The sequence below is a fragment of the Nothobranchius furzeri genome, chromosome 6 (assembly GCF_043380555.1).
Source record: "Nothobranchius furzeri strain GRZ-AD chromosome 6, NfurGRZ-RIMD1, whole genome shotgun sequence".
Lineage (NCBI taxonomy): Eukaryota > Metazoa > Chordata > Actinopteri > Cyprinodontiformes > Nothobranchiidae > Nothobranchius > Nothobranchius furzeri.
In genome coordinates, this window is record NC_091746.1 from 69,569,537 (window position 1) to 69,675,147 (window position 105,611).

General features: G+C 43.5%; 2 protein-coding genes and 2 long non-coding RNA genes across 9 annotated transcripts; 2 read left to right on the forward strand and 2 right to left on the reverse strand.

Moving 5' to 3' along the window:
• Positions 1-1,559: 1,559 nt before the first annotated feature.
• On the reverse strand, positions 1,560-65,972 carry fer (fer (fps/fes related) tyrosine kinase). Of its 6 annotated transcripts, none has more exons than XM_015943271.3 (20): positions 65,914-65,972; positions 65,062-65,188; positions 59,524-59,655; positions 52,825-52,998; positions 52,636-52,735; positions 52,375-52,558; positions 50,815-50,952; positions 50,619-50,738; positions 33,845-33,967; positions 25,558-25,756; positions 24,882-24,980; positions 21,612-21,821; positions 20,135-20,257; positions 17,961-18,017; positions 17,741-17,859; positions 8,005-8,099; positions 7,808-7,931; positions 2,668-2,822; positions 2,372-2,494; positions 1,560-2,234 (listed from the first exon to the last, which is right to left on the reverse strand). In XM_015943271.3, exons 2-20 carry the CDS (start codon positions 65,128-65,130, stop codon positions 2,098-2,100), a joined length of 2,481 nt encoding a protein of 826 aa, XP_015798757.3. In that variant the 5' UTR covers positions 65,131-65,188; positions 65,914-65,972; the 3' UTR covers positions 1,560-2,097. The 6 variants fall into 6 exon arrangements, with proteins under 6 accessions (XP_015798757.3, XP_015798759.3, XP_015798754.3 ...); XM_015943273.3 differs by having other exon boundaries at positions 21,612-21,818; positions 65,799-65,958; XM_015943268.3 differs by having other exon boundaries at positions 65,799-65,958.
• Positions 65,973-73,417: 7,445 nt separating this feature from the next.
• Positions 73,418-80,833, forward strand: LOC107374966 (uncharacterized). Its single transcript, XR_001571626.3, has 2 exons — positions 73,418-73,805; positions 79,735-80,833. It is a non-coding gene; the product is annotated as an uncharacterized lncRNA (long non-coding RNA).
• On the reverse strand, positions 76,677-78,054 carry LOC139070491 (uncharacterized). The gene is made up of 3 exons (XR_011520987.1): positions 77,717-78,054; positions 77,491-77,611; positions 76,677-77,334 (listed from the first exon to the last, which is right to left on the reverse strand). It is a non-coding gene; the product is annotated as an uncharacterized lncRNA (long non-coding RNA).
• Positions 80,834-96,664: 15,831 nt separating the features above from the next.
• On the forward strand, positions 96,665-102,828 carry rnf224 (ring finger protein 224). The gene is made up of 2 exons (XM_054744619.2): positions 96,665-97,057; positions 102,378-102,828. The coding sequence occupies exons 1-2, from the start codon at positions 96,665-96,667 to the stop codon at positions 102,693-102,695; spliced, it is 711 nt and encodes a 236-aa protein (XP_054600594.2). The 3' UTR covers positions 102,696-102,828.
• The last annotated feature ends 2,783 nt before the right edge of the window (positions 102,829-105,611 follow it).

Consider the following 105,611-nt stretch of genomic DNA (forward strand, 5'->3'; position numbering starts at 1 on the left):
AGGCCCTCTGATATGGGCTGTTAGGTCGCTGTATGACCGGTGTCAGAGCTTGGTCTGCATTGCCGGCAGTAAATCGGGCTCGTTCCCAGAGAGAGTTGGACTCCACCAAGGCTGACCTTTGTCACTGATTCTGTTCATAACCTTTATGGACAGGATTTCTAGGCGCAGCCAAGGTGTGGAGGGCATCCGTTTTGGTGGCCTGAGGATCAGGTCTCTGCTTTTTGTAGATGATGTGGTCCTGTTGGCTTAATCAGAACGTGATCTTCAGCTTTCACTGGAGCGGTTCGCAGCAGAGTGTGAAGCAGCTGGGATGAGAATCAGTTCCTCTAAATCTGAGACCATGGTCTTGATTCGGAAAAGGGTAGAATGCCTTCTCTGGGTCAGGGATGAGGTCCTACCCCAAGTGGAGGAGGTTTAAGTATCTCGGAGTATTGCTCACGAGTGAGGGAAAACTGGAGCGTGAGATCGATAGGCGGATTGGTGCTGCATCTGCAGTGATGCGGGCGTTGTACCGGTCTGTCGTGGTGAAGAGAGAGCTGAGTCAGAAGGGGAAGCTCTCGATTTACCGGTCGATCTACGTTCCTACCCTCACCTATGGTCATGATCTTTGGGTAGTGACCGAAAGAACGAGATAGCGGATACAAGCGGCCGAAATGAGTTTTCTCTGAAGAGTGGCTGGGCTCTATCTTAGAGATAGGGCGGGAAGCTCGGTCATTCAGGAGGGGATCGGAGTAGACCCGCTGCTCCTCCACATCAAGAGGAGCCAGTTGAGGTGGCTCGGGCGTCTGGTCAGGATGCCTCCTGGACACCTCCCTAGTGAGGTTTTCCAGGCACGTCCAACCGGGAGGAGACCTAAAGGTAGACCCAGGACACAATGGAGGGACTATGTCTCTCACCTGGCCAGGGAACGCCTTGGGATTCCCCCGGAGGAGCTGGCCCAAGTGGCTGGGGAGAGAGAGTCTGGGCCTCTCGCCTTAGGCTACTGCCCCTGAGACCCGACTCCGGATAAGCGGATGAAAATGGATGGATGTCGCTGCATGCTTGCTTAGTATGAGGATCGCTGTAAAGACTCTGACACTAGTCAGTGACTCGATGCAACCTGCTGGGTTCCTTATATAAGAAACTTTTTACTGATTGTCTTAATGAACTGACCTGTGTTGGAATGTTAACTGTGTGAAGGTCTTTGAAACGACTCTGGTCCCGATTTGGTGCTTTATAAATAAACTTGAATTGAATTAGAAAGTAAGACTTTTAGGCAGAAAAAATGTATTTGAGGCTACTGAATTCATATGATTTATTTCATAATAAATGATATTTTATAACAAGTTAAAACAGACATAAAAAACAATGAGTGCTGAAACCCAAAAAACTTTTATATACATAAACCGTCAGTAGGTGGAGCTATCGCAGATATGTACTGTTAGGCCCCGCCCCCTCCCAGTCCAGGAAATTCTTTTGACCAGTTAAGAATCACACTGAGACTTGCATAGTAATTATAGAAATTATTTACCATGAAAACCATGGAATAAATTTAAAAGGTTAAGATCACTAAGAAGGACTTGGTTCAAACTGAACTTTATTAGTCACGAATAACTACCACAAAATGGGTGTGGTCTGATTTGACTGACAGCTGCTGGACAACATTTTCAAGTCAAACAATTTTCAAAAATAAATTAACGTAGAAGACCACGAAACATAAAATAAACATCAAAAAGCTTTGTGGCCCTCGGTGAAAACAGAGCCCAAGCGGCAAGGCTTCATGTAATCTGCGCATTTGACCACATCCAAACATTTGTGTGAACCAACAGAAAAAAAGTTAAAAAATAATAAAAAGCAGCTTTTGTTGACCAGTTCCATTTTTTCTGTGTATCACTAGTGTTTAATTTTTTACAAATGTAGTGTTTGCAGCCTTTGGTGCCTTCCAGTTTAGCATCCACTAGCATCCACTTTCACACTTGTGCGTCACCTGACCCGAAGCTGCAGCAGGTGTGATGGAAAAAATGACTCCACGTGTGACACCACTTGCTGTATTTCTGATTTAATCTCTACCCAATCCAAACAGACTGGAAGTGAGGCAGTAGAAGGAGTGATGAGCTTTCATTTCTTCTTGATGGCAGAGAGATCTCGCTGAAGCTCTAAAAATTTGGGCCGTTCCTCTGGGTTGTACTGCCAGCAGCGTTGCATCACTTTGTACACCTCATCAGGACAACGCTGAGGACATGTCATTCTGTAACCTGAAAACATTCCCATGACAAGACAAGACGGCTTCATTTATATAGCACCTTTCCTACACAAAGGGAATTCAATGTGCTTTACACCGTGGTCACCATCACCTCTACAATTTACACAAACTCTTAAGACTCATGTTTACCTTTCTCCACCTGTTCTCTGGCCTGTTGATTGGTCATCCCTGGATAAGGACACACCCCCAAACTGAAGGTCTCCCATAGCAGGACACCATAACTCCAAACATCGCTCTCTGAGCTGTAACGACCTTTGGCAGACCATCAGAGAGCAGAAGACACAATAGACGGCCACGTCAAATTCAAAACCTGTTCATCATTACAGTAAAAAAATCAAAGGTTGTGTGACTGATGAAAGACAGGTGTGGGATAGTTTAAGATTCATGACAGGTGAATGATTAAGTAAGGGAGGGGCAAGGGTTACCATAGTTCAGAGCCTCAGGTGCAGTCCATTTAATGGGGATCTGTTTGAGCCCAGATGAAGAATAAACGCCGTCATCTTCTTGCCGACTCATACCAAAGTCACTGATCTTTAAAACGTTGTTGTCTCCCACCAGACAGTTCCTCGCTGCCAGGTCCCTGAGGAACACACAGGTTAAGATGACTAAAATGAGCTGTTGTAGCTGCTCCTAGCCTGTGGAATCAGCTGGCTGTCCATGTTAGGCAGGCCACCCCGCTCAGGGCTTTTTAAACTCTTCTCAACTCGCTTGCATGAAACACGACTTGACTCCAGGACATCCACTCGTTAACCACTTACATACTCATTTTTGTTTTAGGTTGTAACGTGTTTTTTTTGTATGTTTTTCAATGTTTTATACAAGTTTATTTTAAGTTGTGGTGTGTCTTATTGTTGGTGCATTTTTGGTGTTTTTCTATGCTTTTTATTTTAACTTTGTTCGACAGAGTTGTGCAGAAAGTGCTATAGAGATGAGTCAAGTCAAGCTTACTTATAAGATAGCACGTCAGCGGACATAAGTGCTGCACAAAGAGCACATAAAGTACAGAACAAAGATATAATTAAAACTGTAAAAAGCAGTCAAACACTTTAAACAAACCAAACAGTACCGGTAGAATAGAAGTGAGAGATTTAAAAACACACAGAATAATCCCAGACGTCAAACAAAGTGATCTAACGAAGGCAGAACTAAGATGCCTGAGTTAGCCACTAACAACCTCCAAAAGCTAGACTATAAAAATGTGTCTTAAGATGGGACTTAAAAGTTGAAGTGAGGTGGGCTGTCTCACCACTAGGGGGAGGTCATTCCTAAGCATTGGGCCGGCATAACCAAAAGCTTATTCACCGCATGCCTTGTAACAGGGCATCCAGAAGTAGGTGGTCAGCTTATCTGAGTGCACAAGATGGTTTTTAGGGTGATAAGCTCTATGAGATGTGAGGGTGCCAGGTTATGGATGTAATGTGAGAATGTCTGTTTGAATTAGTGAGAAATCTAGCTGTCGCCTTCTGAACGGTCAACTGCAGACTTGTTTACAGCAAGCAGAGTGAAATTACTGTAACCTAGTCTTGACATAATAAAAGCATGTATGACCGACTCCAGGTGAGGTCTCATAAGGATCTGCTAAAAGTGTGTCTTCCACGTTAAAACACAAGTTGAAGCCCTTGTGGAAAGTCCTGCTTACATCTTGGCTCTTTCAGATGAAGAGGCAACCACAAGCAAGAAGGAAATCAACAAGGACTCACTTTTGACCCACATTTATAATGTGTGAGACCTCTTGCTTGACCTTTCATTTGTACTGTTGATCACCTTTTTAATGAGTGAAGCAAGACAGAAAAACAGGATGGGTGTAGGTGATATTAGGTATGTTATGCTGATGCTCAGCTTTGCCTTTCTGCAGACCATACCCTACCATACCAACTTTATTTCTATAGCACAGCGTGAGAGCTGACCAAACTGCATAACAGGCAGGATCAATTAAAACAAAAAAGTAATAAGAAGATAAAACACAACAACAAAAACTATAAAATCATAATACCATAACATGAATCACTGTCTAAAAGCCAAGTCATAAAAGTAGGTTTTTAAATGACATTTAAAAACAGGCAGAGAGGATGCCAGCCTAACTGTAATGGGCAGTGAGGTCCAGAGCATGGGGGCAGCGTGGACAAACACACGTTCACCTCGTGATTTGTAGGCCATCCCGGGAGTGCAAAGCAGTAGACGGTCAGCTGACCTCAACATACGAGTAGGTACACTGGGAGTCAGCAGGTCGGACAGATAAGGAGGAGCTAGGTCGTGTAGGGCTTTAAAAACAAACATCAAGATCTTAAAACGCACACGAAATGTGATGGGTGGCCAGTGAAGACGTTCCAGGACTGGTGCAATTTGGCTATGTCGACTTGTGTTTGTTAAAAACCTAGCGGCGGCATTTTGGAAAACCTGCAACCAGTTCAGGGCAGAGACAGGAGTTCCAACTATTAGTGCATTAGCGTAGTCCAAACGAGAGGTGACGAATGCATGGATGACTGATTCCAAGTGTTTCCTCTTTAAGATCGGTCTTAAATGAGATAGGCGGCGTAACTGATAAAAACAAGACCTCACCAGTGAGTTAATCTGAGGAGTCATTGAGAGGCTGGCATCCATTTTTACCCCCTGCTTTGAGTTTAAACCATCAAAAGTGGAATGAGAGCCGGAAGGATTGCGGGTATCAAAGACAGTCTTTAAATAATTCAGCCTGTGGAAATTGGCCGCTAGCCAGCCCTTTATGTCTGCAAGACGAGAGTCCACATTTCCATTTTTTAGTGCTATGTAAATTTGACAATCGTCAGCATAGATGTGATAATTAAGACTGTACCGATTTAAAATTTTGCCCAGTGGAAGGAGATATATAGGAAAAAGAACAAGCCCCAGAACAGAGCCCTGCGGTACACCCCATTGCAGCGGGAGAGAGGAGGAGGAGCAATCGCCAATCTGAACAGTAATAGATCTGTTGGATAAGTAGGGGTGCAACCCCCTTTACTCCAACCCAAGACTCAAGATGGTCCAGCAGAATATGGTGGTCCACAGTATCAAAAGCTGCTAAAAGGTCTAGCAAGAGCAGCAATACCTTAGACCCAGAGTCTGATGCCACCAGGATATCATTTAGCACCCTGATCAGGGCTGATTCAGTACTATGATGAGGTCTGAAAGCAGACTGAAACACATCAATCAATGAGTTTCTGACCATGTGAGCATAGATTTACATGTGAACAATTTTCTCCAAAACCTTTGAAAGAAATGGGACTTTCGAGATGGGACGGAAATTATCGTAAATGGAGTGATCCAACCTGGTTTCTTCAATATCGGCTGTATAACCGCATTTTTTAAAACCGTAGGAAAAACTCCAGTACTGAGACTAGTATTAAAAATGTTCAACAGAGCTGGGCTCAGTGTAAACACTGAATCATGTATCAATCTGCGCGGGAGGCAGTCCACCGGAGAGCCAGCTGGCTTCATGGAGCTGATTAACTTCACCAAGGCAGGAAGTTCAACCGGAGTAGAGTCCGAGAAATTAGGTGGACTTGGTGGATCTACATGGACAATTTGCCCTAGATGCTGGAGGCTGAGTCTGATATCACAGATCTTATTTAAAAAAGTTCTGTAAGTCAGTGCATAACTCAGCAGTGGGAGTATGGCCAACAGACTCAGTTAAAGATAGTACAGAATTAATTGTGCTATACAGTTTCGACTGGTCTCCATGGTGTTGTGAGATGATGTTAGAAAAATAGGTGTTTCGAGCAGATCTCACAGCTCTCTGGTAGCAGAAAAGAGCATCAACTAGGAGTTGTCAAGAGTACAACAGTGTGTCCTTTTTCCACCTCCGCTCCAACAACCCTGCACTGCCGCCTGAGACTACGAGTGTAGTTATTTAACCAGGGGTCAGAGATGGTCTTTTTTCGCCTAAGTCTAAGGGGGGCAACAGCATCCAGGGCAGCAGAGCGGGTCTCGTTGAACAAATGCAAAACGCCATCTACATCCATGCAGGAAACTGAATGGGGTAGAGTGAGAGGACCAATATCCAGGAGAGACAGAACATTTGAGGTCATATTTAGAGATAGGCACCTAGAGTAACGAGTAGCCTGTCTCTGGGCTGGAGGGAGAAGGTGTGAGATGTTGAATAAAATCACAGCATGGTCAGAAAATGCCACAGAGTCCACAGACCGGTCAATCACATCTAGTCTAAAAGATAAAACCAAATCTATGGTGTGAGAGCCGGTGTGTGTGGGGACATTTACCAGTTGTTGTAATCCAAATGAGTCCAAGATGTCAACAAAATCCTTCACCAATGGCTTCCGAGGACAGCAAATGTGGATATTTAAATCACCCAGGATAATTCCCTGGTCATATTTAGGGAGTAAATCAGCTAAAAGATCTGAGAGTTCATTTATAAAAAACAATGTTGTATTTTGGTGGCCTGTGGCAAAGTACAATGAGTATGGGAGGAGAAAACCCCAGCTCAAAAAATGAAACCTCAAAGCTGGTTGAGTCAGTGGCCTAGCAAGTGGTTTTAGTGGGAGACTGGAACAATACAGGGATAATAAGCCCCCCGCACGGCCAGAGGGTCTTGGCTCATTGATAATGTTACAGTCAGGAGGACAGAGTTCAACCAGAGAAGCCGACTCACCACGCAGGACCCACGTTTCAGTCATGCAGAACAAGCTCACTTCCTTGTTAACGTAGAAGTCCTTTAGAATAGCTGTTTTATTTCTAATAGAGTGGACATTCAGTAGAGCAATCCGAACAGGCGGCAGGGACCGCAACGGAAACTGCGTGGAGGATCGCCGGAGCAGAGTCTGTGTACATGAAGTATTATCGATGAAAAATTCCTTTAAAAACAGTTTTATTCACCAGTGAGCGAATGTTAGTAGAGCAATCCTGAGAGATGACGAGGAAGTTGAAGGCAAATAAGGACGAGATCGCTCCTCACCGGACCTCACAGGGTAGGTGACATTCCTCCAATTCACCCCGCCAATCCGACGCCACCTTTTAGTACCCCAGCTGACAGTATCAGCATTCTGCCCGTGAACAACCTGGATGCTATGGTCCAAGGAATCATCAGGGAACCAGACCCGAAACTGAGAAGTCACCACTGGACCGGCACATCTGGAAAGCTCGAAGCTGGACATGAGCGCCACCACGCCTGCCGCGTCGCCGACGCTTCCACCAACGCCCCGCTAGGCTGCAAGCGGAGGAGTGGAGGAAGGCTGGAACTCCATCAAACAGTTGCCCAAACAATCGTTTGAATGAGACATAATGAAACTGGAGAGACTCAAGCCTCTGCCGGAGATCCAAAAGAGTAGATTGATCATAGGTGAGGGTGGGACAGGAATCAGCCACTGAGTGGCTCAAAAACAATGACAAAATTACAAAAAGCACAAACAACAAGCCACAGCAGTAGGCACCATCTTGTCTTCCTATGAGAAGCCCTGCTCTACTAGTTTATTTTTTACCTCAAGGGTAACTGGCTTGTTACTCTATCCTTTGTAAATAGTTTCGGACAAAAATGTGTACTAATTACATAAATGTGTCCATCTTGGACTACATGTGACATCTATGAACCTGAGTTACCTGTGAATGCAGTTTTTACTCTCAAGGTATGCCATCCCTGCAGCAGCATCCACTGCAAAGCGAAGAAGCTGCTTCATCTTCAGGTCCTCCTTCTTCTTTCTCAGGAATGACAAGAAGTCTCCACCTGGCCGGTTCCAGTCATAAAAACATATTAAAAATGACCAAAGAGTTCTAAGGTGAAAATAAGCTTTACCCACCTGGAATTAGTTCCATGACTATGTAGATGGGCTGCCGCTGTGTACAAACACCAATCAGCTTTACAATGTTGGGATGGTCGTACTGCTTCAAGATCCTACAGCCAAGCACAAAAAAATAGCTAAATATAGTAGCCAATCGCATCAACCTGCCATCTGACAGGCTACCTCTGTACACACTTTAAATGAGCAGATGGCTAATAAAGGTTTTGATAGACCTGGCTATCCTAAAGAGTTCAAATGAAGGCAACTGGACTTTTTTGGCTTCTTGAAGATGTTTCGCTTCCAGTCAGAATTGACTAAGCTCCTCAGATGAGAAGCGAAATGTCTTCAAGAAACCAAAGAAGTGCAGTTGCCTTCATTTCACTCAAAAGACCAAGATTCCTTGCGAATACAACATGCGCAAAGCACACCTTTTGAAAGGGTTATCCCGATGCACATTTACACGACCTCATACTCGAGTTAGAAAAGTGATACCCCAGGGGTAATAACCCGGTTTTTACAAACCAGATTATGAGCATAACTGGGTTTCTGCTGGTGTTTACATTGCGTTGCGTAACCGGTTATTGCAAATAACTGAGTCTTCAATGGGTTATTAGCTGCATGTAAATGCGGTCAATGTCACTATCAATGCAGGCAAATCCAAAGAGGTAATAGTAGACATAAGGAAGGAGGGTAGACCTCATAAGGGATCTGGATTTTTTAGCTGTGGCGCAGCACCACCTGCACATACACCCACTAATTCTTGCTGGTATAGGGTTGGACCTAGCCTGTCAAGCCAGACTACATAAATGTATTATTTAGTCTGGCCACACTCCATTGACGGCTCTCGGTTGTGGGGCGGGTTCTACCGTTGTCTTTCAAATGATCTCTGCATTCGACTGGACAATGAATGTGACATACTCTTGTTTCACTCTGTTGCATCATCCCATCCACCAGGCATATAGAGTGCCCTGATTGGCCCACAAAGCGGATAAAGCTCTGTGATTTGTTCCCTAAGCAGATAGAGCACTATGATTGGCCCACCATTATGGACCAATTACAGCTCTTTATGTGTTTGAAACCCCTCTAGAGAGCTGTGATTGGCTAGCCAGTGTTCTGGTAGGAGCTGCTGAGGTTCCAATGGAGCATGCCTAGACCATTCTTTGCAAAGCAAAGAATTTGGTCTAGTTCACTAGGCTAGGTTGGACCCCCTTTAGCCTTCAGAACTGCCTTAATCAGGAATAAATTCAACAAGTTACTGGAAACATTCCTCAGAGATTTTGGTCCATATTGACATGATAGCATCAGGCAGTTGCCACAGATTTGTCAAATGCTTATTTTTCAAACTTCTATTGTCCAATTTTGGTGAGACTGTGCAAATTGTAGCCTCCATTTCCAGTTCTTAGCTGATAGGAGTGGCACCTGGTGTGGTCTTCTGCTGCTGTAACCCATCTGCCTCAAGGTTTGACATTTTGTGCGTTCAGAGATGCTCTTCTGCAAACCCTGGTTGTAATGAGTGGTTATTTGAGTTACTGTTGCCTTTCTATCAGCTCGAACCAGTCTGGCCAGTCTATTTTGACCTATGGCATCAACAAGACATTTTCACCCACAGAACTGCAGCTCACGCTGCCACTTTACCCTATTTCGGATCATTCTATGTAAACCCTAGAGATGGTTGTGCATGAAAATCCCAGAAGATCAGTAGTTTCAGAAATACTCAGGCCAGCACATCTGGCTGAGGGACATTGACATTCTTTCACCTGAAACGCCTTGCAAATATCAAGCCCATGCTGTCGAGAGCCCACCTGGAGCGGGTACTGCATGCCTTTGTTATTTCTAGGCTGGATTACTGCAACTCTCTCTATGCAGGGTTGTGTCAGTCATCACTGCGTCGCCTACAGGTTGTGCAGAACAGCGCAGCAAGGTTCCTGACTGGGACCAGGAAACGGGACCACATCAGTCCAGTTCTCGCCTCCCTGCACTGGCTTCCGGTTTGCTATCGTGCACAATTCAAAATCCTCATCTTTGTTTACAATTTCTTCCAGGGTGGTGCTCCCCCCTATCTAGCCACACTCCTGAACAAACATTCCCCATCACGCGCTCTGCGCTCCTCTGACCAAGGCCTGCTCGCTGTCCCTCGGTCTAGGTGTCGTACTCGTGGGGACCGGGCTTTCTCAGTCCTAGCACCGTTTCTCTGGAACCAGTTGCCACCCTCAGTTAGGCTGTCCCCATCTCTGCCAGCCTTTAAGAGTCGCCTAAAAGCACACCTTCTCCGCTTGGCGTTTCCTGAACATGTTTGATTCGGCCCTCTTTTACGTTGAATTTCTTTCACAGTTTTTATTGGTTCACTTTATCCCTTGTTTTACCCATCTGTCCTGTACTAGAATGTTTCACCTTTTTTTGTAATTTGTATTTTGCAATTTGAATTGCTTTTATTTCTGAATTGCTTTTATTTTTGATTTATTCACTATATTTGTACTTCTACTGCACCATGTTCAGCGCCTTGGGCTTCCTGACAGGGTTGCGGAAGGCGCTTTATAAATAAAGCTTTGATTGATTGATTGATTGAGTTTAAGCGGGCCATGTTCTATGCTTCCATTGTCGAGGCGGCTGACCGGAGCTGAGGTCGCAGGGTCATCGTTGCCTGTCGTAGTGACAATCCCCGAACCCGCTGATGGACACAGATAGTTAGGGATGCCGTCCAACTGAACAAAGTGCCCCATCGGGTCTTTTTGGCCTTTGGGACTTACCGGCAGGCCAAGCAGAATGTGGCTTGGGTGGTCACAGAGGCAAAATCCCAGGCGTGGGACTAGTTTGGTGAGATCATAGAGCAAGACTTCCATTCGGCTTTAAGGAGATTCTGGTCCATCTGGCCCCTCAAGAGGGGAAAGCAGTGTGCTACCAACACTGTTTATATTGGGGATGGTGTGCTGCTGACCTCTATTTGGGACATCGTGGATCGGTGGGAAGAGTACTCCGAAGACCTCATCAATCCCACTGACATGTCTTTCAGTGAGGAAGCAGAGTCCGTGGACTTTGGGTTGGCCTCTCCAAAATCTGGTGCTGAGGTGGTCAAACAGCTCCTCAGTGGAAAGGCTGGGGGGGGGGGGGTGAAATCCACCTAGAATTCCTTAAGGATCTGGATGTTGTAGGGTTGTTTTGGCTGACGTGGCTCTGCAATATAGCGTGGGCATTAGGGGCAGTTCCACTGGATTGGCAGACCAGGGTGGTGGTCAACCTATTTAAAAAGGGGGATGGCAGGGTGTGTTCCAACTACAGGTGATCAGACTCCTGAGCCTCCCTGGTAAGGTCTATTCAGGGGTTCTGAAGAGGAGGGTCTTTTGGATTATTGAACCTCGGATTCAAGAGGTTTCGTCCTGGCCGTGAAACATTGGCTCTAGCTCTATACTCTTGGGGGATCCTGAAGGGTGCGTGAGAGTTTGCCCAACTTTTGTATATTTTGGAGAAGACATTCGCCCGTGTCCATCGGGAGGCTCTGTGGGGAGTACTTCGAGAGTATGGGGTACCAGGCTCTCTGATATGAGCTGCTAGATCCCTATATGACCAGTGTCGGAGCTTGGTCCCCATTGCCGGCAGTAAGTCAGGCTAGTTTTCGGTGAGAGTTGGACTCCGCCAAGGCTGCCCTTTCTCACCGATTCTATTCATAACTTTAATTGACAGGATTTCTAGGCGCAACCAAGGTGTTAAGGGGATTTGTTTTGGTGACCTGAGGATCGGGTCTTTGCTTTTTGCAAATTATGTGGTCCTGTTGGCTTCATCAGATTGTGGTCTTCGGCTCTCACTGGAGCGGTTTGCAGCCGAGTGTGAAGAAACCAGGACAAGAATCGGCTCCTCTAAATTGATGGCAATGGTCATGAGTCAGAAAAGGGTAGAATGCCTTTTCCGGGTCAGGGATGAGGTCCTGCCCTAAGTGGAGGAGTTCAGGTACCTTAGGGTCTAGTTCAGGAGAAAGGAAAAGATGGAGCGCAAGATCAACAGGTGTATTGGTGCTGCATCTGCAGTGATGCGGGCATTATAACAATCTGACATGGTGAGGAGAGAGTTGAGCCAAGAGGCAAAGCTCACGATTTACTGGTCAATTTATGTTCCAAACCCTCACCTATGGTCATGAGCTTTGGGTAGCGACTGAAAGAATGAGATCACGGATACAAGCGGCCGAAATGAGTTTTCTCTGCAGGGTGGCTGGGCTCTCACTTAAAGATAGGGTGAGTAGCTTGGTTATCTGCGAGGGGCTTAGAGTAGACCTGCTGCTCCTCCACATCGAGAGGAGCAAGTTTTGGTGGCTTGGGCATCTAACTAGGATGCCTCCTGGACACCTAGCTAGATAAGAGGTTTTCCAGGCACGTCCAACCAAGAGAAGGCCTAAAAGAAGACCCAGGACACGCTGGAAGGAGTATGTCTCTTGGCTGGCCATGGAACACCTTGGGATTATCCTGGAGGAGCTGGCCTAAAAGGCTGGGGAGACGGAAGTCTGGGCCTCCTTGCTTAGGCTACTATCCCTGCAACCCGACCCCGGATACACAGATGATGTCTTGGTCTATTAGAGTAATCCTCCTTCCCCAAATGAATGACCATCCTAGAAAAATTTGGTAACTACTCAGGATATAAATTAAATACACAAAAAACACAAACTTTGACTATTATTATCAACCCACAAAGCAACTTAGAGATTATTTTCATATTAAATGGAATCAAAAATTCATTAAAATATCTAGGAATAAATTTTCCAAAAATGATTCAGAAATTGGCAGGGAATAACTATGGCCCTCTCTCAACAAAAATAAATGAAGACATACATAGATGGAATTCTATTTCTTTCCTTAGTCTCAGTCATATAATTGAGTCTGTGAGAATGAATCTTCTCCCACAATAACTATTTATTTCAGGCACTCCCTATGGAAATTACTCCAAAACAATTTTCCGAACTCAACAGGATTATTACCAGATTTATTTGGCAAGGTGAAAAAAACAAAGTAAGGCTTAAAACCTTCCCAAAGATCAAGGGGGATGTCATTACCATATTTTAAGGATTATTTTTACGCATCTCAGAGTAGACCCCTAATTAACATATGTAAACCCATCTTTCCAAGCTAGATGGAATGATACTGAACTATTAATTCTGGTTGAATTAATACAGATAATCCAATGGTGTGCTCATGACCCAGAATTTAAGTCTAACACAATAGATAAGGGATTTAAGTCATGATTTTGAAAGGAATAACAAGATACTACTCAATGGTAAATGGCCTGTATTTGATATAGCGCCTTCTAGAGTCCTGGAACCCCCCAAGACACTTTGCAACACAATCAGTAATTCACCCATTCACACACACATTCACACCCTGGTGGGGATGAGCTATGACGTAGTCACAGCTGGTCTGGGGCGCACTGACAGAGGCAAGGCTGCCAAGCACTAGCGCCACCGGTCCTTCTGACCACCACCAGCAGGCAAGGAGGGTTAAGTGTGTTGCCCAAGGACACAACGACAGCGACAAACTGAGCAGGGCTCGAACCTGCAACCTTCCAATTATAAGGCGAGCACTTAACTCCTGTGCCACCATTGCCCCACCACAGCGAAGGGACAATTTAAAAGCTTTGAGAAGTTGAAAGATGACTATGACCTGGATAGAACAGAACTGTATTGATTACTCCAGGTGCGGAATCGTTTTGAACAAATAAGAATGGAAGCAGATCTTAACTCATTCACTGCCATTGACAACAAAAATCGTCATTTTAAATCCAACCGTTCACTGCCAATGACGACTAAAGTCGTTTGCATGTTTTTACTGTGTGGGCGTCGGAACGTGCCCCCGCACCATGAGAACAAACATCTCAGCTCTAAAGCCGATCATCATCCGCATACGTCTGTTACGAGCCCTGGGTCTGGCTGTCCCATCCTGAGGAAGTCCTGCTGCCCCATGGTCTCTTCAGGTTTCTATTTCTTCCTAAATAAGGACCAGCACCCTGGAGAGCTGTGATCCAGCCATGCTCAGCGTTCTTCAGCGCCATGGAGAGTGACACGCCGTGGATCCTAACCGGCCCGGCTGAAGCAAATCAGCGCTGGATGAGGGGCCCTTAAAGACTGGTGGTTGTCACCCATTCGGGGAGGGTGTCAGATGCTGTCTGGTGCTCTCCATTTGTAGCAGGGAGCCTTTTTTGTCCTTATGAAACTGGACACGGGTTAAATTCCCTTTGAATTAGCGTTAATAAGCTAAAGTGAGCGTTAAAGCTCTTTAAGTGTCTCTCTGTGTTGTTAGTTAAGTCAAGTCAAGTCAACTTTATTTATAAAGCACTTTACAACAGCATAAAAGCTGACCAAAGTGCTTAACAAGCCAAAAAGAACAGAAGTTCCCTAAAAATTCTAAAAATAAGATAAAAAATTCATCACAAAGTCAAAACATGATAAAAACAAACATCAAACTGACATAAAAGCTACTAAAAACAGATGCATTCTCAAACTGAATTAAAAGCAACTGAGAACAGATGAGTCTTTAAAAGTGATTTAAAACCCGGCAGTGACGAAACCATCCTAATCTGGATTGGGAGTGCATTCCACAACCTTGGAGCTGCTACTGAGAAAGCTCTGTCACCCCTGAGCTTTCTCTTTGTTCTCAGCACCTCCAGGAGAAACTGGTCGGCTGACCTCAGTGACCGAGACGGGGAGTGAGCAACTAAAAGTTCACACAGATACTGCGGAGCAAGGCCATGTACAGCTTTAAAAGCCAATAAAAGAACCTTGTACTGGACCCTAAAATCCACAGGCAGCCAGTGCAGTGAAGCTAAAATTGAGGTAATGTGCTCCCTCTTTCTCAAACCCGTCAATAGGCGTGCTGCTGCATTTTGCACCATTTGAAGATGGGAGAGGTGAGACTGAGGAAGACCAAGGTACAGTGCGTTGCAATAGTCAAGGCGTGATGTAATAAACGCGTGAATCACCGTCTCAAAGTCATGACTTGAGAGCAAAGCTTAACCTTGGCGATCCTCCTTAAGTGATAAAAACTGGCTTTGGTGACGGCACTGATTTGTTTTTCCAGAAGCAGATCACTGTCAAGTCGGACTCCCAGACTGGTCGCTAGGACCTCCTCACGTGCTACTCACTAATTCATAGATTAAACTACGTTGTGTTTTAGAGCAACCTCCTTTAGTTAAGATCCTAGTTGAGAACCTGTTTGTGTTTGTGATTGCCTTCTACCTTTTGTAGAGGGGCACTTTTGGTTAATAAATCCTTTCTCCAAATTGAAGCTACGCCTTACTTTTGTTGTTTCTTAGAGGGTAGATCTGTTTTCTTTGTGCTACCTTTTCTGGATCGCCTAGCCTAGAAGAGGGCGTAACAATGTCACACGTCACATGATCAGGAAGCAGAAAATCCATGTGTTAGGAGATCGTTTTGGGCCGCTGCTGTAAAAAAAGTGAGGCGTGAACCGGAAAAGCTTCTGCCGAACACAATTCAACAACGGATTATGGAAGAACGAATAATGCTCGAAACGTGCGGATTCTTCCTGATGTAAGAGGTGAGTCTCCGCTTTGTTTTGGCATCGACATCATCCTAGCACACAACATTCTGTGACTCTTAAAAAAAACAGTAAAAACGGTGAGAAATGCTGGCAGCGAAGGGCTTTACCGATCAGGAGACGAATGGCAGCGAATGAGTTAATGACCCAATACTAAAATTCTTTGTCTTATCAAAGCAAACCAAATACGGGGGTGAATTCTATAATTTATATAGGCTTATTGTCAAAAAAAAAAAAACTCCACAGTACAGATTATCTTAGGAGGAAATGGGAGCGTGAGGGCTGTTGATATCTAAAGATGATTGGCTTGACATTTGCAAATCCCAGTGGAAATGCACCAGCTCTCATATTTGGAGCTTCAGACCCATCTCTAAACTTTCGTTCATCTCCAAGATCTTGGAAAAGGTTGTGGCTAAACAACTCACAGCTGCTCTTGATGAACATAACATCTATGATAGCTTCCAGTCAGGTTTTCGTAGAGCTCATTCTACTGAAACAGCTCTTCTTAAGAATAAGAATAATAAGAATAAGAACAACTTTATTTATCCCGAGGGAAATTCTTGTGTCATGTACATGCTCAAAGCAGTAGGAGAGACAAAGGAACAGGTGAAATAGAAATATGATATACAATATATACAGTAAAAAAATGATCTACAGTAGTACCCTGTAGGATAGTGCAAAACAAACAATCGCATATGTCAACAAATAAATACATGACTGCATCCTTGTGAATAAGTAATTAAACCATCAGTGCAGGCGATTCACAAAAGTGATTAAAGTATTGTGTAAAAGAATAAGGGTTTGTAGCAGCGTATGATATGAAGGGGGATAAAAACATATTTACAATCAAAACTCTTGGGTAATATTGCACAGTCGGTGAGGGCACAGAGTAACCTAGGTAACAGTATTAGGAGAATCACCTACAGGGTGAGGAAGAGTTAAACAATCCTATTGCCACCGGTACGAAGGATTTCCTGTGGCGGTCAGTTCTGCATCTCGGGGCAATGAGTCTTTTGCTGCGTTTGCTTCGATGGTCCATCATGTGGGCGTGCATGGGGTGGGAGGGGTTGTCCTTGATAGAGAGAAGCTTTTGTAGCATTCTCCTCTCAGACACCTCCTCCAGGTTCTCAAGTCTGACACCCAGGACAGACCCAGCCTTTCTAATCAGCTTGTTCAGCCGTTTGGCATCCGGCATCCGGTTGGCATTCTTAGGGTCTCTAATGACCTTCTGACTCACAGTGATGCAGGGTTCTGTTCTGGTCCTGCTGGACCTGACTGCAGCCTTTGACACTGTTGACCATCACCTGCTACTGGAGAGGCTGAGAGACTGGGTAGGTCGTGTGGCTGAACGCCACTTGTCCCTCTAAGAAGTTGGACGCCGACCTCACGGGGCCGCGTAACTAGTTAGCATGCCGGAGTCTTGTTCGTTATCGGAATTAACCAGACTAATCGCTCCACCAACTAAGAACGGCCATGCACCACCACCCACAGAATCGAGAAAGAGCTATCCCGTGTCCAGGTCGGGTGAGGTTTCCCGTGTTGAGTCAAATTAAGCCGCAGGCTCCACTCCTGGTGGTGCCCTTCCGTCAATCCCTTTAAGTTTCAGCTTTGCAACCATACTCCCCCTGGAACCCAAGACTTTGGTTTCCCGGACGCATCAAAACCTGGATGGTGGGAGCTTTCTTCAGCTGAATGAAGATAAGACTGAGATCCTCATCTGTGTCCCAGACAAGCTGGTTCCCAAAGTCAGAGACTCTCTTGGTCAGCTTGCTTCTCACACCGAACCTTCTATCAGAAATCTTGGTGTGACCTTTGACCCAGCTCTCACCCTGGATTCTCATGTCAGTTCTCTTGTTGGCTCTTCCTTCTTCCATCTCAGGAACATTGCTAGGTTGAGTCCCGTTCTGTCCCGCTCTGAACTTGAGATAGTTCTCCACACCTTCATCTCCTCACGCTTAGACTACTGTAACTCTCTTTTCACGTGTCTGAGCAGAACCTCCCTGAACCGCCTACAGGTGGTTCAGAACGCCTGTGCTCGGCTTCTGACCAAGTCCTCCAAACACACCCACATCACCCCGCTTCTCCTCCAGCTTCATTGGCTGCCAGTCAACTTCAGTAATGCATGGTATAACTGTATGCCGGTTATACCATGCATTACTAATTCACAGGGCCCTAGTGTTGCTGCAGTAGAATTAATAAATAGATATCAAGAAATTGTTGTTTACCTGGCTTCAGATAGGAAACGGATCTTCAGCTCTGGAGGTAAATCTTCCTTACAAGTTTTGACCGCAACCAGCATTTTATCACGCAGCAGTGTTCCTTTGAAAACTTCACCGAAGTTACCCTAGTGACAGATGGGTGAGGGGTATGATGGGACAAAACCTTTTTTGTTTTTTTAAATAAAACCTTAACAAATGCCAGGAAAATGAAAGGAAGTTAGGTCACCTTTCCCAGCAACTCGCCTAGCACCACATCCTCATGGTTCAGGATCCATTTCTTGTCCTGCAGAGAAACAGCCTCAGTTACTACCAGTCTACCACTACCAAGTATTTATTTTCTGCTCCTTGGAGTGATCAGATGCCTTTACTCCTCCTTCCTTACCTTCCCAAGGCTCTATGCCCTGTCCATGTCTCAGAGAAAGTCTTTGCATTCTTTCAGAAAATGTTTAAATTTTACAAAACCATGGATCTCGTTAGCTGGTCACTAATCAATTGACAAAATTAATTCTACTTTAAGAACAGTGAAGAGAACTCCCCCGTGTCTAGAAGGAATGCACCCAGTTGGACATATTTTGGATTCCTGGAAGGAGTGGAGTATTATGTGTCTTTCCCTGCTTTCCATGGAGGATGCTGAACAGCTGTTTGTTTTTGGATTCATGATTTCCATTTTTCTGCTAATTGGAGCAGATGGTTATCTGGTATTTAAGAAAATTGTGGAGCTGTTGAGGCCAATTGGAAGATTTCCGGAGCTCAGGGAAGGTTACCTCCATGCTTTATGCACTCAGACGTTGCTCATTGTGAATTGCAAGCTGGAAAATCTGGCGGAAATTCCACTACTTGCACGCAGGATGGATTTCATGGAGCCACCAAGGACTCACGTCTCTCTTAACCCATGACAGCAGAGGAGAAAGAGCGCACAAGATGATCCCAGCTCCTCCCACCCTCCTCTTGTGGACTGATGTTGTAACCCATCTGTGTGTGATTATATGATGAAATGTTTATTGGTATATCAGAGCTATCCCCTATTGGAGGTAACTCTAAAATGCCGTTTCCTCCCCTCTACCCTTCCTATTCTCCGGTAAACCCTTTATTTCTCATGCTTCTTGTCTATTTTTCTTTCCGTAGTCCTAATTTTAGTAACTCCTTAACGATCCTAAGACGTCAGATCACACGGCCCTACTTGAGCTTAACACCTTTAAGACTGGAGATGGTTGTGGATTTCAGAAAGCTCCCCATAGTGTTGCCTCCCCTCACAATATCCAACAGCCCAGTGACAATGGTGGACTCTTTTAAGTTGTTGGGAATCAGTGGGAGACAACTACATCCTCAAAAGACTCAGCAGAGCAGGGCTTCCCCCAGCTCTTTATAAACCTGGCAGGCCGCCAGGCTAAGCATCATGCCCCGCCCCCCTCCCCTCCCTGATCGTGTCCGCTGACACGAACGGCGCAACGGAACTAGAGCTCTCTATCAGCTGATAACTGGTGAGAAACAGCAGCGGAACGTGTGCAACCCCCTCACCCCCGCTCTCACGGAGGAGCCCCCACCCCCGCAGAGACTGCTTCTCTAGCGTGCCTACATCAGAGTACATTGTTTGCCTAATTCATTATAAATGTGTAGAGCAGTCTAAACCTGTGAATTGCACCAGTAAAGGACTGACTCAGCTGTTGTTTTTGTTCAGGAGTGTGCATGTACAGCACGTGCGCCTCATGCACGAGCTTACTATTTAAGCTGCAGTTACATGTTTGGCCTGAGGGGGCAATCTCAAGCATACAAATGTCAGACTCCTTATATAGTCCCTTTAAGCACTTTAAAATGGCTAACACTGATTAAATTGCTGAATGGAGGCATGTCAAAGTGAAAAACTAACAGTAAAACAGTAAAAATAACTGACAAAATATCTAATTGAAAAGCGAGAAAAAAATGCAAGAGGAAAACAATTCCAAATCTCACTATTTATAAATCACAGTTCATCCAATAAATGCAAATCAAAGCGCTTTACAAATTAAAATGACCCCGCATGCTCACATTCCCTCCCTTCCCATAATATAGAGGCAATATGACAATTATATCCCCATTACACTCATCGTCTGACACACACACACACACACACACACACACACACACACACACACACACACACACACACACAAACACACACACACACAAGGAAATAAGATAAAAATGGACCACACTGGGCTGAGCTCAGATGAGCCAGACAAGCTAAGTTAAGGAAACGCCATCAGGGGAGTCATCCACCCCGACAGCAGCAGATCCCTCAATTTAATGTTTTGTGGAAAAGCCGTATTTGCATTCAAAGCCTAGCTTTTTTGCAGATTTTTTATAACAGCTGTAACTGTTATTAAGGAATATGGGCATATGTGTAGGTGCACAGCTGGTTACCTTAATAACAGGCTTGAGAAGTACAACTCCAGACTTCTTGGTGATAACCTGTTGAGTAGAGAAGTGGTGCTCTATGAGCTGAGGGATGGTCGAGAAGCCGGTCCCCTCAAAGCGGTATTGACTCTGTTGAACAGGAGGGAGGGAAGGGGGGTTATAGACTGTCAATGACTCGAGCTCCTTATTTTTTCCCCGTGTCCTGTCTGGCTGTGAAGCAAACAGAAATGATGTCTGAATGCTGGTGACAAGCCTTACAGATTTACTCTCAGGTGGAGCATCAAAGCTTCTGCTTTAATGTCACGCCTGATACTTAAAACTTTATTGTTATTTGGATGCTTTGTAAGTCCGACCGGACACGGAGACAGAGGTGAACGAAAAAGGAAGAAACAAAAGGAAGGGGGGGGGGGGTCCACAAAAATAAACAGTCAATGATGAACAAGAGTTTGATTCTAGACCAGCAGAAAGAGAAAAACAACACACAACAATACAGCAGGAGTAAATTATCACTGCGTCAACCTGATGAGGAAATATGAAATCAACCTTGTTTTACCGAAAAATCACGATAGTAAATCACAGTGACTCAACCTCCTTAAGTGGAACCACCCGACTGTGTTTTGTAAGCATCTGTGCGTGTGCGCGTGTGTGTGTGTGTGTGTGTGTGCGCTAGCGCTCATAAGGCAGCGCTGTAATTTTCTTGTTCCTTTCACAGTTTGGGAACCAGTGCAGATTTATATAGAATCCAATATTTCAGTATAGATTAGCATCTGAGAATCTATTTTTTATAACATTTGTTGGGTATTTTTTATAATTGTTCCTTTTTGAGGCCTAAAAGATGCCTATTTTGTGTTATTAACACATCATGAATCTCTGTGTTTGCCAACTACTGTGGCTGTTCATGAAAGGTTGAGCAAGGATGTTGATTGTAAGCAACCTCTGTACCTCTGTAACCTGAGAAGGCTCGCCTTCTCCTCCATCCATTGTGAATAAAGCCCCTGACGAACTGGGAGCACAGGGGAGTGACGTGGGGAAGCCTCGGAGGAGGTTTCTCTGCGTTAACTCTCCATATTTTGGGGACTCAGGGTAAAATGTCTTCCTTTGTTGTCGAGTGTTTATTTCAGGTTCCAGGGTTATGGAGATTAAATATTACTTAACATTTAATTACCAAACATCTTGGTGGAGGGTAGGCAGAGCTGGTAAGAGCAGAAGGCTGAGGCTAGAGCAGACTAGGGACTGGATGTCTGGGCCCAGCTTCTCGCATGTTGATTCGCCCACATGGACATTACAAATAATCAATTTACTCTCTCTCTCCGGGTGTGTCGTCCTTTAAGGTAATATGGGATAAATCTAATTACCTATCAACATTGATGCACATATACATATTTTGTGCATATACTGTTTTCATATATACACTCAAGCATAGAAAAATACCTATAAATGCCCTCTTTTGCAGTGTGTGTGTGTGGCGTGTATGTATACATACATCAGCGTACTGGATGATAAAGTGCCGTCTCTGCTCATCAGAAAACACCGATAGGACATACTCTCCTGGTTTTCCGTGACTCTCCCTGACCAGGAAGTCTCCCTGTTGCCGTAGTAACTCCTGAGCCTCAGTGCGGGGGATTGCTCCATGGTACCACTCCTGCTCTGCCAGGGGGCGCTCTGATGTAGGAATCACCTCAAAGAACTGCTGCTGGGAGGAAGATACAGCCATCACATATAGCCCATATCTACTACACATTCATTGGAGGGCTAGACTCAGCTCTACTTTACGGTTCTGGTGGTCTCACAAGGTGCTTCATAAAACAACAAAAGATACAAAAACAAGTCTAAAAAAGGAAAAGGTAATCATTGGCTCCTTAAAGACACAGAAATGGCAGACACCAGGAGGAAATGTTCCGCTCCTGCAGTGAACCCTACTTCTTGGTTTAACGACAGCATTTGCAGCCTTAAGCGCCAGTGCAGAAAAACTGAGCGATTGTGAACATGACCATAAATAACAAAAGGGTAATCACATGATACTGAGAAAGGCAGAATTGGTAGAAACAGCGGCATAAAGAGAAACTAGTGAGGAAGATTCAGCAGGAGGTCCCACCAAGGCCAGCCTGAACAGGTGAGTTTTCAGCTGCGTTTTAAAGGGCATCTTTAATGTTCTTTAAAATGGCTGAAAAACATTGTGTAGCATCATGAAGGTCCTCTAATTTGTGACAAAGGTCACATTTTCCCAGCTGGGTCAGACTGTAACTTTTAGTTCCACAGATTAAAGAGGAGCCCTGATGTCTAAAGAATACGATCCTTTATCTGCTGCTGTTCCGTCCCAGAAGAAGGACACTTCAAGTTCACGATAATAATTTAAGCAATAACTTTAATAAACTCTTTGACTTTATTGAGGTTTATTATAAATGGCTATTGACTTCCGAAGGAGTAAGGATGCCCCCCGCCCTCTCTGCATTAAAGGAGCTGAGGTGGAGAGAGTTCCCTCCTTTAAGTTTCTCGGGATTTACATCTCTGAGGATCTGTCATGGACAATCAATACCACTGCCTTGGTCAAAAAAGCACAACAGCGGCTGCACTTCTTGAGAGTCCTGAAGTGGAATAGGCTGCAGACCAACCTCTTGGTGTCTTTTTATCGAGCAGTCATTGAGAGCGTGATGACTTACGCTATCCCTGTGTGGTACGCGGGGTGCACAGTAGCTGATAAAAACAGATACCAGAGGGTCATTAGAGCGGCGGAAAAGGTGATTGGATGCACCCTTCCCTCCTTGGACACTATCGCCCTGCAGAGGTGTCTCACTAGAGCAAGGACCATCTCCAGGGACATTTACCACCCAAACCACTACCTTTTTGCCATGCTGCCATCTGGGAAAAGGTTCAGATCCCTCAGCTGCAGGACCGACAGACTGAGGAAGAGTTTCTTTCCCTGGGCTATTAGAACCCTGAATGGACAGAAAAATCAACCCTATTGATATTATTTATTGTATTTTGTAATGTTTTAGTTTTTTATTGCATGGTGCATATTGTACTTGTTTTAGCTATTTTTCTTAGTATTTTTAGTGGATGCCTAATGTGGAGCTCTAGGAAATTTCGTTGAATGTGCAATCATTTAATGACAATAAAGGATATCTAATCTAATCTAATCTAATCTCAACCTGCCAGAAGTCTTATTCTCACCTGGATTCCTGCTCATTTACCCCTTTCCCTCCTACGTTTTCCCGGGATCGGATAAACATCGCTTGAGGTGTTTGGGTAGGAATCAGCGTTTGGCTTTGGGCCAGTGTGCCGCTCACGTAAACAAACAGGGAGGTAAATCCTCGGTGCATCTTGGGTAATCGTGGACAAACAGAAGGACAAAAGAGTCTGGCGTTCATAGGAGATGGTAGCCGGGACACTACCGAGGAGGATCGCAGACAGGAGCAAGGCGGTAAAAGAGGAGGTTAGTGGAGAAAAGTTTGATAAAGTGGCCGGTGACCACAGCTAAGCCAAGCACAGGCACCATCTTATTACCGACCCGGAAGCGGATATGTATCACAAAATATCGTGATATACTGCATGTGTGTGAATGACTGTGTTGTAAAGCACCTTGTAGAGTTCCAGGACTCACAAAGGCACTGTATAAAATATACGCCATTTACCATACACCGTATTGTCTCCCCTGTATCATGATACGCATCGTATTGCCAGAATTTCACCAATACACATCCGTAAAAGCAACCCTCGGGCGACTGACAAGTGTGGTCCAGCACCAGGATAGTGTGGAGAAGATTTCTCTTTGCGCAGCACTTTCCCACTGGGCTCAGTCCTGAGCAGTAAGTCTAGAGGGCAGTGCCCACATTTTTAATGAAGTCTGGGAATGCTTTACGCGCAGTTGCAAAGGGCTTGCGAGCTGAAACTTTGCTTGATTAATTTTTAATCAAGGGGTTGCCACCTGTTTGATCACAAATGCATTTAACACAATGCGATGATTGTTGCTCTGACTTTTAAACTGAATTCAAAAAGAGGATCTGATGGTAATAAGAAAACAAATAATAGGGACATTTTTCATTCTAGAGCGTGGTTAATAACATCCCTAAACGTGAAATCTACGTTTTTCACCTCAGGTGTGTGTGTACCTGTGTCAGGCCTATGCTGCTGCTCTCTCCTTATCTTACTAGACCCCTTCACTATTTGACTCAGACTGCTCTTATTATTTTACTGACAGGTGGCCGTGGCGCTGGAATTTCAGCCGTGGCGCAGTGCCATGCCTGTGCCTATGTAGGGGATACAGAAATGAAAGCCTAGTGTGTGATCCCTGTCCACAAAAGCAGATTCACTAAAGTAGTTGTGGCATCCTGAACTCCCCAGAGACGCCTGTAGGCAAACTGTGGAGAATCCAAGTCTAGTGTTATCCATGATTTGTTGACTTTATCTGTTATACCAAATACACCATTTGAGTGCCTTCCAATTTCATTGCATTCTCATGCAGTCACATTAAAGTCTTTCTAATTCTAATACTTGCCAGATGTTTTAAGCTGACGCATACTGGGAGTATATTGCAAAAATATATGCTCCAAACTTAAATATAGCGGAGTGATGCCACACTATGCTTCTGAGTCCGAAACAAACCTGTCCACTACAACTGCGGCTCATTGTTGCGTACTACGCTTCGCAAAAGTTACAAAACGCTTATGTGTCTGGTGGAAAGGCCCAGTGTGTTAAGACAGTACATCTGTCTCTAGGGGCAGAGAAAGCACTAAGGATTTCTTTAAGCACTCACCGAGGTGGATGAGCCTAGCATGGCTTTTGGAGACCGCATCATACCAGCCAGAGAGTGACGTAAAGTGTCAAAGCGAGAGCTTTTTTCCTTCATCTTGTCCTGCAGGAACAACAAAAAACAGTGACTGTTTATCCGAACAAGCAATGGTTCTTCCTACAGGGTATCAGCAGGTTTAAGGGAGCCCAATTTAAGACTTTTTAAGACCTTTTTTAAGGCCACTTTGACCAAATTTCAGCTATTTTTAAAATTTAATTTAAGCTATAATGTCCAGCTATTGCCTGGAACCGGTGCTAACCACGTCACGAACGTGGGATTAGCCATCCAGTTACCATTACACTTGCACTTCCCCATGGCGCAAGCTCCCGCTAGCTTAACCAGCTAATGTGCTCATCTAAAAATAGCCCCCTTTCACAACCAACTGAATGTGTACGGTTCCGCTTACGCCAACATCGTACACAAAAAATGCTGAACACCAACTAGAAATTCACGACAATTTTATAGAAATAAAAGAATCTTAATTATTGGGTCTTTGGTAATTTAAGACCTTTGGAAACTGTATTTAAGGATAATTTGTCATTTTTAAGGATTTTTAGGGCCTTAAATTTGGAAAAGCTCATTTAAAACTTTTTAAGACTTTTTAAGGACCCGCGGATACCCTGTCCTAAACATCACTTACAGTTGATCCTATAGAGCGAGTGTCGTCCTCATACTGAAGGACTGGGAGAACAGGCAGTGGTGCAGCAGCCACGGTGGAGGCCAGCTTCGCATCCAGCAATGATTTCTGGGAAAGGAGACGGGCCTCAGAGCTGCGAAGTGACTGGACAGTGTGACGAAGCTCCAAAAGGGCGAGTTTCTGACTGAGCAGCAGAACGCAGCTGGATGGGGAAAGACATCAAACTATTAAGCTTCCTTGCAAGGAGAGAGGGAGAGGCACAGAGAGAGAAACAGGAAGAAAAATACAAGGAGCAAAAGAGAGACAGTGTTTTAGGTGGGCATCTTAGTTTTAGTTATAGTTATAGTCAGGACGAAAATACATTTTAGTAGTGTCATACAATGATTTCTTCACTTTATGGGTTACATACAATCATACCCTGTTTTATCCTATAAGATTATTTTATTAAAGTTAAGAGTCTGTCTGGAGTCTCCTTGTGACTGCATCATATCACGATTTTGTTTTAGCAAAATCATGATTGTGATTTTACCACAATTTTTTTTCTATTTTGACAATTCACACGTTTTGGAAGTTATTTACCAGGGGAAAAAAACATTATTTTAAAAGTATACCAATTCAAAGAAAGTAGGATCAAAGATATCCGAAGTCTACAAAATTCTTAAAATTCGTCCGTCCGTCTGTCATCTATCTAAATGGCCTATATTTGATATAGCGCTGTCTAGATACCTGGAACCCCCAAGGCGTTTTACAACACAATCAATCATTCACCCATTCAAGGTGGGCTAGGTGTCTTGCCCAAGGACACAACGACAAACTGAGCGGGGCTCGAACCTGCAACTTTCCGATTACGGGGCGCACACTTAACTTCTGTGCCACCATCGCCCCCGTTGAAAGTGAACGCACTATTAGCTGCTAGCAACAGAAGCTAAAGTATAAAGCTAACATTATCTTAATAACTCACTTAGAACCTTGTCAATGTTATCATTAACCAGTCACCCATCGCATTTAGAGAAGTAGACCCAAACTTTAGAGTACATTCTTTCTGCCATGCTGCCTACTCTGTTTACAACTCACCTGCAGCGGCAGCGAATGACGACGTGACGCTCTTGCGCATGCGCTGCTGTCTATATCTTGTGAAATCAGATACCGAACGCTAGTGTGTATGTGGCAAAAGGTACAGAAACAAGGCAACGTTCCATTTCACGTGATTCGGTCCTTGGTCGGTACCACGGAATTCGGTCGGTGCCTTAAAAAGTACCAAATACGGTACCCATCCCTAATACTAGCAGCCGGTATAATCGAGTATGATGTGCTTCTTCAAAGATTCATAATTGTTTATGTCCGCATCTTAATACATCGATTATTAGACCATTTTTTCCGCTCCACCAAGCACTACCGAGTGGTGTACATAACATGTCTGTGTTACAAAAAAATTTGTAACCGTAACTTTTGCTGCCTCTTGGCCAGGACTCCCTTGAAAATGAGGTTTTTAATCTCAGTGGGACCTTCCTGGTTAAATGAAGAATAAATAAAATTTCATAAAACGACCTAAACAAACCAACATGCTGCCTTAAACTTGCTCTGAATTGTTCATCGGTGTCTGTCGTGCCAACAGAAGTAGAGTAGCAAACAGCGTGTTAGAGTTGATTTGCAACTGCTGCTGTTGCTCCTCCGCATGCCTCTTTCCATGGTGCTGAATTAGAGAGGCTCTGGCAAATGCTATCCATGGTGCTGAACAGCCAAAAGTAGGTATGCTGGCCTTAAAGATTTATTCTCAGGTGGAGCATCAAAGTTTCTGCTTTAATGTCACGCCTAATACTTAAAACTTTATTAGGGTTCCAAGCCCAAAGGGCAGGAAACCCTATTGTTTTTGTACGGATTTTTCATTATTTTTCCAGCATTATTCTTCTCCGGTAATTCCATATGGGTGCAGAAGCCAGAAAATGCCAGAAAAAATCTGACATGGCAGTCTGGTAGAAAATCCTGACCGCTACTCAGATTTGAAAATTTATAACCAGCAATCACTAGGTGTCGCTGTTGCGAAGGTAAATGCATTTCAGCTACTAGCTCCCAAACCAGAGGCCCTACAGTCAAAAACGTTATATGTGCTTGATCCTTGGATGATTCTGCATGTCGTTCGTATTGACCATGCCCATTTCCGCCTAACTAGATTCTTTGCTAAATCGCAAAAAATGCTAAACTTGGTTTTAATCACCAATCCGTCATTTTTCATCGAATCAGCTTCAAACTTGGGATATATGATCTATAGATGAAGTTAAGTAATTGTGATGAAGAATTTTACAGAAATATTTAAAGTTGCTTGAATGACACATGGTCCGTTGGGTAATTTTATCAATCCAAGATTACCTTAGGGAAAGTTTAAAGCACAGGGGGTTATAGTAATCAATCAATCAATCAATCAACACCAATACCAATCACAAACAATCAATTTAGACTTAGCAAAGTTGAGAGGAAAAACACACCAAACACGGGTCTCAGTTCACTCTCATCGGACCGGGAGTCCTCCGAAAGTTTTTGTTCAGCACACAAGCACACACAAAGATTAACGCAGACACCTTTGACATTTCCTTAGACTCTCAGGTGGGAAAGCTGTAAAGGGAGTCTAAACTTCTAACGCTCCAGGTGCACCCTAAATCAACAAAGCCATTGCTAGACTTTCTCAAGGGAGTTTTACTGATAAAGGTCGGTTCCGAGGCAAGGTCATCCTCCCTGTAGGAACTAGTGGAGCCTGGTATCTATCAACAGGATGAAGCTGCGTTTTAATAAGGAGCAGTCAAGACATTAATATTAGTTCAATAATAATAATATCAGTTTTTATCTAACAGTCAAATTCAGTGTGCTAGCTAGCGCATGTCCTAATTGATGATATCTCCACAACTTTTTAGATTTAGATGATGAGACTTTGGACTCTTACAAAGCATGAGCTGTAAGTAACATCTACTTAATTTTGTTTTGATTCACCAATAGGGGGCGCTAAAGAGTCAAAATGTTTGTTTCAGCGAAACGGCTTGATGGATTTCCACAGAACTTGGCACAGATGTTAATTATCGGACCCTTAAGCTATATTTTGAAAATGATTTAAAAGTAGGCGTGGCTTATAGGTTTTACAATTTTTCGCCCTTTTACTCATGAAAAATATATATTCTATACAGAAAGTTACAGTTCTTACCCGTAATAGTGTCACCTACAATCACAGAATTTTTTTAGAAATTGGTCCAATAGGTGGCGCTGTTGTACACCACAAAAGTTTTGGGCAATTTTCTCCCCATTTCTTCAGTAAAAAAAACAAATGATCTCATCCTGTATGTTCATTGTTATTGTTTTAATTAAAATTTAATTTAGAAACAATAAAATGACTAAACCTGATTTCCCATGACCCCATGATCATCCAAGAGAATAAATTTTTAATGAATTTAATAAACATTGTCAGTAATATTGAAATGGTAAATGGCCTGTATTTGTACTGCACCTTTGTAGGAAGGTTCAACAACCCTCCAAGGCGCGTAACACAATCAGTCTTTCAGCCATTCACATACACAGTCACACACTAATGGGAATGAGCTACAATGTAGCCACAGCTGCCCTGGGACGCCTCTGGTCAGAGATTGGATCAATCCTTCAACCTTCCGATTACTGGAAAACCCGCTCCAACTCCTGAGCTACTGTTGTCCCATGCAACACAGGGCTTAATTAACTACATCTCCAAGATCTTTAAAAAGCAAACGATGGAACTGGATTGTAATAGGAATTGAGATGTTATCGATGCCTATGAAAGATATTCCTATAGGCTGTGCAAAGGGTTCAAGGAGATTTCCTGAGTGTTCCTTTTATTGCGCCAGTTGAAGTGAGCTGACGGGACGCCTGCGGAAGAACATGTTTTTGGGGCGGGGCCACGTGAGGAATGGCGAAGTTGAGGGCAGGGCCGGGTGGGGGACTGGTGCAGAGTCGGGATCGAACACACAACCTTCCGATTACTGGAAAACCCGCTCCACTTCCTGAGCTAATGCTGTCCCATGCAGCACATGACTTCACTTATTAAATCTTCACTTTCTTTAATAAGGAAACAATGGAATTCGATTTTAATCACGATTGAGAAGTCAACAATGCCTATGAAAGACATGTGTATAGGCTATGCAAAAGGTTTGACATATCCTGAGTGTTCCTTTCATTGCGACGGTTGAAGTGAGTTGACGGGACGCCAGAAGGAGAATGTGTTCCACGAGAGGAATGGCGAAGGTGAGGGCGGGGCCGGGTGGGGGACTGAGGCTGGTTGGCTTGGAACCCGTTGCTAATTGCTTGCAGTTTTAGTTTTTTTATATCCGCCACAGATCTTTTTGAAGAATTCACAACATTGACAGCTTCAGCAACGCTGTGCCACTCCAGATTTTCTCTTATTTGTTTTGCAAAAGCACTTCCTTTCATTTCTCCACCTAACCCACAAGTACCTGAATTTCTGCTTGTGAAATAGTGCTTCATGATCAAAATGCTGCAACAAGCCAGTGTCGGTACAGGATCTGCTTGGGTGCAAAATTGGCTCGGGGTCCGTCGACTGCCGAAGACGTCTAAGTAGTTGATTGGCTGAACATGAACCTTACGGAATTACGTAATCACGTTACATTGTTATCACGTTACGTTGGTCCAGGTAAATCTTTCTATTGGAAAGATGGACAACTTTTACAAAGAAATCCATCATTACCTCTTTGAAAATACACTTTTAGCATAGAGCTGCATAAATATTAGGGCTGAATGATTAACTGCATGTGAAATTAAATTGCGATGTGAAAAAAGGAGATTTTCTAATCTCAAAGGCTGCAATTTGGCAGGGAGTGGTTAGCGCAATGCTAATATACATGGAAAAACCCATAGGAATGCTAATGCTAATATCGCCGATTACATTATTACAAATTATGAATTAGAAACGTGCCAAATGATTACATTTGGAGTCTAACAGAAAGTAAAAATACCATCAATCAAATAAGTACAGACAGGTATTTTAGTAAAGCCAGAAAACTTTTAACTCCAGAGTTTTGGCTAGCAGCTATGAGCGTAACTATACGCATGGACAAGACGTCAAACTCTAAACACAAAATACTTCAATAAACGGGACACACTTCTTTCCTGCAAATACAATTTCACAGGTGTTGCTAATACCTATGATTCTTCAAGGGATGTGCTCAAAGAGGAGTTCAACATTATGAATAAAATATAGTGTTTTATTTTACAAATACCATTATAAACACAAACTTACGTCTTAAGAAACATTATTTTAATAACGAAACTGCTAAATTCTTTCCAACAGTATAAATATGTAGTGTATTTTGTCCGAGTGGGTTTGCCGTACTTTGACGTCATCTGCAGTCGAAGGACCCCGAGCCGATCTTGCACCCGAGACCGGCTTCTGTATATGGATGAGATCCACTTGGTACTTTGCATTGACTATTTATGGCAGTAAGTGGGCGTGGTGAGGGCGGGATGTGACTAAAAAGCAGCTGAGAAACATTCTTGTTAGTCTCTGATTTATGAAGCGGAGATTGCGTGCAGCTGTGCGTACTCCTTGTTTGATAGATCACAAACCTACTTGACGTAAGTACATTTTTTTTGCTGAGCTTAAGTATGGTTTTAGTAAGGATTCTATGCAATGTTTGATAAATGAGACCCCTGGGTTTTTTAACCAGCTTCCCCTACGTTTACATCACTTTCACACACGGAGTAAAAGTTCAGAAGACGTGTATGCGTTTACACTTTTGCTGCTGCGTTCACGTGCAGTGTGAAGGGAGGAGTGAGAAACGTGAGAAGGGAGGGGTGAGACACGTGTAAAGGGGGGGTGGGGGGGGTGAGAGACGTGATGCAGCACACAGGGTCTGAACATTTGTTTAAATATTTAGATTTGATCTGAATTATTTGTTACATCAGCATTAAACCTTGCCTTCCCAACCTGGATCAGAACAAGAGGATGCTGACTCAGACCTGAACTATCAGTGCCGTTCTCTCGGTCCGCCAGGCCACGGGACACTACCGAAGAGGTGGAAAAGAGGAGGTTAGTGGAGAAAAGTTTGAAAAAGTGGCCGGTGACTGCGGCTAAGCCAAGCACAGGCGCCATCTTGTGACCGACCGGAAGCGCCGGTATAGAGATCACGCTGGGACCAATGGACTGAAAAAGCACTTTTAAACAAAGAGGCTAAAGTCTCATTTTTAGGGTCAGGGTCTGCGTTGGGACAGAGACACACAACGCCATTATGTGCAAGAGCCCTGCGACATGCTCGCAGAGGAAGATGGAGACATGCCCCAATTTTTAACTATCCGTCGAAAGAGATGGATAACACAATCTCCAGCTAATGGAGAAGCCAGAGAGCAAAACTCTGTCAATGTGGGTGCGTCTCTCCCTCACGGAGCTGACAGAGAAGTATAAATTGGGCTTAAGATGTGGAGGGGGCATGCAAAGGTGTTCAAAGAGTCAACTAGTTTGTTAGCTCAGGCAAAGAAACAGGAGCAAAGCTATCTAGGATAACGGGCCGGTTGGAGTCGGGAGAGGCAGCGATAAGGCTGAAGGAGAGATGCTAGATCTAACCTTATTGACTTTGTCCACAAAGAAAGACAAAAAGTTCTCACAGTCTGCAACAGAGTGGATGGAGGCTGTAGGAGAGGCAGGAGAGACAATGCTTCTGATGGTGTTAACTCATTCACTGCCAGCCGTTTCCTGATCGCTAAAAGCCTTCGCTGCCAGCGTTTCTCGCTGTTTTACTGTTTTTTTAAGAGTCACAGAACGTTGCGCGCTAGGAAGATGTCGATGCCAAAACAACCAAAACAAGGAGACCCACCTCTTACATCAAGAAGAATCCGCGTGTTTCGAGTGTTATCCGTTCTTTCATAATCCGTTGTCGAACTGTGAACGGCAGACGCTTTTCCGGTACGCACCTCACTTTTTTTTTACAGGAACGGCCCAAAACGCATGGATTTTCTGCTTCCTGATCATGTGACATTTGACGTATGTGGATTAAGATCGGCTTCAGAGCTCAGATATTTGTTCTCTCAGCGCGGGGGCTCGTTCCGATGCCCAAACAGTAACAAAATGCAAATGACGACTTTAATCGTCAATGGCAGTGAATGAGTTAAACAGCACCTTGGGGTCCCCTTTGCTCTGGGACACAAGGCTGGAGAAATGGGCAACCCTCGTGTCTCTGACTGCAGAGTTAAAAGGATGTCAGAAGATAGATGCCGCGGATGGACGTGGAGACTGGTTTTCTTCTACAAGCACTCAACTTTCTTGAACTCGTGCTAGGCTTGAATCTATTGCTTAGGTCCGGTCCAGCACCCCACAAACATAAACAAAGCTACAGGCAAATCCATGGCACCTCTTACTGGAAAAATAACTGTCTGGCAATCATATGAAAAGGTTGACAGGACATTACCAAAGACTGCAGACAAAAAATGGAAAAGAGAAAGTTAGCAGAGAAAAGTTTGAATGAGTGCCTTGAGACAACCTATGTCTTGGCGCAATCTCGATACCGGCCAGAAGCGAACCCTATGGAGACGCAACAGCTGAGAGAGCTAAGCCATTGTGTCTGCTGGCCAATTACCCCCTCCCAGAATTTTTCCCGAACTCCTCAAGTTAAAACACGGCTATGGAAGAAGATAGAGAGTTGGACAGAAGAAAATTAAGAGATGCTGATGAAAAACAGAGAGGGAGAGAGAGGGAGAGAGAGAGAGAGAGAGAGAGAGAGAGAGAGAGAGAGAGAGAGAAACTGACAGAAATAAACAAACTAAAACATTGAATGTGTTTGCATCCATGATGGTTGGTGACATGCGCCCTTTGGGTAGGCACTCTTCTGGTTGGCTGATTGCGTCACACAAATAGTAAACAAACGCCGGTGGGAGTGAAACAGACAGAGGAGAAATAGCTGATTCGGTACACATTGTCATTTTTGATGGTGTTACACGTGCTACATTGTGGTTATGATAATATCAAAAGACCACTCCCACAGTGTCATCACTTCTGGGTAGGGCAGTGTTGTTTACCGTACTGAGTACATTAGCTTGATTAGGAGTAGTCCAGTTGGGTTTGACTTCGGCTGGACTAAAGGGTTTACGATTATTTCAAGGCAATAATTTGGATTTCTCTCGCTGCATATAAACCCACTGACTGAGACATGCACATGAGAGAGAGAGAAAGAGAGAGCGAGAGAGAGAGAGAGAGAGAGAGAGAGAGAGAGAGAGAGAGGTAAATAGTGACAAAGAGAGATGGATGGTGCTGGAGTTTCCTCCAACTCACTCGCTCTTCCTCTCTGCACGCTGCTGACTTTTCTGGATTTTGGACTCCATGTCATCGGCTAACCCCTCCTTTATCTTGAGGTTCTCCTGAGTTAGCACCAGCTCTGCTTTTGTTGATGACAACCTGAAAAACAAACCAAAGAACTATAATGGAACTTTAACATCTCCTGTAAGGATAATTGAAAATAAGACTGAGATCCTCATCAGGTGTCCCAGACATGATGGTTCCCAAAGTCAGAGTCTCTCTTGGTCAGCTTGCTTCTCACACCAAACCTTCTGTCAGGAATCTTTGTGTGACCTTTGACCCAGCTCTCACCCTGGATTCTCATGTCAGGTCTCTTGTTCGCTCTTCCTTCTTCCATCTCAGGAACATTGCTAAGATGAGTCCCATTCTGTCCCGCTCTGAACTTGAGACTGTTCTCCACACCTTCATCTCCTCATGTTTAGACTACTGTAACTCTCTTTTCACGTGTCTGAGCAGAACCTCCCTGAACCGTCTACAGGTGGTTCAGAACGCCTGTGCTCGGCTTCTGACCAAGTCCTCCAAACACACCCACATCACCCCGCTTCTCCTCCAGCTTCACTGGCTGCCAGTCAACTTCAGGGTTCATTTCAAGATCCTGGTTCTGGTCTACAGGGCCCTACATGGATAAGCACCATCTTACATTGGTGATCTTCTTAGTCCCTACACCCCCAGCAGGTCCCTGAGGTCCAGTGGTCAAAGCCTACTGGTTGTGCAGCACCAGGCTAAAGACCAAAGGTGACAGATCATCTGCTGCTGTGGCCCCCAGACTCTGGAACTCTCTCCCCCTGAGCCTGAGATCAGTGGACTCCTTTAAAAAGCAGCTGAAGACTCACTTGTTCAAGCTGGCCTTTATATGACCTTCTTCACCTCTCTCTTTATTCTGCTCTCCCCACCTATTCCACCTTCCTCTGGATCTACCGATTTCCCTCTAATCTATCCACTCTCTCGCTTTCTTAACATTTTTTTAATCACAATTGTCTATTTTTGCTCATTAAATATATTTTTAACCATTTTTTAAATTATTTTTTATATTTTTACATTTTTTGATTTTGTGAAGCGCCTCGTTATTTTTATCTTGAGAGGCGCTATAGAAAAGATATTTTCCTTTTCTTCTTCTTAAGTTTTCTCTCGGAAATTCCCAGAAAAGTAGTTGGTTTTCTTTTGTTGTTCAGTCTCACCAAATATAAGTCTATGTAACAGTGTGATATTTTCACAATCACTTAAATTGTTCGTGAATATTGTTTCTGTCTAGCAGCATTGGCACTAACTCTGATTTGCTCAAGCAACTGATTACAATATTGCTGTAAATCCACATTAATTTATTATTACGGCTTTGCTGACATTGTAACATTACAGTAAACCTCCTGGGAGTTTGGTGTAAACAGCACGGAAAGTTAAAGGTCTTCCCCGCTGAATGGATTTGTAGGGCTGAGAAAGTAACATTTTGTGCTATTTAAATAAAAACAGACGCAAAGGATAATCCAAAGAATGTTAAAGACAGTAAAGAAAATTAACAGTAACATTGGTTTGGTTAACGGCACAAATGTATAATTAATTAATTAATTAGTTAATTAAATGGTGGACAATTAGCATTATCACTGAATTTGGTTAACAAACAGGATAGATGAACTGTTCAAACAATTACTATTTTAGAAAATAATTAATTTAGTGTAATAGTTAACCGAAATACAAATTAAATAATTAAATAAAATAAAAACATAAAAATAAATATCAAATGTTTGAAATGTTTACAATGTGAAGCAAAATTACAAGCTAAACGGTCAACCATTTCTGGAAACAAGTACTAAACTGTCCTGAACAATCAGAAATTATCAGTTAGCCTCCAACTGTGTGAGTTCTCCATCTCAAAATGATGAGAAGCTGCAACTTTCATCTTAGGCATATCCCAACTATGAGAGACAAACTGAGGAAAGAACAATCCAGACTTTCACATTGTCTGATCTCTAAAGAATTTACTTGCATAATTATGATGAAAAATGAGTAATTGGTCTCATCTTCAGAAACAAGAGAAGCATGCAAAGCAGATTCACCATCTCTGCTCACACATCTTGGACAAACGGGTAACAAAGTCAGCAAAAACAAAGTACAGTCTCATACCTAGGACATACACTCTCAGTAGCAGGAAAACCGATACAAAATAGCAGAAAGACTGCAATTACACAAGCTCCTAAACCTGTTACCATAAAACAGATGTCTTTCCTAGGACTGTGTAACTACGGCAGAGCATGGATTCCACACTAAGCAGAAAAAAACAACTACATCTGATTATTAAAAGATGTACTGTTTTAAATCCTGCAACCTTACTGCCCACAGCAGCAGATGGAACACCACATAGCAGCTTAGAAGACACAGAGTCCCTACAGCTACCCAGACCAGATTCAACTGGTACTCCTTTAACTGAAGGAGAACACTGATTTGTTGATGGCTCATGTTCTAAACTACAACAGGAAAAAACCAGAGGAGGTTTGCAGTTGTAACTCTACCAGATTAAGTTATTGAAGCATAATCATTACCTGCACATTTCTCAGCACAAGCAGCAGAAATCATTGCACTAACTAGAGCATGCACACCAGCTGAAGGAAAAGGCTTAACAGTGTACACAGATGGTCAGTATGCATTTTCCACACTGTTCCATTTTGCTAAACAATGGGAAAGAAGTGGAATGGTCACGTCTACTGGACAATAAATCACAGTTCTACACGACATGCAGCACGCAGCACCACTCACAGAAAAACAGATGTGGCTCAATAAAGCACAGCTGGATGACAACAGCATCTATACTGTTTGTGGCAAACCCATCCTACCTAAATCTCCTTTTAAAGCAGCAGCAATATTGACCCATGGGCTAGTGTCAACAGGAGGGATGGAAGACGTAGTACACAGACAATTCACCACCTATGGAATAAAATCCTACTTTAAAGTTTTTTGTAAAGCATGTGAAATCTGTGTGAGACAACCCACAGGGAAACATGAGACCCAAAAGGCGATAATTTCCTCAACCCAAGTGTCTGTTTCGGACGATGCACATGAACTTTGTTGAACTCAACCAAAGTGGACCATACAAATACTGTCTAGTGATGGTAGAAACAAAACGGCCCTGGCCTGAGTGTCTAGACCTAGTAAAACTATACATGAGAATAACACCCACACACGAAGGATTAACCCCTTTTGAGATCGTACATGGCAGACCATACAGAATTTATTTATTTCCAGCAGACGCAGAAACATCTTCTGAAAAAACCACATTAGCAGACTGTTATGGAAAAATCTATGTTTATTAATTCCTGATCATGGACTCAATCAACAGGATGTAATGTATTGCTCAATGACTCTCTGCATGCTCACTTACACACACACACACAGACACACATTCTTGTCCCGCTCATATCCATACACACACTGACTCTCCCTCTCTCACACAATGACCTCACTCCTCCTTTCTTATCTTGCTCTCTATAAATAAACCCTGTGAACAGATGTTTGGAGCATTTGCTTCGGCATCTGCCACAGTTATAACTGTTTGACTTGTCTGCTCATTGTCTCCTTCTGTCTTCACTCCAGGTAATGGTTTATTGATAAACATATTGATAAAATCCATGAAATTATTTGGTCCTTCGAAAGCCAGGGCCCCGTCACCTCGTGACGCCAAGAGCCGACGCCGGAGGACTGTTGACAACCTAAATCTCCTCCAGCACTGAGTTTGCTGGGCGATCGGTGAGGCCTTGACATCGTTAGAAGGAATGCGGATCCATGAACTACTCGAGCCCTGAGTGGGGAGAGTTTCGGTGAGACAAGTTTGTTGTTGTTTGTTGTCACTTTGTCTTTGTGGTACCGAGAGAAAATCCTTGGTGACCAGAGAATAAAGTGGTGTCGTTCGCCATGAATAGGATGGTTTTGACGGGTTCTTTTGAATGCTGTCTGCAATGGCTTGGTTTTCTGCATTTTAGCCGAAATTAGAAATGCAACTCTGGTGTAAGAAATTGATGGTGTCGTCTGCCGTGAATAGGATGGTTTTGTAAACCGGTATGATAACTATTGAGATTCAAATTATGGTGTTGTCCGCCTTGAATAGGATGGTTTTGACAGGTTCCTTGAATGCTGTAAAGTGGTGTTAACAGATTCTCTGAACGCTGTCTGTACTTGGCTTGGGTTTTTGACTGTTAAGTAGGTCCATGGTTGTGAAATTTGCCTTGAATAGAAACGTTGTTCTGGTTATCTTGTTGTTGTTGTTTGTTGTGTTGGATGTTGTCTGCTTAAATTGTTGCTTGGATAAATGAGAGTATGGAAAGATTTGTACGTGTGGTATGAATGTGGGAAAAAAACTCACAAAATACCTTTTGAGTAAATATGGAAGAAAGTGTATACCCAGGAAATGTGGAAAGGATCTGAAATTACCAGAGAAGTGATGGAAAACATGATTTTGGTGACCGCTGACGTGTCACAAATGTATTATGCCTGCGAGGAAGTACAAAGTGGTGGAGAGAAATAAAGGGTTGAAACTGAGCAGAGAGGAGGCAAGGTCTGCCTGAAAATCAAAACATCATAATTTGTGCATCAAAAGGTTGGATACGACCCAAATATTTAATTTCTGGTATCTGGTATCTGGTGATTAAAATAATTTGAACTATAAACTGTGTCCCTTTTAGTGGCTGAAAGGGAAAGCACTTTAGTGGAATCCCTCAAGTTTAGACAATAACTGTCTATCAGTACTTGGTAGTAAAATGACTGCCTAAATAAAAGCTGAGAGTGTATATTTTGGTTAAACAGTAATCCCAGACCGAAAAAAACTAATGACTATTGTCTGACATTTAAAACCAAGACAAGGGAGTTCAGCTAATGACAATCACACCCTCTTCTCAACCATTCGACATTTTCTTCTTGCATTGCGCGTGGACTCATTTATCCACAGCTCACGTTTAGCCCTGGGTTTCCTGAGCTGCAACGGGGCCACTGAGTCCATAACGGTGCTGCAGCATCGTCAGAAAAGGATTCTAGGTCGTTAGAAATCATATCAAATTCGCCACATAAACGGGGAGCAGTTAACGGGTTAACAATCCTAACCTGCCTGAAACGAGCAGGTGATTTTCGATTGTTGTCAGAGAGGGCTATGCTAAAAAGTACAGGCATATGATCTGAGAAAACAGTGTCACAAATATCAATGTCAGAAACAGACAGCCCAGATGTTAAAACAAGATCAAGAACATGTCCCTGCTCCTGAGTCGGTCCAAAAACATGTTGCACCAAATTACAAGAGTCCACAGTTCTCAAAAATTTCATTCACCATGGGTTTATCAGGATAACACACGTGAATGTTGAAATCTCCCAAAATGAGCAGCTCATCAAAAGCAGGCAACACTTCAACTAAAAGTCCAGCAAACTCAGTTAAAAAAATCTTTGTTGTATCGCGGGGGACGATAGAGTACCATACACAGCTTAGGATCATGCCTACCAAGTTCAAAGAAATGACATTCAAAACCGGGTAGGGGAAATCGCTGACATTTAAGAGTCTTTAAACACTGTAGCAGTCCCCCCCTCCATGTCCTGAGACACGTGAAGAATTAAAGTAGCAGCACCCAGGAGGTAACAATTCTGAAAAGATGCTAGACTCACTTTCCGGCGTTGTCCATACCTCCGTGATACAGAGAAAATCCAGACTACTTGATGTGAGGAAATCCTTGATAATAACTGTTGTTTGATAGAGACCTCGCGTTCACCAAACCAAATTTTACAGCAGCCGTCTTCCCCAAGTTGTCAAATGTCCTCAAAGCTCGAAGAACATACCGCAGATTGTTAAAATTAACACCAGGTTGCCGATGACGCAACGAATAAGGACCGTGCAGCCGATCCAAATAATCCGTGTCCACAACGGACATGAGCCAGGTGTCAGGGGGATTTGCAAGCCGCCGATGATCATGGGAGCAAAACGTGCCATTTACTGGAACCGGGAAAACTGCCCAACAGAGCTTCATTTTCGCCAGCTTTCCACTTCTCTTCCCCCTGCGGCGTTGCCTCCTCCTCCAGGGCGGCGGCGCAGGAACACGGCACAGGTACGGAGGAACTGAAGCTAGAAAATGGGGCAAAACTTTCTGCCCATCTTTATAAGATCCAGATATGGTTTTTGCAAAAATCTTGAGATCCAGGAGCTGTTGACGCTCATATATCAGCAGAGAGTTTGCATTGAAAATAAAAACAGATAAAAAACAATTAAATCAAAAAGAGCTCTAACCCAAAACGGCAGGCCAAGCACACCGGCGCCATTTTGAGAGGGAGTAAAAGGACTGAATGGCCCTTAACAGAAAGCCACCCACCCCATACTCCTGGAGCGTCCCCCACACGGTGCCCCTGGGGACACGGTCATAAGCCTTCTCCTAATCCATAAAACACATGTGGATTAGTTGGGCAAACTCCCATGCCCCTCCATCACCCTTGCAAGGGTATAGAGCTGGTCCACAGTTCCACAGCCAGGACGAAAACCCCATTGCTCCTCCTCAATCTGAGATTCAACTATCGATCGGACCCTCCTCTCTAGTACCTTGGAGTAGACCTTTCCAGGGAGGCTGAGGAGTGTGATCCCCCTATAGTTGGAACACACCCTCAGGTCACCCTTTTTAAAGATGGGGACCACCACCCCGGTCTGCCACTCCACAGGAACAGCCTCTGATGACCACGCAATGTTGCAGAGACGTGTCAACCTCGACAGCCCTACAACATCCATAGCCTTGAGATACCCAGGACGAATCTGATCCGCGCCCGGGGCTCCGCCACTGTGTAGTTGTTTGACTACCTCAGCAACTTCTGCCCCCGAGATTGGACAGTCCATCCCCAGGTCTCCCGGCTCTGGTTCCCCCTCAGAATGTGCGTAGGTGGGATTGAGGAGCTCCTCAGAGTATTCCTTCCACCGTCCGACTATAGCCCCAGTTGACGTCAGCAGCTCCCCATGCCCACTGTAAACAGTGTGAGCGAGTTGCTGCCTTCCTCTCCTGAGGTGCCGGAAAGTTTGCCAGAACCTCTTTGGAGCCGATCGATAGTCTTTCTCCGTGGCCTCACCAAACTCCTCCCACGCCCAAGATTTTGCCTCAGAAACTGCCACAGCTGCACCCCGCTTGGCTATCCGGTACCTGTCTGCTGCCTCTGGAGAACCACAGACCAGCCTTGCCCTGTAGGCCTCCTTCTTCAGTCTGACGGCTCCCCGAACCTCTGGTGTCCACCAGCAGGGAAGGGGGTTGCCACCACAACTGGCCACGGCCACCTTGTGACCACAGCTAGCAACAGCCGCCTCAACAATCGCAGAGCGGAACAAAGCCCACTCAGAGTCAATGTCCCCCACTGCTCTCGGGACTCGGTCAAAGCTCTGCCGGAGGTGGGAGTTGAAGACCGTCTTGACAGATTCTTCTGCCAAGCATTCCCAGCAGACCCTCACTATGCATTTGGGTCTGCCAGGTCTACGAGGCATATTCCCCTGCCATCTGATCCAACTCACCACCAGGTGGTGATCAGTTGACAGCTCCGCTCCTCTCTTCCCTCGGGTGTCCAAAACATACAAGTTGCTATATCTCACGTAGCCTGTTATGATGTTTTCACCGAAAATGTTTCCATAAGAGGTGTTTAACTTATGTTCCTTAGGTTATTTCTACCTTAATTAGCACAAATATTACTCGATAAACAGGAGGGAGATGTTGGGAGTTTTTATGTACCATTTATCTCGTAATATGTATGACCATGTATGTATCATATGGGCAAAGTCGGTGTTTATTGTGTTTTTCCTTCCAGTGTGGTGTATTTTTCGTGTGTATTCTTTTTACTTCGTTTTAGTGCATGGGATGCTTTTATTTTGGAGCACCCAGGAAACTGGGAGGATGTGTGATTTTATTTTGACAAGCTTGGACAGAAGACATCCGGACCGGGAGAATTATCTGCACCGGTGGAAGATTAGGAGCGTCCTCGGTGGAGACGGCGGCAGAAGCGGAGAGTCGCCGGGTGAAAGGACACCGATTGTCTGTAACGAGGCTTCATTGAGACGTGGGCAGGGTATTCCTCTGCCCTGGCGTGTGAGTAGCGGCCTGTGACAAGGTGTGACCCGTGGGGTGCGATCGAGCAGTGACTGCCGTTAAAATTCACTGACAGGTGGACCCGCGACGGGGGAGGACGACGGCGTGGCACGGCCGAGCCAGTGACTGATCTGCAGGAGGAAACGGGCGATTGGGGGAAACGGCGGTGCGGCAGACACACGTCTTGAAGGAGGAGGCAAGCTATCGAGGGAAAAGGAAAACGGCGGCGTGGCGGACAAGCGTCCTGAAGGAGGAATCTGCCCTGCAGCGTCCAGATAAGGCTGCAGACTCTCACCGGGCCCAGTTCCGGCAACCGTTTTAGTGACTGGCCTAAGGCTTTTTAGTGATGTTTTAATTAGTAATTTCAATAAATCCTCGTTTGGTGGTCAACAGCTGATTCCTTTGATCTCTGGCAGTCGCTCTCAACTTTACCTGGTGTAACTCCACCTTGCCACATTTGGCATTGTTGGCAGGATCCATGTAGTACTGTCAAGTAGGTCCATGGATGTGAAGTTTGTGGCACTCTGCGCGGGAGCACGAGGATGTGCTTGTGGAAACAGTGGGGAAGATGAGACAGTGTGAGCATCCTGTCACAGTGTCCCGATTGATCATGCGCCCTGGCTACTTGGCCAAGGGGATGTCCCTTTGGCTGACTGGTTAGAGCGTATGACTCTCACCCGGGAGTCTGGGGATTGAATCCCGCCCGGGCCCTCGTTTCTCCACCTTGCCACATTTGGCGTTGTTGGCAGGATCCAGGCTTTGAGAGCGGCTGTTGGAGCCAAATAAATTAGCCATGATGATGCCTGTTTACCCAGGGGCCCCTTGGCCAACTAGCCAGGGCGCATGATCAATCGGGACACTGTGACGATGTGACATATGTATGTGATGTTTGTTCCTCATTCTGACGATTCATCCACATTCATGCGGACAATTCACCCACATTTACACACAGTCACCCGCAGTTTTGTGTCTGGAACATTATGTTTCAGTTCCAAGTTACGTTGCAGCTATCTTAACACAACATATCATTGTAATGTGTAACCCCACCCATGTGTTTCTGTGTTTGAAAAAAACGAGCCATGCAGGGGAGAACTTTGGAGTTGGGCACTAGAGTGGAGTCACGACTGTATGCTGTGTAACTTCTCCATTGCCCTCTCCCCTTTGCAAAGCTAAAAAAGACAACACTCATTTCCTTAAACATCTTTGGTGTGTTCTTACTGTGTTTAGTTTCTAATTCCATTTTTGGTTCTTTTTAAAACACAGGAAAGGTTTTTCTTTATCTTGCTAATGTACGTTTCGTTTGCCGACTGCAAAACATCCTCAAAGCTGACGCTGATGGTGGCGTCACTTCCTACTCTGAGGATGTTGTCGCCCTCTGCTGCCCAATCTCCCCTCTTAAATTTTGCAGTAACACCAAAGAAAATACCATATGATGAATTTATTGTAGCAACAGAACTAGCAAGTCAACAGATCACAGATGAGGGAAAGAAAGCAGAACTCGGAAATAACGTTGTTGGGATATTAAAGAGCAGCAAAATTCAACACAGCAATATTACAAAAGAAGAACAATCAGCATGACAGCATTATCCAAAAACGAACAGAAAATTTTTCTACCGGCAGACAAAGGAAGAACTACAGTAGTTATGGACAAAGAAAAATATAAACAACAGATGAAACAGATGTTAGAGGTCAAAAATACATACAAAATACTTAAAAAAAGACCCAACAGAAAGCATTAAGAAAAACATGAAAAAGTAACTGAAGCCTCTACAAGAAAAAGGCAAAATAACAGAAAAAATGTACAAACACTGGATTCCCACAGCAAACATAATACCAAGAATCTATGGAACGCCAAAAATACACAAACAAAACACCCCACTTAGACCAATAGTAGACAGCACAGGTACGCCAACATACAACATGGCAAAAGAAATCAGCAAAATCGCCAGCCCATTACTAGGTAACACAGATCAACAAAAATAGCACAGAACTGGCTAAAGAACTAAGAGATTACAATAGAAGACAACGACATACTCATCTCAAATGACGTCACATCTCTGTTCACAAAAACACCAACCCAAAAAACCATAGACATAGCAGTTAACAGAATCCGACAGGACAAGACTTTACACAAAAGAACAAACCTCACAGCAGATGACACAGCACAACTGATAGGACTGGTAGCTAACTCCACTTTCTTCACATACGATAACAATATACAAACAACTGGAAGGCTTCGCCATGGGTAACCCGTTATCAGCCATCCTGTGCGAGTTTTTCATGGAAGACCTAGGGCAAAAAGCCATAGCCACCGCCCCCCCAAACTGCAAAATAAAACTATGGAAACGCTACGTAGACGACATATTGGAAATCATACCAAAAGGACAAACAGAAACACTAACACAACACTTAAATAACATTGACGACGACAGTCAAAAAAGTTCACGAGTCAGAAAAAGATGGAAGCATAGCATGTATGGACATGAAAATAACCAGGCAGACCGATGGGACCCTAAACATAAACACATACAGGAAACCAACAGACACAGACCAATATTTATTATGGACATCAGAACACCCCACCATACACAAAATGTCAGTAATCAGAACATTATATCACCGAGCAAACATAATAACAGAAGAGAGAGACTGTAAACATGAGGACAAACACATACAACACGCTTTAAAGACCTGCGGATACCCGACATGGGCAATAAATAAAAGAAAACAACAAACAACAGAAAGAAAAAAACAACCTAAGCAAAGAACCAGAAACCCAGAAAGACAACAACCAAAACCAGTGATATCCTTACCATACATCAAAGGCATAACGGAAAAAATAAGAGCAACAATGAAAAAACACAACATAAACACACCAACAAAACCATACACAACAGTTAGAAACAGACTAGTACACCCAAAAGACAAGATATCAGCTGGACTTAAATGTGGAGTCGTTTACGAAATCCCATGCAAACTCTGCAATAAAACATACATAGGAGAACCCGGACGCCAACTCAACACACGAACAATAGAACATAGAAAGGAGTGAGAGAGGGAAACAAGTTTAAGACACACAAGAGCAGCAAAACAAGAAGCAGAAAGCACAATAAAGAAGTCAGCTGTAAATGATCACTGCACAAGAGAAAACCATATAATGGACTGGGACAACACAAGGATCATAAACACGGAACTACAGAAATACAAAAGATGGATAAAAGAAGCTATCGAGATAAGGAGACGTGGATGTGGGACCATGAACAGAGACGATGGGGTTTACTTATTGGAACATGCATGGGACTGCATCATTGGAGAGGGGAAAGCGGGCATCAGAGGGCAACAACGTCCTCTGCTGCCCGCAGATAAACGGAGTAGGAAGTGACGCCACCATAAGCGTCAGCTCTGAGGATGTTTGCAGCCGCAAACGAAACGTACGTCAGCAAGGTAAAGAAAAACCGTTCCTGTGTTTTAAAAAGAACCAAAAATGGAACACTCAATTCTATGTGATATTACGTTAGGCAGGAAAAAACCCTAACACAGTCGGTAAAGACGGCTCTCCCTTGCCCTGCCTCCAACATGCCTACATCTAAAAGGCTAGGTTATCCAGAGTTATTTCTGTAGTTATGCTGCTACAGGCTGCTATCACCTCTGTCAGTGCGCCCCAGGGCAGCGGTGGCTACATCGTAGCTCACCACCATCAGTGTGCGAATGGATGAATGATACACTATAGTGTAAAGTGCTTTGGAGTCCTTAATCCGAGAGGTGCTATACAAGTGCGGGTCATTTATCATTTATGCTTAGACTGCTGGAGGACACACTAACCACTTTCCACACTCGACTACTTTCTTCTACAATCTGCTCTTTAACTGCATTATTTCCTGCTATGTCAGCTGTTAACTTTATTTTTTCTCCGTGTTTTTCTCCCCAGAAGAAGCTACAATGATGTTCTGCTGAGCTGTGGTGGCCTCATGGAGGGGGCCATTGGCTAGCACACTGCTGCTAACCACTTAAACATTCTCCCTCTCCTGATAATAACTTTTTACTCTCTTTGACACTGAATGTGCTACTACTAGTTTACCCGTTTAATTATAGATTCACTAGGACAAATACAATAAAGTTTATCTCTCACTAAATAGAATTTTTACTAAGAAATCACAATGTAGCCATACAAACACTACTTCATATATAAGTCGTGTAAGTGTGTGTTTAAAAACACTGACACACTGACAAACACTGAGCACAAAACAGATATAAACTCCATGTACTGTGACATAGTCACAGCGTTACTTCATGCAAGCCAGTGTTTCACTCAAAGCAGAAAGAGAAGTAAAATTATGCCTGGTTGGAATACATATGTGTCTCAAAGTCATGCTGACGCTCGTGAAGCCACTACTTCCTGGGACCTTGCAGGCAAACCCAGACATGGTCCTATATTTGAGCATAAAAAGCTGAAAAATGCAAAATACAAATATGCTATAAGATTCATTAAGAAGGAGGAGCAAAACATGAGGGCAGATTCCATGGCTAAGACAATCTCTTGCAAGGATAACAAAGTATTTTGGAAACAGATAAAAATGGTTAATAACTGTAAACCCTCACTCCCCTGTACGGTAATGATGAAGCGAAAAAGCTAAATTAAATTAAATTAAATTAAATTAAATTAAAAAGTACTTTATTAATCCCAGAGGGAAATTGATTGCTGTAGTAGCTCAGAATAATAATAATAATCAAGTCATCAAAGAGTTGTATATTACAATGGCTGTTGGCAGGAAGGATCTCCAGTAGCGGTCAGTGTTGCAGCAAAACTGAAGAAGCCTCTGACTGAAGACACTCTTCCGTTGTCAGACAGTCTTGTGAAGAGAATGCTCAGGGTTGTCCATCATTTTCTTGTTTCTCTGGAGAATCCTTCTTTGCATTATCTCCTCCAGTGGTTCCACAGTTGTCCCCAGAACAGAACCAGCTAGGGATGGGTACCGCATTCGGTACTTTTTAAGGTACCGACCGAATTCCATAGTACCGACCGAGCACCGATTCACGTCGTTTCAAACGGTGCCTCGTTTCGGTACCCGTCCTTCACAACGAGAACTTGCCAACACAGCTGCGCATGCGCAACAGCGTTATGTCGTCGGTCGCTGCGAGCGAGTTGTAAACAGCAGCATGGGTAGAAAGAACGCACGCTAAAGCTTGGGTCCACTTCACTAAATGTGATGGGTAACTGGGTGATGATGAAACCAGCGACAGACAACGATCTAAGTGAGACATCCTCATCTTAACCTGCTCCGGTAGGTAAATAAAATGTAAATAAAATGTTTAAGATAACGTTACCTTGATATGTTAGCTTCCGTTTCGCTAATGGTGCGTTCGCTTTCTCCTCGGAACTCCGAATTTCCGACTAGAACATGAACACGCTCTAAAGTTTGGCTTCACTTTACTAAATGCGACGGGTGATTGGGTGAAGGTGAAAACCAGTGACAACGATCTAAGTGTGAGGCATCATCGTTTTAATCTGCTCCAGCAGCTAAATAAACTGTTTAAGATAACGTTAGCTTGGTATGTTAGCTTCCATTGCTACCATTGTTATCAGCTAATGGTGCATTCGCTTTCTCCTCGGAAATTCTAACTTCCCAGTAGGAAAAATTAAATGAAAAAAAAAACGGCAAAAGGAATGAAGATACGCAGTAAATGTAGTTCACAGGAAAGATGTTTGCTTCAGTTTAATTATCAGCTTATAAAACTACAAGGACGATGTTAAAATACAAACAGTTTTATGTTATTTATCGTGATATATATCAAATATTGTTATATATTGAGAAAAATATATATTTAATTATAAAAGAGAATTAAAATAATAAACACTCAAAAGTATTGAAAATTGGTACCGTTAAGTACCGTATCGATTCGTAGGTAGCGGGAATTAGTACCGAATCGATTCAAATGTCAAAGGTACCCATCCTTAGAACCAGCCTTTGTTATTAGGCTGTTGAGCCTTTTCAGGTCCCTGCTTCTGATGCTACTACCCCAACAGACGATGGCTGAAGAGATTACACTCTCAACAACAGACTTGTAGAAGATCTGCAGCATCTTGCTACAGACATTGAAGGACCTAAGCGTCCTCAAGAAGTGCAGTCTGCTGTGTCCCTTCTTGTAAATGGTTTTGTTGTTCTTTCTCCAGTCCAGTCTGTTGTCCAGGTGAACTCCAAGGTATTTGTATTCCTCAACCATCTCCACTTCTTCTCCCATGATGGACACAGTGTTTGACTCCACCCTGTTTCTTCTGAAGTCTAAAATCATCTCCTTTGAATGTTCAATGTCAGATGATTGTTTCCACACCATGCCACAAAGCGCTCCACCAGCTCTCTGTACTCAGCTTCCTGTCCATCTCTGATACACCCGACAACTGCAGAGTCATCTGAGTATTTCTGTAGATGACAGGTCTCTGATTTGTACTGGAAGTCTGAGGTGTACAGGGTGAAAAGGAATGGTGAGAATACAGTCCCCTGTGGTGCTCCAATGTTACCGATCACCTGGTTTGATGTGCAATTCTTCTGCCTCACAAACTGTGGTCTGTTTGTCAGGTAGTCTTTAATCCAGGCGATAGCTGAGGCCCCCCACCTGTGTCTTCTGGAGTTTCTGGCAAAGTACATCAGGCTGGATTGTGTTAAATGCACTGGAGAAATCAAAGAACATGACCCTCACAGTGCTGCCTGCATTGTCCAGATGACAGTGGGTTGGTTGAAGCAGCTGGATGATGGCATCTTCAACTCCAACTCCATGGCAATAAGCAAACTGCAGCAGGTCCTGATATGTTCTAGTTTGCTTATTCAGGTGGACCAACAGGAGTCTCTCTAGGACCTTCATGATGTGAGATGTGAGGGCAACCGGTCTGTAGTCGTCATTGACTGATGGGCGAGTTTTCTTTGGAACTGGAACAAGGCAGGATGTCTTCCACAGGACTGGAACCTTCTCCTGGACCAAGCTGAGGTTGAAGAGGTGCTTCAGAATCCCACAGAGCTGCTCCTCACAGGCCTTCAGTACTCTGGGGCTGAACCCATCTGGACCTGCAGCCTTGTTCCTGTTCAGTCTCTCCAGCTGCCTCTTTACCTGACAGGCTAGGAGGATGCTGGATTTGTTCCAGAACTGAACCTATTGAAGAACTTGTTCAGTTCATTGGCTGTGTCCAGGCTGCCATCTGTGCAATCCTTCCTCTCCTTGAAGCCTGTGATCTTCTTCATCCCTGACCAAACATCTCTGATATTGTTCCTCTGTAGTTTGTTATCCAGCTTCTTCCTGTATGCCTCCGTGCTGTCTCTGATCTCGATCTTCAGTTGCTTCTGTATACTCCTCAATAATTACCTGTCTCCCTCCTTGAATGCTCTTTTTTTCTCATTTAGCAGATTCTTCAGTTCACTGGTGATCCAAGGTTTGTCATTAGCGAAGCATCTCACTGTTCTGGTGGGTATGATGTTGTCCACACAGAAGATTATATAGTCAGTGACACATCCAGTCATGGCATTGATGTCCTCTTCATACCCTTGGCAGAGAGTCATCCAATCTGTGGTCTCAAAACAACCCTGCAGGGCTTCTTCAGCGTCCTGTGACCATTTTCTCACAGTTCTTCTTGTCACGGGTTGCCTCTGAACAAGTGGTTTGTATTCTGGGCAGAGAAAAACAAGATCGTGATCTGATTGTCCCAGAGAAGGTCTTGTTTTGGACATGTATGCATTCAAATCCAAAGTCTTGTTTTCTCTGGTGGAGCAGCTGACAAACTGTTGAAATGTTGGAAGTGTAGCAGAGTGAGGCATGATTAAAATCACCAGATATAGCCAAAATGCATTGGGGTGCTGGGTTTGTAGCTTAGCGACAACGGAACTGATGGCATCACATGCACTTTCAGCGATGGCTGAAGGTGGAATATAAACGGTTGCCAAGACAACACTGGTGAACTCTCTTGGCAAATAATATGGGCGACAACTTAGTGCCAAGAGTTCAATATCTGGGCTGCAGAGACGACATTTCACTGAAACATGACATGGATGGCACCATCTGTTGTTGACAAGCACTGCCACTCCACCTCCTTTTCTTTTCCCGCTCCTCTTCAGATCTCTTTCTGCTCATACAGTCAGGAATCCTGGCAGAGAGACGCTGGAATCGGGCATATGGTCCTGCAGCCACGTCTCAGTGAATCACATAACACTGCACTGCCAATACTCTAGCTGAGTCCCTGAAAGGGCTTGGAGTTCATCTATCTTGTTGGCCAGTGATCTCACATTGCCCATTATAATGGATGGAAGAGATGGTTTGAATTTCCTCTTTCTCTGTCTCTGTTTTGCTCCTGCTCTGCATCCACGCAGCCAATCATCTGCGACGTCATCGACAGGCGCAGGACCCAGAAGCCAGAAGGAAACATGGCGTCCCCCAAAGACACCAGCCCCACACTCTGTACTTCGGATCCCTTTTTTATAGTTAAATGTTACCAAGCTGCCAGTATTTTTCAACTGGAAATGATTTTATTCACTTGGAACAACATTGTGAGATATTTCCAGAGATTAATGGTAAAACTACACACTTCCACTGTTAGATGGAGCTAACGGAATAACAACAGATTAGAAGAATGACTGGGCTGGTCACAAAATGCCTTTTCCCACTTGGTGAAATATCCCATTAAATTAGTCTGAGCTTACATGGCCTGAAGACTGTCAGCCGTCAGAGTGTTCCACAGGATCTCATTGGCTGGAATATTGTCTGTTTCCTCCAGTAGAGTTGCATCAAACTCCACACTCGCCTCTGGAGTCTCAGGACACCTGGAATTAACACAAACTGATAGTTACCTCGACAACCAGGCTGTTTCCACAGCAACCAGTGTTGGTCCAGACTGACCTGTAGGCCTCAATGAACTGTTGGTACTCTGCTAGAGGATCAATTTGCTGGACTGCCGCCGAGATCTCCTGGTGGACTTTAACCATCTCCTCTGTCAACAGACTGCTGATCTCACAGTACTCCTCCAGAATACTTTTGCTGTAAGAGTACACAGAAATACCTCAACTGAGTTTACAGAAGATTACATCAGAAGCAAGGCTTTTGGCTGTGGTCCAGTGATGCTGGTTTGGTGACCTATCACCTCAAATTTCTGACCTTCAGTGATTGACCCAGTTCAGTGACCTCCAGCTCTTTGACCACTGTTCAGCAACACCGGACTTTTGATCCTGATTTTGTTACCCAGAGCCAGCTCATGTGACACACCAGGGTATAAATGATAATGATAGATGACCCACACTTGCAGAGTCAGAGGACCCCAAAGCACTTTACACTACAATGTTTCATTCACACCCTGGTGATGAGCTACCATGTAGCCACAGCTGCCATGGGGCGCACTGACAGAAGCGAGGCTGCCGAGCACAGGCGCCACCGGTCCCTCTGACCACCACCACCAGCAGGTAAGATGGGTTAAGTGTCTTGCTCAAGGACACAACAGCAGAATTCTCTGTCCGGAGCTGGGATTGAACCTGCAAACTAACGATTACTGGACAACCTGCTCAAATTAAATTTAAGACTTTTTCAAGACTTTTTACGATCTACTAAAAATAAAATTAAGACTTTATCGCAAATAACTAATCAACTGTTAAACAGTTTTAAATACTGCATTCCTTTGTTTTCTACTTGATCAGATGGTGGGTTACGCCGCGTCCAGGACAGCGAGGCAGTAGCAATAATAAGGAAAGCCACGTGGTACAAAAAGCCAGACAGCTGGCCATAGAAGAACAATAACTATTAGTTTACATGCATCTGTTTTCCATACATGTGAAATGTTAAGACTACTAAAATTACTGGGAAACTTGTTTTGGGCCAACACTTGAACTACCCCCACCCCCAAATCAAAAAGAACACAAGCCTCGGGAAACATCGGTTGAGGCTGAAACTGAAAGGAGACAAACCTGCTAAAGAAAACTGGTATTTGGAGTGGATTTTGTTTCATTTTACAAACTTTTGTCTCCAACTGCAGAGAGATGTTGAAGAAACCGCAGTAGCATGCCGAGATACCGGCTAGCACAGCATGTTTTCGCGTAGCTGTCTCCATGACTGGTCAAACGACGACTCGTGACCCACTAACGAAGATGGTTTGTGAAGAGGATGAACACTCCTCTTTTTCTGAAACTGATTCTTATGAAGAACAACTGAAACCCGACCAAAGACTCACCTGTCCTAAATACAAAAATGCTTTGTTTCACGTCAACATTATATTTGGTTTCATAAACGGCGATTATCACCAAAAAGCATCAACTTGGCAAGTATGAGATGAACGTATTTTAAATTGAAGTCAGTACTAACCCAATGTTATACTTTACTAAATCGATTTAAGACTTTTTACAGACTTAAGGGTCTTCATTTTCTTTTAATCTAACTCAAGACTTTTAGAGACCACGCGAACACTCTGCTCACAGTGCCAGCGTCATGTCCTCCTGCATCCTCTGCAGAGCGTCAAGCAGCGCAGGCGCTGCGTGCCGTCGATGCTCATCCTGCTGAATTTGGGCACCACACACTGTCAGCACATACTGATTGTGAAGATTATGGAGCTTTGCTGTTGCTTTGTCGTAACGATCGCGAGCACGCTCAGCCTCCCGGCCTATAAGTGGATAGCACAGGAGAGGAAGTCAGCATGGCAAAACTAAAGCAGTCATCTGTGGCAAGGCAAACACAAACCTTTGGCCAGAGCCTCACGGTACTTCTCTTTAGCATTGTTGGCATCGCGGCACAGCTGACGGTACGTGGACTTCAGCTTCTCCAGTTCAGTTTTGGTTATCTAGCAACAATAAAAAAGAAGTTGCATTGGCAGAAGAGGTTCTTCAGATGTGTACCAGAATGCAACTCTCTGGGTAACACTCAAAATACCTTATGGTTTTGACTTTCCAGCTGCTGATGAAGACTTTGGTAGCTCTTCTTCACCTGCTGCTTGTCTCGGATAAGAGTAGCAAGGCGGTGTAGTGGGCCAGAGTTCAGGTCGTCAGCATGGCCCCTCATGATTCGACCCAGTGCCTCTGTCTGATGAACAACCTGTGACCATGACTGTAAAAACAGAATCATTATTATTTCTGTCGGTTCAGAGTCACAAAGAGCCCCTTTTCTAAATATCTGTTGAAAGCTAAGGAGGCTGCCAGCCTGTGACTGGCCAGAATGTCGCTTTCTATAACTTCGTCACCAGCACCACCATCCCCCTCAAAAAATCCATCCTTTAAGTGCCAAAGTGACCAGACTGCAACATGCCTCATTGCTGAGTTTGACATGCCACAGCTGCAAATATAAGAAAGTGGAAAGGTGCAACCTCAATCTGACGTTGATATTCCACCCAAAATTCAAATTTTGTCTGTTGACATATTTCCCAGCATTAGATAAGTGGGGGGAAAAGTTTGAACTATCCCAGTCATTCTCCTGACCCAGCCGGTCTCCGCGCTGTTTGAAAGCCCGTGGATAGCCATAGCCACCTAGCTAGCGCGGGGCTAACTAGATCAGAACCACCCCGTAGCGGCCCTCCAGTAGAACCCGAGCAGCCGGGACCTCAGGCCGGCTGGGTGACTGTACGTAGGAAGCATGAACCCAGCCCGTGGGCCGCCACCAACCCATCCACGTCTCTAACAGATTTTCAGAATCAGAAGGATTTTATTGCTATATGTACAAAAATCACTAAATTGGGAAATTGCTGCGATACTTGGTGCAAGAAAAAGTAAATAAACACAATTAGAATAAAAAAATAAACACAATGAAATGATAATATAGGGAATCAATATTAAGAGAAGCAGCTACTTTATACAAGTCAGTGTAGGTTCCGGTCAGAGCGGGTCAGTTCAGGTGCAAACACAACACCGGGTCATGTGACTGAAACAAAGCAGCTGGAGTGGGCGGGTCTATGATTATGGTTCATAAATCAGAGGGGGGAAATGGTTCTTGTGGCGAGAGGTTCTGGTCCGAATAGATCAGAGTCTCTTGCCAGATGGGAGCGAGTCGAAGAGACTGTGTCCAGGGTGACACGGGTCAGCTGTGATCTGACCTGCACGCCTCAATGGAGGTGTACAGGTCCTGTATGGCGCACTTCTTCTCAGCAGAGCACATGGCACGCGGCAGTCTTTTCATGTCCCTGATGTAGGGCTGGGCGATACGGCCTAAAATCAATATCACCATATATTGAGTTCACCTTGATAACAATAAATGGACAATAACTACAGGTATGCAGAAACAAAGGTTGTCCACTAGATGGGGCCAGTACATTGAGTCGCATTTTTATGTGACTAAAGGTGGTACAGCTTCTTAAAGGGACACGAATGTTGCCAACCTTCACACATCTTTTCATTTTTCTATTATCGAATTTATTGACATGGGAAAAATTATCGGGGCAGCAGTAGCTCTGGAGGTAGAGCGGACTGCCTCATGATCGGAGGGTCATGGATTCGATTCCAGCTCACACCAGGGGTATTGTGCTGTTGTGTCCTTGGACAAGACACTTCACCCAACTTTGCTGTGTTGGTGATGGTCAGAGGGGCCGGCGGCGCCAAATGGCAGCCTCGTCTCTGTCAGAGCCACAGGGTGGCTGTGGCTACAAAGTAGCTTACCATCACTGGCAGTGTGTGAATGTGAGTCCTTGAAAGCGTCTTTGAGTGTCCTAAACACGCGCTATATAAGTTTGATGATTATTATTATTATTATCTCGATAAGAGTCAGAAATGTCGATAACGATAATTTCGTTATGTCACAAAGGTTGCTGCTGAACTGCTTTTAGATCTTTGTTTCAGGTGTTTCTGTGATGTACTGACATATGATTACAAGCACTTCATGTGTTTCAAAGGCTTTTATCAAAAATTACATGGCATTTATGCAAAGAGTCAGTCTTTGCAGTGTTGGCCCTTCTTTTTCAGGACATCTGCAATTTGACTACTTCTGGGCCAAATCCTGACTGATAGCAACCCATTCTTTCATAATCACTTCTTGGAGTTTGTCAGATTTAGTGGGTCGTTGTTTGGCCACCCATCTCTTGAGGATTGACCACAAGTTCTCAATGGGAATAAGATCTGGGGAGTTTCCAGGCCATGGACCCAAAATGTCAACGTTTTGGTCCGTGAGCCACTGGGTTATCACTTTTGCCTTTTCTAAGACTTTGTTAGTTAATGACTTGATTTGTGATAATCAGATATCTTTGCTCTCTCTCACAGAATCCTGGCTGCAGCAAGAGGACTATGTTAGTTTAAACGAGTTGACTCCTAATTATTTAAATCATCATATTGCTCCAAGTACAGGGCAAGGAGGAGGAGTAGCAACCACTTTTCATTCAGATCTATTAATCAATCCCTTACCAATTAATAGTTACAGTTCTTTTTAGGGCTGCACAATATATCGAAAAATTATCATCATCGGGATAACAGGACATGCGATAGGCCCATCGCAAAGCACGTCAAAAATGGCGATAAATGTTTGGTTCAACATTTCCATCCGTGTCATACATCAACTTTTTGTAAACCAGCTCTGTTTTTTACGCGGAAGTATTATTTGACCAATCAAATGTAGCCCCTCTGATATGCGGCCAATCAGATGGGTCCGTTCACCTAATACGCCCGCCCCCTACGTAGACCCTTAGGATGGAAAGTAACACCCGAACTGAGTTAGCGGCACCGTTTCCTTGTTCGTCATGCTGGCTCAGAGCAACGAAAGCACTTTGTGCTGAGGTTTCTGGAATCAGCGCTGCTTTCAAACGTGAACGTGAGTCCGCTCGGTGTCATTAAGCAGCTGATAATAACCGGGCTGACTCCGACAAGTGCCGGTGAACCAACCCACCTTCATGTCGCTAGTGTTCCACCGGGTGGTGATGTTAGCCCCAGGCTCCAGTTAGCTTCCAGCTAAAAGGCTACAGCACTCTCCTCCCAGTCCCACCCTGCTAAAGAGGGCCTGGAAAAGTTCCCCCACACATCAAAGTGATTTTTCATTTATGAGCTTTTATAACCTTGTTACTCAGGATAGTTGATTTGCTGCTGCACATAAACTGTCAGTCAGAAGCTCTGCTAGGCGGTTGTCTTAAGAGGAGCTAGTTCAATTTGTTAGCTTGTTATCAGAATCATAGTTGCAGTTTCATCATCTGAGCTGCTTTTTAAGATCTAGGTAAACTTGTTCAATTTGGGGTTAAAAACAAACGTTTTCACATATTTTCCATGTAGTTTTTTGCCAGTTCCTCTTCTGAAAGGTAGACAATTGTTTTTCTCTTTCCCTCAGAAAATCTTAATATTCTCCTAGTTTGGCCCAGCACAGTTCACTTCCCAATTACAGCAACAGCCTTATATCATAACCACATAAGTGGAGAAAATGCTCAGTAGCAATGAGAGAATTTGCTGTTGCATTTAAGTGATGATAACTATTATTTAACATTCAAACTTACTTTCAGATATTTTTTATTTATTCAAAAAACCCCGGTAAGGGATGTTTTTTTTCTGTATTTGGAGCATCAGAAAAAGTTTTATGGTGGAGGTGATGTTTTGAAGTCACTGAGAAACTGCATGCATGCAGTCTGTTGTTTTGCTGCTAATACAGTAGCAGGTGCAGCTGCATATTTTTGCAATAAAAATGTTATGTTGTGTAACGTGAGGACAGTTGTAATGGAATTCATGCATTCGTTTTTGTTTGCTTTGAACCCAGAGCAGACGTCACACGCCAGACGACATCAGCACTGCATACTTTAGTATTTGTTCATTTATCGCGAGTAATATCGATATCGCAATATTAAGCACTGTTATCGAATATCGCAGGTTTTCCTAATATCGTGCAGCCCTAGATCTTTTGAACATATTATTCTTAGTTTTCCTAATCTAGATTGCTAAACTGTAAAACCACTCCATGAATCACGAGAAGAATAAAAAATTAATGCAAGTCAATGGGGCTATAAAAGCTATTGTCAAATCTCATTTGCTATGTGCCACATGATCTCCATGAAATTTTAGAACACATTCTGATGCTTATTTTCTAACAGGAGCAAAACTTGTTTTAGGTTTGTGTGAAAATACGTTCAGGACTACAAATGTGCCTCACCAAATTGACGTCATCAAACCAGACACGGAGAAGAGCGGAGGTAAAACGGCTGTAAGTTCAGCAAACTTCAAAGCCTTCCTTCAGAAGGGAAGAACCACCATAAATCTAGCCATGTGGAAAGTAGCAGCTACGCTAGAGGAGAGGAGGTTCTGTGGTGATGTCATATGTATGACGTGTCGACGTCTCATTTGTAGAAATGCTAATTATGAACTTTTACAAGTAGTAGACAGGCGTGGTTGAAAAACATTACTTTTCATTTAAACTGAAGAACAACATGTGCGACTCACAGCGTAAGAAAAGCGGCGTAGAAAACAGCTCTTTTAGCAACGATCAGGGACCCATGAGCCAACCGGAGACTTAAGCCTGATTTATGCTTCTCCGTCTGCGTCACCCCGGCTTTCCACGGGAGCCGTCAGCAGCACGTTACTGCAGCAGCACGTCTTGCTCGCGTAAACTGCTGCTTGGTCCTTACCACGAGACGCAAAGCAGCAGGGGAGCAGCTGTCACCGACCGAGGACAAAGTCACACGAGTGACTTCGTCAGTAAACACAACAACAAGCAGGAGAAAACTACAACGTGGCTCCAAAAGGTTTGTGTTTTATGTTCTGTCCGTTTTATAATCGCCAATACGGACCTGAAAAACAAAGGAGACCGCTAGCTAGGTGATAACTTCTCACGGGGCCGCACAGTTAGTAACTTTCTTTAAAAGTAAAGCAACCGGAAGGCAGTACGTTCTTTATTCTGAAAATCTCGGAAGCTTCTCTCCATTTCCGCGTCCGATTTCCTGTCTTTCCTTCCCCAAAAATGTCGAACTTGACCCGTTTCAGAGGCGTCGCGCATAGAAAATAGAACCGGCGCGTAAAGGCCGCGACATGCTGCTCCTGAGACGCGGCCGACTCGCGCTGCTGACGGCTCCAGTGGAAAAGGTTCTGTTGACCACAGCGGTTCCTATCAGCAGCTACGACGTGCTGCTGCAGTAACGTGCTGCTGACGGCTCCTGTGGAAAGTCGGGGTCAGTGCGGAGACACGCAACGCCATTATCCGTCCCTGCGTAGGGCTCCGGCAGGCACGCAAGTACGTACGGAGTCGAGCCCACTTTTCTAAACATCCGTCAAACGAGACGGATTACGCAATCTTGTGATTGGTCAGGACGCCGCTGTTGTTTACAGCGCCGCCATTGCAAAGAGAGCCGAGGATAACTAGCGGCAGACACAGAGAAGCTTGAAGAATACCTCACGAAAAAACTCTAAAAATATGAACGTTTAATTCTCCCGTGACTGGAGGAGTGAAAAGATGCGCAGCAAGCGTTTTATTTGTGGACGGAAATGACAGGAAACGTGGGTTTAGAGGTGGGGAGCGCATGAAGAGGTGGGAGAATGAGAGACAAATATGTCCGTGTTAAAAAGTCTCTTATATACACAAAAAACACAATATAAACACACGATCTTGGACCGATACATGACAGGATACCACAGAACAGCGCTACGCCCTCTGTGGTCCTGCCGGGCAATTGCTTTGCAACACTCTCCAGGAGACGGAGAAGTATGAGAGCAAAACGCTTCCGTCAATCCGTGCGTGTCTGTCCCTTGCGGAGCTGACGGAGAAGCATGAATCAGGCTTTAGGAAACCTAATAACCACACAGAGACGTGGCTGCATGGATGGCAGGATACCCCAAAAATCGCTACACCCTCTGCTGCCCTAGTGGAAAACTGCTTCACAACACCGACACATCACTAGAGAAGTATAAAAGGAAACTGTCTCCGCTCATCAGTATGTGTGTGAGCACAAACTAGCTGATGGAGAAGAATAAACTAGGCTTCATGGTGCATTCCTGTTGTTCTTTGAACTCGTTTTGTCCAAGACAAGTTAGCCTAACTGAATGTGGAAGTTTGGGCTGCAAGTTCGTAGGTTTCAGAAGACCCCAAGATACCCAATTTAAAGATGGCTGCACCCAGTGCTACCAGGAAGTAGTTGTCATCCTAAGTGTTTGCTCATTTTCAAACAGAGAAGGGATGATGATATGTATTTTTTCTGTTTGTGGTATTTAAAAAAATATATATTTATATATTATGTATGTTTTCTTTGTTTGAAATAAACTAAAAAACTAAACTAAATTTATATGTTTTTTTTTCTTTAATAGCTCAGTGTAGTTGTTTATCGTTATCAATAGTTACGTTGTTGAAAGATGAAACATTGCTGCAAAAATGGACCGGTTTATGGTTTTTACTTTTCCTGGCGTTTACATTTCTACGTTTGATTTGTGATGTTCTCTGGTTGTATGTGGTGACTGTCGATGGGCGTGCTTGTCACCATTATCTAGGTGCAGGGAATACTTGCTAAGTTCTTTTGGTTCTTTCAGTACTCAACAACACTGGCAGTGTGCACCTTTTCCGAGTTGGAAGCTGGAATGCAAAACGAGTCCCTTATGTCATTTCCTGCTCAGAAATTCCGAGTTTTGAGGACAACAGGAACGCAGCTTTTGTCTCAGTTACATGAAAGGCCCTCTCCTGCAAAGGTGAGTCGCTTACCTTGCTGACCGTGCTCACAAAGTCAACGGGTTCCTGTTTCTCCGTTTGCTGAGTCATGCTGAGGAGCAGGGCAGCATACTCTTTATCACTCTTCACCCGCAGTGTCATGAAGCGCTTCACCATCTCCAGAAGCTGCAAACACAAAAAGTACTGCAAAGTGAGATCATAGAAGATTGAAGCTTCCATGTAGGGCTGGGCGATATGGAAACAATAATCATGATTGTTTTCTTTCTCCCTCTCACTCTCTCTACTTCTTTATTTATTAAAAGTATGGATAATATTCACAGTACTAACCAGGGGCGCAGATAGGATTTTCAAACTGGGGGGGGGGGGGGGGCAAAGTTCCAATGTACCCTCCCCCAAACACATGCACACACACAGACACACAGACACACACGCGCGTACACATACAAAAACTATTGCAAGCACCTTAACTAGAGCTCAGTCAGTTTGTGTAATTTCATCCAACGGTTTACGTAAAAACTAACACTTTTATATACGTGTTTGAAGCCATTATGCAGTGGAATGCTGGCAACAAAGCTCTGCCTGATCAACACTATAAATGATAAATGATCCGCACTTGTATAGCGCCTCTCAGAGTAAGGACTCCAAAGCACTTTACACTACAGTGTGTCATTCATCCATTCACACACTGATGGGGATGAGCTACGATGTAGCCACAGCTGCCCTGGGGCGCACTGACAGAGCCGCCCCACTATTTAATTCAGTCATTTGTTATTCTCCCAATCAATTACTAACCAAAACCTCATGCTTTATGCAAAACATTAAATGATTTTCAGCATACCGATCTTTACAGAAAACATAAAAACCCTAAAAACTGCACATAAAATATATTTAAAAAATGAAATTCACTTATCACTTGGAGCAGTAGTTCCCAAACTTTTCAGCCTGACCAGCAGATGTTCCTTCTTATTTTTACGATGTATAAATTTTCATTATATTTGGAAAGTTTTAATTTATAAATAAATATATAAATCTCTTTTAAAATTTTTATTTTACTTTTTTTATGATTATGTGGCACACTTGACTTCCATACTTAACGCATCGGCATCTGCCTCTTTTTACGGCTTTTTTTTGTTTACATTGTCGCTACGTCTGTCACGTTTGCAGTGTTTTACCATAGTTTCTACATCCATCACGTCCCAGAGAAGGTTAAACCAACATCAAACCCATTGTTTGGAGCTTGTAAACTCCACACATCTCGTGCTGCAGCAGCTGTCTGATGCTGCACCAGTGCCAATCGTCCCGGCTGGATGAGTGAATTTCTTCATCAGAGTCAATATTCTGCTTCATAATCGGAGTCAGTCATGACCAGACAAAGTGATCAGTCAACAAAGACCAGACCTGCCGGCAATTATACGTTTTATCTAATATTTGTGCTCTTCATGCTGCGCGCATCTCCTCCTCTCCCCGACTGGGTGCCTCTCGGCGGGAGGCGTTTTTCAAACTCTAAAAACACTCAAACTTTGCTCAGCCTGAAGGTTCCACATCTCCACTATCTTCTGGTGTAAAGTAGTAACTTCATGAGGGATCATATTTGTAGATGAGACTTGTTAAAGTCAGCAATGAGGCTTCGGCGCTCTTAACGAGTAAGTCCCAACACTGACAACAATGTACAGAATCTATAACCAACATGCATAAACAGACAGATCGGTCCCGCCTGCTTACACTGTTGGTCTTTTTTAAATACGCAGTGATCGTTCCTTGCATTTTTCGCTTCATCCTGCATCCTCGCAGCAACCACTTTGGCGCCTCTGGAGTTGGGGTTTGTTTACGTCATGCTGCATTCAATGTAATGGAAAAAGGAGCTTCAAGCGCTAAACCTCCGATTTTGTTTTCTTTCTGGCCTTAGTTGGGGGGACGAATCGGGGTCGATCTGAATCTGGGGGGGACAGATCCCCCCATCCCCCACCCTATTGAGGGGTGCTAACACACACAAGTGTTAAACTCACATGCTGATGTTAAACAGACACAAGTAAAGTGGATAAAAATATAATTTTTGTGTGTGCTCTGTCTTTTCCATCCCCAGGGAGTCATGGTGGATGGCTGCTTATACTGAGCCAGGATTCTCTGGAGGTTTCTTCCTGTTAAATGGGACTTTTCCTCTCCACTGTCGCTGCATGCTTGCTTAGTATGAGGATCGCTGTAAAGACTCTGACACTAGTCAGTGGCTCGATGCGACCTGCTGGGTTCCTTATATAGGAAACTTGTTACTGATTGGCTTAATGACCTGACCTGTGTTGGAATGTTTACTGTGTGAAGGTCCTTGAGACGACTCGTCGTGACTTGGCGCTTTAGAAATAAACTTGAATTGATTTTTTTTATTAGAACATTTATTCTATTTTCATGGCAATGTTAAAAAAATGCTACAACTATTTTACATAATACTTTCCATGACAATAGAACAGGAGTGAGATGAAGAAAAAATCTTATGATCTCCCACCCCTCCCTACATCAGTTCCGCTACAACCTTAACAGCCTGACCAACGCCCGAATACAACACAATTACTCTTCAAACTTCAACAGCGTTACCGATGTTAGTCCATCCATCCATCCATCCATTTTCCTACGCTTATCCGGAGTCGGGTCGCGGGGGCAGTAGCCTAAGTCGAGAAGCCCAGACTTCCCTCTCCCCAGCCACTTGGGCCAGCTCCTCCAATGTTAGTATCACTTGTAAATTTTTCCTTTCCATGTGAGAATAGTTGTTAACAATTTTCACATTTATTTTATACAACTTGAGTACCTTCTGCTTATACTGATACTTAAATTCAAAAATGTTTGAACAACATTTTAAATTATTTTCTAATGAGTTCGTCTGTTTCACACCAGTAACTGAGATTCGTGTTTGAGGGTAGTTCCAGCGTAGAGTTGTTAAATCATTTTTCCTCCTGCTTGTCTCACTATTTGTGTTAAAAAGGCTTTGAAGTCCATGTGGGAACAGATCGTGTTTTGCTCTATAAACAACTAATAAAGTTTGTAATGAAACCAAGTCCTTCAACAGACCAGACCTCAGAACCAGTCCTAAGGTATGTTCTCTTGGAGCAGCTCCATTAATTATTCTTATAGCTCTTTTGTAAAATAAACAAAGGCATTGAAGCATTTCCCCATACCTCTAACCATACATCAAATATGGCTAAATAAAAGAGCAGTATAAAATTCTCATGGCTTTGTATTTTAACATTGACCGTACTTTACTCAGAACAATACCGTTTTTACACATTTATTTCTGACATACGCTGTATGTGACTTCCACTTAAAATGATCATCAATGATTACTCCCAAAAACCTAGGTTCTGTCACTCTCTCAGTGCTGGTTCCATTTAAAATCAGACATGTTTACATGTTCAAGATATTTTCGATAAATTTTGTTTTACTTAAAATTAATGACAATTTATTTGTAATAAACCAATTCTGAAGTAGAACCATTTTTTGTTCAACACTTTTCATCAACATGTTCAAGTCCTTCCCTGAAACAAAAAAAATTTTATCGTCTGCAAAAAGAACAAAAGGTAAAATCTTAGATTGATCACAGAGGTCATTTAATATATAAAATAAAAAGTTTAGGCCCTAACACGGAGCCTTGAGGAACTCCACATTTTACTGTCTCCAGCGTAGATTTACAACCCATATATTCTACATATTGTTGTCTATTCTCCAAGTAACTGATACGCCAAATAAAACCTGCTCCTCTAATTCCATACATCTGTAATTTCTATTTCAAATACCATGATTAGTGTCCAAAACCCTTTTAAGATCTATAAAAATTCCAACTGTATAATTCCTATTCTCCAATTCACTTGTAATGTCCTCCGTGATTTTTATCAATGCCACAGCTATTGAGCGGGTACTTTGAAACCCATACTGGTTATCATGTATTAAAGAATGTTTTTCTAAAACATGATCAAGTTTTTTAACAAAAAGCTTCTCCAAAATGTTTGAAAATTGAGAATGCGAGGCTATAGGCGTATAATTTGTGGGGCAACGCTTTTCCCCAGATTTAAAGACAGGAATAATTTTTGTCACTTTCGTTTTATCTGGAACCAAACCTGTATTGAAGGATAACTAAATTAAATATTTTAATGGACTAATAATAAATTGAACGGTTTCTTTAACGATATACATATCTAAGCCATCACATGGGTATTTACTTTGTAATTCAGAAACAGCAGAAATGATTTCGCTCTCACTGGGGCAGCTGTGGCTACAACGTAGCTCACCACCACCAGGGTGTGAGAGTGTGTGAATGGGTGAATGACTGATTGTGTTGTAGGGTTGTCACGGGAACCGGTGTGGCGGTAAACCCCGGTAAAAAAGTTGACAAAAATAATAACAGTCTTGTTTTTAAAAAAGATATATTATCTCGGTGGATTGCCGTGGCTGCGGTGTAGGCGCGGTGACCCTTAACAGCCACCGTATCATCTGCTGAAGTTGCCGGCGGCACATGCGCACTTTGTTGTTTACAACCAAAACTTTCTTGAAGCTAAAGCTGAAATAATGGCCAAAGGAGGAGACGGCAGCGCTCAGGACATTTTTTATCCCTCAAAGAAGACAAAGTGGGAAGTACGGGCATCTTTTGGATATTTGAAGAATGCCGAGGGACAGTTGATAGAAGACGGCGATCCTGTTTGCAGCACGTGCAGGAAAAGTGTCTGTGAAAGGCAGCAACGCTTCAAATCTCATGACACATCTGCGTGACCATCACCCACAACTCTACAGTCAACGCAAGGCAAGTTAACGTTAGCGTTTTAGCTAAAATGCGTGATCCGAGGATTTGGGTTGAGGGAGAATGCAACGAGTCGCTATATAAAGCAGCCGCAGCGCCGCTACCTGCAAATAAACCGTGTCGTGGACACCGCCATATTGAAATGACGCTATGCATTACGGGGCTCCCAGGGGCAGATAAGAGTTGGTCTCTCTCCGAGAATAATTATGAATTGAACAATGATTACTGCCTGATGACATTTTCCCACATCTGCAAAGCTCACTGGAACACAAACCGAGGACAATATTTTCCTGATATAGGGTTTTTACTCAAGTAAGGGTAAAAAGTATCTAATTAGAAGGCTACTTGAGTACTGAGTATCATCTGGTCTAATATTTTTAAAATGATGACATCAAACCGACAAAAATTAAGAAGTTAAGGGCAAATATTGCTATTTTAAAGACTAAAGGGGAAAAATGTAAACAAATAAACAACATAATTACAAAATAACACATTTTAGGCTAAATTTAGACACAAACTGAGGACAAAATTTTCCTGATATACAGGGTTTATTTAGTTGTCTGAAAATGTAACACGTTTAAAAAAACACTGCAATAATACCGAAAACCGTGGTAATTTTAGTCACAATAACCGTGAGGTTAAATTTTCACACCGTGACAACCCTATTGTGTTGTGAAGTGCCTTGAGGGGTTGTAGAACCCTAAGAAGGTGCCATACACATACAGACCATTTACTGCACATGCTCCAGATTACATGGTCTCCTAAACAGTTACCCACAGCTGACTGGGACATACCTTCAATTCCCAGTCCTGCAGCTTCAGTAGACCCTCATAGGAGTTGGTGAGGTCCCGCCCAAAGCCCATAGTGGATCTAGAGTCCGTCTCTAACTGTGAATCTGGCAGCAGTATGATTTCATGGTTTCTGTGGAAAAAGATCACAGCTTCATTATTAGACCACAGGATGAGGCTCGGTGCGTGGTCCATTGCGGTAAAACTTTCAGCTGAAATATTTGACAGAATCTGTGAATGAATTTTAATCAGAGACAATCCACATGCAACATCAACTAAGTGCCCGACAGCTGATTCTGGTTTATTTACTCCTGAATCCTCCTAACACACACTCACTCTAAACCGTAGGAACTCAACAAAACCTTGTCCCAGGAGCTCTGGACCAGAAGAGACGGAAGGCGAGTCCCACTCGGTGTTAGTGAGCCGCTCGGAGACTTATGAACTGGAATTCCTTAGGAAGGGTGTGAGAGTGTGAGCTAATGCTAGCCTCAGCCTCATTCAAAACTTATGGAAACCGAGCCTAGCATGCTAATAGCTAGCTACAACTGAACTCAGAAAACTGCATGCAGTGCCAGAACCCGCTACTGCCTTCGGACTGTCCGGTTCTACCGGAGAAGACAACAGCCAATTCACGGGGAAAGGCTGCTGCCTTCCGGTCATTCCGGTACAACCGGAGAAGGCAGGACGAGGACCGAGAGTTGGTTCGAAGTTGTTTTGCTTTAGCAGTTTTCTGCTGGATTTACCAATCTGGAAACGGTTATTTCCCTTGGGAGAGTCGTTGTTCGGTCACCGGAGTACTCTGAGCTCCCCCACTGACATAATTTCCTTCTTTTTACGGTGTTTTCCCTCTTCGTTTACCGGTTTCTCCTGCTGTCTTACGGGTGTGGAACTAGCCGCTAACAGTCAGGGAGGGGCTTCCGCGGGAAACGGAAGCTTGGGGAGGGGGGGGGGGGGGGGGGCAGATCGCAGGCCCAGTCCCAGCACGCGCGCTCCCAGCCAACAGGCTGATGACACAAACCTATTCCTAAAGACAGCCATCAACCTTTAGTTGTTGATTTGATAAACAGCTTCTCTGCTGCCTCCAGGCTTTCTTTAAACATAAACTATTAGCTCTCAAACACTGCGACATTCCCTTTATTTATAATATACCAGGGTTACGCACTATTACTTAGGAATTATTATCTCAAATGAATAAACAAATAGAGGGCGACTAAACTTTGACCCCATTATAAATACAACTCAGAAAAAACTAAACCAATGGCTACGAAGAGATTTATCGCTAAAAGGCAGAATTCTATTGACCAAAGCAGAGGGAATCTCTCGTCTTACATGTGCTGCTCTATCACTCAATGTTTCCAAACACTATGCTATATTGATAAAATGCTACTTCATCTGGTGGGAAAAAAACACTATATAAAAAAATCTGTTATAATGAACTCTTATGATAATGGTGGTCTTGATTTCTTAGACTTTCAAACTTTATGTGATGAAGTAGGAGTTGAGAATGTTTTAATATGAGGTGGCAATCAGCCCGGAACCTTTGTTTCCCATGTGCTGTTTCCTCCGGCAGGGTGTTGCAGTGCCCCAGTCCGGAACTGAGAACCAAAGAAGTAAGAGTCTGCCGGCTTGGATGTAATCCTGTGTCTATTCCAAGGTTAAAGAGTTAAATGTCAACTGTAGTGGTGTGCATCTTTTTAATTTTCGTAACCCCTTCAGGTTACTACACTTTAAATAACAGAGGTGTGGACTTGAGTCACATGACTTGGACTCGAGTCCGACTAAGTCATTATTTTAATGACTTCTGACTTGACTTGATAAAATAATTTCTGGAATTGATTTATTATCTATGCCATTAAATTGAAGTTGGACAGATAACTTGATTATGACTTGAAAATTCAAAGTTGAGGACTTGGATTTGACTTGGACTTCCACATCATTGACTTTGGACTGTAGCGTTGACAATCTACATACCGTAAATCCTCTAATATTGGCCTGTATTCAATTAACGGCCGGGTATCATATTTTGGCCGGTGTCGGAGTCGGCGGAGGTGAATAATGGCCGGTATTGTATTGTGGCCGGGTGGAATGTGGTAACAAGCAAGTACCACAGGGAAGCGGTTGTGTCATCCGTCTCACTTTTGATTTGCCAGTGACAGACCGCGATTTGGCAGGTGCGGAGACGAAGAGGAGGTGAAAATTTGATATCAAGTTCAAAGAGAACGTGCTGATTATGCTGCAGAACACTCTGGGGAGCAGCAGTAGGGGTTGTATGAACTAGTCACTAGTCGACTTCACTATAGTGACTTTTTATGCCTGTCATCGACTAATCGCTGTCACGTGATAATGACCGGCAAGATGCAGTCCACGGAAAAGACAGCAGCCTGCTGTCAGCAGGTGACAAGCTCCTGCGTGTCGGGGGGCAACGCGCTGTGCCAGAGCGTTGGTACTGACACCTGCCGTAAAACGGACATTTAACCAAATTGTGACTTTTTCCCTCTTGCAATTTAACCTTCCCCTCACCCCCATCCTAACCTTAACCAGCTTGCGCATGCAAAGCTCTGATTGTTGACGCGCTCCAGACATCTGCGTCCTGAGCACGGCCACAGTAACATTATCAAATCAGGTGTCGCCACATCAAAAACTAACTTAATACGCAATATTTCATGTCGGCTCATTTCCTTTAATGTTTTCTGTCTTTTATTCTGTTATTTGCGCCTGATGCGTTTCGCTGCTGTGGAGCGGGGCGCATCACCTGTTTTGTCCTCCGTGATGCACCGATCACTGATGCGGCCGGCAAGCAGCGCGCACTCCGCTGTTTTTGCGGTCGGTAGATCTTTTAGAACTGCAGTTCAAAGGTAACTCATTAGGTGAATATATATGAACCCAGGTAGCAGTTTCTCTTTAGGATTGAGAGGAGATGCAGGAAGATAATAAACAGACAGGACAGAAAAATAGTCAAATAAAAACAAGTTAGTTTTTGTACCTGGTGGTTGCAACAAACAGACACCATTGAAGGTAATCAGAAGTGAGGAACAGAAAATGAAATAATTATTTTAATGTTTAGAGCAGCAGGAACTCCGAGAGGCTCCGTGAGTATGCGGCCGCTGAGCAGGGGGAGGGGGAGAGGGCTGAAGCAGAAACTACCGTTGTTAAAAGAAATGTGTTTAACTTGGAAAATGTGGGCGCAATTTTAATTGTCAAAAACTTCAGCGAACCATTAGTTCATTTTGCTCAAATAGAAATAGAGGCCTGCCTCTAATTCTGGTCCTCCTTCCAATAAAGGCCTGGAGCTTGATGAGCTTGAGTCAAATACAGGCCCGGGCCTGTATTAGAGGATTTACGGTACTAGGATTTAACGCTGTTTGCTATCAGCTTTGTTAGATTCTGAGAAAGATCAACAAATTAGCAAATGAAGCTGATATCATGTTTAAATTATCCAGGATATTTATACAATCAATAGAAGTTCATACACCAATCTGCTTGGTCTATATTTAATCCAAAGATTAACATTTAATATAAGAATTTTAATTAATAGTAAAAGTTTATTTATTAAACAGAAGACTTAATGGAATCTTTGCTTATTCAATAACCAAATATACACCATTCTGTATTTCATTTCAAAGAAGAGTCAGGTTTAAAAAGTTAAGAACTTATTACTAACAATTTAAAGATGACAATTTGAGAATGACAATTTAAAAATGACAATTTATAACAGCTTTGATATTAAAACTTGGTATTAAAAGCAACCTGTGTCTGGGTGAAAACTAAAATGGAATGCGTGTGTTGAATGCGTTCTTAGAGAGAACAGCATCGGACGCAATCTGTGTTCTACCTCACCCAGTTAGACAACCCTCTGTGTGGATCCGAAGGTCAAAGGGAGGATGTTGTCAGCCTCTGGGCACTCGGTCCGGTAGGGAGACCCGAGTGGTACGACTCTCTGGTCCAAGAGTTATTGCAGGGTACACAGGTGTTGAGCTTGCGTCTGGCTTAAGTCTGTAGGAGTTTTGTGTCAGCTGGTGCAGGTGGCGTTTATTCGGAGCGATTCTTTCGGCGTGACAGACAGCTTAGTGAGGCTTCGGGCGGCCGACCCTTGTCCTCTGGGACTCTCGTGCCACGGAGAGTCTTTGGTTGGTTCAGAACTGAACTTCAACTGAGGAGTTTTTGGTTTTATTAAAACTCAGGACTCGCCCTCTCAGAGATAGAAAGCTTTGGTTATGGAGCAAAGACATGTGAGGTGGCTACCTTTACCCTGATTCATTCCCCTGCATGGTGTATATAAGTGTACATGACCTTCTGGTTACTGATCAAACATTACTGATTATCATAAATAATAATTATTGTTAACCAAAGAAGAATAAGTCATTTCAGTAATTAAATACATTTATAATGAACCATGAAGATTATTTATGATGATTATTTCTGAACCTTGTAATAAACAGTGAAAAGAGTTTATTAAAAATTATTATTTTATATCTTGAAGTGTCCTTCATCTTGGGCTGGAACAGCAGACAGATAAACGGCAGTCAGATTAAAGATGGTTTTAGCAGACTCTACGTCTCCTCTGATGGATAATCTGTGGACAAAGTACATTTTAACCCATCTGGGGAAGTGTGACCTTTGGGTCACAAATGAGGCCATTCATGTCGCTACAGTACTCAACTTGGACTTGGTTGTCTTTGACTTGACTCGAGACTTGATTGGAAAGACTAGTGACTTGCAAAGCAGTGACTTGGTCACACCTCTGTTAAATAACACTTTCAAAGTTAACTGGCTCAAACAATTCATTAACAATTCATCATCAGTCTGGAACTGCATGCCAAAATTAATCTTTTCAAAACTTGGAGGTCTCAAGTTCCTTTTACTCTGCAATTATAATGTAGAAAAAATCCCGTTGAAACTATTTTTCCATAAACAGTATTTTAAGGTTGCTGTAATCAAACCTTAACTTAAGAAGCCTTCTCTGGATCCAGATGACCCAATGAATTATAGACCAATATCTAACCTTCCACTTTTATCCAAAGTCCTGGAGAAAATAGTGGCCATCCAAGTATGTGAGCATTTAAACACTAATGATCTGTTTGAGGAATTTCAGTCTGGTTTTAGAGAGTATCACAGCACTGAAACTGCGTTAGTGAGAGTTACAAATGATATTCTCATGGCCTCAGATAAGAATCTTGTGTCTGTTCTAGTCTTGTTAGATCTCAGTGCTGCCTTTGACACAGTAGATCACAATGTTCTTGTAGAAAGACTTGAACATGTTGTAGGGATCAAAGGAGCAGCGTTAGGCTCGTTTAAATCCTACCTGTCTGACAGATTTCATTTTGTAAATGTACATGACAAATCTTCTTCATACTCCAGGGTTACTTGTGGAGTACCACAGGGTTCAGTGCTGGGACCTATTCTTTTACTATATATATGCTCCCAATTGGTAAAATCATTAGACAGCATGGGATAAACTTTCACTGTTATGCTGACGATGCTCAGTTATATCTATCCATTAACCCTGATGAACCTGGTTGTTTAGGTAGATTACATGCTTGTCTTGTTTAAAAAAATTGAACATTTGTTTCAGCGAGCCTTTTCACCATGATTTATTTGGACTCTACTGCGGCTCTGACACAGAGGAAACTTTAAATGTTTATAATTGTACTTCTGATGGACCAGAACCAAAAATTTCTGGGTTTGCTGCCCGCCCCAGAGAGCAGAGACCAACCAGAGGGAGAAACAGGGGAGCAGCAGGTGAGTCAACTCATGTGCTAACATCACAATTTAGTACAGATTAATATAATGTACCAGACAGTTAAAGTAGTATTGCTCAGTTAATATAATATTAATACTAATGAGCGTATGTCAGCGGTCTCATACTCGTTAATATCCGCTCACCTAACCTAGTTTAGCTTAGAGAGAGGGAGAGAGACGCCTGTGATCTGGTTCTGGAGCTCATGCGGGCTTCTTTGAGCTGGATCCGACCCAGACACTAGCGAGCCATTCCAGCTGGTGTATTTAAAAGCTGTGCATCCTCTCCTGGTGATCCAGATGGTGATGCTAATCCAATTCCAACCCAGAAACTAGCTCCACTGGCCAGCTGGGCCGCGCATCATGTTTTCCATTAGAATAGAATGTTTTCCATTAGAACAGAATAGAATGCCTTTAATGTCGTACAACAAAATTAAAAAGTGGTGCCATCACCTATGGTGCATAAAAACAATAAATAAAAATTAATTAAAACACATACCACAGATGCATGCACATTCACATTCTCATTCCATTCGAGACGTGTGAAGTGTGAAGGGAGGGGTGAGAGATGTGTGAAGGGGGGTGAGAGATGTGTGAAGGGAGGGGTGAGAGACGTGTGAAGGGGGTGAGAGACATGTGAAGAGAGGGGTGAGAGACATGTGAAGTGTGAAGGGAGGGGTGAGAGACGTGTGAAGGGGGGGGTGAGAGACGTGTGAAGTGTGAAGGGAGGGGTGAGAGATGTCTGAAGGGGGGGTGAGAGACATGTGAAGGGAGGGGTGAGAGACATGTGAAGGGGGTGAGAGATGTGTGAAGGGAGGGGTGATAGATGTGTGAAATGTGACGGAGGGGTTAGAGACGTGTGAAGGGAGGGGTGAGAGACGTGTGAAGGGAGGGGTGAGAGACATGTGAAGGGAGGGGTGAGAGACATGTGAAGGGAGGGGTGAGAGACATGTGAAGGGGGGATTGAGAGATGTGTGAAGTGTGAAGGGAGGGGTGAGAGATGTGTGAAGGGGTGAGAGACATGTGAAGGGAGGGGTGAAAGACATGTGAAAGGGGGATGAGAGATGTGTGAAGTGTGACGGAGGGGTGAGAGACGTGTGAAGGGAGGGGTGAGAGACATGTGAAGGGGGATTGAGAGATGTGTGAAGTGTGAAGGGAGGGGTGAGAGATGTGTGAAGGGGTGAGAGACATGTGAAGGGAGGGGTGAGAGACATGTGGGGGGGGTGAGAGATGATCATATTTTATGTTACATTTAGAGTGTGTGGCATAAATCGATTGTTTTTATTATTGCTTTTAGACAAAAACAAAACTGAAACAGTCAACATAGAAGAAATTACCTGCTTCAGGTCAGCAGGCTGTTGCTGTCATGTAGGGTTAGGGTTAACTAAGCTAACGAGTCAGTATGTGGGTAAAAAGTCTGTCAGGCCTAATGAATTCATTAGTCATGAATCATCAGCGTGAACACCACGACACTGGCAACATCCACATGATGATCGCAACGTGGAGCAGAAAGCTGAAGACCAGATGTAGCTAACTGTTGAAGCCACACAGGATAACCCACAGACATGTGTATGCGGCGCCTCGTGGACTGGCGCTGTCTATGTAGTGGCCGGCCGCCATTTTGGATGGGTCTCCATTTGCCCCTGGTGCATTCATTTCTACTGAGGAAGGTGTTTACCAACTAAAACACGCACAGAAACGGGAGTAGTTATTCACTCTGCATCTCTTCTTACAGTCACTGCTCTGCATTGACTTTGGAGTGGATGAGACCCATCCAATATGGCGGTGAAGCTGTTCCAGTGCCCAATTAGGGCGTCTACTATTCATGTCTACGGGATAACCCGCTTTAAAATCGAGCGAACCCCAACACGTTTGTCACCGCCCAGTTCCATACAGCTCTCCTATTGGCTGAGCAGTTGCTATAGGAGATTGTACTTCCAAGTTTTGAGAGAGAGCAGAAAAAATCCATGAGAGCAGGAAACAGACTTGTGGGAGCAGTTTTGATCTGTGCAGATAAAAAGATTTCACGTGAGAAGACAATACCGGTGTAAGAAGGTTCAATATGAGCGCAGAAACACAGATCTGAAGGAGAACAGAGTATATTTGAAAGAGGGCAGACATTGAGTGCAAGCATTACAAGTTTTCAGAGCAATGATATAAAATCTTATTCTCAAATTAAAAAGTTGGTCTCTTGATATGAAATTCTGCTCTCAAGTAGAAAATTCAAGTGCTCAATTTGTGGCATTTTAATTCTTCCACAGTTTTCATGCTTCTTATGCCCGTGTTCCACTGTTTGCCTGTAGGGGTCAGTATTTAAACAGCTCTTTTAGGTTTTCTTTGTCACTTCATTTTTTACACATATTGTTCAAATAGAAAACCACACCTGAACTACCTGTTGGAGGACCTCTCTGTTAGTTGTTACCCAGAAAACCCGTGTCTGCTGGCTGGAGTGGGCGGAGCTAATGGGACATGAAAAGGACTATAGGAAGAGAAGGCCAGTTTCTGTCCAACTGGTTCAAAAGGCGTCACACTTTCACTGACATTAATTCAAAACACAACCCTCTACACAGCTCCAGCTGCTGCTCGTTTAGCTATGACACATGAACAGGTAAAAACACACGTCACACACTGGTCACACCATCTTGGGTCAGCAAGCATACGATTTCTAATCACTTCTGTTAAAACTTTAACTTTGGGCAGTTAAGTCATTAAAACAAAGATCAAAGAGAAAATAACAGAATCTGCTAAAACATGAAACAGCTGCTGGAAAAGGAGGAGGGGTCAGCGAGGAGGTGCACCTGTGGGCGAGTTTCGTACAAGACCAAGAGAGAGAAAGAGGGAGCGTCAGCAGGTAGAACAGGTTTGGGTGAGGCCGGCACAAGAGCATGTTGGAAAGCTGAGACGGTTCAGTCAGATTTGCTGCTTCGTTCAGGTTTATTTTCTTTCACTAAAGACATTAAAACAAAGGCTTGAGTTCTAATCAGAAGACAACACACACCTGTGGATGTGGACAGGTAAGTCACCTGAAAGTGTTTCTGTTGATCTGAAGGTACCAAACTACTGTCAGATAAAATCACTGTCAAGTAAAGCAGGAGGGTTTATTTGGGCAGCTGACCTGAAGAAAATGCTCTGTTTATAGTACTACAACTGTTTTATAGTAGGAGTACTTCTAGGGCGATGTCACAAATACTTTCAGCAGTTCTTCAATATTCAGTGATTAATTTATCTGAAGCGTATCTGGTAGAAACAAGAAAGACACCCGAGACTCACAGAAACCTGACATGGTAACATGGCTGATCTGCTGTGGTTGGAGGATCTGCAGAGCATGCTCTCAGGAGGGAACGGGACCTCCATGAGCGCTCTGATCTGATTGGTGAGAATCCAGAGTGGATCCCCAGCGGGTACCTCTCCTGAAAGAGATCCTTCTGGAGCTATGCTGTCATGTTGGAGGCTTTGTGGAGCCGTAGACGAACCACACTAGCCTGCGGCGTGTCTGGGGGGGGGGGGGGGGGGGGGCACGTGCCCCCACTGCAAAAAGGCTGGCCACCCCTGGTGCCACCCCTAAACTGAGAGTAAAAACATCTTTGACATATAAACAACTACACCATAAGTTCTAAAACATCAAATCTGCAACATAAACAATAAAATATCTAATGTAACATGGCACATTCATAGTGGAGTTCAAATGTCCGATTGTACATGAATGCAGCACAGCTGCAATCAGTGGTCTCCGTTGGCCCAGGAAGGGGTCAGGTGGTACATGACAAGCATAACAAATATGTTAACTTACTGTAACTGTTTATGCTAGCATGTTAGCGTCCTGGCTGGAAAAGATTTGGCTGCAGGTGAATTCATGTCGTTGTGCATGAATGAATGCTAGCCCGACCGCTTTTATTCTCTTATGGTGGAAATGAGGTAGTTATGTTTAAACGTCACCATCTGGGAAAACTTGAGCAACAGGCAAAAAATTCTGAATCTGTGTGTGTGTGTGTTCGTGTGTGTGTGTGTACTCACACTCTGATGGGAGTTCTCAACGGTCCTAAACTGAGTCCTAAACCCCTCCCAGGAGCCCGTGAGCGTGAAGCAATGAGCGAGATGCTTCATTTTGTTGAGAGAAAGCACAAAATAAATCAACAAACTTTCTTATGTTTTCCTGATAAATTTACGATAATTAAGTGAAGTCGCCGGACCAAATCAGGCTCAGACAGCAGAGAGAGAGGTGGAGCTGTGTGTTGCTGGCCCAGTGATCAGGCCTGCAGACACCGTGATGCATGTGATCATGTGTGGAGAGCTGGGTTCAGGTTTAGTTTCTGGGCTTAAGAGCTGCGCAGCTGTAGAGGAGCAGGACTGGCAGCAGTCAGAGATCTGATCATAACAAATGAAGGACGACAGAGGCAAAATGTCGAAGTTCGGCAAACTTCCCGCAGAAGGAAAGAACCACCGTAAATCTGGTCATGTGGTGTGTAGCAGCTATGCTAGGGTGAGGGGCTTATGTGGTGACATATGAGATGTACAGATTTCTGGTGTGTAGTCTTGCTAATTACAAACTTTTACAAGCTGATGAATCTCAAAGTACGTGACTGGCATTGCAGACTACGTGATGAGTTTGGATCCTTCTTCAATGAGAAATCACCAACATTAGATCAGCCTCATTCCTCTAAAGCAGCTAACAACCAGACCACTGAGAGCCACACAGCAACAACCTGGCCACAACGCCAGCTTTCACCCGGATTAGCACTAAACCATTGAAAACTGTTATGCTGTGGAAGAGGAAACTAGATCCTCAGTGTTGAACAACTCCCGACCGATCTCTAATCTCCCTCTGATGGAAACATCATTGAAAAGGTGGTAATGATCCAAATAAACAACTATTTAGAGTTAATTAACATCAGTCAGGCTTTAGACAGCACTACAGCACTGAGACGGCACTGATCAAGGTATTAACGACCTTCGTCTCAACACTGATTCAGGTGAAGCATCTGCCCTGATGATGCTCGACCTCAGAACGAAACAAAATATGTCCTATCTGGAAACAGAAGAACTGATATCATTAAAAACCAACCAAATGGAGAATGAGAGGGTGAGTCACACCAAATATTTAGGATTATGTTGTTGAAAGACTTGCATAGAAATGATGTGAAAACAAAAGTATAGAAAACAATAGCATCTTGTGAAAGTAGTTGTAAATAAAAATGCACTCCAACTCCTAAACAATGCCCTCATTCTTCCATGCCTCAATCATGGGGTGGAAGTTTGGGGGAATAATTATAAACGTATAATTCAACCCATCAAACAGCTGTCAGAGTTGTTGGCTATGCAGGTTATGTTAGTAAACTTAGTTATTAACAAATCCCATGTTCAACTCTAAACTACATGAACTGATCTCAGTACGGCTGTTACGTAAAAGGTCCATAGCCACACTCAGACTCTGGCTACAGTTGAAGAGGAACCCGTGTTTACCCAAAAACAGACTTGGAACCAGGGCCGGTTCTAGCATTGTGGGGGCCCTATGCAAGATAATGTTCTGGGCACCCTTATTTAAACTGCAATTGATGATCTACAAACACACCATTAATTGTCGCAAATTTTAAGCAAAACAGTATTAAAACACTCATTCAAGTAATATAAAAACTAGAAAGCAGTCATAGTGCAGATCTTTACCCTGGGAGGGGTGTTCACATCACACATACCATAATAAAGGGGCTAAGTGCATGTGAACGAGTACAACAACTGTTTAAGATTCCTGTATCAAGACATTGGTGAAGATCAATTTTTCTGATGGTCTTAGATCTAATTATTTTGAGTATAACTCTGGTTTTATTGGTCTATTAACATTTAAAGCTGGTGTGTGGTTTATTATTGGGATTTTAAACCAAAACAGTATGTTAAAATTAATAAAGCATTTAATTTTTCTTCAGAAATTTCTGAATAGAAAATTTACATGACGAAAAATCTGAAATGGCAGAAATCAAGCAGAACATGTATGACAACTACCTTGTATTGATTAATTTACACATACAGCTTTCAGTGTCTGAGTTTCCGTAGATATTGTCTGTCAATGTTCAGGTGCTTTTAGCTGCTGTGGTATTCTGCAGAGCGGTTCTTGTCCTGCAGACAAAACCCTTTCTTGCACTCTTTGCACATCCAGGGAGTAGTTTTTTTTTAATTTGCACAGAGTGGACCTGTTTCACCCCTGACCTGCCCTCTGAGCTTTGTCCATTCCTTCTCCACTGGTCCAGGAGACAGGGATGTGACCTTGAGCGGAGATCACTGAAGGGTTTTCATCCTGTGCACACTGCTGCTCCTGAAATTGTTGATGCTTCATGGCCTCCTTCTGCTACTTGTTGCTGATTTGTTGTGGAGCTGGTGGTGAGAGGAAGCTGATAGCCAGGGGTTCTTCTGGGGATAAATCTGGGTGTCGTGGGTCGACGGTACCTGGGTCTGACTTTGTTGTCCAGGAGATGTGGAGCATCTCCAGCAGCATCCTGTCTCTGACATAGTCTATTGCTGGTGATGGTGGATGGTTCTTCATCAGAAGAATCTCTAAAATTATAAATACATCAGATTTTATGAAACATACTCAAGTGGTAAATACTAGAAAATGAAAAAACATGTATAAACTACAGAAGTAAAGCTAGAAATAGATTTGAACTGTTGATAAATACTGCAGCTGTGATGGCAAATCATCTTCATCCACACCTGAATCCTCAACCACAGATGTACACGGACTTTGTTTTCCTGGAAGTAGCAGTGTCAAGTTTCTCTCCGTTCAGCTTCGGTCCAAACTTGAAAAAGGACTCGATCCACCAAAAAAATTAAGCTAGGAAACAACTGTCACGAACAGAACTCAGAAGACCCGTAATGACGCCAAACACAGTAAAAGTATTTAAAAAGAATGTTTTTTTTTTTCCTTTTGTGGAGTTACCAGAAGAGGGCGAGGCAGGAGACAGAGTTGGAGTGCAAGCGTGAGTCAAAACCAGATCGGCACAAGCAGGTACAGGGAGCAGGATGGAGACGTGGTAGAAGACAGGCGAGGGACGTGATGGCAGGCAGAGTTCAAGGCAGGGGTCAGGAGAAATAACAAGGTCCGGAGGCAGAGATCAGGCAGGGTGGATGGCTGGAGAACTTACTGGCACAAAGTTTTCAATAATCTGGTAGAAACTGGATAGGTGGATGGTTCTTTTATAGCAGGGGAAGCAGGCGTGTGAGATGAGCTGAGGAGTCAGGAGCAGGTGAAGTGGATGAAGGCTGATTACAGCAACAGGTGAGATGAATGAAGTTGATTGTGATGCTGACTGAGGTTGCTAGGGAAAACAGGGCTTGGCTGGAGCTTGGTGAGGGGACCAGGTAAGCTGAATGAAGGCTGAAAAATGAGTCATGACAACAACTCATTTCCTCGTCTCAATTTATTTGAGGTAATCAGGTTGAAAACCTTCAAACAGAAACAGATTTAAACAATTACAATAATTTACTCGTTCTGGTTGTATCTAATAATGCTAATTTAATAATGATTTTACATTTACAGTCCAAATAACGTATCATCCACTGCATTTCAAATACTATTTTAAATCTAATCTAAGCAGGTAATTTCATTTAACTTTGTTCAACAGTAGAATGTTGTCAGTATCATGCCAGTAGCCTCCTTGTGGTTTCCCCCAAGCTGAACAGTTTTTTGCTGTGTCCACTGATTCCTTCTGCAGACGGGTGCTCTCACTCAGCTGATGAGCTGATCAGACAGGAACTTCTTTAGTAGGGAGGGTGGTGATGTTCCTCAGCTTCCAGGGGGAGCCATTATTGACTGACTGACTGATCTGACATTGCGACTTTGAGCCTGACGAGCAGTAATAGTATAAAATAGTATAGTAATAGTTTTAGCGGAAATACTAGACAACAGAAACTGGAACGGGTTAAGTGCAGAGATACTGCATTTGGGATGGAAAAACAATGTGGGCACATCTTGCTCCTCATCCACAACTTTTGAGGGAAGTTTCCTCTTTCTAGAAGGTTTCCTGGTTTCTGGTTTATTTACAAAAACAAATCTAACCTCTCCCTGGGCTGCCACCTTACCGTGGTGGAGGGGTTTGAGTGTCTCATTGATCCTAGGAGCCAAGTTGTCTGAGGCTTTCTGCCTCTGGTAGGGTCACCCCTGGCAAACAGGTCTTAGGTGAGGGATCAGACAAAGAGCAGCCCGAAGACCTCTTATGATGAAATATATAAATGGAAACCGTGCTTCCTCGCCCGGAAGTGGGTCTCCGGGGGCCCCCTCTGGAGCCAGGCCTGGAGGTGGGGCACGTTGGCGAGCGCCTGGTGGCCGGGCTTTCACCCATGGAGCCCGGCCGCGCACAGCCCGAAGAGGAAACGTGGGTCCCCCTTCCCATGGGCTCACCACTCGTGAGAGGGGCCAAAGGGGTCGGAAGCAGTGTGTGACAGGTGGTAGTCGAGGGCGGGGACCTTGGCGGTCTGATCCTCGGCTACAGAAGCTGGCTCTTGGCACATGGAATGTCACCTCTCTGGTGGGGAAGGAGCCCGAGTTGGTGTGTGAGGTTGAGAGGTTCCGACTAGATATAGTCGGACTCACCTCAACACATGGCTCTGGCTCTGGAAGCAGTTTCCTTGAGAGGGGTTGGACTTTCTACCACTCTGGAGTTGCTCCCACTGAGAGGCGCCGAGCAGGGATGGGCACACTGGACTTACGTCTAATTTCTCACCTCATTCAAATGCTGTGCTGAAAGTTAGGGATCTTTATCATCCAGCCCTCATGAGAATCAACTAAAACATCTAAAAACATCTTTTAGAGCCAGATTTATGGTCAAATTAACACATTCATTTCTGAACTGACCTCTAACTGATCTGGGGGACATTTCTTTGCCGTTTGACTGATTTTTAAACAAACTGGTCTTAGATTTGAATCTAATTGCTCACTCTTTGTTTTTCTTTACAAAGGTCTTTCTCCGACTTCTCTGATTGGCCAGTCTGCAGATTGACTGATTGTCTTAAGCACCGCCTCCTCCGGACACTGCTATGTCTTCAAACATCAACATCTCCCCAGAAAACCCGTACGGTCAGGTGACTATTCCAAGGGCAAAGCTGCACCGTCCCTCTGAAGAAATCGGAACGGTGATTTACAATCCGATGACTCTGAATAGCGAGAACCCGTATGCGGAGAAGAGCTCTGCGCCCCCACCATATACAGTCAAAGAAGACGATGGAGGGGAGGAGGAAATGGGTCGCTGCCCTGCATGCTGTTACCGCTGCCGCAGGAGGAAGTGAAATCGTCATGGCAGGAGAACCGTTTCAATGCCTCTCCATCTGTTCGGTGCCAATCAAACTGACCAATTCTGCCAGAATTCAACAGGACCCATGCAGAACCAACTACACACAGAACATCCGTGTTCCCAGAGCTTTAAAGAACGTGGAAAACCTTAGGACCACAGAACCCAGAAGAATGTTGGGACATTGTTTTAGGGATCCTGGGGCCTCTGAGAAGCTTAGAGAACCTGTAGACTGCTGAGTGTCTGATGGTCTTTTTGACTCCGTTTCCCTTTTCAGGTACAACCCTGTCGCAGTTCTGGTGTTGGAAGGATTCAAGGATCGCGGCTGAAAAGTTGCTGATATCATGTCTGCTCATATTCAAACGTTAGGAGTCATATGCCACCTTTTATGTTCCTGGCAATCCCGTTAGAAACCCTTTCAGGCCCTCCTTCCACCGCTAAGCATGTTGAGACAAAAACAAAAGCTGCTTCATATTTAATCTTGATGATTTTTTACAATCTGATAATTGAACCCGAAATCTTTTGAGCAAATGATGAAGTGATGAATGTTGTTGCTGTGAAAGGAAAAGTTTTTTGTTTTAAAAATAAATTATTCTTTTGTAGAAATTTCTGTTTCTCACCTGAAAGAATTTGGAGATGTGTTTGAATTTGACATGTTCAGACCCAGAAAATGTTTTTTCCACTAAGTATTTATATTTTTCTTACAATGATTATGAAAAATTATGAAGGAGTTAGTCATACGAAGCGTATAAATAAAAAGAACATTTGCACATCAGTCTGTTCAGTTCAGCTGAAGTCTACTTAGCTTAGGATCAGGATCAGAGAACTACAAGAACTCTGACCCTGAGGAGTGAGCACCACCTCACCCCTGCCACGTGGACCTCGAGGGATAAACCATCAACCCTGCTCAATGGTCAACTTTCCTCGTGGGGTCACCCATGAAGACAGTGGGAGGGTTAATAATGATTTATTATCAGTTACATTCACATATTAATATCAGTGTATTAACTATTTACTTCACATATTAAATGAAATAAGCTTTCTAAGTGTCTCAGAAAGGAGAGTGTCTGTCTCTTGGTAAACACCTTTACAAATTTCTCACATATGGTTGGTCCAAAGTTTATAAACAACCAATTCTTAAAAGGCAAATCGCTTCCTATATTCCCCAGTTCAGCCGGAGACCCAGTTTGTACAAAATTACCATCCTTAGTGGGATTAAACCAAATCTTTCAGTGGAATAATTTTAGCAAACTTAAAGAATCATTCTTTTCCATAATCAATTATCTGCTCAATCCACTACCAACTCAGACAAGAGGTCTGCCAGAAGCACCTGGGAAGTATCTTCTGACCAGTCGTGCCCATTAAGGTGGAAGTTGCATAAATCCTGCTTAACCGCTCTGCTAACTGATTGTTGTCCTCAGCGGGGGGCTTTGGGTTCCTAGTTGGTAATTAAGCTCTCTCCAGACAGAAGCAGGGTCACTGGAGGAGAAACGCTGCTCCAGACCCTTATAATATTTAGCTTTAGCCTTTTGCACCTTTTTGATAAACATACTTGGAACGCTTGTAGCTTCCACCATCTCCTGCTTTGTAAGCCTTCTCTTTTTCCTTCCTCAGATGCCTCAGTCTGGGTGTGAACCAGGGTTTATCGTTATTAAGTCACCTTGGTGTATGATGGGATGATGCTGTTTTTGCAGAACTGAATGTACGATGCCATAATTTCTATGTATTCATCCAAACCTCCTGCAGCAGCCTTACAGACCTCCCAGTCTGTGCACAGCTCCTCCACAGCCTCGCTGGTCCACTTCTTAGAAGTCCTCACAGTGGGTTTGGAGCATGTCAGCCATTGTTTAAATGCCTAATGAGATGAACCGTAACGTGGTCAGAAAGCCGCCCGTGGCACGGCTCTATAGGCTCCACTGACTGTTGTGTGACAGGGATCCAGCGTCCTTCGCTCTCTCGTTGGCCATTTAATTAACTGTTTGTACTTTGGTAGCTCTTGGGACAGATTATCTTTGTTAAAATCTCCCAAGATGATCAATAAATAGTCTGGAAAAGTTTGCTCAGCGTTCAGTATTTGATCCTCAAGCACGCGTTGTGGGATGTAGGCCGCGACCAAAATGAATGAAGCGAACTCACGTGGAGAAGAGAAATGCTTACAGTTTATGAAGAGGTATTCCACTGAGGGAGAGCAGTGTTGGGAGATCACGGTCACATCCATGCACCAGGCGTTGTTGATGTAGAAGCAGACACCTCCACCTCTTATCTTTCCTCCTGAGAGTCCCTGATGTCTGTCCGCTGGAATCCCTCCAGGTGGAGTGCGCAGTCTGGGATACGCTCATTGAGCCATGTCTCCGTGAAGCACCAGACGCAAGAGGTTAAGTCCCTGTTCCTCCTCATCAGCAGCGCTAGTTCATCCATCTTGTTGCAGAGTGAGCAAATGCTAGAGAGCAAAATCCCAGGAAGCGGTGTCCAAGCACCGGGTCTACGAAGGCGCACCAGGACCCCGTCGCCGGCATCTCACTCCTTTTGCCATAAAGTTTACTAAATTAACTGCAGGAGCTAAACCACCTGACAGTAGATCAGCAGGAGTGGTTGTCCGGATGTTTAGGAGAACTTCACGGGTGTAGGAGCCCGCAGACACGCAATTTACACACAAAAACAGACAAAACACCGCGTACCAAATCACCAGGGCAGCCATGCGTGGCGCCATCTTGGATCAATCACATCAGAGTTACTGCTTTGGAGGATGAGTTCGCTGCTGCTGCAGTTGACATTAAACCACCTTTGCCATATTATCTGGGTGAGTTAAAGACCCTTGCTACCAGTAGTGGGCAAAGATATGAAGAAGTGTTAGAAACAGTTATGTCACGGATCGGTTCTTACCTGAAAATGGAGGAAGATGAGGGAGAAGAAGGTGATGACAGCAACAGTGAAGAGAAGACCATGAGGAACCCAGTCTGTACCAAGGCTCAGAGCTGCACCCATGAGCTCTCTCTCTCTCCCCCTGAGCCTGAGATTAGTGGACTCAGTGGTCTCCTTCAAAAAGCAGCTGAAAACTCACCTGTCCAAGATGGCTTTGTGTGGCAAGGTGGAGAAACGAGGGCCCGGGCGGGATTCGATCCTCGGACTCCCAGGTGAGAGCCATACGCTCTAACCAGTCAGCCAAAGGGACATCCCCTTGGCCAAGTAGCCAGGGCGCATGATCAATCGGGACATTGTGACAGTACACTCACACTGTCACATCTTCCCCCCTCTTTCCACAAGCACGTCCTCGTGCTCCCGTGCAGGGTGCCACAAACTTCACATCCATGGACCTACTTGACAGTACTACATGGATCCTGCCAACAATGCCAAATGTGGCATGGTGGAGAAACAAGGGCCCGGGCGGGTTTCGATCCACAGACTCCCGGGTGAGAGATTACGCGCGCTAACCAGTCAGCCAAAGGGACATCCCCTTGGCCAAGTAGCCAGGGCGCAGGGTCAATTGGGACATTGTGACAGGACACTCACACTGCCACATCTGCATTACCTTCTTCACCACCCTCTCCTTATTCGTGATTTGTTCAGGGCCTCTCTGGTTGCTTATCAGGATGCTGTGAGGGTCACTAGAACTGCCTTTTTTTCTGCAGACATCATTCAAACAAACTCTAAGAATCCTAAGATTCACTACAAAACACTGAACTCTGTCCTGGTCTATCAGGAGCTTCATGTCTCCAACAACAGCTGGAAACTTTGAAGATTTTCACAAATTTTTCGTTCACAAAGTATCGGACGTTAGAGCAGCTATTTCTGGTACCTCTATTGACCCTGTTCCAGTTCTTCCATCACCACCCACCCTGAGCTCCCTCAATACCGTTTCTTACTCAGAGCTGAGAAGGCTTGTCGCAAGGCAGAAGCCATCTGGCTCTCCACTTGAGGTTCTGCCCTTCAACTTTTTATCAATTTGAACCACTGACTCTGGATTGCCTGTGGTAGATCGTGGAACCCTTAAAACCCTCAGGTTCTCCTACTGATGTGATTCCACCCCGCCTCTTTAAGGAGCTTTTTTCGTCTTTGGGTCTTTGGGTTCTTACCGTGGTTAATAGTAGCCTTTCATCTGGTGTGGTTCCAGAATCTTGGAAACATGCTGTTGTTCAGCCACTACTTAAGAAGCCCAGTCTTGACCCCTCTACTGTGTCTAATTATAGGCCTATTTCAAAACTTTCCTTTCAAAGGTTCTGGAAAAGGTGGTGTATTTGCAGTTGACGGAGTTTTTGCATGCAAATGATATTTGTGAAAAATTCCAGTCAGGTTTTAAGAAGGCACATAGCACAGAGACTGCACTGCTCAGGTTCTTAAACGACATTCTTTTAGCAACTGACTGGTGATTTTGTGGTTCTGGTACAGTTGGATTTGTCTGCTGCCTTTGACACCGTGGATCACAGTCTCCTGATTTCACGGATACAAAAGTCTGTTGAGATTAAAGGAGTTGCTTTGGACTGGTTTAAGTCCATTTTGGCTGAGAGGTCATTTTGTGTATCATTAGGTGGCTTCACGTCATCTCGCTCGCCTCTCGTATGCGGGTTCCTCAAGGATCGGTGCTGGGCCCGTTGCTGTTCTCTCTTTATTTGTTACCTCTGGGTTCTATTTTTACGAAACATGGATGTTCTTTTCATCTATATGCAGATGACACCCAGGTTTATATTCCCATTAAACGTGGCCTACCCAATTCTTTAGATCCTCTTCTAAACTGCCTTGATGAGGTTAAAACCTGGATGTCTGCAAATTTTTTACATTTTAATAATGACAAGACTGAGGTCATGCTTTTTGGTCCTAGTGTGTCCAGTGGGCCATGTTCTGCTGACCTTGGTCCACTAGCCCTATTTTTGAAACCTGTAGCGACCAGTCTGGGAATCTGGCTTGACAGTGATCTGCTTCTGGAAAAGCAAATCAGTGCCGTCACCAAAGCCAGTTTTTATCAGTTAAGGAGGATCGCCAAGGTTAAGCGTCTGCTCTCAAGTCATGACTTTGAGATGGTGATTCACACATTTATTACATCACGTCTAGACTATTGCAACGCACTGTACCTTGGTCTTCCTCAGTCTCACCTGTCCCGTCTTCAAATGGTGCAAAATGCAGCAGCACGCCTCGAGAAAGAGGGAGCACATTACCCCAATTTTAGCTTCACTGCACTGGCTGCCTGTGGATTTTAGGGTCCAGTACAAGGTTCTTTTATTGGCTTTTAAAGCTGTACATGGCCTTGCTCCGCAGTATCTTCGTGAACTTTTAGTTGCTCACTCCCCGTCTCGGTCAGGGGCGGATTTAGGACTGAAGAAGATCCGGGGCTTAACACACACACGCACGCGCGCACACACACACACGCACACACGTGACACGCACTAGTCAACATCATACATGTCTTGAACCACATAATTTTTAATCTGAAACTACATATTAAGCATTTTCAGGGCAGAGTATTGTTCTTGTTAGTGTTTAGTGTGAGATGATAGTAAATATTCCCTTTCTTTCTCCAACAACGTTACCTGATAGTAAGCTAACTTTAGGCAAACCAGCAGCACAACAAATATTTTCAAATAAGACTCACAAACCTGATTCAACACCAGTCTCATCAAAGCTGGGGTTCTGTCGCCGTACTTTTTGTCTAAAAAACATCCTTATGTCCATCTTCACTCATGCGTTCCAGGCAGTGTAGAAGAAGCCAGCTGCTGAAGGGCTTCTTCTTCAGTGGTGGAGGCTCAGGCAGGCTGTATACAAACTACTGCCAGCTGCTCCCTCTCTGTTGGACTTTGGTACTGCATGTTACTTCCGCGATTTAGATCCGGGGCTTTTCATAAAACATCCAGGGCTTCAGCCCAAGTAGCCCGGCCTAACGCCGCCCCTGGTCTCGGTCACTGAGGTCAGCCAACCAGTTTCTCCTGGAGGTGCCGAGAACAAAGAGAAAGCTCAGGGGTGATAGAGCTTTCTCAGTAACAGCTCCAAGGTTGTGGATTGCACTCCCAATCCAGATTAGGATGGTTTTGTCACTGTCGGGTTTTAAATCACTTTTAAAGACTCATCTGTGCTCAGTTGCTTTTAATTCAGTTTGAGAATGCATCTGTTTTTAGTAGCTTTTATGTCAGTTTGATATGTTTGTTTTCATCATGTTTTTACTTTGTGATGAACTTTTTATCTTATTTTTAGAATTTTTAGGAAACTTCTGTTCTTTTTGGCTTGTTAAGCACTTTGGTCAGCTTTTATGCTGTTGTAAAGTGCTTTATAAATAAAGTTGACTTGACTTCTGCCGCCTCGTCTCTGGAAGGCTGCCTTTCCGTGTCTTGGCCCATCACTTGGTCAGATTATCAATGGGAGCCTCAGCACAGGTGTGGTCCCAGCTGCTTTGAAAGCAGCAGTTGTTCGGCCGACCCTGAATAAACCTGGTGCTGATGTCTCTGTGATCGAAAATTACAGGCCTATCTCTACCCTGCCTTTTACATCGAATTTGCTTGAGAAAGTCGTTTATCAGCAGCTGGTCTCACATTTAGCTGACTCTGATCTGTTTGAGGTTTTTCAATCAGGGTTCAGGTCTGGCCATAGCACAGAGTCAGCTCTTCTGAGGGTCTTAAATGATATCTATCTATCACTAGATCAGGGTACATCTGTGGTGCTTCTGTTGTTAGATCTGACGGCAGCTTTTGACACGGTTGACCACATGATTCTACTTGATCACTTGGAACAATGGGTTGGGATCAAAGGGTCTGCTCTGGATTGGTTTAGATCGGGGGTCGGCAACCCGTGGCTCTGGAGCCGCATGCGGCTCTTCCATCCATCTGATGTGGCTCTCTGTGCTTGTAAAATAATGAATGGATATTTAAATAAAATGCTTTATATTTTACTGCATTAATTTTACATCTGTATGCCAATTCTAAATGTAAAGATTGTCTGCATAAACCTGAACAGTTACAACCCGGTCTTACTGTGAGACCGGGTTGACGGGTCACGCTTGTGCGTAATCATAGGCGCTTTCTGAGCTGAAGAGGATGTGAGATTCTGGGATTCTCCTCAGACGGCTCCTGGATGTGTCGCCACATTGGAGACAGGAACAAGCACTATTCAGCCAAAGTTTCATAGTCAGGGAACATTTTCTAAGTGACAAGTCTCGCTTCAGTGGGAGGAATCTTTCCACATGCGCTCTGGTTCTGCGACGTGCTCCAAGCCCCTCTCCACATCTTCAGCTCACTGTGGACCTTATGTAGTACGCGCTGACAGTGAGCTGCGCTGAGCAGTGTCCAGCTCAGATGTTCAGATGGGAATCTTTTCTTGAGTGGTTTAGCTACATCTGCGATGTGCGAAACAAATAAAATGTCAGTTCTTCTGCATGCGTCGGGGTAATTCTTTCTATTCTTTCTCCGTCAAAATAAACGGTCAAATACGGGAACTGTCCGGTCACCACAAGCCCTGCTTTTAACTGTTCTGTTTTCTTGTGAAAATTGTTGCAAAGAGATATAATTTAACTTGATTAACACCAGAGCCAGGTGCACTGCCATTATCTCCGTCGCTGTAAATGAGGGAAAAACAAAATGATCGGATCCTTTTCTGACCTTCCCCACCTACAAAGTTTAATTACAACAATAAAACGTGACAGAGCCTGGATTTGTATTCTGAACAGTCTAAACATGCTTTAAAAAGAAACGTATGACAAAAGTGGCACCTCCTCAGTAAAACCACCAACAGGGTGAAAAATATCAAAATATTGTAGGCAGAGACGTGCTACAACTTCTGGATCCATTTTATATAAATCGTTTTATTGATTATCTTCTTATGAAAGATAACTTTGACGTACACGAGCGACTGGTACTGGCTGCTGTCACCTGTTGTGATTGGTTAAAGCAGCTCTCTGCTGTCTGACGGTAGGCCCCGCCCACAACGCCACGGCTGCTGTGGCTCCCAGTGTTTTCTTTACTGTGGGAAACGGGTAATAATGGCTCTTTGATGGGAACAGGTTGCTGACCCCTGGTTTAGATCGTATCTCCACAACAGGACATTCTGTGTTAAACTGGGTGATGCCCTTTCTTCTTGGGAGGGGCTCCACTGGGGGGTCCCGCAGGGATCGATCCTTGGTCCTCTGTTGTTTGCCATTTATTTGCTTCCTCTGGGGTCAATCTTTCGTAAACATGGCCTAGCATTCCATCTATGTGCTGATGATTGCCAGATTTACTCTCCATTGTGTCATGAGAAAGGTCTCTCTATCCAGTCCTTTGTGTCCTGTCTTAACGAGGTGAAGTCTTGACTAATGGCCAACTATCTGCATCTAAATGAGGGAAAGACAGAGCTCATTGTTTTTCACCCCAACAGCAGGGCCGTGGGTCGTTATGTTGATCTCGGCCATAGCTAGAGTGCGGGTCCCCGTCCATTAAGATGAAACCCATCTGCCCCAAACAGATGACTCCTGCCCCAGAAAATGTTCAAATTGTCTACAAAACCAACTTTATGCAACTCGGTGACAGGAAAGCGTTGCAGAAGTGCCTGGCAGATCCGCTGTTTGAAGCTCGGCAGAGCATCTTGGAGTTGGAGCCGATGACTTGTTTCGTTGGTTGACTCATGTGGTTCAATAAAAGCATTTTACGCAACAGTGTGTCATTCATCCATTCACACCGATCAGCCCTTTCTCACTCATGAGCATCTGACTGCTTTTAGACCATCCTGATCACTCAGATTGATTGTGTGTGACGATATTTATGTTTGTTTTAGGTGTGATTATTTTCATCTTGTTGGAAAATGTTTCTTTACATAGTTGGTTCTCCTGTAGCCTCTTGGCCAGGTCATTGCTGGGTTCTCCATCCACTCACCTGCTTAAATTGGGATAAAATAATTAATTCATACTTGTGACCCAAGTTCTACATGATAACTAAAAATGTGTAGATGGATGAAAACATGGATGAGTTTCTCTTGCAAACTGGAGACAAATAAACATAAATGTGAATGAAAGTCTGTGAAAATTAAACCAGATACCAAAGCAAATATATCTGAAAGACTGCTGGAGAACAATAACTGGTGGTGTGTGTACAACACAGTGTTTGTATGTTTGAAATGTGTGTGTGTTACTGTTACTAGGCAACATTGATCTGTTCAGGCTGAGGTGTCATCTAATAGGCAGATGCCTGGAGAAACCTGAGATAAGCTATGCTGATCGGGTTTAGCAGTGATGGTTGCTGTTTTTCACATTTAAAGTCTAAGTTCACAGACCCAAGTGGCAGGGCAGTGGGGCGTCTGGGCCTCCATGCTTAGGCTACTGCCCCCTCGACCCGACGGCGGGTGGATGGATGGTTCACAGACCAATTTTAAAATGCTTTTGAAATGTTTAGTCTTTTATATGAAAACGTTTGCCTTTGTTTTACAATGCTCAGGTTGGACTGATGATTTACACGTTATTGATTAGTAGTTTTTTCCTTCCTTTTCAGCACATTTATTTTCTAATAGTTTCAATAATGAAACCCATTTGTGTCCACTGGCTGAGTGAGGCTGAATTATTGATGGTGAGTCTCTGACGTAGCAGGAAAACCAACAGAGGAGGATGAATGCAAGAGAAGAGAGAGAAGAGAGAGTGGAGGAGAAATAGACCGAAGAAAAAAAATACAAAAAGAACTAAAGAGAAAAAACAAGTGAAAGAGAAGTAACGGGACCAATATGCCACAAAAGGAGAATAACTGAGGATGAAGTAAATAAAAGAAAGAAGAAAAGAATTGTGAGGAGAAGAGAGAACAAAACAAGAAACGACTACAAGAAAATAGGAAAAAGGAAATGTGAAGAAAAAACATGTCAGGTCAGTTTTAGTGTCGCCTAGTCCAACTTAGTGATTGGCTATCCCAGTATAGTCCTGTTGTTGCTGTTGATGTTGTTGATGTTGTTTTTGATGATGTTGTTAATATTGATGATATTGTTGATATTGACGATATTGATGATGTTGATGATGATGTTGATATTGATGATATTGTTGATATTGACAATATTGATGATGTTGTTGATATTTATGATATTGTTGATATTGTTGATATTGATGATATTGATGATGTTGACAATATTGATGATGTTGATGATGATGATGATGATGATGATGATGATGTTGATATTGATTATATTGATGATGTTGTTGACATTTATGATATTGTTGATATTGTTGATATTGACGATATTGATGATGTTGATGATGATGATGATGATGATGTTGTTGATATTGACGATATTGATGATGTTGTTGACATTTATGATATTGTTGATATTGTTGATATTGACGACATTGATGATGTTGATGAAGATGATGATGTTGATATTTATGATGTTGTTGACATTGACAATATTGATGATGTTGTTGATATTAACGATATTGATGATGTTGTTGATATTGACGATATTGATAATATTGTTGATATTGACGATATTGATGATGTTGATGATGATGATGATGATGATGATATTGATGATATTGATGATATTGATGATATTGTTGACATTGACAATATTGATGATGTTTTTGATATTGACGATATTGACGATATTGATGATGTTGATGATGATGATGTTGATACTGATGATATTGTTGATATTGACAATATTGATGATGTTGTTGATATTGACGATATTGATGATGTTGTTGATATTGACGATATTGATAATATTGTTGATAATGACGATATTGATGATGTTGATGTTGATGATGATGATGTTGATTTTGATGATATTGTTGATATTGACGATATTGATGATATTGATGATGTTGATGATGATGATGATGATGTTGATATTGATGATATTGTTGACATTGACAATATTGATGATGTTTTTGATATTGACGATATTGATGATGTTGATGATGATGATGATGTTGATATTGATGATATTGTTGATATTGATGATGTTGTTGACATCGACGATATTGATGATGTTGATGATGATGATGATGATGATGATGATGATGATGCTGATATTGATGATATTGGTGATATTGACATTATTGATTATGTTGTTGATATTTATGATAGTGTTGATATTGTTGATATTGACGATATTGATGATGTTGATGTTTATGATGTTGTTGATATTGATGATATTGTTGATATTGACGATACTGATGATGTTGATTATGATGATGATGTTGATATTTATGATATTGATGATATTGTTGATATTGACAATATTTATGATGTTGTTGACATTGACAATATTGATGATGTTGTTGATATTTATGATATTTATGATATTGTTGATATTGACGATATTGATAATATTGTTGATATTGACGATATTGATGATGATGATGATGATGATGATGTTGTTGATATTGATGATATTGTTGATATTGACGATATTGATGACATTGATGATGTTGATGATGATGATGATAATGATGATGATGATGATGTTGATATTGATGATATTGATTATATTGTTGATATTGATGATATTGATGATGTTGATGATGTTGATGTTTATGATGTTGTTGATATTGATGATATTGTTGATATTGACGATACTGATGATGTTGATTATGATGATGATGTTGATATTTATGATATTGTTGATATTGACGATATTGATGACATTGATGATGTTGATGATGATGATGATAATGATGATGATGATGATGTTGATATTGATGATATTGATGATATTATTGATATTGTTGATATTGACGATATTGATGATGTTGATGTTTATGATGTTGTTGATATTGATGATATTGTTGATATTGACGATACTGATGATGTTGATTATGATGATGATGTTGATATTTATGATATTGATGATATTGTTGATATTGACAATATTTATGATGTTGTTGACATTGACAATATTGATGATGTTGTTGATATTTATGATATTTATGATATTGTTGATATTGACGATATTGATAATATTGTTGATATTGACGATATTGATGATGATGATGATGATGATGTTGTTGATATTGATGATATTGTTGATATTGACGATATTGATGACATTGATGATGTTGATGATGATGATGATAATGATGATGATGATGATGTTGATATTGATGATATTGATGATATTGTTGACATAGACAATATTGATGATGTTGTTGATATTGATGATATTGATGATGTTGATGATGTTGAAGATGATGATGATGATGTTGATATTGATGATATTGTTGATATTGACAATATTGAAGATGTTGTTGATATTTATGATATTGTTGATAAGAAAACACTGGGAGCCACAGCAGCCGCTGCGTTGTGGGCGGGGCCTACCCTCAGACAGCAGAGAGCTGCTTTAACCAATCACAACAGGTGACAGCAGCCAGTACCGGTCGCTCGTGTACATCAAAGTTATCTTTCATAAGACGATAATCAATAAAACGATTGATATAAAATGGATCCAGAAGTTGTAGCCCGTCTCTGCCTTCAATATTTTGATATCTTTCACCCTGTTGGTGGTTTTACTGAGCAGGTGCCCCTTTTGTCATACGTTTCTTTTTAAAACATGTTTAGACTGTTCAGAATACAAATCCAGGCTCTGTCACGTCTGATTGTTGTAATTAAACTTTGTAGGTGGGGAAGGTCAGAAAAGGATCCGATCATTTTGTTTTTCCCTCATTTACAGTGACGGAGATAACGGTGCAGTGTGCCTGGCTCTGGTGTTAATCAAGTTAAATTATATCTCTTTGCAACACTTTTCACAAGAAAACAGAACAGTTAAAAACAGGGCTTGTGTTGACAGGATAGTTCCCGTATTTTGACGGAGAAAGAATAGAAAGAATTACCCCGACGCATGCAGACGAACTGACATTTTATTCGTTTCGCACATTGCAGATGTAGCTAAATCACTCAGGAAAAGATTCCCATCTGAACATCTGAGCTGGACACTGCTCAGCGCAGCTCGCTGTCAGTGTGTACTACATAAGGTCCACAGCGAGCTGAAGATGTGGAGAGGGGCTTGGAGCGCGTCGCAGAACCAGAGCGCATGCGGAAAGATTCCTCCGACTGAAGCGAGACTTGTCACTTAGAAAATGTTCCCTGACTATGAAACTTTGGCTGAATAGCGCTTGTTCCTGTCTCCCATGTGGCGACACATCCAGGAGCCGTCTGAGGAGAATCCCAGAATCTCACATCCTCGTCAGCTCAGAAAGCGCCTATGATTAGGCACAAGCGTGACCCGTCAACCCGGTCTCACAGTAAGACCGGGTTGTAACTGTTCAGGTTTATGCAGACAATCTTTACATTTAGAATTGGCATACAGATGTAAAATTAATGCAGTAAAATATAAAGCATTTTATTTAAATATCCATTCATTATTTTACAAGCACAGAGAGCCACATCAGATGGATGGAAGAGCCGCATGCAGCTCCAGAGCCGCGGGTTGCCGACCTCCGACTTACATGAATGCAGACATACATGCATACACAAAAACAGGGAGTGGTATCACAGGAAGACTTGTCGGGTGGTCCTTTTCTAGAATGGTGGTGTCTGTGATGGGGCTTGGGACAAGGTTTTTGGTGATGGGCCTCTGAATGACAGCCTTAGGGTTTAGGGGCCCTTGCTATCTTTGTTTTCCTGGGGGATGTTCAAGGTAGGATCACATGGTGCCCCTTTTCTCATTTGTACTTAAGGATCATGCCTGCTGTTGATTACTGTTTTGAGTCTGGCATTAGTGGGGCCCTTCGGGTGGTGTGGATCCTCCTTCTTTGGCGACTGCGCTGCTGGAGGTCCATCTCTCCTGTCTAGTCTTTATTCTTAAGTGTTTGATGATCTTTAATGTTTAGTTGGAAACATGTGAGGCTTCATTTATCAAACATACTTACGCACAGATCTGTGTGCATTTCGTGCATAGGAACAAATCTACGCATTGTGTGGGTTTTATCATTTTGTACTTGTGCGTAGAAACGTTCGTAAATTTAAGAACATCTCTAATTGTGCGTTCTAAGAGAATTTAGTGGCAGGACGGAGAAATGCAATACCGGATGTCTCCAAATGTGTTTCTCATTCACAAATTTTATTTATCCGGTATGTAATTTTGTCAGTGGAAAAACTGCATTTTCGCATAATTGGTGCAAAAACCAATAAAAGACACGTGTGACCGACGGAAATCTGACATTATATCATGGCTGTTCTGTGTTATTGGAGGATTTACCAGAAGGTGCACACTGGAGGGAACACGTTCTCCATGAGCGCTCTGATCTCAAAGGAAATGCTTCTGCTGTGCTGGGATTTGGGACCCTTTGTAGAGCTACAGATAAACCTCACAAATCAGATTCCAGTTCATATTTTATTGTACAACTACGAGAACCCCCCAGAACCTCCTCTGCTCCCCGATCATACACACAACCAGAGAGGATGACAGCTCAGAAGAGGCTGAGGCTGAACTCTCAGACATTTCCAAATAAAACTGACTCCACGCAGAACGTCTCCTTAACAACCCGTTACGCCACCATTTATCAGATCATTTCTGACAGGAACCTCTCCTCTGTTCCAACTGCGTTTATAACCTCTGCAACTTGTTTGGTTCTTGTGCGCTTCCACAGTCAGTGTTTAGATCTTGCTGCCAATAAAGTTTTCTTTTTTTTTTTGGGAAAAACCAGGGAATCCCCTCACGTGCTGAGGACGTAGAGTGACCAAATATGGTTAATTGAGGGCGTTTCTGTATGTAAATGATGGTGAACGGACATGAGCACCTGGGTACGCACAGGTGGGATTTATCATCAGACGATTGTGGAGGAATGTGCGTACGAGAGGCCACCACACGCTTCATAAATCAGTCTTTTAACTGTCCGTAAACACATTCTAAATTTCGGTCGTAGGAGGGGATATAGGACAGTTTCTACGAACGTTTGATAAATGAGGCCCCTGGATTTTTCTTGTTTTCCTTGAAGACAAGTCAACTCCTACAGGGTAGCCTTGAGCACCCACCTGTACCGGGTCGGCCCGGGCCGGGTAGCGTAGGTTGTTTACATATCTGGGTGGCCTGGAATTTTCCCAGGCCAACCGAGGCTCATTCTCAGCCCTCTTCTCGAGGGGGTCTGCTTCAGGCCGACCAGGGCCAACACACCCACTGCTGACAGCAAATTCACACCTTCCATTAGAGCAAGCCTCTGATTGGTGGGTAGAATCAGCCCACATGGGCTTAAGGCATGCTCAATTCATTATCATTCATTATCATGCTGATTACCCAGAAGCTGAAAGCGTCTCTGACTGCATTCCTTGCATACCTAAGCAAGGATGTGTGGTATCAACCGGGCCAGGCTGAGGCCGACTGGGGCCGACTGGGGCTACCCGGCCTGGGCCGACCCGGTACAGATGGGAATGGCCCATTGATGTCTCCCCAGGCAGATAAACCAAACTCTCCTCTTGAAACATGTGACCAAAACAGTGAACAGGTGGGGATTGTTGGACACCTGTTAGGACCATCAGCATAACCAGCTCAGTGGCCGAGTGGTAAAGTGTCCATCATGAGACTGGGAGAAAAGGGCTCAAATCCCGGTCAGGTGATACCAAAGACTTAAAAAAAATGAGATCCAATATCTGCCTGCTTGACACTCAGCTTTAAGGTTGAATTGGGGGGCTAAACCATCAAATAGTTCCTGAGCACGGCCACAGCTGCAGCTTACCGCTCCCCACGGGGATGGGTCACATGCAGGGGACAATTTTCACCACACCCCCAACCCGGGTCAGAACCAAACATGGTGAAGACGCTTTTAGCTACTACGCTGCTCACAGATGGAATCAGCTTCCTCCTGACCTCAGATGTGCTCCGACTCTAGAAAGTTTTAAATCACATTTGAAAACCATGTTTTCATCAGCCGTTGAAGGAATGTTCTTTTACTGCACATTCTGCACTGTAACTGCTCACCCTTTAACTTTGTATTTTCTTTTTAATTTTCAAACGTAATTAGAGTTTGTTTTACTTGTGCTGTCACATTGATTTGAATGTTCTTGCTATTCTTGCTAACTGGAAAGCACAATGAATGACCTCTGTGTATGAAATGTGTTACATAAACTAAGCTGCCTTGCCTATCAGCTTGTTTGTTTCAAACCACACCTTCTTCTACTCCCAACCCAAGTTTCAGAACTGAATACGCTTTCTGGATGAGAGGAGAATCATTTTCAAGGAAAACAAGAAAAGTCCAGTTGTTTTTTGAACAAACTTTAAAGATTTTTATGTTCTCGATAATTCAATTCAATTCAAGTTTATTTATATAGCGCCAAATCACGACAAGAGTCGTCTCAAGGCACTTCATATAATAAACGTTCCAATTCACAGTTCATTAAGCCAATCAGAAATAATGTTTCCTATATAAGGAACCCAGCAAATTGCATCAAGTCACTGACTAGTGTCAGTGGCTAGTGTGGTGGCACATAGGGGGGCTGAGAAGTGTTTGATGGTAAAGCACTCGTAGCCACAGCTGTCCTGGGCCACACTTGCAAAGTAAGGCTGCCACACATTGGGCGCCAACCACCACTTGCAGGCAAGGAGGGTGAAGTCTCTTGCCCAAAGATGAGGATGGACCCAGGGTTTGAATCAAAATCCTGCTGGTTACCCCTGAGTCACCATTTCCTTGATGGCAAGATATCTCCAGCATTTGTAGAATAAGTGTTTGTGTACAGTTGATGTGTGAGGCAATTCACCATCTGCAGTCTGTAAGACTCAGACGTCCTTTCCCAGTTCTGTTCCGGTCTCATTCTAGCCTGATCAAAGTCTCAGACGTTTTCAGTAAACTGAAGCTAAAAATTAAAACTTTGGGTTTTTTTTTTCAAACAGAGAAAAAATCACGGGACAGAAATTATGAAGAGAAGGAGAAAAATGAAGTGGCCAATGACCGCCTTCCCCTTCCTCCATCTGTTGCCATGAAGATGATGACATCAACAAGAAGGCAGGACTTGGTGTGCATCGTGTGTTTTGGCAGCTACGACCTAATAACGCGGCTCCCACGGAAACTGCATTGTGGCCATTCTTTCTGCCAGGCATGTCTGAAGCGACTTGACACAGTGATCAATGACCAGGTGAATAATGACATCATCACTCACAAGCTAGATGGATACTAATAGTTAAAGGCATTACATAACAGGGATGAATAGCTTACTCAGGGGCGTGTCCAGGGAGTGGCCTGGGGTAGCCCCCCTATGTGCCACCACACTGAATTCCCTTTAAAAGGCTTTTCCTTGTCCACAAAAGGCTTGGTGGTAAAACAACACAAGCATAACCATTGGTGCCACCCAATTTTAAAAGATCTGGACACGCCACTGAGCTCACTGAAATAACTCTCATGTTCTTTCTAATGATTTTTCTGCATTATTCAAGGTCAAGTTTATTCATATAGCACATTTAGAGCGACTCAAGGTACCCCAAAGTGCTGAACAAGAACAGCATCAAAAAACTTGGAACCACAAGCAATAAAAAGGTAAAACTGTCAAATTAAACTATGAAAGTAAACCATTGTAAGAATAAAACACAAAGTAATGGATGAAAGACAGATCAGATGGGAAGAAACACAAACAGACATGGTTAAGCTGTTCAGGTCAACCTGCATGAACCGCTATAGAAACATTTGATCTGGGATTTGATCCCACTCAGTGCCACTAAGGCTGAAGCTTTATCTTTTTTTCATGGGAATTACAATTTTGGACAACTTATGTTTGCTAATGCTGCTGTTATTTGCAGCACTCACCACTGACTCAGGATCTGTCATGTCCACTAAATTACACATCCAAGGTTTTCCTCAGGTTATGAAGGTGTTACTGCGGTAATAGTGAGTGCTGGCGGGGGGGGTTCTGGGTAGTAGGAGCCTGATGCCTGCGCTGGCACAGTGGCGCATCGCCATGAGCTAACAAGGACTAGGGGCATTTGGTTGTTTTTCTATCTTTTTGTTTATGTCTGTTTCCCCTCTCTGTTGCTCATTGTCTGTCACTCACCATACCGTGAGTAGGACCATTGTGGGCGGGATTTACTGGCTACTACAAATGCGAAAATGGAATTTACGGTAATCCAAAGGGTTCAGATGAAGGCAACTGGACTTCTTTGGTTTCTTGAAGATGCTTCGCTGCTCATCTGAGGAGCTTCATCACTTCTAACTGGAATATGGGAGAGTCAAGCTTATAAACTGTAGCTGTTTAACAAGCAGAAATTACTCTGAATACCCCTCCTCTTCATCGCCTGATGAGTTGTTAGCCTCTACTGAGAGGGAGTCGTTGTGTTGATTAGATGCAGGAAGGTGTGACCTGGACTGAAACTGCTTAGGAATGAGATTCAAAGCTGCACTATAGGTACTGGAAAGGTGAAATCTAAGCCCCTCCCCTATTTAAAGCTTCATACGTGCTGCTGTCGCCCAAAACAGCGGTGACTTTGTTGTTTTAATCTGTTGTACTCAGAATAACCGTAGCACGATCCTTGTCTGCAGGTTCAGTTGTGATGTTCTTGTCTGTGCTGAGGGAGGAGACGGCTTTTCTTTCTTGTGGAGAGGTTAGAAGGTGGAGTCTTCACTAAAACGGACCTCGTCAGTTGGTCACTCAACGCTATTGATACAATTTTTTCAACGATGAGAACGGGAGAAGGGGCTCCCAGATGCCCCTCCAGAACAGACCCAGTTGGACACATCATGGACTCCTGGAAACAGTGGAACTTGATCTGTCTTTCTCAGCTGTCTGTGGGGGACTCTGAAGACGTGTGGATATTTGTGGTGTTGGTGTCGGGTTTCCTGCTCATTGGCCTTGGAGGCTACCTGGCTTACCGGAAAATTAATGAGTTGTCGAGGAATATTGGCCTGCTCCCGGAGCTCAGAGATGGTTTGCACCGTGCTGTGAATTCACAGACTCACATAATTGTCGAGATGAATCGTAAGCTTGAAACTTTGGCCGAGATTCATTCATTGGCACAAAAGATGGATGCCATCAAGGATAAAGTGGACGAATCAGCACGGATTGGGATAGATTAATGTCCATTATTGGGATTTTGAGAGGTTGAGGACCAATAAACTGTAAGACAGAGAGGAAATTATCTGTCTGGCCCCAAAACAATTTCTAATCGGAATCTGGTGCCCTTGAGCCTGCAAGGCTCCAACGAAAACTCCCCCCTCAGAAGATATGTGGAATGTGCCGTCGCTATGGCAACTCAACTCTGTCTCCTATCCCAGCCTGGTCGGGACTGCGGGATGGCCGCAGAATCGTTCCAGGGTCACTGCAACCCTCCAACCCTCAATGCTCCCCCCCTGTTCAGACTGAGGTGACATGTGCTGCTTGTATTGGCTGCAGGAACCGAAGTGTGGATAGTCCCAAACCCACCTCCCCACCTAGTGGACACCTATGTCGTGTGATGTCTGAAGTCTGTTGCATATCTGTCTGAGATTTTTTTTTGCAGAGCAAAGCTGTCCTCCCTGTGGAGGGTAACTCTGAAGTGCCTTTTTTTCCTCCACCTGAACCAATCCTCATGTAACCCCTCTGATCTCTATTAAGGTAGAGCGACTCGGGTTGTGAATGACCACAGTGACCGATTCTTGTCATGTGTCTTGCCCATGTATGTATGTCTGATCTCTGAATTGTGTGTACTGAAACTCTAATTTCCCTCTGGGATTAATAAAGTATCTTTGAATTGAATTGAATTGAATTGAATTGAATTAGACAGAGGGACCTGACGAGCAGATATAAGAAGAAAATCATGGACCATCTACAGAAAGTGCTAAAGGACAAAGTAATCGACTGTGCATTTTACTACAGACTATCCAGGAGAAGCCACCCCAAGTATACATGGTCTTCTGAAGATTCACAAGGAAGGACACACTCAGATCCATCAGCAGCATCAACTCGGTCACATACAACACTGTCAAACATCTCTCCGCCATCCTGGCCCCGCTGGTTGGAAACATCCAACATCACGTACAGAATTCACATGTAGACAATTCAAGATCTCCAACCGGCCCCAGGAGAAACTAACCATCGTCTCATCTGATGTCACTTCACTCTTCACATGTTCACCCACAGACGAAGCAGTGGAAGCAGTTAGGAAACAGCTGGAACAAGATGGTTCCTTAAACGAGAGGACAAAACTGACTCCAGACCAGATCTGTACCCTCCTGGACCTCTGACTTTCTACCACCTTCTTCAAACACAAAGACAAGTTTTACCGACAGAAACATGGACGCACCATGGGCTCCCCAGTGTCACCTATCTTCACCAACATCTACATGGAGGAATTGGAAACCAGAGCATTGAACTCCTACCAAGGAACAACACCGAGCCACTGGTTCAGGTATGTGGACGACACATGGGTCAAAATTCTCACCAAATGATAAATGACCCGCACTTGTATAGCGCCTCTCAGAGTAAGGACTCCAAAGTGCTTTACACTACAGTGTATCATTCACCCATTCACACACACATTCACACACTAGTGGGGATGAGCTACGATGTAGCCACAGCTGCCCTGGGGCGCACTGACAGAGGCGAGGCTGCCGAGCACAGGCGCAACCGGTCCCTCCGACCACCAGCAGCAGGCAATTACGATTACTTCCAATTACTGGACAACGCGCTCAACCTGTTGAGCTGCTGCTGCCCCAAGGAAGAAGAAGACTTAACCGAGCACATTAATGTCCTAGACAAGAACATCAAGTTCACCAGGAGGATGTCCACAACCACCAGCTGCCCTTCTGGGACTGTGCTGTGCTAACTGAACAAGATGGAAGTCTCAGCATTGAAGTCTACAGGAAACCAACTCACTCAGACCAGTATCTGCACTTGGACTCACATCAGCCACTGGAGCACCAAATGTCAATCATCAGGACTTTACACCATCGGGCCGAGAACATTCCCACAAAGACCGAAGAAAAACACATGAAGAAAGCTCTCCAGAACTGCAGACACCCTAACTGGGCCTATGTGAAATCTACAAAGAAGTCTGGAAAAGCTTCCAAAGCAACAGCCAGCAAAGAAAAGGCCAACAGGCCCTGCCTCCAACATGCCTCCATCTAAAAGGCTAGGTTATCCAGAGTTATCTCTGTAGTTATGCTGCTATAGGCTTAGACTGCTGGAGGACACAATGACCACTTTTCACACTCGACTACTTTCTTCTACAATCTGCTCTTTAACTGTATTATTTCCTGCTATTTCAGCTGTTAACTTTATTTTTTCTCTAAGTGTTTTTCTCCCCAGAAGAAGCTACAACGATGTTCTGCTGAGCTGTGGTGGCCTCATGGAGGGGGCCATCGTCTAGCACACTGCTGCTAACCACTTAAACATTCTCCCTCTCCTGATAATAACTTTTTACTCTCTTTGACATTGAATGTGCTACTACTAGTTTACCCGTTTAATTATAGATTCACTAGGATAAATACAATAAAGTTTATCTCTCACCAAATAGAATATTTACTAAGAAATCACAATGTAACCTGTGTGTGTGCGTGCGTGCGTGCGTGCGTGTGTGTGTGTGTGAGTACTGCTCTGTCTTCTCCATCCCCAGTGAGTCATGGCGGATGGCTGCTTATACTGAGCCAGGATCCTCTGGAGGTTTCTTCCTGTTAAAAGGGAGTTTTCCTCTCCACAGTCGCTACATGCTTGCTTAGTATGAGGATTGCTGTAAAGACTCTGACACTAGTCAGTGACTCGATGCAACCTGCTGGGTTCCTTATATAGGAAACTGTTTACTGATTGGCTTAATGACCTGACCTGTGTTGTTTACTGTGTGAAGGTCCTTGAGACGACTCTGGTCCTGATTTGGCGCTTTATAAATAAACTTGAATTGAAATGAAAGTTTACAGCCGGTAAACGAAACTGTCAGCAAGGTAAAAAAAAACACCTTTTGTGTTTTAAAAAAGAACCAAAAATGCAGATTAGGTGAAAGCCAGACGATAAAAGTTCGTCTTCGAGCGACTCTTAAAAGCAGCTAAAGATGGAGACAGCTTAATGTTATAAACTGTTGTTTACAAATTTAGACAAATCAGAATGTGACAAGTTTAAAGGGCATTACCAAAAACCTCAGACATCCCTCCTTTCTCTAAACACTTAGAGGTTATTTTTTGTGGACGTATTGTCCATTCAACAAAATATGATCATATAAAGTTATAAAATTATGAAGTCATTTATGAACCAGGAAAGATAACCTTTATTCAAAGAGGATAGATGAGAAGTCCTGAGTCTTCTGCAGCCTTGATGACTTCTGACATACCAGAAGAAGAAGAAAAGATCTTTTCGACAGCGCCTCTCAGATAAAAATCACGAGGCGCTTCACAAAAACAAAAAATGTAAAATATACATTTTCACCCAGTGTAAATTGAGGTTAAGACCCACATTTAATTTTTGTTAGACCTAATAACGCTCCCTCCCTCTTCCTCCTCAGGTGTGGATTCCATGTCCTCAGTGTCGGCAGAACACACCAAGACCCAAGGGGGGGGCAGCAGGTCTGGACCTGGACCTGGCTTCCTTTCTAGGAGTGAAAGCCCAGCAGACCTGCACATCCTCCTGGAGCTCTGATAGCAGGGATGGGGTGCTGGTCAGAGATGAATGCCAGAATGGAAAGCTGTGGCTTGGGAAGGAGATTGCAGATGATGGATGGTCACATGGTGGTCTGGCTGAACCCCGGTTTCATCGCTACAGCAAATGCTGCCCAGGCTCATCCCATTGGTTGTGCTGCTGTTGGTTCTGCTGCCCCGGGTGAGGCCAACGTAGCGGGACCAAAATAAAACAAAGGGAGTGATCTGGCAGTGAAATCCATTCTGAGTGATTCGATCCAGTTCAAATACACGTCACCTTGTGACTCATTCAACTGATCAAACAGGTTGTCAGAAGATCTGACGGTTCTGAAAAACTACACTTGAACTCCGATAATACAGAGATGACCCAGATTTATATTCACCTCAGCAACTTGACCTGAAATAGCTACAAGAGATTATGTCACGTGTTTAGGTGGGTCTGAGCTTTCTTTTGAGCCACTGTTCAAAATTCACCAATGAAAACATTCTCTGACTTCATTATAGAGATTAGACAAGAGTAACCCAGGGTTAGTAGACCAGATAGCCATCCCCCCTCAGACTGCAGCTGAACAGTGTCCAATTTCAGCATTTCATTGAAGGGTCTAAAGTTTTTTAGAGGCATGATGATAGCTTCTCTGTTTATTAATAGTTGGATCAAAAGGTTTATTGGTAAATTATCAAAATGGGTTCCAGATCTCCATGGCAACATTTATCACTCAGAATGTGCCGGTGCTACTTCAGAATTGGGTCTGTAATAACGACAGTGAACTTAAAGGGATATTAGGCAATTTTTTCATACTTTGAAATGATTTTCTTGACTCTTCCCAGAGTTAATGAAATGTCACTCAGACCCCACCGCCCTCTGTGACCTGATTACACATTTGCAACTTTAGAGTGACGGTCCGCTCTGTTGGGAACTGAGCTGACATACCTGGCACCGCAGCCTGGTTTCAGCACGTTTTCGATCATGAACACAATTGATTTGTTTGATTTAGTGATGAATCACTCTTGTAGACAGTAATGAAGACTGGGAGATGTTTCAGCTGTTAGATTAAGGTGTTAAAAAGACAAATGCACAGCGAGGTTTTTGTTCCACAAATGGACAGTAGGGGATGCTAAAAGTAAGCCAAAACTGTCTAGTCTCCCTTTAATGACCCAAGAATTTTAATTCTCTACAAAATTAGAAAGAAAGAATGTAAATTGATGGTGTTAAACTGAATAAAGATGACTGCAGTGTTTTTTGGTCTTAATGTGTTTAACATGTGAGAACTCATTCAGAAAGCTGCTCATGCACAAACGGCATCTGAAACTTGTATAAGTCACAAAATTTGTGATTTATTAAGAAAATTAATCAACTTTAAAGAGCAAGTCACCCCTACCAGATTCTTACTGAACTCCCACTTTCTGTTTGAAAAATGCAACAAATGCTGTTGCCTAGCAGACTGAGAGGGTGTAGCAGCTAAGAAATACACACACTCACGACATTGTGACATCATAGTGTACCTCTTAGCCAATAGCGACGGCAGATTGAAACTCAAATGCAGTGCTGAGTTTTTGCCTGACGACGGTGCACCGCTGACAGTTTTAGGCAGAATATTTAAATTTTAACTAAGATGCACTAAAGTGCCGAGTTATTGACTACATTTGTCTGCAGCACAATCAGACACTCATTTATATAGTTTATCAGCAAAAAAAGAGTTGATTTGGAGTGACTTGCTCTTTAAGCAAACGCTGACCCTGGTGTACACAACTTTTGGAGATGGGAAACCTGATGTTCAGCTGGTGAGATGGTGACACTTTACAGACCACGCACACAGCAGAAATGATAGACAATTTTACTATTGACCGTATCATGGATCCCAAAATAATAATAGGTAGTCTCAAAGGCTCCCATTTTCAAATACATAGAAAAATGTATATGGACATTTTCTTTTCTGTTTTAATTTCGACATTGCAAATGCAAATCTATCTGATCTTTTCCAACAAAGTGCACATCAGACAGCACGTCATTTCTTTACTGAATCTGATCATAAAATGATTATGGTAGCAAGAAAGATATCTGTGAGGGTCTATGGTCAAATGCCCTGTGTGTGTTTTTGATGAGTTCCACCCATCGACATATAAAAATATGGACGTAGCCCGCCCATTGCTTAGCTGGGGGGCAAGTAGAAGCCAAAAATGGGAGGTTCCCACCTCTGTTTTTTTTTTACAGTCACGCTCGGACAATCCAACAATGGGAAAAGAGGTGGAGCTGAGGGTGGGGCTGTTACGTTCAGAACAGGGTTGGAACCATCTACATATATATACTGGACAATTCCTGTCCATAGGCTTGTATTATAAGTTTTGGTAATGCTTCCTTTTACAGTCCCCTAATTACTAAGTACTCACATGGTAATTACATACATTGTGAATTAAAGTGTATTATTGTTTCTGAGTTCTTAAACAGTTATTTCCATGAAACTCAGGTTCAATTCTATTTTTTATTTTTTATTAATCATTCCCAATAAATACTGCTATATACAATATACACTTTATTACGATTATACGTTTTAATTACACAATAATACACTTTAACTTACTATGTAATTACCATGTAAGTACTGAGTACTTAAGGGACTGTAAAAGGAAGCGTTACCTAAGTTTTTAATCTGAAATGGGAGGTGACCATTTTTATTGTGTCACACGTCTCATAATGCCTAGACAATTCCATAAGAGAAAAGAGGTGGAGCTGAGGGTGGGGCTGTAAGGCTGGGATCAAATGATGACACCCGTCGAACTGAATCAATGTATCTACAAGCTAACCCAAAGCTAATGCTGAGGTGGGAGCTAAGCTAATGGAGGTAACTACCTAGCTACAACCGGAGGTAACTGAGTCAGAGATGCGCCGAGCTGCTGCTGGGGAGAACCGGGTGGAACACAGAGGTCTCCCGAGCAAAAATTCAGTGTTATGTTAAATGCACTGGGTTTTACCCTATTACATTTAAATGTCATGGTTAAACATTACATGTTAAAATGGTAGTTAGCAAGCTACTTTGATAAGCTCAGCTAGTGCAAGAGCAGCAGTGACCTAAAAATACATAAATATTATTTTACTTACCAAA

Coding starts and splice junctions, on each gene's coding strand:
- rnf224 (XM_054744619.2), top strand. CDS start 96,665: ATGTGTGAGGCAATTCACCATCTGCAGTCTGTAAGACTCAGACGTCCT. Junction 97,058..102,377: donor ACACAGTGATCAATGACCAG/GTGAATAATGAC, acceptor CTTCCTCCTCAG/GTGTGGATTCCATGTCCTCA.
- fer (XM_015943271.3), bottom strand. CDS start 65,130: ATGGGCTTTGGGCGGGACCTCACCAACTCCTATGAGGGTCTACTGAAG. Junction 17,860..17,960: donor TAGGCGAGTTGCTGGGAAAG/GTGACCTAACTT, acceptor ATCTGTCACTAG/GGTAACTTCGGTGAAGTTTT. Junction 2,235..2,371: donor CAGAGAACAGGTGGAGAAAG/GTAAACATGAGT, acceptor GAATGTTTTCAG/GTTACAGAATGACATGTCCT.